This window comes from Poecilia mexicana, unplaced genomic scaffold (assembly GCF_051168715.1).
Source record: "Poecilia mexicana isolate PSO_F unplaced genomic scaffold, ASM5116871v1 scaffold_13, whole genome shotgun sequence".
NCBI lineage: Eukaryota > Metazoa > Chordata > Actinopteri > Cyprinodontiformes > Poeciliidae > Poecilia > Poecilia mexicana.
The window spans coordinates 11600990-11712851 of record NW_028263382.1 but is presented as its reverse complement, the minus strand read 5'-3'; the positions used below and the strand labels follow the sequence as shown (position 1 = coordinate 11712851).

General features: G+C 38.5%; 1 protein-coding gene across 1 annotated transcript; it reads right to left on the bottom strand.

Moving 5' to 3' along the window:
- Nucleotides 1–14798: 14798 nt before the first annotated feature.
- LOC106909278 (protocadherin-16-like) lies at nt 14799–111604 on the bottom strand. Its single transcript, XM_088012109.1, has 21 exons — nt 111006–111604; nt 100841–102661; nt 39516–39704; nt 36861–37092; nt 36541–36777; nt 34929–35957; nt 34027–34217; nt 33830–33926; nt 29933–30129; nt 27829–28678; nt 25413–25652; nt 24688–24810; nt 23365–23574; nt 22388–23254; nt 22191–22304; nt 21885–22096; nt 21070–21221; nt 20686–20816; nt 20097–20383; nt 19836–19977; nt 14799–18870 (listed from the first exon to the last, which is right to left on the bottom strand). The coding sequence occupies exons 2-21, from the start codon at nt 102638–102640 to the stop codon at nt 16286–16288; spliced, it is 9885 nt and encodes a 3294-aa protein (XP_087868235.1). The 5' UTR covers nt 102641–102661; nt 111006–111604; the 3' UTR covers nt 14799–16285.
- Nucleotides 111605–111862: the final 258 nt, after the last annotated feature.

The window sequence follows — 111862 nt, the reverse complement described above, 5'->3', positions numbered from 1 at the left end:
GCTCCTTTTTTTTTAAAGGTTCCCACTCATTACATCATAATGTAATGAATGTCAGAGGATGATGAAAGTGATCCACAAATCTATTTGAAATAGAAATCTTTGGCCCACTAATACATTCAAAAAGATGAAAGTAGATGAGATATTTCTTGGGAATACAATGAGAGCAGATGCTTTGGGGTGGGATGGGATACTGTGTCCATTATACTTTCAATAAATGGATATTCTTTGTGCATACCAGAAAGGGAACGCATACCCAGTCACATTTTTATTTATTAGTATTTCGAAGAGTTGGTTTGGCGCCTTACAGTTTTTACGTTCACGATTGCGTTCTCACTATGTATTTATCAGAAGGCAATATTTAAAATTTTAAATATTTTAGGATTTTAAATATTCCTAAAATATTTAAGGAGCATTGTAGGAATATTTTTCCTAAATATTTTAGAAATATTTAGGAATATTTTGAATTTTTCCTAAATATTCCAAAAATAAGAAATTCAGATTACACAGAGGGCATCATCAAAAACCTGACAGTTGACTTACAAACAAAAGTAAAAAGAACACGGTGCAAGAAATGCAGAAAATAGTAATTCACCAAAACACAGAGTTGAAGAAGGCACCCATCCGTCTAGCTGTGCTCTTCATATCTAGAATCGGGTCAGGGGTTGCAAGGCCCAGGACATCGATTTCCCTGGTACCACTTTTCAGCTCATTTCAAGGACAGAAGGGATAAACAGTGTCTTATGTTCTGGGACCCAGGAAGCATCCAGATTGAAAGTGCCACACTTAACTATAAGGCTTCTCTCATCTGGTGGAGATCCTTAGCTTATCTCTAAGGCGTGCCACACTTACAGACTAAATAAAGGAGGTTTGTTCCGCACTCTTGTTTCCAAGACTTGGTCCTTTTGGTCATAATTTGGGCTGTTAATGAAGAAGTATGCAAATTTTTGAAAAAAAAAAAACAAAAAACTTTTTTTCTTTTTTTCCATATTTTATAAACACTATCACTATGTTGTGACACTGGTATGAGACAGACAATCTGAAAAAAAAAATCAAGCTCCTCTGCCTTCTCCCTGCTTTCATTTAAACAACAAATCAAAGCCCGGAGGAGGGTCTTAGCGCTGTCAGTCACCCTTCTGTACATGCTTCTTACATCCCCTCTTTGTTGTCTGCTACATTACAGCTGGTTCATCACGACAACGCAGGCTGCCATGAATGCTCCAGCTAGTTAGCGTGGCCACAAATGACGGCAGATAAATGGTTTTCCTGGACTGGTTAGTCTCTTCTCTGCCGTTAGTACATTTAGCACCACATTAGGTTGAGTGATGGCACTAAGACACTCCTTCTGGCTCTTCTGGTTATTTTTGACCAGAAGCAGTGCATTTCTTTAGTCAGCTATTGTAGTACTGGGGGATGGTGGAGGAGCCTAATCTTTTTACAGATTATGTCTCGTATTGTACTGTCATGACATGGACACAGATATGTACAAATACGTAAAAAACATATTTTTGTAAAAGTTATATGAGCTTCAACGGTTGATCTAAAAAGTTCAACGTGTTAATATTTCATAATGCAGAATAATCACATTTCCTAATTTTTTTCTCTTTTTTATGTGTAAGCCTCCCTCCCATGGAAGGTTACTTAGTTCATAGTAGTGCATTACATGGTTTTGCACTGCACTCAACAATGCAGAGTGTGTTTAGTCAGAGAGATGTGCGAGGAGGGTCAGACTAGTGTACTGTGTAGAAAATTTCACTTTAAAAAACACTGTGGTAGACACTTGGATTAATCCAAGGTTGTAGATAGCCCACTTATATTGCAATGATGAATTATCCTTCCACTGAAGCACAAATGAAATATTAGCACTTCTACATTACGTTTGAAACAAAATGCCTTCTTCTAAACCTTCCTGAACATGAAAAGAACCAAGACATTTGGTTTGAGCTAATAAAACAATTATTTTATCGTCTCAATTATAGCTTTATTGCATTTTTATAGTGTATATAAAAATTCTTTTTATTTTTTACATTAGCATTTTCATAGAGTTAAGAACAGTAATTAATTGTGATTAATCACAGTGCTAGAGTGTGATTAATCTGGTCACATTTTTTAATAAGTTGACAGCACTAGTCATAATACAAGTTTCATGTATAGAGAGGTAAGTTGGGAGCGTTTTGCTTCCTCTATGGTCTTTTTTCACCACAACAGACCGGAGCAATGCTTGTATTGCGTCAGGCAAGACCACAGTCCAAATATTTATCCCGTTCTCCATCCTGCCATCATCTCGCAACAGGACAACAAGATGCTTTAGCTCCTTTTCTGGACCCAGAGGCTCACACCCTACCCAGAAATAGCAATTCATCTTTTTCTGGTTGGGAACCATTGCTTTAGAAGAGTGAATCCCTGTCAGCTCACATTCCCCTGTAAACTGTTCCACTGCACGCTAAAGGCATTGGCTTGACAATCCTAACAGTACCAAATCACTGGCAAACAGAAAACATGAAAGCCGAACATTCCCTTACCAGCTTTCTATAGCTACACCTTGAGGTTCTGTCAATGAACTCCTAAAACTGGACTGTTGAGAAAGGGAAGCCCCTCGCTTTGTTCAGTCTCCAGCTCCTTGTTTCCTTCCCTGTCAGAATTATTTCAAAAACATGTTCAGAAACCTTCTTCAATCCCACAAAAAATAAAATACAAACTCTGATTCTAAGTTCTTATAATCTGCTCAGCAAGTCCCTGAAGGTGAAGATCTGGTTCGATGTTTCACTGCCGAAAAAGCAGCACAGCACCTTATAAATCTGAGGTGAGTCTATTGGCCTGAGCCTTCTTCCCAACACCCTGAAGGGAAGCTGAAAAGTGTGTTAAAACACACTCACTTAAAAGGCCAGGCACATTATTCCAGTTTGATACAGATTAGGTGTTGTCCCAGTCTGCCATGTGACTTTGAAACCCCCAATGCCGTCAGAGCAGGAGTCTGCAACCTTTAAAAGCCAAATAGCTATCTTTTGCCCTCAGTCCAGCTAAATAAAACTGGTTTAGAGCCATGAATATAACATGACTTTTTGAAAATAACAAGTTATAATTTTTTTTAAATAAATATCTACTACAGGAAATATGTTGTAATTTTTAAAGAATGACTATTTCCCCCTATTTTAAGGTTTTGATATAAAGAAAAACACAAAAAAAATGTCAAAAATATGGTGGCTACGTTTTCTTATGGGATGTTATTTGTATATGTCGAGCCTCATAAGAAAAATAGATCTAAATAAAAAATTATACAATAAAAGGATACCAGAATTATCCCATGGGAAAAAAAACTATTTGCTAAAAACTTCAGTATTTATGTATAATTTTTAGTCAAAGTAATAAAGAGCCACTGTGGAAGGTCCAAAGAGCCGCGTGCGGATCTGAAGCAGACCTCTTGGAACATCTTTAAAATCTTTGGTCACAGCATTTGGTTATGTAGTACCAAGGTGTGTGTCGAACATTTCAGTTTAGTTTAAACAAAGAAAATATTCAGGGTGAAAAATAATGTCAGGGAGCAGCAGTAAGGCGTTTAATTGTATTTTCCAGTTTTAATTAAAAGCTTTTGAAGACTCTGTGAATGGACCAGGAGTCACAAAGACGCTGCTTTTAAAATGGGCAGAATCTTATTAAACTTAGAAGCCATTTACAGATTTTTCATCTTTGTTAACTTCTAGGTGAAAATCATGATTCACTTTCCATTCTTTGAATATGAAACTATCCACTTTGAACTTTTAAATCACATATTCATAGTGAAAAAGCAGCACTTTTTCATCAACTCGGTGCAAAAGTAAGTGTTTCAGACTTTTAACAACTGGGGAAGTTCAACTTTAATCACAGAGTGTGAAGTACACGCGAGCTGCACTCAGATGGTCTGATTTACCTTTTCACATTTCATTTTTCAGCATGTTCCATCTGGAGTTGTCAGTAATTAGCATATGCTGATGTCTTGAATGTAAAGCTCTGCAGATCTGCCACAATCAAAGCTTCATTCCCTTTTGAATTTTTAATAAACAATACATTATTTACATTTCATTATTGTGCTGACATGTTCTTTTGATCTTGATCCTCCAACATATGGATCATGAGTGGCGCATTACAGGAAGTCACTTTTTTTTTAATGAGTCTTGCAAAAATAGACAATCGTAATTAACACTGATCCTTCCCTACAGTTTGGCTGTTCCATTCTACAGTTCTTCGTGAAAATGCCAGAAGCAATCTGTACTCTCCTATGATGTTTAAATTTAGAAATTTTTACTGCATAATGGTGACAAATATGGAGAGAGGCTCCTTTTTTCTTCTGTCTTTGGAAAATGATCTTTGTTTAGGTTAGGAGGAGACTTTTCTGATAATAAATAACTCGTAATGCTTATATTTTGTCACTTTAGCACATATTAGTTGTTAACGAGGTGGATGGTGACAGTTTTAGCAAACTATGTGTGAGATTAAACACATAGTCTTTGTGTGTTACTGTTTTTGTAAACGTGAAGTTATTTTTATGTTAAAGGAACATTTTTTTCTGCATGTACCAGTTGCGTTCCTGTCCTGGTTTAAAGTTTCAAACTCAAATGTTTCCTTAAAGCTGTAAAGTTTTTTCAATCATGGGGCATTACTTTTATGCGATGCTGCGTTTGTCTCAGTGCGTACTGAACAATCCATGGTCATAAGAGAAAATCTGTCTTGCATTAATATTTCTGAAGAACACTGGTGTGTAAAAGGTGAATTATCTTTACACCCACAGGCAGTACCTGTACAGTCAGAGCATCCAAGTTAAAGCACATGGGGCTGTAAGTTAAAAAAATTCTTTTCACGAACTCTGTGCCATGCTTGTTCAGCGTTTTACTCAGTAGCTGGGTATTTCAAAAATGTCTAAATACTTTGGACTCCACTATTCTTACCACATTGTTGTTTGGTAACACGCTGATTTACAAAGGAAGTCTGTCTCCTGAGCTAAGTGAAACCAGGAAAGATATGAGGACTGGCAGCCTGAAAAACACATGCAATACTGAGTCATGAGCTTTGTCATATTCTACATTTTACAGGAAAGATACTCACTGAGAAGGACATGAATCATAGCAAAGCCATAAAAAAAAGCAACAGCTGAGAGTATCCTGACATTTTTAAGATAGAGTGTTCCCTACTTGAATTACAGTGAAGAGGTATTTATGCTTCCACAGGTTTTCTGTCACATTTAACTCGGGTTCATATCAATGAAAGTGTCAAATGATGATTCAGTTTATTAAGAGAAAGAGGAATCAAAACCATACTGATCATTTGTAAAAAAAAAAAAAAAAGCAATTGCTTCCATAAACCTAACTGCTTGTGCCACTCTTAACTGGCAATTGATGTTCTACGACGCAATGGAAGAATGTATGTCCACTCTTCTTTGCTAATTTGTTTCAGTTTCTCCATATCTGAGAGTTTCCAAGAAGGGACAGTCACAGTTTAATTGGTTATAAATTAAGATTTGACATTGCTTCGGATCATTATCCTCCTGCAGAACCTAAACACACTTGGATTTAATGTCATGAACTGTGTGATGAACATTGTCCTTCAGGATATTCTAGAGAGCAGAATTTATTATTCCGCTGATTACAGCAAAGGTTCTAAAGTCTTAAAGGCTGTCATACTCCTGTCAAAATGTTAAAACAAATATTTTCCAGACATAAATAATGCATTTTATGTTTTTTTGGAAATGTGCCTTTCTGGTTTTGTTTGTGAACAGAATAATCAAATTTTCACCTGGGGCTTCTTCTATTTTTGCAGTCTCTTTGTTGAACCAGCAGGGCTTTAGAGGTTGCTCTGGCTTCTTTTGTGACATCTTGTCAATTTGTGGACAATGGCTCTCACTGTGGTTTGTTGGAGTTCCAAAAACATTAAAAATGTCTTTGTAACCTTTCGAAGCTGATAGATTTCAATTACTTTCCCATCTTCCCACCTGTGCCTGAATTTGTTTAGGTCAACATGACATGTTGCTTTTTCAGATCCTTTTCACTCCGCCTTGTCAGTTCCGTTTAACTGATTTATTGATTCTGCATGTTTGGCAGTATCCAGCCTTAGTTGTGGTCGGTGAAATAGGAAAGAAAATGTGGTTTATTGCAGTTATTTATAACTTAACCACAAACTTCTATTGCACAACAGGTCAAGCTTATTTGACCTTATGCAAAATGTCTTTTAAAGTGTGTAAAAAAATGTAAGTGAACAACACCTTTCTCATGGCACTGTATGTATTCAATTGAATGCATAATAATCCTTTACATATATTTTAATTGGGAAACTTTAACTTAATTTATCTGTGGTATGTTTTTACAGACTACATGTCTAATGCACTGCAGTCAAATATTGTATAGGTTTATCTTCAAATCTTGTCAAAGTGAAATAAACTGTTCAGTGAATGAGTTCCAGTGCACAATAGTGGGACTTCAGTGATAGTTTTCATGCATTTGTGTGGAACCAACATGCAGAGAGCTAACAGGAAGGGATCACCACACACAATCAATGTGTGCTTTGAATTGAATGTAACCTTAGCTCACTTTGTGGAAGATGAGAACATCAGTCACGTTATGTTCAGCTTCTATGAAACAAGAACAACAAGAACAAAAGGTTATGTGGTTTCTACTATGTGCTACCATGTGAATAATTTGTGACCACTGAGAGTAATAATCAAACTTTCCAATATTCCACTAATGGTTAAAAAAACCATTTGGCTATGGGCTTAGCACATAGTTTAGAATCATTCACAGTTGAAGGAGACTGTTGGGTAGAAATCATTTAAACTGTTGAAAGACAAATCTTCCATCGACCTAAACAATTTACAATCATATTCTTTTTGCATTTCTTTGGCCCACACCATTGTTATTTTTGAGCAGAAGCTGTCCTTTAACTCACTAGAATGCCTTAATTCATCCCTGAAACTTGGAGGGTGGAGAATTGCAACTTTCCATTATTTTAGGGTCCAAATAACTTTCTTGAAAAGCCTCCAGCTGATCCAAAGGGCTGCAGCAGGGGTTCTGAGTTGAACTACATCATAAATCTGCTTTTTTTAGCAGCTCCTCATGTGCTCCCTAAATACCAGAATAGATCTTAAACACTTCATGGAAGTATATTTTTCCAAAAAAGCACTTTGCTTTCGGAGTGCATACTTGCTTGTGGTCTCTAAAGTTTCTAACTGTAAAACGTCCATGCACGCTTTCATGCTACTATTTTATGTCACTAACTATGTGGCACTCTCTCGTTCTCTCACCCACAGTTTGTGACTTTTTGCTCTGTGATTGTTTTTTTTATCCAAGTCATGATGATGGGTTTTTCCCCGTGGGCTGCTGACAAAGGAGGAACTGTCCTTCAGTATTAGGGAAAGATAATCATCAACAACAACAAAAAAATCATTTAACCAATGATTAGTTTCTAAATAGCTTAATGTAGCCCTGCTCTGTCCTCAATAAACTAACACCCATATGGTTTGTGTCAGAGCTTTTCTTTTACTTTCCTGACTATGTGTCTGACTCACCCTCCAAAACAGAAAGTAATAAAATGGAGTTTAAATGTTGGATCATGAATACATAATCAGTCATTGTAGTTAAAAGTCGAACAAGAAAGTAAAAGACAAAAATGTGCTGGCTTTCTGTATTTTATTCACCTTAAAACTGGTAGGAACCTGGCTTTGTTTCCAACCTTGGCAGTGATGCTAAGACTAAATCTTCTATGCCAACTGATAGAAGAATGAACTGGCCAGAGAACAGTCATTGCATTCATTGACTTTCAGCCATAAACTGTGATGACCGGATTGCCTTAAGGAGATTCTTCTGCAATTGACCCATGAAAGTAATAACAGTCTGGTCCAGATCCAAAGCAACCTCTTTGAAGAATTAACCATAAAGGTGAGTGTGCTCTAAGGAGACATGGTCCCTCCATCCCTGTTGTCATCAAAAGGAAAGCGAAGGTTTGACACAAATATGTTCGTGTTATTATTTTGGTGAAAAAGTATTCACTTTTAAACCAAAAATCGACCAAGTTTGCCCTGGATGTCTATACACAATTCAGGCATTGTTTAGATGAAGGCTAATGATGGCTACATTTAAAAACGGAAAAGAAGTCTGAGCAGCTGTCACACAAAGAAAACAGACAAAACCATTTGAGGTCCAGGCCACTGCAACAGATCATAAAGTGTTTTAAAAAAAAAAGAAAAACATTGTAGAAACATCCACTGGCATCTGTATGGCTGCTATAGCTGTTGGCTAGGGATCAAATAAGAAAACTTAATAGCAGAGATCTTCGACTCTAGTCCTGCATCTTTAAGCTGGTTCAGTACTCCTGAGTAAGATTGTGCAACGACTCTCTCAGCATCCTATCACATTTGACGAACTCCTACTCATCACCTATTTAATTTGATTCAGAATCATATACATGTAAAAACTACAGCACACTGGTTCAAGAAGTTTAAAAGCCATGGCATATTCGTAATAATGATAATATTCTTCTTCTTATTTTGACAAATGATGAATTTTCCCCTGCTTTGCATTACAAGATGAGTACATCAGAATAATAATAATGTTGTTTTTCTTTAGTTTTGCTGATACTTAAAGGGTAATTCTGTCTAGTTTTGAACTTGGATAAAAACAGATTAAATTCATCCTTTGAATGAAAATTGTGTTGTGTCCCTGTCGTGCTGAAGTTGCTCATAAAGTGTTTATTGGTGTCTTTTATAGCTGTGAAGGCTTTTTTAAGAGATACCAATATATTAGTGGGTTCAGTTTTGCATTGGGTTTATTCTCACTCAAATCTTTAATCTGTCTGTAAAATACTCAAATTACATCAGTCAGTAAAATACAGACTGATGTGAATCAGTGATGAGAAATACTTGCCATCAGCACAGCATGCTGCTGTGAGTCATTACTCTGTGGCGAATGGCTTCATTTTAATTCATGTACTGTCTGCAATATTTTTCTCCCCACCAGACTGACAGATTGTAACAGATTTTTCCCAGAAAATGAATAATTACAGATATTATCATATAAACGTGATTGAGAGAAAATAAACATGCTTCAATATTTTTTTTTTCAAATTTCAAGAAAAAAACAACTTTTTAACATGAAATGTTCACCCTAATTGACAAAAAGGACTGAGCATATGTCATATATTTAAAAACAATGTGAACAGAGTTGCTGTTAAACTCATCTGAGGGACTGATTTATTTTTTACGGGTTTTTCCTGTATGTTGTAATTTATTGATCTCTGACATCATTGTCTTGCAGTCACAACAACTAGTTCAAAGGTATTTTCAGACACTATTTCAACTTCTGCCTTCAGTTAAATGTAAATTATTCAAAGGTTTTGCAAGCCTCTCTTGCAAAAATGTATTTTCCAAACCTGCGCAGTATTTTGAATGTAGAATGAGAGATACATTTAAATGCAGCCATTTAAAAAGGGTGAACTTAAGACAAGTTAAAAAGGGTAGAAACAAATCAAAACAAAGTCAACCCTGAAACACAAGCAGATGGCCTGGTAATGGGAAGCAGGCTGGCCTTGTTGCTAAGTGACAGGGGCTAAGAAGAGAGTCCATAGTTTTGGCCGCGGTTTTGCAGGAAAAACACTTCTCCTCCCTAGTCTGAGCCACCCTTTTTCTCCATAGTGCTGTGGTTCTGACGCTAGTGGGGAAGGATGGAAGGCAGGCCTAACCAAATGAGAAACAGACACTCTTCACCCCAGTATTGCCTATTTCTCCCTGTGGCTTTTTTTTTTTTTTTTAAAGAATTCTATCCAAAAATAGATTTGGGGCTCGCGTGCCATTGGGTTTTGAAACCTTTTTTTTTTTTTTTTTTTTCCCCACTCCCTCTAGTCACGCAAGTAGCCTGGCAAGATCTCGAAGAAAGAGCAGGGGAAAAAACACAACTCATGAGAGACATGAAGATCATAGGGGTGGGGGAGTCTCTTTGAAGAATTTGGCGTACGGATCATGTTAAGCTGAGGATGGGATGCTTTGGACCTTGGCCATCTGTTGAAACAACAAGAAGCAGAGACTTCCGTGCAAGCTTCAGGTATGAGGTGTTTATAGGTAATCCAAGCATGAGTGGAAAGACACTGCTCTGCTTCATGTGTTTAATGAATGGAAGCCTGGGTTTCACCACACAAGAGTCTGTTCCCTACTAAAGCACAAATGCAAAGATTCCCATGCCCTCTCTGTGTATGGGATGGATGTCTGCCGCTTATTTTTATCTTTTCACAAGTCTCTTCATATAAAACCTCATCAAAATGAGAACACCACCTTGGTTGTAAAAATGAGACGTACCCTTGACACCTTGTTAAATGCTTTTAAAAGTCCGTTTTGGTTGAGTCGCTATAGAAAATACCTTTAAACATAAGGCAGAGAGAGTGACGCACAGCCAAAGCATCTTCTGTGCAAGTCATGTTAAAACCATTGCATTCTTGTTATTGTCATTTTTCCAGCAAAGCTGGAATGCTGTTTCTGATTAGCAGGGGTATTCCTTGGAAGACCTTCGTAAGAGTTGTGACCATTTTCTTTCAACAAATGTTATATGCAAAAACATAATCTGGCCACTGCTCTTAATCCTAAACTGCAGTCACTCTGTAGATTCTGTTACTTCTCCAGGTATGTAACTGATAGACCGATTCATCCACAGTATTTTATTGTTCCATTGAGAACAGGGACCACACATGAGAGAGTTAGTGCTAGTCTTTACTAAAGTGGACCAGAAAGTGGATCCCAATGATTGAGGAATTGCACTTCTCAGTCTAGTGTTGTAAAGGAAGTTGTAACTTGTCAGTTGTTAGATCTGGGAACAGTGAGACTTTCCTGGCCTTGGGACAGGTAGTAATTTCAATACTCACTGATTTTGCAAACGGCTACATTTGTCCATCCCTTAGGAGACCAAGATGAGCAGCATCTGGAAACCGTACTTGTTATGGCCAATGGATTTTATGTTCATTGTGTCATGGTTTATGGGTTTTGCTCTATGTGTCATGATCCTTGAGATTTTCTTGTTTTGTGTGGAAGTCTGGATTTTTCCACTGTATTTATATGTTCTGTTTTGTGGTTACGTTTATTTTATGTGTTATTATGATATTGCTTTGTGCACCTCTGTTTTTTTCTCCTCCTGTTTCTGTTTACTGTTTTGTTAGCTGACTCCCCACACATGCAGTTTGTTAGATGATTAGCCCTGACAAGAACTTAGTACTTTTTGTTGTTGCCAGCATGTCATCAATGTTTCATGAGTGAGCTGTTCTTTGTTCCAGTCTTGTTCCGTTGTTTGTCGGTGGATTTAGGATGTTATAGTCTGCTTTTTAGTGTTGTAACTATTTTGATTCTCAGAATAAAAAAAATTTTTAAAAATCAGTTTTTTGGGGGGGTGTAGCAGGGGGGGCTATTCATCCTGCTGCCTCTGCTCATGAGTCTGCATTTGGGTTTTTCTTTGTCAAGTACACATGCAACCCACACCGTTTGCCAATACTAAAGGTTTGTTTAAAAGTTCCCATTAAACTGACAAACAATACTCTGGGAAAGTCCAATGAGGTCACAACAAACCAGAGAAAAAGAGAGCTGCTCAGGTTTTAGAAAATGTGATGGAATAATGAGGAATGCCATTCAAGTGGTCTGCTATCAGGTGATCGGGAATGATGTGAGTATCTAAGCGCGTAGCCAAGCTCTTCAACACAACAAACTTGCGTTTCTCAAGAAGTAGAATTTCCACGAAAAGCTTATACAAGACATTCAAACTCAACATGTGGTTTGAGCTAGAATGAATTGCGGCAGCTTTTAAAGTTGTGACGCTCGTTGTGTTGCAATAAAAAGACAATGTTGCATCCATTTGGAAGTGTGCAGCGCAGGTACCGGAGCAAAATTACTCAACATGCATGAAATGACTTGAGCAGCATATTCCTTGATCAAAGTGTGTAACTGATCAGCATGGGTAGCAACACTCACTTCTCCAACAGGTTTAAGGATTTCAAAGAATGAATGTTTGTTCTGTGGAAAACAGCTTTAAGCATGAATATCATGAACATAGAAAGCTACACAAACCATTGCTTCACTTGCTTGCTCACATTACTGAGAAACTGAAAAATAAACATCAATAGCAATGTTTATTTGTAATGTAAAACCAGCAGAAGTACCATATCTGTATTGTTTCAACAATAAAGTTTACCACAGCTCGCTCATAGTTTACGAAAGCTAGCTCACAGTGCCTCAAAAACCATTAAAATACCCATTTAGTCATATTACAATCAAAAATATCAATTTACTTCACAGGCACTTTTGTGATAGACCAACACAAATCAGTCCATTGTCATGAGGTGCAAGAAAAGTGGTGACTATTTTTTACATATCTGAAAAACTTGGCATGGACTTCCATGCCAAGTTTGCTTTACTTTCACTCTTAGTGAAAGTAGAGCAAACTTTCACTAATAGTTGTTTTGAGGTATATCTCTGCCAGTTTTAAATATCTAGAAAAGGGCAGTTTTTGATAAATTTACTTTCCAAACTAGTCCAAGCTCTGTCAGAATGGATAGAAAGCAGTTTTTTGCATCGTTTTTTTCTAACATTTTGTCTTGTGTACCGCTGCTCACACCTCCCCCTTGCTCTTTGCTACACTGCTCCAAGTTTACTACAACAGAGTCTACCATGAATGCTCAGGCTAATTAACATGGCCACCAATAACGACAGATAAAAGTCTTCCTGGAACAATAAGTTGTATCCCTGTCATTAACACATTGAGCAGAGTGTACACAAATGTGACTGACTGCACTAAGACCATCCTCCTGCCTTTGGTTGGTTGTTTGCCGTGTCCTTCACATCGTCTTCTAGGCACGGTCAACAACACATCTAAAGATTTTCTGTTAGTAATAAGCACAATTAATACTTTTCATTTTGACAGATTCCATGAGCCTGCTAGCTACTTCTCCTGTTATTCTGTTTAGATGAGCGAACATGTGTTGGCAAATTTTCAGTATTCCTCAGTTTTGGATGATCAAGTGGGCAGTGGTCCATGAAATATTCAAAGCTAGAAACCTGTCCGGTAACACTTTATTTGACGGGGTGTGCATAAGACTGACATGACACTGTCAAAAACATGACATAACACCTGTCATGAACATAAAGAAGTCTTTATGATTGTTTATGACAGTTGTCATGAAGTGTCATTCGGTAAATAATGACACTTTTAATGCAAAGTTGCTCTAAACGTTGCATTGAAAGTCCATTAAAAGTGCCAGCTTTGCATTAAAAGTATCATTATTTACCAAATGACACTTCATGACAACTGTCATAAACATTTATAAAGACTTCTTCATATTCATTACAGATGCTATGTCATGTTTATGACAGTGTCATATCAGTCTTATGCACACCCCGTCAAATAAATGTCCAAAATGTAATCTCTGACCTGGACAGTGTGTCCCTTGGTCTTCAGAGTGCTGCTCATTCATTCAAGATGGCCTGCACAGAGCAGCTGTATTTAGATTAAACACACAAAGGTGAACATTTTATACTAATAAGGTGACTTCTGAAAGTAATTGGTTGCAGTTGATTGTATTCAGTGGTGTCAAGGTAAAACAAAGATGAATACAAATGCGCACCACGTTTTTTGGGCATTTTCTTTGTTTAATTAAATAAAATTCACCATCAGTTTGTGTTGATCGACCATATAAAATCCCAATAGAACAAATAATTTTGTGATTGCGTGACAACTTAAAAAAGTACTTTGTCAAGGCAAGGTATAGTGGTTGTATTTTATTATTATTTTAAAAATCATTATTTCATGGATCTCTAACCTTGAGGAATACAATTTTTAAAACACAGGCATGACAGCAGTGACAAATCACTGAAAGCCACAACAGTGAGCATGAGCAAAAGGGCAGCCTGGCACTGAAGATTGCATGCTAAATGCAAACCTTTGTGTATTGACTTTGTGTTGATGGGAAAATGATAGACTTCATTCGATTTACACGCAGCCTTTAATTTAAGCTTGGGTAATTACTTGCCTTTTGCCCTCTTACTCATATCAACTGAGCTCTGTTGTAAATACACTGACTTCTGATGCCAGATTTGGACCACAAAACTTATTTCATAACCTGAGCCTGTTATGGAGCTATAGCTTGTCTGTATCCTCAAATTGCTACTAGATTCTGTTTACTTTGCCTTGCTGAAGTAAACCAATATATCCCAACTTGTTGAAAATGTATTTTCTTACTTTTGTTTTAGGACGCAGCCTGCAGTGAGGTGTTCAAGAGCCACTTCTTTCTTGCTGGTCATATTTGATGGCGAGTGAGTTTCGGAATGGAGAACTTATAAAAGCTTAAATAATAAATATCTTTTGAGAAATCATCAGTAGGAATGAAACTGGATGGTTTTACAACTTTTTTTTTTTTTTTTTTTTTTACAACAATCTTTTTTCCACCACAAGTGAACACACCATACTTAAAGGGGACCTATTATGCTGGTGGGTCTTTCATTTTATGGTTTGCATGAATGGGAGTTATCCACAACTACATAATTTCCTTTTTGGGATCAATAAAGTGTGTGCGTGTCTGTCTGTCACATTTAGCTTGTTCTTATGTTCTGCTTCTGAAAACAGTCCAAAACACACTGAATGTTCTAAAAACACCCACACATTTTTGGTAATAAGTTAATGTTTTTGTTTTATTTTTGGTGTATGGATTCGGCATTATGACTGACATAAAAACCCAAGTTCACATTGTGGAATAAAAATGCTTAGATATTTCTAGGCCATCAGTGTGAGCTTGGAAAGATGCAACAGAGGCAACAATGAGATATCAAGAACTTTAATCAGGCACTTTTTCCTTAAAACATCATTCAGGACAAGTTTAGACTTGATATGCAGTATTTTCTGTTACGTTTTCTCTTCAATACTGACCGTAAACGAAGGCAGATGACAATTTTTTTTCAACATCTGTTAAATAAAAATGTTACATAAAGCAAGGTGCCTTCATTCAGTTAAATATGTAGTGCTTCTTTTGTCATGGTCAGGATATTCTAACATTCCTGTAAATAATTTATCAAGCCCCTCTTTTTCTGGGCCTGTTTTAATAAGGTTACAGTTAAATGCTAGATGATAACATAACTATAAAACTGGCAACTAAGTAGGGGAACTACGAAGTTAAAGAAATAGACTTGAACATGTTTTGTTCTGTAAAAGCCAAAAGCACATTATCATCATCATGAAGATGATCAGATCTCTGCGTAAAACAAACTGAAGCATTCCTGCTTGAAGATCAAACATCAAAAATTTTAAAATTTGTTAGTTGACGATGAAAAGTTTAAATAATGTACACAAAGACTTACCAGAAAAAAAAGATATGTCCCAAATTAGAGTAAAAAAATGGCCCTGTTGTGTTTTTACCAGTACAAAAAAAAAAAAAAAAAAAAAAGTTAAAGTAGCAGAATTGCTTACATTTTCTGGAATGGTTCTGCTGCTGACAGAGTAGGTGATTTTCCATTTTTCACATACCTGCTTAACAATTCTCACAATATAACATGAAAAACAGTAAGGCTTAAAGTGATAAATTAAAGCCGTTGCTCTTAATGTACAAGAAAAATGGGTGTCATGTTCTCCTTTCCTTTGTACAGTTTAAAGGAGCGTGTGTTAAGGACATTTCAGCTTTTCACATTCATTATTATCAGTTGAACAGATGATCACAGAACACTGTTTTTTCTGACTGATGTTTCTCATTTAGGAAAGTAAAGAAGTCTCTTCTACTACAAATATTTACAGTTATCTCATACAAAAACCTAAACTCATAAAACCTTGATGAGGAGCTTCATTTGAACCACGAGGTTGAGAATATGTACAATGTCACCAACATACAGTACGGACATACAGTACAAGCTACAAATATACAGATATATTCTGGTGTGTTCTACCCCTTGACACTTTAATGCTTTTGACAGAAACCACATGTAAGTACAAAAATATAGACAATTACTTTGTACAAAATATTGACATCATGTATAAATCTCCATCTCAATGTGCAAATTAACACTGATCAACAAAATAAAAATACATAAAACACACAAGCACACACAGAAAGGCATAATCCTTTTTGGCCTGTAAATGATGTTTTGTCTCAGAAAGCACCACAGCTTCAACTTTTTGGTCTGAATGTAACACTGTGTACTTGTTCTCTTGAGAAACACACCAGAAGAGAGCTTAGCATTTCAAGTTGCAGCCTATGGTCCTACAGTAGCACAAGTTTTGAACAGCAGTGGCTGGGTTTTAATCCAGCAGTTTAACATTTAAATCTGCAGATCTGCCTCCTCGCTGTGTTCAAAACTGTGCTCAGTGGTGCTGATCAAGGAGGCAGAGGGCCCCTGTGAGACACTGAAGGGTGTAACTGCAGGAGAACGAGCTGCCAGCGGCGACAGAGATGGGGAAAAACTAGGAGACATTGCGACCGAGGAGATGGAGCCCTCAGCGCTGATTGGAGATCTTCTTAATGAGGCCAAGTGAGAGAAAGTCCTCGATATAGCAGGCTTTGGAGGTACAGTTTTGGCCCCAGGGTGGGCCACAGAGGTTATGAGAGGCGGAGGGTCAATCCTTGACTCCGCTTTTGCTTTATGATGAAATGACCTGCGGGAATGAGGAGGAGCAGTTTCATCTTTTAAACGTGCTATTTCTGTAAAAACGTTAGCTAGGGGTTGGAACTGGGGGCACCAGTTAAGAAGGTAGTCCCAGTTGTAGCTGCCCCTCAGCTCTTCATCACTGGCCACAATGGCTGTAAGGGAACCGTCCACAGGAGGCTTCCCGTCCTCTGGGAAGGTATAGTCTTTAGGCTGGGAGATGCTGAGTCCTCGCCCGACACCCACATACCCACCCCGTTCATCCCTGTACACTGGCACCTGGCCAGCTATTAAAGTACTATTTGTGCTGCTCAGTTTCTTTCCTTTAAACCAGTCTAAAGGTGGTTCGCAGGAAACATCTGACAGCTGATCAGCATCCTGCTGAATTCCAGAGTCTGGACCTCTGGCAGATATACGCTCCTGCATGGAGGAAGAGATGCTTGACACTCGAGGATATTCATTAATCATTCGGATCTCGTCATCCTCTGCTGCCTCTGCAGAGCCCCGGCCACTAGAATGAGACGGATCCAGGGATCCCCCACGAGTGTATGGACCCCCAACATTACCACTCTGATCAGATGCGTACCCAGGAAGTGCCTGATGGTATATAATTTCATTTGCTGCTAGTTTTGTTTCCTCAAAATTATGCAGCAGGGTTCCTGAAATTGTATTTCTTTTATGGGTTCTTTGCTCCCTTTTGTGACGTCGCAATCTCACAAAAAATAGTGCAACAGCAATTACTATTAGAATCATTATGGTCCCAAGTGAAACAGCAATGACGCTGACAAGCAGCATATTCATGTCTGTGTTAAGGCCAAAAGATGTATGGCTCACGTCAATGGTAACTTTGGCGACTGCTGTGCGAGAAGTCTCTAGAGGGCTGTGAGCGGTCACATCCAGAGTAATCAGGCGTATCTCTCTTTTAGATCGGCTCATATGCCTGGAGTTGCTGTCCATTTTTATAGCAATTTCTCCTGTTGATTCATTGACTTCAAAGTAAGGAGAGTTTTCCGATAACGAGTAAAGGACGATGCCATCCACACCTCCGTCTTCATCTCTAGCTTGTATTTTGCCAATGATCTGACCTTTCCTGGCCCCTTCTGGCACTTCAAATGAGAAGTCTGATGAGATGAAAACGGGATCATATTCATCCTCCCCGGTGACATAAACCTGTACTGTTACAGTGGAAGAATAATTGCCAGCATCCATGGCGACAGCTACAAAATGGAAGGAGTTGACCTTCTCAAAGTCAAATGTAGAGCGTGCCCGTACTTCGCCTGATGTTTGATTTATGAAGAAGTCCTCTTGTCTATCTTTAGAGGTATCTAACATGTAATACTTCAGCTGTCCAAAGACTCCCTTGTCATGGTCAACTGCATGCAACATGGTAACTAAGGCATTGGGGGGCTGGTTCTCCCTGACACTTGCAGTTACTGATTTAAGAGGGAAGAAAGGCCTGTTGTCATTTATGTCTTTAACCTCAATATTTACTGCGGTCAAAGCATAATGACCTTGACCATCGGTAGCCTGGACAACAATCATATGTGACAGCCGAGTTTGGCTGTCTAGAGGTCTCTGCAGCCTCAGTACTCCAGTCCAACGATCCACCTCAAACAGATGTGTCTCATCTCCTGAGCTTATGGAGTACTGCACCTCTCCATTGGGGGCAGAGTCTGGATCTGTGGCTGATAAATGCAAGATCTCCGTCCCCATTGCTGTACCTTCACTGAGCACAACACTGTAATCTGTTCGACTGAATGTCGGAGGGTTATCATTGGCATCTGTAACACTGATTAGGACGGGCACGCTGGAGCTTCGCTGGGGGATCCCCCAGTCAGACACCACAATAGTCAGGTTATAAGTTGGGACCACTTCAAAGTCCAGCTTTTCCACCAGAATCAGGCTGCCAACTGTTTGGAAACCCCGGCCCTCCAAGAAGTGCACACTGCTCTCAATCTGGAAGGTATTACCAGCATTGCCACTGGCGATGGCAAAATCAAAACCACAGTTTTCCCGGAAAAGGTCTCCATCCACAGCTTCTAATGTGAGAACAGTTGATCCAGGAAGACCATCTTCAGAGACAGTGGCTCTGTACTCCGACTGGTGGAAAACGGGAGCGTTGTCGTTAACGTCAGACACTTGGACCTGGACAGTGGCGATGGAGGACAAAGACGGAGAACCATGGTCCCGTGCCTCAATTGCCACAAGGATGGTGGGATATTCAAAATCCAGTTCTGTCTTCTGGCTAATGAAAAGAGTTCCTGCAAAAAAAGGGGATGTTTTTAATTAACTTTCAAAAAAAGTTGTTTATTGTAAACAACAGAGAGATTTCACTAGTCGTCACACCCTAAGATCCTTTTCACATTTGGTCATATTTCAAGCTCATGTTTGAATTAGTAATGGGACTCAATTAAAATTTTAATTGAGTTAATTTCAGGGTCTGTAATTAAAAAATTGCAATTAGTCACAATTTAATTGAAAGCCATATCTCAACAAAATAAGCAACATTTTCAATCCAGAAATACTTTTAGCTGCAATATTATTAAGGAAATGGACCCATAAGCTCAACAAAAAGAATATTTCTTGTTTTTGATCTGTAAAATAGGTTATTCAGCCACAAGTTTTGCATAGACTGCTATTATACCCATCCAGCTTTCCAAAAGTCACTTAATTATAAGAGATCTATGAATCATTTTGCAAAGCACTCCAGCTACTAACTACTCAAAAAACAAAATAGCAATAATAAATATCAGGACTCTACAATTTATTGCACATAGTAGTATCACAGTTACACACTGCAAATTTAAGCATTTGTTTATTTATTGCACTCTATGTCCGCATCATATTTACCAAAATTATTGCATATTGGACATTTTCATGATCTCATGCTGCCCTGATAGCTTCATTATCAGGAATATATATTTATGTATGATGTTATTGCTATATTTGGTAGAGTTTATATCAGGTTTGGGTACAAAATGAAAATGTAAAAATGAGTTGATCCAAATGAATTAATTAAAAAAAGTGACAAAAGTAAGTGAGGTTACAGCAGCTCTTGTCATTTTAGTACAGATTTTAATAAAAACAACATATTTAGGTTTATACTGTGTTTTATTGAAGGAGAACCTTAAAAAATGTTTGCTTTCTTGTTCTAAACATGCAAAGGACTCAGTTACAGGATGTGCAAGATTATTATAAACTTATAATATGCACACATTATGCTTACCATTGCTCGGATCAATGAAGAAAGCACCCTTAGTGGATGACATTACCCTGTAGGTAATTCTTCCATTCTCACCAGAGTCACGGTCAGTGGCTGTTAACGTGATCAATGCACTGCCCGCTCCGAGGTGTTCTGACACGGTCACCTGTTCAGGAGCACAATGCAAATCTATAACTAATGTCTAATTGATTTTCAAACAACAATTTGCTTCACTAACAGATGCGATACGGAGGTGTGTTTAAACATGTTTGAAGGTAATTTTACCTGGTACAAATCTTGAGTAAACGCAGGGGCATTGTCATTCACGTCATCCACCAGCACAGTAAGATTGGCTTCGCTTTGATGTTCAGAGTCAGATGAGCGGACTGTTAGGGTGTACCACGTCCTCTCTTCATAGTCGAGAGACCCTGTCAAAGACACTCCTCCCCCATAATGATGAACTCCAAACATGCCTTGGCTGTCAGCATCTAGGTGGAGTGTGTAGGAGAGCGGGGGTCCCGAGTCCACATCATTTCCTGTGACCTGAGTGATAACTGTCCCAATAAGAGTGTCTGTATGTATAGGGGGTATGGGGAAAAAGAAACAAAGAAAAAAAGTCATTTAGGTTGCATCTAAAATGAAGCAGAGTCTATAATGAAAAGCTGTTTTTTTTTTTTCTTTCATGAAGAAATATCCGGTTCTGAAAAGCCTTGACTGAAGACACAGGAAATGAATACAGAAACACTGGCAATAACTTGTTTCATAAAAAGGGGTCTGGTTTTTAAACACTGAGCTCCAGTGAGCGAGCTGCCAGGGAGCATGATGCGAGGCTTTATGATAAGATCACTGAACTAACTTCCACTGAGATGCTTACCCTCAGGCACCCGGATCTCTCGAGGCAGAGGAATCATGGGGCTGTTGTCGTTGAGGTCGACGATGATCACAGTGAGGGTGGCGGAGCCAGCCAGCCGTGGGGTTCCCCGGTCTGTTGCCACAACGACGAGCCTGGTGCCACAAAATGAATATCAGTATCTGAACTGCAGCTGAACCGGGAGGGATAAACCGTCACAGCAAACAAGACAAAGAGCAACCACAAACCATTTTATTTTGGCCTTCACTCAGTGAAAAGTACTACAAGAATAGAACATACATTAAAATTTAAGTCAGTACTTAAGTAAAAAATAATTATCTTTAAAACTCTTCAAAGTATGACAAGCCTAACATAGAAAGAAGAGGTAATGACTGACAATAAACTCACTTTGTTTGTGTCCATATCTCCCGGTCCATGATGGCGCCAGTGGTGATGCTGCCAGTCAGCGGGTCAATTCTGAACAAACCACTCATGGATGATGACCTGATGGAATATGTCACCTGAGCATTCTGACCCTGGTCCAGGTCATCTGCAGCAACCTGAGATGAAAATGTCCATATTGGAGGGAAATATATTTTTTTAAATAAATATTTTCAAATATTGTGTTAGTGTAGTTTGCACTTTGATGTCAATTGTTAATTACAACTAAGAACCACACTTTATGGTATTAAGAATGAATAGCTATTTCCACTTCTAGAATTTGAATATGATTTTTTTTATTATTGTTCTAATATGACCGTAGGTGCCAGCTCAGTTCGTGTTTCATTTTTTTTTTCCAAATTCAGTTTCCTAGGTTTTTCCAGCAATTATTTAATTATTTTACATTATGAACATTTGACTTCCAAACCTTCACCAGGTTAGGTTTTATTAGCTGCTCTTTTCCCACCTAAAGCATAAATTATCACTTTAGTGAAGTTGTTTCTGGTCCAGCAGTTTGATAAAGCACTGCTTGATTCCTTTGTGCTCTGGACAAGCTTAAATTATTTAAAATATGAACTGATAAAAAAAGGTTGGGATGAGCAAACAAAGATTCATCAACTCAACATAGATAAACAAAAGTCTTGTCTATAATTCAGGTATAATTTAGATGAAACAAAAGTGGGCTCAAACTTTAATTCCTAATACAGTCTTAGGAAACTTGTCCAAATTCACTTTTAAACTCCATGCAGCAATAGAAACATCAGAAAGAATGGCTACTGTACCTGAATAATAGGAGAATTGTGACCTTGCGCCTCTTTGATGTATGCTACATAGTTCTGGAGCTGGAAGCGGGGTAAGTTGTCGTTCACATCCTGTAGAATTAAGTTGACAGCCATGTAAGAGCTGGAAGATGCTGTCTCTGCTTTCACCACTAGGCGGAGTTTTGGAGTCTCCTCAAAGTCCAGTCCTTCGGATTTCTGCACCCAAATTTCACCTGGTTCACGAGAGAACATTCACATCAGAAGTTAATCAATGACTTGGACTGGAAAATATTTCCTTGCACCTTTTGCAGCCATGAGTAAACCTACCAGTAATAGAGTTTATCCCAAAGGACTGCATTTTATTTCCACTGAAAATGCTGTAGATGATCCCAGTTTTAGAGCCATCAGGATACTGGGCTTCAGCTTTTGTCACTACTGTGCCTAAAACATCAAGAACGCACAATATTGAAACATTTCAATTTAGCTTCTTGTTTACATCATGATACATTATGGTTTATTCAAACCTTTAGCAGCGTTTTCTTGCAAACTGACGTCTCTAGCCGTACGAGAGAAGCGGATCCCTCTGTACTTTTGCTCCCTAATATAAATGATAACAACTCCCAAGGAAGACTGAGCAGGGTTTCCTTGGTCCATGGCCTGAACAATCAAAGTCCTTTGGGTTTGGGTGAGAGTTTGAAGCTTTTCTGTCGCCTGGATGTCTCCTGTTAGTGAGTTGATGGTAAATCCTTTGACAGGGTTGGCAAAGCGATAAAACACAGATCCATTAGCGCCAAAGTCCTTATCCTCAGCCCTCATGGTGGCTAAGATTCGCCGATTAGATATGCTGCTGGTAGAGATGTTCAGAATAAGTGGATCCTGAATGAAAAACGGTGCGTTGTCGTTCACGTCTTGGATGTAGACTGTCACTTCAGCAGTTGAATTTAGAGGGTTGGCAGGGGATGAGTCAGTGGCACAAACCTCAAAGGTGTAAGAGGCGGTTTTCTCTCTATCTAGGGGTGCTGCTGTGATGATGCGGCCTGTGTTCTGGTCTATAATGAACATGCTCTGAGAGCCATGACTCAAGAAGTAGAAGATTTGACTGTTGAGTCCATTGTCCAAATCAACGGCCTTGACCTCTAGAACCAGGGAGCCAATGGGAACGTCTTCTGAAATGTCGGCAGTAAAGCTGCTGCTTTCAAACTGTGGCCTGTGGTCATTAACGTCCAGAACTGTCACTTCAACAGTGGTGCTGCTACTGAGTGGAGGACTGCCTTTGTCCTGAGCTACAACTGTTAAAGTATACCCAGGTCTCTTTTCTCGATCCAGCGGCCTTGAAGTATACAGCACGCCTGATTTACGGTCAATGTGGAAGTTTCCAGATGGATCCCCAGCTGCAAAGAGAGCAAAATTTGATAATGACAGTTAAATATTGTCATCTTAAACTATAAAAAATGACAATAAACATGTGGAAAACAAAAAATGGCAATTAAATATATAACACCTGTAATTCTGTAGCTAATCTCTCCACTGTCTCCTGCATCCGGATCTGTGGCTTTTAGGGTGAACAGAGGTAACACATCCAGATTTTCAGGCACCTCTATGCTGTAGTAGAGACGTCCAAAAACAGGGGCGTTGTCATTTACGTCGAGGACCTTGATCTTCACTGTTGCTTTAGCATAGTTGGGTGGGAGGCCTCCGTCTTTTGCGTACACTGTCAGATCATTAAAAACACACAATATAGTTGTAATAAATACCAAACAATCTGGTGTTGATAGACTTTTAAAGCTCACAGTTCCTTGCAAAAATATGTATACCTCTGAAACCTTTCCATATTTTTGTCATATTTTTGTTATCTTTTGGAAATCATGAGATTGTATGTGTTAAACCAATACAAGATATTTGTGAGGGGGTGGGGGGGAGATATGTCTTTTTGTAATTTTTTGTGCAGTTTACATGAGAAAAGTGTAGTTTGCATTTTACCCTGTTGGGTAAAAACTTGGTGGAAAAACTCCACAAAGTATTTGCAGCTATTTAAACAGCAAATCTATTTATAAAGTTGGATTTAGATCTGGATTTTATTGGCCTATTTTGAACCATTGAAAGATTTTGTTCAAAATCACTCCACTGTAGCTCTGGCGGTATGTTTACAGTTACTGCCCTGTCAGAAAGTGAACATCCACCCTAGAATGAAGCCTTTTTAAATCTCTAAGAGAATTTCCTCCGTCTTCCCAATTAACTATGGCTGGTTTTACTATCCCTACTAAAAGGGACAGTAAAACTAAGCTTGGGTAAAAAAAAAACAAAAAAACAAACAAAAGTTAAAATGTCTTCTATTTGGTTGTTTAAAAGGAAAACACTGGGTCTTACAGGGCTAGCAATCTCCATCCATTTCTAAGCGATGCGTTTTGGCATTCTTAAATTGTGGAAAACAGACATCTAACAACGTTGCTTTAAACTGATCTGTGTGCTTTTTTTTCATTAGTCTTTATTGTGCTCTTTGCACACTGGGCCTTCCGAGAACAGATGTAATTAGAGTTAGACTAAATTACACACAAGTGGACTCTATTCACAAATACATGGATTTCAGAAGGTCCTAGGCTGCATTTAGATTATTTTGGGGTGAAATGAGCTTGATATAAATGCCCTCCACACCTCTTTTTTTTTTATTTGTAAAAAAAAAAAAAAAAAAAAAAAAAAAAACTCTTTTCTCCTGCTAGTGGTATAACTTCAGTAATGTGAAAAAGTTAAAGAAGAGTGAATAGCTTTGCAAATGGTTAAAGAACATGATTTTCTGTGATAGCTTGAGACACACAATGGACAGTACCTGTCACAGAATAATAATCCTGAAGCTCCCTATCCAAAGACTTCGTAGTCGTTATGATGCCTGTGACCGGGTTGATGGTGAAGCTTCCCTGTGAGATCCCATACGTCACAAGCCCATTGGTTCCTACAAAGAAACATGCAGTCACAACTCATTCATTTAGACACTGATTGTAAAAAAGAAAAAGCAAAACATTCCATTCTAAAATCTGCAAAGGAAGTTAATAATTGCTGTCTCATTTTAAGCCTTTATTCTTGTTTGCTGTGAAATTTGCTGTTTAAGCGCTTGGCAGTGATGGCAGCCTCCCTTCTGTTACACGGATGCCAGATTGCGTGCTAAAAGAAAGCAGTCTGGCAGCCTCACTTGTTTACTTCGCTAATTGCTTTTAAGTAGAAAGTTTATAATTTGCTTTTCTGTTTTATGTGCTTCTAAGTTCGGGCCAATGCATTTTCTCTGTATCTCCTTGCCTCCTGTGATGCCTTTATAATTGAAAACAATTGTTAACGTCAACGTAGTGATCACAAAAAAGCATGAGTTAGAGTAGAAATAGATTCTGTTTACTTTTTCAGTCCAAATTATGGTTTTCTGTATACTATAACATGATGAAAAGAACGCTAATATGCATTTCTGATTCCTAACACAATACTAAGAACACTTTAAACCCCAAATACTTTCAACCCCGAATATCCAAATCACATACAGTAGGATTTCATGTTCTATGTCTTCACCTTGATCCAGATCAGAGGCCAACACGGTTAGGACACTTGTTCCGGCAGGTTTATTCTCAGAGATTTGGGCTTCATAATGACTCTCTTCAAACCAGGGCGCTTCATCGTTGACATCAATCACATGGACACACAGCATCTGGCTAGACGAGCGTTGAGGTATCCCATGATCCTCAGCAATTACTGTGAGGTTAAAGATGTCCTGTTCCTCACGGTCCAGAGGTTTGAAAACAGAAAGAGAGCCTGAAAACAAATTAACGAAAAGTAAATTTTGACAAAAGAAAAAAAAAACAAAAAAACCTTTGCAATAATACAGCTTGTTTCACAGAGTCTGTTACATACAAAACCTTCAGCGTGTCATCAAAGACAGGAAAAACAACTGCTTTCTAGGACTGTGTGACTGCATCTTATTTAGAGGGTAAGTGTGAAAAGTTGCCGTGTGAAGCCCAAATCAAAACTAATATCCTCCACATACACGGCTTTGCCTACCTGAACGCTACCACCACCACTGTTGTAACAGCCGACCGGTCTGGCCACAGTTTACGAGATTTTCCATTGAGGAATACCACAGCCATCGAGAAAGAAGCTGTAAACACACACTCTAGACACGCAACAGCCAGGCCTGCCGTGCTCCGGAGAAATTAGGGGCACCCTCGCCTTTTCATTATCCTGCCTTTGGAGGTTAGAGCTTGCATTGATTCAATTTCAATTTCATGCTATTAAATGGGATGTAACCATTTAAGGCAGAGGGGCAAAGGCTGTTTTGTGTTGAACTTCTTTATGTTTTTTTTTACTTTGTTTTGGTTGGAATGAGATAACTTGGCCCTAAGCTTTAAGCTGGTAAAAGTTAGTGCTGGGATTTTTTTTCACCTAAATTTGACTCCTCTCTGATCCTGCCCTGCTTCCAGACACTGATAACATGTGAGAGGAAACAAAGACTGTGGGTTATTCAAGAAAGGAATTTGGATGTTCTAATCCCAATGTCTTACACCTGTGTAGGTTTATGGCGCCACATTCTAACTGTGTTGCTTTTAGACATCACTGTTGCCTCCTACATTTCACCACAGTGTCTAAACATCCCATTTGGTGCACTGAGGCATGCAAGTGCTTCTTACTTCTCTGACTGTAGTTGACTCAACGAGGAAACCCTTGCAGAATCTTATTTTTCCATCAGCCTCCTTGTGGAGTTCCCCAAGGTCCCATCCTCGGACTAATTTTATTATCCATCTACTTTGTAGACTCACTGTGAGACTCAAAATTAATCTTTCCCTTGGCAGATTTAGGTGTGGAGTAATCTATTTATTTCATCTTTCTTCTAACTGATCTGTTTTGAAGTGGATCAATCGGAATTCCAGCTTTAATCCAAAAGAGAATAGGAAAAATAAAAGATTAAGGGGTTGGAAAAGCAACCTTCCAGGCTTTTGTTTTTCTTGTTCACTTAATTAATTTACATAATTTTAATGGTCTTCATGGTGTACTGTTTTGGATGATGTGGTCAGTGCTTTATAAATAAACCTGAACTCAAATAGAACTGTACACTCTTCCACATAGTCTTAAAATTGACTGAAAATGAAATTAATCATCATTGCCCTTTGACAAAGACCGATGAAAATGTGCTACACTCTCTGACTCCTAAAGATTCATGATAATTGGCTTATTGGCTCTCTCTAAACGGGTTAACAGTGTCACTGTAACATTGTGATGACTCGGTCCAAGATCCAGTCAGTCAACCCTACAACGGGAGCCACCCAGGTGCTCAGTGGATTAACTTTGTCATTATTTAAACAAATAACCAGCGCGCATGAAAACACTTCAAGATGCAAACACACCGGGCAGAAGAAGTGACATGGACGACAGATTCTGAACGTTTTCGTCCTCTCAGAGGGGGGATCCCGGCTGGGGACTCGAAGGAGAGGTGGAGCAAATGTTGACACGTGTCTCAAACACCACAACAAAGCCCACAGGACCAAATAGCTCAGGGTCAGTGTTGACTAAGTGGCAGGGCAGTGTAATGCGAGTGCACAAACACACAGAATGTGAGTGGACACGTGCGCACGCACACACACACACACACACACACACACACACATACAAATATGCGTAACTGATCCCTTCTCTAATGGTTCCCAGAAGCCTGGGCAGGAGGTTCTTTGGTCTTTCATGGGAATAGACCTACAATAACAGATGATGGGTTGTTGTGTGTGCACGTGTGTTTCTCATGTGTGAGTTTATTATTTGGCAGGCTGCTCTGTTCAGCCTTCAACTGTGGGAGATAACAGGAGTGTGTTGGTAAGTAAGGAATGTGTTACTGCTTCTGTGTGTGTTGCAGAATTAAAGGTAAGATGGATGCATTGTGTGTTATTGCTCACTGAAAAGGAAAACCTTTTATAATATAATTGTTGCTATTAACTGAACATACCTGTATTAGGGTTGAGGTTAAACGTGCCACCCGTGTTGCCTGAATGGATTCTGTAGGTAACTCTACCGTTCTCCCCTTGATCCGCATCTCTGGCCATGAGAAAAAGCACCACGAAGCCCACTGGCTGGTCCTCCATGACGCTGACCGCTGTTGGTGATGTGAACACCGGTGGGTTGTCGTTCTCGTCGGTTACATAGATCCTTGCTGTGACAGAACCCCAACGCCTCTGGCTGACATTGACGGCCGAATCTGTTGCCTTGACAACCAGTATCATTGTGGATGTCACCTCGTGATCTAGCTTGTGACCCAAAGAAAGAACACCAGTGACAGGGTCAAGAATCAAAAGGCCAGGGGTATTTGGCCACTGCTGGAGAATGGAGTATTTCAGTTCACTGTTGGGCCCACTGCCGTCTTTATCCGTCGCCTGGAAAGTGTAGACAGAAGAGCCAACTTCCATGTTCTCAGAGATGACAATTGTTATGGGATCCTCAGCAAACTCGGGGGAGTGGTCGTTGCTATCTTCTATGTTGATGTCCAACCTGACAAGTGTGCTTTTAGGAGGGACCTGCGAGAAATCATCCACTTCGATTCTCAGGCTGTATCGTGTGTCTCGTTCATAGTCAAGAGGGCAAGCCAGATACACGTCACCAGTCAGGCGATCCACAACAAAAGTCCCATCCCGATCTGTTCCCCCGATCACTGTGTAGGTCACCTTGCCCTCTTCTGCTGTTCCTCTGTCATGAAGGCAAACTGACCCAATAACAGTGCCAGGACTGGTCTCCTCCTCCACAGAGTTGAATGAAATGGAGTGCAGGCTCGTTTTAGTGGCTTGACTGTTTTTGCTGATAACCTGCAATTGAAGGAAACCAAAGTATTTGAATTAAAATGCAAAGCAAACAGAATGTCAAAGGACGCTCCATTTATGTAGATTCCTGGGCAAGCAGCAGCAGAGTTTACAAAATCCTCTCACTTGCGCAGAATGTGTTCAGTGGTAGTTAATGAATGCAGTCACAAAAACTGATTTGTGGGTAAAAGAGCTGCTACTATTAATCATTTTGAATATGATTTTTGTATTACTGCCAGGACAAATTATACATGATAAAAGTAACAAAAATAATTCAAGGATCTGACTTCAGCTCTGGGAAATAAATTGTTCGCTTTGTACTTTCTAAAGGGGCTGTTTATTCTTCTACAAATATTACAGCATTTTATGAAAATAGAACATGTGTAACTAAATATCTTGTTTAAAAGTGATTATAAGTTAGTTTTGTCTGATTTAAAGAGTAATAAGATGTTTGCACTAGAAACTAGACAAGAATACTTGGTGAGGTTTTGTGTTTTTGCAGCATAGTTGATTTTAGTTTTTGCTTCTCACAGTTGATTCCAGTTTCTTGACTAAGTATATACTCTTAAAAATTCTAATGTAAAATAATCATAACAATAATACGTTCTTGAGAAAAGTTCAGATTGAAAAATAAATAAGTTTAAAAGAATGTTTAAAGGGAAGTTTTATTGCTGCACCAACAGACACGGAAAACACAGCAATGCTCGATTGAATTAACCAATAATTATGACTTTCATGTTTTTTTTTTTTTAATAATATTTGAAAAGAAGGAAAAACTGGACTTGTATTTGATGGATATGCTAGTTCTATTTTCCAGGAACCCATAAATTGAAGTTCCTTCCAGGACTCTTTCTACGTTTCCATTTCTGTTCCGAATTATATATTACCTTTAAATACCATCAGTGCTGTGTTTTATGTTGAGTGTAAGTAAAGCTCTGCTACTTTTCGTAAAAAGGGCTACTGTACCAAAAAAAAAAAAAAAAAAAAAAAAGTGTTGAAGTCATTGGGTATGACCTTGATCTGAGAATTCTACAGCTGGTTCTCATCATAACCCAGCTGGGAGTGTTTAATTTAGACCCACTTTTCCATTTCAGATCGAAATTTCCCTTTAGAAAATTCACAAGAGGAGAAAAGGGAGGAGGGTGGGAGGCGACCTTGTCAGAAGTGAGGCTGATATGTCGGCAGCTAGTCTGAGGGGCCCGGAGACATGGATCCTCTCAGCCCTGGGTCCATTCTTTGATATTAAATAGGTGTGTAGTGAAAGTGTTTGCGCTGGCTGAGCTCCAGTAGGAGTCTGACCTGAATTGTGAGGGAGCAGGAGGCGCTGCGCGGGGGTAGTCCTCTGTCAGTGGCTGTCGCTGTCAGAGCGTATTCAGCCCGTTCTGAGTGGCTAAGAGGGGATGATGAGTGCAGCTCGCCAGTGATTGCGTTCAAAGAGAAACGCTCAGCTCTGGGACCTTGGAGAGACACAAGATGTAACAGTTAGCGGGAGATGACAGGTGTAGGTAGACGGAATACAAAAACCTGACATGCTAAAATGAAGACACCCGTTTGTAGTCGGGACATTAAATATGACAAATTATTATGGCCACAGTCTAGTTTGTTTCACTACTAGTGGGGATACAATGAGAATTTGTGGTGTTTCTTACATATGTCTTCAATATATTAGAAATATTATCAGAAATGTATTTCAGTAACTGGCTAAGTAAATAGATTGTTTACACGCACACACTTATATTTATAAATCTGTGTTTCTGTAAATTATAATTAAGATTTTTCAGCATTTTTAGCTAATGAAACTACATCTGAGATCAGAATATTGAATCACACCAATAAAAAAAAACATTCCACCACAAAAATGTGGGTTTAATGAAAAGTACATTTATAATCTTCTGGACTTTGGTGTTGTGTTTATCAGTCTGCATTTCATAACCTGTTCATTCCTTAGTTTTAACATTCCTTATAGATTTGTTGTACACTCTATAATTTGATGTTTTGTGTTTTTAATTTTCTATTTTTTATATGACCTGAGTTCATTAATTGCATTTCCTTGATCGTAGCTCCTGAATTCCTGTTTTCGTTGTTTTTCTTCTTCCTTTTTTTTGTTAGATCTTGGTTAACAATATGTAGGATTTGACTTTCTGTTTACGCTTGTATCAGCTATTTACTTGTTTCAGTGTCTAAGCCATCTGTAGACCCAAACTGCTTCACATCTGTACCTTAACTAACCTGCCCACTAATAAAGCTGCCCTTTAAAAATACTACTTGGTTTTCTCATTCAGTGTTGAATTCTCATAAGCTCTTTCCTTGTGTTTCCCTTGTGTATTATTTTGGATTACCCCATGAACCTTAGCTTTGGTAAGGTATTTTAATTTTCTTTTTTAAAAATAAAACTGTTCATTTTCATGAGCATGCCTCCATCTCTCCTTCCTACATTTGGCTCCTGCTCTTCATCTTTATATAACATTGTCATGTGACAAGTGTCAACAAAATCTTGTACCAAGTCAAGAGCATGAGCCAGGTATACGTTACAGCTCAAATTGCGATCTGTGCCACTGATCATGTAAGATCACCAAGTGAGTGTTTTTAACTTGACATCCTCTTGTGTTTATGGATGGAATTAAAATTTTGAAGGTTAGTATTTCACGGCTAACTGCCGTACTGGAAGAGCTGGCTAATAAAGAGCTGGCTGACAACACTTAGAGAACTACTGAAGAAGACCCTATTGAATTTAAATCATTTATCTGGCAGCATGTTGTGGAATGCAGTTGAAAAAAAGAAACTGATATATTGAGTCTTGGGTTTCAATTCCAACTTTCTCCTGCCACATATCGATGTGTTCCTTGGCGAGCACTTAACCCCGACTTTCCTACTGATCTGAAAGTGACTGGATGAGTGAGGCTCAAATTTAAAGCACTGTACGTGGTCAGTTTGTCTAGAGGAGAGCTACATATATTCAGTTAATTGGGATTCTTTAGAACAAAGTGCATGGTGAAACGTTTACTCTGATTGTAAAAACAAAAATGTGGGCTTCTTCATTTTCCCAGAAATATTGGTAAAATATTGTCTCATCTTTTCCTCATGAACCCAGTTTCACGTACTGTATCTTCCTGTGAGTTGGACGAATGATCAAACCCCTCCTGAAAAGCCTTTTTATTCAAGTACAATAAAAAAAAAATATTTCACCACATTGGAGAAATCATAGGACTAAAGAAAATAATTTAATCATAACATCAACCATTCGCCTACTTTTAGAATCCCGTGAATCAAAATTGTATGTTGTGCTCCTGTAAGGAGCCTCTATATAAACCAAAAAACTTTCTGGAGTATAACAGAAAATGCAACAAAAGCAGCATTTTTTTACCTCTCACTGCATACGGTAGGAAATCAAAATATTTTAAGCTGTCTCTTGTTTGATTTAATTTGTTAAAATACATTTGTTTTTGCACTTCAGACTTTCAACACATTCCAAAACCAGCTTCTTCTCTAAACACTCCAATAAATTCAGGCAGCTGCATAGTTGTTTCAGCTGTTATTTTATCACATTCCTATTTTATCACACATTTTTATATGTGTTTGCAGGAGCAATGTGATAAAATAACATTGCATTTTTTTGCATCCATTTTTTTGTTTCAAGAATCTTCACACATTTCTTACTAAGGACAAGTCAGGTCATATGCTGGTGGATATCCAGTGTATGTTTTTGTGCATCTGTGGTTTGTTCTGTTGTTATTTTTAATTAGATTGTTTTGTTTTTTTATTTTCATTACTCGTGTTAAAATACTGCTTTACAGTTGTCTTGCAGTTAAATGTGGTTAGTGTCCATGAAAAGAAGTATGTCTCCTAAAATCTTATGCCTCTTAATGAAAGTGTAAATAACTTTTCCATGTGCCACTGATGCAAAATCCATGCCATCACAGAGTCTGGATTTTGAACCTGCTGCTAATCATGGTCCGGGCGGTCCTTTTTGACTTTGCCTCGGAACACACTGTGTCCATTTATTCTAAAAAGAAATCTGGAATACTGATTCTTCTGACCACAAACCACTACTCCATTATGTGAAGTTCAATCTAAGATTTGCTCACTCACTGAGAAGACAATTCTGCCATTAGACAGGGTTAACACAGGGCTTTTCTGTTGCACAGTAAAGTTAGAGCTGAGAATGTAATTGTGTATTGCACTGTGAGACACTCTCCCAAAATTTCCCCATGCCCAGATGGCTACATCAATAAGTGACACATTACGATTCTTGATGAGGTTCCATTTGAGGGATCAGAGATTGTCCAGTTTAAGCTTCCACCCACCTTCTCCCAATGGCATTTGCCTAAATTCTGCCATCATGCAAATCCTCAGCCATCTTCGTTGGAGGAAATTTCTCCTTCTCACACATTTGTTTGCCAACAAATGTGTGAGAAATTTATTTTCTCTTTTTTTTTTATTCTCCACAACAACCCAAACAGTTGCAACTAATTATGATTACCATCACTTGTTGGACCCATTTGTTGTTTTTACCCTGCAAAATTGCCACATTTCAACTTTTTGGAAGGTTTTAAATGTGCTAAAGCAGAACTGACTACATATCATCATCATCATCATCATGAAGAGTTGACAAGATTATTTGTTAGCTTAGATCAGGGGTCCCCAAACTTTTTCCTGCGAGGGCCACATAGCTGTTCCTTTCTGTGGTCGGGGCCGGTCTTAGTTTTTGCAGTAAAAAAAACAAAGAAATTCTTGTCGACACGGGGGGGGGGGGCACGACGACACATTCGCGCTTTTGGATAGATTTTTACCCAGAATGCAAATGGAAAAAACCGTGAGTGAAACGGTGACTGACGAGTATATATTCCATTGAGGGAAAGTAAGTTTCACATTTGCTCAAAAGCCCCCTGGTGGTTGAAGAAAAATCCACATATAAACCGGAAAATACAATATATGAAAAAAAACACTGAATGCTCTCTGGTATGAGCAGGCGGGCCGGATCCGGCATTGTTCAGGGGGCCGGACCAAATGACGTGGCGGGCCGGATCCGGCCCGCGGGCCGTAGTTTGGGGACCCCTGGCTTAGATGCAAAATAAAATAGAACAGTTAATAGATTTATTGAACACATTAAGCTTATCATTCATGCATAAATCTATAGGAAATTACTTCATAATGTACCTGACAAGGAGTAGATTATTGTGCCATTCTCTCCTTCATCTGGGTCTTGGGCTTGCAGAATTCCCAGCACAGAGCCAGCAGATTGACCTTCTGTCACCTGTTGGTTAAAAGCAAAATGCACCAATGTAATTTTAGACATGACATTCCCCACACCCCCTCCCTATTTGCTCATCTATGTCCCTCAGCTATGACATCACCTGTATGATGATGACATTTTTGCCCGACTGACTGTGGATGAAAGTTGGGTCATTGTCATTGTCATCGAGTACAGTAATGAAGATGGTGCCTGTCGCAGAGCGAGGCGGTGAACCTCCATCTTGTACCACCACCATCAGCTGATAGCTTGACTGCTGCTCTCTATCAAGAGTCATCCTTGTACTGATTTCACCTGGGGAGGAAAAGGGGGATGGATGAGAGGGAGTTTATGCAGAGAGACTAACACACCGGAATAATGATGAGGGACTTAGCAGTCAGCAGGCTTTTATCAATGACACTCAGGAGTAACAGACATAAGCGCGTGAGAATTGAATGCATTCGCTTGCTCAAACACACACAGCCAAATTTACAAGTGGGTGAGGATTGGCAGATGTTTTAGACGTGCAGAACGGAGCTGGAGACTCATCACAAATCAGAGCATGAGTCTCTAACCAAAGACCAACGGGCTCAATGGGCCAATTAGAGTCCAGAAAGATACTCCATGCTGCTGTCGCCATTATCTGACTTATTTATAACCATAATCAGGGGGCAACTTCACACTCTCATCTTTAAAACATTACTCAGTTAGTTGACTAAATGCTGTTTTTCTTTCCCAAAAGAACCCTGAAGATTTCCCTAAAAAACTGTTTGCTGAAGTATGATGTTTTTTAACTCTGCCATGTAGGAGTGTCCTTGAAGGCAAATGTTCTAGATAATCAAGAATTCACCAAAAATTCTATATTAGAACTAACTACACATTTCTTCTGGTTTAGGTCTCTTCCCCACTGATTAGTATTTGCATGCATTTACAAACTCCTCTTTTATACATCCTGGAGTAAACCCAAGCAGTCGTAAGTGTTGTTTAAGCAGCCATCTAATTGACTGCAGACATTTTTCTGCAAACCTGTGTGGGTGTTTATCTGGAAGTGGCGGTCAGTATGCAGGAAGCGGTAGCTGAGCCGTCCGTTGGACCCGCTGTCTCTGTCTGTGGCCAACACGTGACCGAATCCTGTTCCCGTGGGCAGATTTTCCCTCACAGCCATGAAAACTCTCTGCTGGGCGAGCCGAGGAGCATTGTCGTTCTCATCGGTCACAGATATGCGAACCGTGGCGCTTCCCGTCTTCTTTAGCCCTCCGTGGGTCACACTGGCCAGCACTGTTAAAAGAAACATGTCCTTCTGTTCTCTGTCCAGAGAGCTCTTTACAAACAGCCAGCCGCTGTCTGCAGCAATGCCAAAACCCGCAGCATCTCCATCTGGACGAAGGTGATACATCAGCGGGCTCAGATGACCCAAGCCTGGGACCTCTCTGCTCATGGCCCTGACTTGCAGGAAGCGAGTGTTTATTGGGGTTCCTTCTTTTAGCTCCACTCTGTAGGTGAGGGTGTCAAACACAGGACCCTGCTCGTTTTCTGCTTGCACATGAACCACAAGCATAAGGGTGGCACTAAGAGGGGGCACGCCTTTATCTTTGGCAATCACCAAGAGGTCATAACGGGGGTTAGCTTCATAGCTGAGGCTGCCGACCAGTCGGATCTCTCCAGTATTGCGCTCTATGCTGAAAATCCTCTGGATTCCATTTGGAGAGGAAAGTTCAAAGCTGAGTTGTCCATTGAGTCCTGAGTCTCTGTCCTCTGCTTGGATCCGATACACCACTGTGCCCATCTCTGTGTTCTCCGGCAGCAGCAGGGACTCCGAGGACGAGGGCAAAAACACAGGGGGGTTGTCGTTGATGTCTGCGATGGTGATGTGAACACGAGTTTGGCCAAAAGCCGGAGGGTTGCCACTACGGGCCTGCACTTCTAAATCAAGAACAGGCTGGGTTTCATGATCCAGTGGCAGACTGGTCCTTAAGGCTCCAGTGTCAGAATCCACAGTGAAGTAGCCTGCTGGGTCACCAGAGCTTATTGTGTAGGTGATGCCCTTGGAATTGCCTGGAGTGACAGAAAGACACCAAAATAAGAACTTAGTTTTGAATCTAAAACTTTACCATTGTGGATATCATTTAAAGGGAACATATTTTGCAAAATTATGATTTTACATATTTATACTTTTCAAATACATCTAAAAACAGCCTAAGTGCTTAAAAGATCACAAAGCCTTTTTTTTTTTTTTTGGCAACAAGTTCATATTTTTGGAAGTGAGCCATTTCAAAGAACTCCCGATTCTGACTGGGGTTACCTAGCAACCCCAGCCAAGCCCAGCCCAGTTATGAGGCGACCCAACCAGAGCTCCTGTATGTTTGTTCAGCTGGTTTTATCACAGCATGCGCTCTTCAGCGGCTGCTGGAAAGGACAAGTGTTTTGTTGATGACTTACCATCCAGAAGCCACTTGCCACATTCTTGTTGGTTGCATTTCAAACATGTACGGTTACATAATTGCGCATTTTCATGTGCGAGTGTAAACATTGAGTTGGGCGGGTGAGTGGCCAACTCATTGCCTAGGAATGATTTTGTGCCAAAAAATATTATAATGAACAAGTTATGAATGGTCCAGATACCTTTCCTAGTTCTCACCTGTCTTACTGCTGGCTTGGACGATGCCGACCACTGTCCCACGCAAGGCATCCTCTGATACAGTAAGGTGGTACTGAGTCTGTTCGAACACAGGTGGTGCCACAAGTCCTGCCATCACACTGATGTTGACTCTTGCATTGTCCAAGGCTAAGAGTCCCCCACCATCTTGAGCAGAAATAACCATGGGAATAATGGAGTTGGCTTTCCCATAGACCGACCGAGACAGGGAGATAACGCCTACGAAATGGTTCAAAACAAAACATTAATTTGTATGCTTAAAGGAAATGTGTTGGCGTGAACAAGAAATTTAATTTTCCAACCTGTGTCTTTGTTGAGAGTAAAGTACGGAGAGGCTCCTCCAGGTACCGTTTTGTATGTAATTTTGCCGTTCTCGCCAGAGTCTGGGTCGTAGGCCATCACTCTGACAACAGATGTCCCAGGGGCACTCTGTGTGCTCAAACTAACAGCATAACTGAGCGGATAGAAAGCGGGTCTGTTATCATTAATGTCAACCAGATCCACCTTCACATAGGCTACTGAACTCAGTCCACCCTGCGGAGGAAACAGAAAGATCCACTGTTACACGTACACACCAAACCATGAGCAGAAAATAACACACATGAAAGAGAAAAGGTTCTGGTCGGACAATTGCTGAACAAAAACCACATTAAAAGGTTCTGTTGGAGTTCTAAACCCTGTGCTGCACAAGATATCCTAATAAATGTTTGACATTATTCATCACTGATTCACTTTAGGCTATTTTACTGCCAGAACTATTTTTATATCACAGAAGCCCCCCCACTCAGATGTTTTGTAGTTGCTTAGAGGGAAAGTTGTGCAACAACAGTAGGAAACGGAGAAAACTATTTTCTCATACTGTAGCTCATATGGAAACTGTTAGAGAATGACAAAAACATCATAAAATCCTCCAATTAATGTCAATAAATTATGAAACAACAAAATGAATAACAAACATATTTAGATATATGACTGGAGGCGGGCTCGGTTTTGTGTTGTCCGTGTGGAAATCAGCCTCTGCTGCAATTGGGAGCATTTACATTTGTGTTGATAAAAATATGCATAAATGCGCCATATCGCTCCTCATATTGATTCTCATGTTGTGGAGAATTGCTTCGTGTGAAATTTCACCAAACAGTTGTTTTGTGCTGTGAAGCAGAACATTACTTTGTATCTTGCCAGCTGTAGACAAAACTATTGGCCTTTTATTTTAGTATAAATCCAGATTAGTTGGTCCCAAAGGCTGAATCGAGTGGGAAGCTGAAAGGGACCATGACCAAAACAGACTTTTGATGTTTGAAGGAACTTCAATCTTAAAAATGTCACAGTATTTATGATCCTTTAAACTGGAGTCAGGCTTGCACAGAATATCATTATTTATATAGTAAATTATGGTTGGAGGCGGTGTGCCATCATTGAACTTCCTGTGTGAAACACACATGTAAAGCATTTCCAGTGGAGAAACAGAGCAGAAAAAATAAATAAATTTTGGAATATGAACTTAAACATTTTCACCTTACAAGCGTGTCTCCAATGTGAATGAAAATAAAACCTAAGTGACATTCACAGGATAATGTTTTTGGTTTTAATTAGAAGCTGGAACAGTAAAATAGAGAGAGTTTAAAAAGAGAGAAAACCATATTGAGAAATAATGGTCAATCATTAAAAAAGTATTCATAAAAATGCATATTGGTGAGAATCTGATTTAGCCCACATGCTATACAATTATTTGTTTCTTTAACTTACTGTCGTGATAGTGTGTCCAGCTGAGATTAATTATCTCAGCTGGACTAATGAGGTCTTAAAAACACTTTTAAGGATTAGTTTTGGCTTGTTGTTGCAGTTTTTCAAACACTTGAATTATATTTCTGCTCCACAGCAGGAAGGACCACAGAAAAAGAGCCGTACAGGAGCTCATACACAAAATTAATTTTCATCTTTATTCTGAATGGATCAAGTTTTACTGGTACAAACAACAAATCTAGCCAGTGCATCTAGATTTCACCCTGTGCAAAACTTCCATTTTTTCTTCTTTACATTACGTGTTCTGTCTTTAGTATCATACAGTAACATTATTGGAAGCGCACCAACGTCTATTCTTTCCATAAAGCCCAGAGACTTTAACTGTGAAATAAAAGCTTACAGGTATAGCTAACAGCATAAACTACTGCATAAACTGTGACATTGTTGAGACTGGAGTTGTATTAAAATGCTAAAAGTCTATTAAGCTAACTAACTAAATTGGGTTTTTAAATAAATGAAGACACAAAGAGAGATATCTTCTGCAGGTACAGCATCGACTGCTTATTTCAACATAGCAAACTTTCAAAAATCCTGGACTGTCCCATTAAAGGTGAGAATTAACAAAAGCTGTAAAGCCAGATTTGTGAATGAACAGAGATTAATAGCTTCTCTTGGGAGAGAGAAATGTCTCATGATCCACACTGGGTGTGTGTTCCCAAGGCACCTGAGGCTGTTTCATTGTTTTTTTATTTGAAAAGAATACAGTCCAGGCTTTTCATTTGGACCAGGTGGCAAAACCGAGGGAGGTGGCAGTCCAGCTTGTTAAAGTATTACTCCCTGACAGTTGAGGTATTTCTCCATCTGATTACTTTAACATACCCAAAAGTCATTTTCCTTCATTTTAAATCTTTCCATCCTTGAGTATTTTTTGGCAGCCGGTGAACAGGATGGCTGAGCAAGTCTACCTACCATGGAGAACTTTTTGGACTTTTATTTTTTTACTTGGCACTTGATTTCAGAGTTTTTTTTTTTTTGTTGTTTATTTTTTATTCACATTTTTTTATTTATTTTGATTTTTACACTGCTGTTTCTGCCTTTGCTTTCTGGTCAGTAAAACAAACAAAAATAAAAGAAGCATGGCTGCCGTGTTAATAGGGTTACAATGTGGCTTGCAGGATTCATATTAAGCATAAATTCAAAGGATGGTGTCTTACCCCGTCTACTGCCGTTACAGTGAAGTCAAAACTGTCCGGCCCTTGATCCCTGTCTAGTGGGGCATTAGTGCAGATCTGGCCCGTCTGCTTGCCAATGGTAAAATGAGAGGGAACAGCACTGTTACTGCCAGAGCCGAGGGAGTACGACACCGAGCCAAAGGAGCCGCCATCCGCATCTGTCGCAGTCACCTACAGAAACAAAAGCATGTCAGTGGTTAAAGATTACTGCTCAGCACGTAAAAAATGAGCACATTAATGCGCAACGGTACACTAAAGTGGCGATATATTAAAACCATTTTTATGTAGAGAGATGCTAGCGGACGGTCAATCAAAAAAAAACAGGAGAAAGCATCTTTAGTGTACTCTCTGCTGTTTATTTGAGCCAAACAGGACGTTTGGCCAGAACCTGACTCTGAGGAAAAGAAAAATTTTGGCAGGATGTTGGTTGACTTCCACAGGCTCTCAGAGAAAGCTGCCAACAGGATATACAGCCTGCTTCATGAGCGGTGTCTGACTGGTGACAGGGTCGGCTGGCCGATGAGAAGTTGCTCTACATTATGAGTAGTTTTATTCATGCTGCACATCGAGAGGTGGAATCACCGGTCTTGTAAGAGCAGCTCACAAACCGTCAGCCAGGAAGTGGATTTAATTGCTGCAGGATCTCCCAGGACAGCGAAAGGTAAACAGACCAATCAGATCAGCCCCCTGGGTATCGGTGGCGTAATTGTTAGCAAGTGTGGGCTCTAGATTACTTTTGGGGGCAAACCTCACAAGTTGATTAGATTTCACCTTCCTTCCATGTTTAATAAATGGAGCTTTTGAGGAAAACATTAATGGGAAGAAGTGCTCGGGTGCTCCGGCTCCCAGTGGCACATTCATCAGGAGAGCTGCCAAGAAAAATAAGGCAACCCGTGCTTATCATCAAACCTTTATTCTATTTTTTTTATTATTATTTAAGACGGCGTTGGAATGACTGTGAGTAGTTGGAAATCATTCATTCGAGGTGATGAGTTTGGCTACAGTCATTGAGCCTCCATCTCTTTCCTGAGCAGATGGCAGACGGGGGCTCAGCAGAGAGCATGGCCCACACTCTTCAATGTAACTCCTAACAGAGGGTGAGTGGTGTGTAGGAGTGAGAGAGTTGTAGAGCTGGCAGCGATGCAAACCGAAGAGAAGAATAATAAACCACACGAGGAGAGAGGAAACTGAGCGCAATGCAAGAAGGCTACTCCATTTTTTAACACGCAGGGAGGCTGCAGCCGACTTCAATGTTTTATTACGTTTTGGGGGTTGTGTGTGTTTGTGTGTGTGTGTTTAAAGTGGGGAGGAGTATTTACAATCACTCCACATCTTAATGTTGATGCCTGAAACTTAATTAAATAAAAAATACGGAAGTTTGACAATATTTTTTTTTTTTTTACAAAAATGTGTTGGAATAAGTTTGTCCTTCGTCAGAGCAAACACTGAGCTATAGAAGAGAAGCGCCCCATTATCCATTATTACAGGGTAAATACACCCTCTATAAGTTGGACATCTATCAACATATTTTTATGATTCATTCAGATTGACCAGTTCTTGCATTTTGTAGTCCAGAAATTTTTTTTGAAAATGTAAAATTTTATTCCATATGTCCTATCCAATTTAGGCACAAATAGGACAGGTTAACACACCTCATCAACCTGAATATGAATTCTTGAATAATATAAATGGAGTATATTAACACCTGAAATAACTCCTAATTTAATTTTAAAAATTTAACAAACTACGGGGGATACAGAGCCGCACTTCTATTCAGATTTAAACAAAACATATTATTGTCATCTTACTGAAACACTGAGAAGTTGTCTCTCTAGGAGGCAATGCCAGCTGCCATTTCCAAAGCACACAAGAGACCACAAGCAAATAATAAAAAAAAAAGAATTATAATTTCTCAAACCACAAAGCATAAATCCTGAGAGATGAGTGCAGCTTTTATAAAAAGCCTCTGGCATTAAGAATTTTTCAGAAGACATGATTCGGATGAGTCAGAATATGTAAGCAGATGAAGCAGAATTTCAGGAAGTCTTGAAGCGAAGCTTGCTAGAAATATGCAAGTAAGCATGATATGTGAAAAAAGACATCCAAACAATACTTAAGTTGCCAAGAAGATTGAACACAGGATCCCTAAATTATAAGTCCAATGTCTACGTGACAAGACACCTGTCAAGTTGCAAGACGTAAGTAGGTTTTGTTGCCACTGCTGTGGAAAGGCACACTTTTTTGTTAACAAATAACTGAACTCCATTTTCACCTGCCTTAGCGATATCATCTCTATGTTGTGAGAGCATCTCAGTGAGTTAACTTCAAAGGTTCAGAAGTGCTGCAGCTCTATAAGGTGTGTGTTTAGTCTGGGTGGAAACGATGATTCATACTGAAAAAAAATCACAGTGTGCTTTTGTGTAAACTGAACACGATCCTAAATAATACCCAGAAAGCATTTTGTTCACAGCTTAAAAATGCTTTTTTAGATAAAACCGCATCGTTTCCATCCATCAGTTCCATACAAATATGTACATATGCTTGTTTTTATTGTATTATTCTCTGGATTTTTGCTTGACAAACCTGAAAAGTTATGTCTTTTTCCACACTTTGAACTTTATTCTTGGAATATAAAGATCAAATTAGGTGGAAATGTGCTATTTTGTACTTCCTGGTATTTCTGGTGTTGCATTTATCTAAATGTGGTCTAAACAAACATCTAAATTTGGTTTGTGCTTAGAACAAGGTCTACGTACAGCCTCAATGTTGAAATCAGCTCCATTGTTCAGTATGCTTCCCTCGAGCAAGTCAGACATTCATTTCATAGAAAAATATCAAATTCACTCCTGATAGTTTGTCTTTCTGAAGTTATTTAGTTAATATCAAAGACTACAACCATTATCAAAATAAACTTTGGTGTGTAACTGGACATAGATATGAAGACACTGTTTGAATGTCCAAAAGAAGTTCCTTGGCAGTGCACTGCATTGGTTTTACACAAGGTCTGTTTTCACTGGATTCAATGTTTGAAAGCAGAAGTAACCTTACCTCATCTGTAGCAGCCAGATGAGTATTCTCCCTACACTTCATGCCTGTGAGTGAGACATGATGGGGGCTGTGTTATCAGCGGGGGAAAGGCAGCGTATGACTTTTCCCTTCATAAGTCAAGTTTGTGGAAATCTGAAGATAACTGGGGTGCTACAATCAAATTCAAGAAACTTCCCAGATGGGAATTTTTTATTGACTGTCCAATGAAAAGAAGCTGACTTTCAGCACAGAGTGTATGTGTCCAAGCAGATCTAAAGGCTGTTGGTTTTTTCTGTCCTTACCACAAGGTGAGGCAGGTTCTAAAAATAGTATCATGTTTTCTGCCTTTTCATATACATTTCAAACGGTTACTCCTCCTTACTCTATCTTTTTTTGCAGCTACTGTGTGCAAAAAAAAAAAAAAAGTTGATAAAAATCTGCAAATAAACGATGCAAAGCTGAATCCACTGAGAGGTAAAATAAAGCCAATGTAATTTTTAATCATGCTCCCTGTGTTTTAGAGCGCCCAGTCAAACAAATCCATGTCATGAAGTCCTCATTGAAACCAGCCAATCAGGACAATGCCACTGCCAATCCAAACAGGCTGCAAATGACGGAGTCGACGTGTAAATGTTTGCCAACTGAGAAATTGCCATTCACGTCTATGCAGCTTAACATGCACATATCCAGTGAGTGCAGTGGAGATGCAGAGGGAAGGTGCAGAAACATGTGCTCCTCTCCTTGTTTCACAAACTTATTTTAGTGCAATTTGATAAAAAATAAAGATAAATATATCAGATAGGTGTATCTGATATATGTATGTATTGCAATTGATCGATTTTAAAATACACGCAACTAGTGAAGAAGTAACTTCTGTGAGGTAGCCATCTCAAACCCAAGTAACAGCAGGACCAATGCAGTCCAAGACTCATCAACATGGAAATACTGGTGACACGACACGTAGCTCATTAAAAGACACCAAGAACAAAGAGGAAGGCGTGGGTTCAATAAAATCAAATGAATGGGTGACTTGTAGAAATCTGGAGTGAGAGATGCTTTGAGCTGTCACAGCTGGTGTGAAGCCATGCACTCTCCTCCCTGTCTATTGTCCTGGCATCACTTCAGAGAAAAGCAGATGTGAAGAAAATCAGCCCAGTACCTCCCACCCCCTGCCCCCAAGACCTCTTTCACTACTTGCTAAAACAGAGGAGATACGTAGGTCAGAATGTTTGGGACATGTTTAACACCACACGAAAGAGCCGGGCAGAGACCGCAACGTGCCGGTGGAAGGAAGAAGCCCACGCAGCTGTTGACAAATATGTCAAAATAACACGTTTGAAGCTCAAGAAATATTGTTTGGATTCAGACCAACCATATGTGAAATATTTAGTTGGTTACATCAGAAGAGTCTATAGGAGTGTGCCATCAAATTTGCCCTGAGATGTTTGGGTCTACTTTGTGACAAAAAAAAAAAAAAAACTTCCAATGTGACATACAGAAGGCATGGAATAAAACGTGAACTATGCTACAGCACCAATTAAACTTATGAAGGCTGACAGAGGGGAGCCTCCACAAGAATAGCAGAGTGACTCCATTTATGTCCTTTTTTGCAAATATGGCTGCCAAATGCTCTTTCTATAGAAGGTACAACTGGCCTGGCGCTTCAACATGTTTGACTGTACAGTTTCTGCAACTGACAAAATGCATTGCGCACTCTTTGTTTTTCCGTCCATGGAAAGTACTGTAAGCCTAGCTCGTGTTTTTTTTCCCATGTCTTCTTCCTGTTGTTTCCACACCCAGTGATAGCAGCAGATAGTCACTCATACTGAACCTGACTCTCTCTGTTAAAAAAGGAAGTTGTCCCTTTCCACTGTTATTCATGCTTGCTTTAGGATAAGAGATTGCTGAAATGTTAGTGACTCAGTGGAATTGGCTGGACTCCCTTGCATAGATAAATTGCCATTAAATTTGAATATATTGCGCTCAGGATTACTACATGTCTTAATAAGTCATAATAATCTTAAGGGTTAGTCCATAAAAGTCCTAAATGAGTCCAGACTTTTCTTATCAAGTCTTAAAATGGAGTAAGCCATAAGTAGCTTTCGCTTTAGAGATGACGAGCGGCATTCACTTGCTCTGTAATAAAGAGCTATAACTGAGAAATCTGGGTGTAATTTTGTTGTGATAAAAACTACAAACCCAGTGATACAGGGAAGCAACAAGAAATGTACAGAAATGTACTCTTCCCCACAAAACTGTGAATAAGTTTCAGTCTTGAAACTATCTTGTGACTCAAATTTGAATGCTTAGGTAATTAAAATTGAAGTATTTTTGTCATTTTATCCACTACCAGCTCTGTAAAGTGTACATTCAAACAGGTTTGACTTGGAAAACAGATTTCAATAGTTGGCTAAAACCTCTAGTCAATAACTGAAGCTGTGCTGTGTACTGTGGGAGGGATTTGAAGTTGTACGTAAACTTGAGGTGAAAGCAGCACAGTCATATGACCGAGCTGGAAAGAAAAAACAATCTGCCAAAGTTATATTTAACTCGCACAATTCATTAAGTAAGTTCTTAAGTTAAATTAAACTGGACTGTGTGTCATCGGATCAGGATGTTCTCAAGAAGTGGAAAAGTTTCAGTTGGTTCCAAGACCATATGAGTCAAAATGCACTCTGAAATGTCTGTCTACTTTGAACCATGTCTGATTATATAACAGGAGTGTATTGGAATGGACCGGATTGATCTGAATTGTGCAATGAGTTGACATTCTTGTGAAATATTTCCACCTAAATTAGCTGAACTGAAATTCAGAACAGAAAACCTCGAGGTATTACAACAAAGTCCTGAGGCATGTTTTTTAATGCAACATCAGATAAAAGTGTTCAGATAAAAGCTCCTAAAACATATTGTTATTGTTATTACTACTTTTCAAACCCTACTAAATTTGTTTTGTTTTGGTAGTAGTCCGGCTTTAAATAGGTTAGGAACCTGTTGAAACAACAGTTCATAGGAAGGGCAGGAATAATGGAAAACAGCAGGATTTACCCCTGGGGACCATAAATATCCAGAGTGAATTTCATGGAACCAGGACACAGTCAACTGTCTAAGACACCTTATCATTTGCATGTGTTGGAAGAGGCTAAATGTTGACCTAAACTGAGGTTCAGAGGGCCAAACATGGGGTCAGTGTACTGAAACACAGCAGCACGCTCACACTTCACTGATATTCATAAAAAATAGCAGACCTCTCTTGCAAGGCATCCCAGACAAATGCTATTAAAGGCAAACACTGAAAAATAAGTCTCTAAAACTATCTATTTAAGAGTAACATACTTCGAAATAAGTTATGTTGTAAAAGGCTCAAGATCGATGTAAGCACAGGAGTACTGGTACAAATTCAATATTGCAAAATGCAAAAACATCAGCAGCTCTGCATGACTGGAACATAAACAATCTATTCCAGATTTAACAAGTTAATTCTCTGTCCATATGTGCATTTGGGTGAATTAGGGTATCCCCATGAAGCACAGTATAACTGTCAAAGTCAATAACTATCTTAATCACACAGATTTTTAAAACATGTACCAGTTGCCAAATCGCATCCTCCAAATCTGTCTTTCACTGTGCAAATGGGTTCAAGTAATGATTTAACCAGAAATGAACTGCAGATGAACACTAATAAAATATGATGCACATGCTGCAGGGTAAACATGACAACATTTAATATTTGTTGCTAAATGTTCACATCTTGACACAAAGTAGGTGATTTGTTAGACGGAGTAATATTTGGCTTCCTACAGAAAAGCTGTGCAAGGCAATATCTCCTTTTTTTATTGCAGCAGTTCCTACAGTCCTTGGAACTGGATTGTATCAGCTGTCCTCCAGAATAAATGAGGCTACCACCTGACAAAAGAAGGAAAAATGTTTTAATCTGAAGTAAACAATGGACCCCTGAACCGGGACATTTCATCTTTGTGAGCAATAAGTGATGCATTTATGAAGAAGTGGGTTAAGGATAGCAGGTTAGAATGGTGCTCAGTCCAAAAGTCTGGCAGAGGAACAAAAGGGAGGCAATATATAGTAACGTGCAGCTGGATTGCTCACTTGGGAAAGTATTACATTTCCAGCTCTTCCCTGTCATACATCGCTCTCTGTAACCAGCACAGTGCTGGAAAAAATAAACAGAAACATCATAACAGTGTTTCTGTATTTCTTACCTCAGACAGAGTTCAGGTCAATGTGTTGAAGAACTACTTTTAAGTTGTCAAAGAAATTCCTCTTCACTCCTGCACATAAATCCACTAATGGCTTGCCAACTTTAAGATCTCGGCTATACTGTCAAGGTAAAACTATATGCTTCAAATGCTTGGGTTTTCTAATTTCGTAAGTATCTATTTAGTAATTTAGTTTTTTTACATGTTTTGTGTTAAAGCTTAAATTTGTGGTGTGTGGTTTTCATAAACTTGAGGTCAGATCTAACTAATTTTAGGATATGGTAAAAAGACAAAAATGTTCTTTTTTGTAGTCTTATATAACCCTAGAATAGCAAAATTCCTTGTGAAGATGAGGGTTTTTAAAAATGTCCTAGAAATACATTCATAAATGGACTGGAAGTCTGCCATCACAGAACTGTACAATTTTCTGCCAGAGGCTGGCTGGTCGGAAACTCAAACATTGGATTTTTTTTTTTTTTTTTCTGATTGATGCACATCATGAAAGCGGCATTAAGTTGTTCTGACAACAACAATCTTCAGTGAGGAAGTTGTTGTTAAAGAAAGAAGACTCAAAGTTAGCTACTGTCTGAAAATATTTCATACAACGTGTCAGAACACGAGACTTTTACAGATGTGAAAGTCTGTAAAAGTCTTTCACATCTGTGAATCACATCTTTTCCATATCGGTGCGCACACCACGTCTTGTTTCACAGATCACACAAACAATGACACTCTTTGCTGCGGATGCTATTATCCAGTTTATGTATCAATAAGGTATTTCAAAGTTAAGTTGGCACATGGATGTAACAGGTTATTTAAAAAGAAAATATACTTTCCTGAAATATGTTGAGGCGTGTGTGTGATATAGTACAACTTTCAGCAAATAGCAGGAAGGAGGATGGTTTTATCTGCTTGAGATGTCACACTCTGGAACATGGTGGACTTGGAAAACTATTTGGAGTTACAGTAAAGGTCTACAATCTCTAAGGCCTACGTCTCAAACTCACTATGAAAATATAGAAGATTTGGAAATAGTTGCAAAACTTTGAATTTCAATAAGGAGAAAGAAGTCAGGCAAAGCAAAAACAGTATCCAAATCTTAAATCATAATAGCTTTATAATACATCTTGCCATTCTTTGTAATTTAGGACTTATCACAAAGTTCAGGTTGCTGAAAGTTAGGTGGTCTGCGTTTTTTAAGCTTTCATTAGGCTTTCTTCTAAAACTCTAGGGTCTGTTTCTCATCAGGACCTTGCATCTGGAAGTTATTAGGCATCTTACCTTTTAAGGAAAAGGGGAATCGTAAAAAAGCTAAGTGAGCAGAGAGAAAAGATATAAAAGGTAAAGCTAGTAGATCTCTGCAGAGAGGGGTGCACAAACTCAAGCAGACATGCAATATTAGCTTTTTTAGGTTTAAAATTTTGAATGCAGTTTGACAAAATTCCCACTCCTACAACAGTGACAACAAAATATTCTGCAGCATGAAAACAGTGGAAGGACGCGTGCAAATGCACTAAAAACCTCTCGGTGTTATGGGATATCTACAAACATGGACCAGATTATTCAAGATGGAAGAATGAAAGAATCCAGATGACTGCAACATGAAATCTTTCTAAACTATTCTGGTGAACATCAAGTCAGTTTACATTTGACATAAGTCGTGATCCAACAACATAAACCGATAACACCAGACTTATAAAAAGAAAATGTGTTGAGTTACACAGCAAAGACAGTTTTATTTGTTGATTTTATGTTGAAAAGTACACCAAAAAAAAAAAAAAAAGTTTGAAAAAAAAAAAATAGACTGCAGGACTGCTGCCCGGCAAAATGAAGGATTATTGTAATGTCGACTTTAAAAAAATGCTTTTAAAGATAAATATGACAAAAACTCAACTGGATATGTTAAGTGTATTGCTGATGTGGCGTTAACCCCTGACCACCTGGAATGACAGATGTTCCCTCTGAGACGCTTCTGCTCTAGACGTTAACCTTTTTGTTTTTCAAAGGTCAAACAGAATAACAAACAGCCACATATTTTTTCAAGGTAGACAGCAAATATTTATCTAGTGGAATAAAGATTTTGACTATGCTAAAGATAAATGACTCTACTAAATCCCTTGAATATATTAAAAAGCTAATACCTTATAAACCTACATCTAACCTTTTATTGGATTTAAATCTGGTTCCCTAGAGCTGCTATAAGGATGTTAAAGTTTTTTTTTTTTTTTTTTTTTAGGACTTATATTTTAAAATAGTAAATCTTTTAATCAAATAAACAAACCTGACTTGTTTCAGTCACAAACACAAAGCAGACGTGTCAGACTGACTGCCCTTCAAAGAAGGATCAGCGGACACCTTTGAGGGAACCTCTTATGAACTTAGAGCTTAGTCTCGCCGTGTGTAGTGACGTTAGAAGCATGCTGAGTAGATTCACTGAATAGACTGAGGTAACCTCATATCAGACACCCGAGAAAGCAGCCTTGTCAGGCTATTACTTGGCTCCGTTTCAGCTACTCATCCCTTTCACAGTATCCAATAGCAGTGCCGAGGCCTGGTCTGGTGAGTCAAAGCAGGCGGTGAATATCAGGGACCGGGTAGGTGGGAGGGGAGCTAATAAGAACCATCCGCAGCGTGGGGAACCAAGAGCACTGATGTGGGTTAGGCGAGTGCTACAGCTGCTTGCGGTGGGTGGGAGAATGCCTACTGAGCCTGGCATGCACAAACAAAGTGCAGATGTAGATGAAGAGTCGGAGTATACCTGGGCACCATAAATCAATGAGTCTCTTTGATTAAATGACAAGAGAATATTCAGTGCATCAGTGGTCTCCCTTCTCAGCAGCACTAGCCAAGACTGCTACATTCCTGCTATCAAACTGAGTGGGCTCTCCTCTGTCTGATGCCAGGCTTCGCTTAAGTGTCAGTACGCACTAACTTATCAAGCAGGTATTTTGCTCCACTTTACTGATCATCAAGGAAGGACTTGATATTGCATTATACCACCTGAAGCAAATATATCTATTCACTGGCCACTTTAGTAAAGTACACCTTGCTTGTACTGGGCTGGAAATCCTTCTGCCTTTAGGACTGCTTTGATTCTTTGAGACAGATTTAATAAGGGATTAGAAACATTTTTCATTGATTCAGATCCGTATTGGTATTATACCATCACACAGAAGCAACAGATTTGTCGACTATACGTCTTTAGTTCTAATCTCCTCTTACCCTACTTTCTGAAGATGCTCTACTATATAAAAACCTATTCGTCGTGGAGGTTTTCTGACTACATTGAACTCATTATGAAGTTCAAAGACAGAAAAAAGATCCCACACAACACTATGACACCTTCACCAGCCTGAACTCTTGGTACAGGATCTTATAGATCCATGCTTTCAGGTTCTTTACGCCAAATTCCAACCCTACAATCTAAACGTCACACCTGCAGAGATTCACCCAAACAGGCAAAGTTTTTCAGTCTACCACTGCACAATTTCTGTGAACATATCTGAATTTCTACCCTCAGTTTGCTGTACCAATATGACGAGAGTGGCGTCTGGTGTGGTCTTCTGCTAATGTAGCCCATCTGCTTCAAGGTTCAACATGTTGTGCATTCGTAGAAGGTTTTATCCATGCTTTGGTTATAAAGAGTGGTTATTTGAGCTACCGTTGCCCTTCTTTCATCTCAAACTAGTTTGCTGCCAGTCTTCTGACAGCAAAAACCTATTTTTCACCGCACAACACTGAAGATGCTCTGTTTTTCAGCCATTTTCTGTAAACTTGAGCAATAGTTGTGTGTAAAAAAAAATTCACTGAGATCAGCAGCAACTCATCTGGCACCAACAACCATGTCACAATCTATGTGACGTAAGTCCCCTGTCTTCCCCATCCATCCAGACACTTTTGCTGAGTTTCAGTAATTTGTCTTCATCATGTCTAGAAGCTTCAAGGCATTGATCTGCTGCTGCAATGGTTGATTCACTAAAAATGCTAACAAGTAATTGAGCCAATGTACCTAAAAAAAGTGGCCAGTGAGTGCATTCTTTAAAATGCCAAATTACAACAAATAAAACAATCATTTTAAAGGTACACCAGGGAATACTGAATCCTTTCCTCTATTTATCTCTGTTTTTACTCAAAGTAGCATTAAAAGGCCTTCTTAGAGTCATTGCTTCCAAGCCATGGATCACATACTCAAATTATACATAAAAAAGTGGTGCTTTCCTCTCTTAATGTTGATTTTCTCTATTATTTTACACTAGCATACTTCAAATACTATTTTATATGTAATAGAAAGCTAATAAAGTAATAATAAAAAGCCTTGTTCCTTCAGAGGGCCTGAGGTGGACAGAACGTAACAGAGAGAGTTGATCCTCAAGTGAAGATGTTGACAAACAGTGTAAAATCTGTTTATTGACGGACACTGAGCCATTGTAATTTTTTTCTGCAAAACATCAATTAAACCAGACAGCTTGGTACGAAGAGATACACTCACACACAAAGTACACACTTAATTAACTTTTGGTGTTTTAAATGTATTAGTATTGATCCACCAATCTAACATTGAACAAACTGTAAGTAGTAGGTCGAGTTCCTGTCACTGTTTCCTGTCTTTCTGCATTTATCTAAGAAGAACTTTCACATGGGTCTAAATATAAACAAATTAAGTACTTTTTTTTCCATAAAAAACCTTTAATATTAGGTGCCTGCAAGATACATTTTCTCTATCAGTAAAAACAAACAGAAAATCTGGTCAAAATCTGAATCAACAGGAGAGACCTGAAAGCTAAATTTGAAATCTGTATTAGTGGCAGAAATCTAAATCTATTAATCTCTTTCTAGCCTAAGATCATTTCACCCCGTTTCTTCCACAAATCATCTTTTTTTTTTTTTCCTGGCTCTGTAATAAATTTTAACATCCATGAAAACACAGAAGTGTTTTGATGCAACCCCGCTAATTAAAAAAAAAAGCTAATTACATACCAGCACAAGCCGTTCAGAGCTACACTTGTACTGAAATAATCAGCGCTGAAAAAACAAAAATAACTGGATTATTCTAAATTGGAGGCTGCAAAGCAAGGCATGGATGAGGGAGGTGGGGATGGAGGGGTGAGCCTGGACTCACAGGGTCATGGAGGTCCACTGGAATGATAAATATAAACATACTCTGTCACTGGCTGATAAACACTACAAACAAACCAAAACTGCTCAGGCTGTGTTCTGGCATGAGCTGCATCTCTCCTGTAAACTATGTTTAAACTGCGAGCCCAGAGCTGAAGGTTAGACGTGGTTTAGACTCACGGAGACAGCGTTGCTGTAGCATTGGACACTGTCCAGATAGCTGACTGTCTGTTTAGATCTTTTTATTTCATTTCGCCAACTCGTATAATTGCAATTCAACATAAGCACATCCTGAGATGACAGAAAATTATGTACTGATATCCAGATGGATTTAGAAACAGTAATATGCAACAGCTGTTACACTGGTGGCTTGTCGTCGTCATGCATTGAATCCCAACTTTAATCCTGCTGGGGGAAGAAAAAGATCAGATCATTGGATTTTCCATATTTACACAAGCAGATTTTCCACTTTTTATGAAAGATACATTTTTCCTCCTTTAAACCTGGATAATTCCTGTTATGTCAGCACATTGTTCCCGTTTGGCATGCTCGGCCTAATTTCTAGGCATCACTGGTGGGTATCAGCATTTGATTCATGATATATTTTTCTTTCTTTTGAGCCTCCAAAGTCATAGGCGGGATTCATTTCCTCTCCACGATATTTATTTAGCTCTCAGCAAAATATTTAGGTGATAGAGTAATTATATTTTATCTTGTATACATGTCCAATCCTCTCCTTCATGTGATTCATTTCAAACAATCTCCTCTGAGTATACATAAGGTAGTCAGTGAGCACTTTAGTTGTTTTTCAGTGCAGAGGGGACTTCCACACTAAACATGTCCTTCCAAACAAGCTCTTAAATGCAACATGCACAAGTCTGAATAAAATATTTTTCATCTATGTAAAAGATAAGAATCTGTTTGGGTTACACAAAACAAACCTTTGGCAAGGACTTCCTGAAAGTATACTTACACACACCTCAAATTCACCTCACTCACAATCCAAGAGCACTTATTTATGAGCCAGAATCTGTTCAGTGATTACATTTCCTGCTTTCTGCAAAGCAGGGAGGCTTGCATAGAACGAAGTTGTTATCATCAAGTGTCTGGAGATATGCTTCAGTATTAATTACTTTCCCAGCTGTGCAGGAAAACGTCTTGTGTGTAAATGTTATGTGGAGGGCTGTTGAGAAAGGAATCCGCGAGGTGTCCACTTAGTGAGGCGCAACAACCGATTTTGTGCCAAAAATGTTTTATCAATAACTTTGGAATTTCAAAAGTACACAACTGGAGGTTTAATTAGTCTACAAAGCTGCCATCACACTGATTTCTATCCTGCCATGTATACTGTGCGCATTGATGCATGTGTGGTACGTGAGTCTAAACATCAGAAATATGTGGGTCACTTTTCGCGGCTCCAGGTTTGAGCAACAAATGGTTTGAATAAACCTGATTTGAATAAATTACACTGTTTTGCTGAATTAGAAAATGTGATGTGATTTTTTTTTTGTAATGTTTAAGGATCAGCTGACCATCTTGAATGAAATGTAGTTAGAGATCAAGTAATTATTATTTGAATTAATCAAGAAATATCTGAATTGTCAGTTCTACTTTCAGTTTCAGCTATTAATCTTCATCAACTTGCACAAAGCATTTGCATGGTGTTGTTTGGGGTTTAACATCCCATTAAAAGTGTAATTGGATTACAGTGGGGAGAGTACTAAAAAAATCTTAAGTGAGAGTAGCACAACTGAAACACATTTTTACTCAATGTGTTGAAATAGTTGTTAAAGAAATTAGTTAAGAGGAAAGAATCACAACAGCAAAACACTGTGAATTTTTTTTCAAACATGGTGCGCAATAGGTTACAAGGTTCAATTAGCACACCAAAGGATGTCATTCCACTGTTTCGCAAATGGTAGTCATATCTGTGTCCTATCCAAAAAAAAAATAAATAAATAAATATTCTGTTACATCATTACAAAAGCACCTTAAAGACTTTAACCATTTCAACAAGATTAAGAGAGAAATGCTGTTTTTTATTTTTTTAGTAGCACAGCTGAGATTGCCCCTTCTGTGGCTCATTAGACTAAGTCAACCGCAACAAAATTCAGAGTTAAAATGAAAGCAGATCTTAAATTTGACATTCAGATCAGGGCAGATTAAGCTTTTATCAGAGGAGGCAACTGGCCAGAATAAAGCCAATTTGCTTTAGGAAGTACTTTGAGATGCCAATCTATGCCTTTGTCACCACTCGGCTAGATTGCTCTAATGTGCTTCATGGAGATGTGAGTAGTTCATCCACTGCTTAGCTACAGTGCATAGAAAATTAGGCTGTAAGTCTGTCATCCACCACACATGAATATGAAAACATTTTAGTTTCACTCAACTTCCTGTGTATACATTTTAAAACTAATTTTAAAGTTTTATTTGTTTCTACAAGCCCCCCTCTTTTTTTTCTTCTCCATCCTACCTCCCTGAAACCTGATTTCTAATGTCAGCTTATTAGCTGCTCCTCATCTTACATATGATTACAGTAGCCTGGAAGGAGCCCTTACTTTTACTGATGCAGTTACTAAATAAAAAAAAAAAGTTGACTTTCCTACCTTTCCACAATAAAGAAGTATTTTCCCGGTTTTAAAATAACATCTAAAAATCTTTTTCTTTTGCACTGGCATTTGCCCCCTGGTAATAAGATGTTTATCTTATTGTGTTTTGCTTTATTTTGTTGCAAGACTTATCCGTTTTGATGGGTTGCAATGCCTTTTCTTTCTCTTATTCATTGTTCTGTGCAACACTTTCATCTTAAAAGATATATTGTAACATAGTTTTTATGCTCTGCTCACCAGAGATATTAATTGTTATTGATATTAAATAATAATAATTATTATTATTATTATTATTTACCTGGACCTACAGCTTAGCACTGCTTCAAATCTTCTTTGTACACTATAAAACAACAGACAGAGAGTCTGTGATAGAGGTGTGGTAAACATTACTGCAAAGGATCTGCAGTCTGCAAAACCACTGTTACTGTGTCCCACAAAAAAATGTCAATACTTTAAAGACATTCCTCCAGAAATGCAACTGTAATTAATCAGCTCTCATGCAAACCATTCTCATTTGCAGAAAAGAAAAATCTGTCTTTCCTCTTGAAATGAACACAGTGGTGTGTCATTAAATATTTTAGCTGTTATGTTATGTTCACCTATCATTGTAAAAAAAAAAAAAAGAAAGAAAGAAAAAATCATTGCTTTCTGCAGAGAAAAATGACATCACAACCTTTGCAAGGCTTTGGCTGCTTCAAGTGCCTGTTGCCTCAGGCGGTCTCAGTGTACGACATGTTTATTAATGTAAACAGAAGATGCCTTGTTTATGCATATTTTTGAAGCTTATGGATTTAACAGCCTCATTTTATCTTGGAGAAAAAACCTCAAGACACCTTCAACATATTTATATCAGTAAACCCGAAAATGAAGGGGTGAAAAAAAATTCATCTGCAAGTTTTTAAAATCCTTGGTTTTACATATAAGTTGTTGTAAGAAATATGGATGTAGCTTAAATAGTGATGATACAAGGCTCTTTGTGGATGAAAAGAATTGAGCCATAAAACTTTTCTGAGCCTGAATTTGTTCTGCATGTAGTCTGCAAATCCCATTCTGTTAATAGTTTTGTACTGCAGATTCAACAAAAGCTCAATTTTCATTAGATTTTTAACAAGCCATGTAATAAGAGCACGATGGGCCTTTTGATGCCTGCATGTTCACAACTGAGACCAATGTGTCCCACACAGAGAAAGGGGTTCAAAAGCATGTCAAATCCAAACCAATGCAGCAGAAAGGTCTGACAAACGTGAGTTCCTATGTCGCAGGTCAGCCAACCTATTTTGACCTTAGTGTGCTCATCGTCTCACCCTCCTTTCATGTGTTGGTCAGCGGAAAAGTGAATTACGGTGCCATTAAGTAAGGAGAAGTGATGTGGATTACAGATTAATTGGCACCTGACGTCTCCTCAGAAACCTTTGTGCTCTTCCATGACCCAGTGAGCAATAATAAAAGACTTCACTGATATTCCGAGGAACGATATTAAAGGCATCTCAGACCGGCAATCAACCTTCAAAAACACCACAGACAGTAACCCACTTATTAAACAAGGAAGCCAAGCAAAAAGCAACCCACCATTTAATGCCTTAATATGTTTCACTATGGTTCTGCAGCACTGAGAGTCTATCATTTGGATTTTGGATTTCACGCTTCATTGGCTATGCTGGAATCTCATTTCCAGACATCACTAGCATTTCTTTTCATCTCTATTTGCAGCTTGCTGCTCTATAAGTAATGTAAATGATACATCAAATTGAACAAGCTAATCAGAGATTAAGTGAACATAAGAACCAAAGAAGGAAACTGGATCACAACTGAATGCAGACCTCATGTAAACAACAGTGATCAATGAATAATCATCTGAAAACACTCTGAGGAAGTCAGTGTTACCTTTTTTGCTGGTTTGATTGCTGGTTTGAAAAGAGTGCATCATACCTCTGAGTCTAATCTAATTAAGAGGTTGCACCAATAAGTGAAACCAATATTCAGTTTTCTATGTGTATTTGGGATGTCCCAATCTGAACTCAGCATTTTTAAACAATCAGTACTGGCAATCTGCGTATAAGCTCTACTGCTGATACCTGTTTTTAGCTTACAGTCTGTGAATATGGCAGCCCTACACCTGGTGAGACACACAGCCTTAAACATATTTCACCCTTTACAATGACATTTACAGGAAAATAGAAGATCCAGTGGCTCCTGGTGTGTCTCTTTGTGTTGTGACTTTCACTCTCTGGAATGAGTTATATCAAAGCAGAGATTAATTTTATGTGATATCATAATTCTATCTGAACTAATCCTAGCAAAATATTACGTCCTCAAAAAAAAGGGAGTGAACAAATTCCCTCTTGCAATAATTTGAGACTTAAAAACACATGTTCTTTTTTTCTTTCTTTTAGCTGTTGTAACAGATCCTTTACTTTAATGTGTATTGTACATTTGTTAAGAAAAAAAATTGTATACTGTTAAAGGATATTGTTTGATTTTACTTATTGTGTTGTGTTCAAGATCAATTTTAATGTTCTTTGTTCAAAATAAATGACATTTTGAAAAATGAAAAGGTATTTCAACACAGAAAGTGAAAGTGAATCAAACTAACATTAGCTTAGCATACTAGCAAACAGCTGACGAGGCAAAGGTCATATAACCTTTGAGTAAACGTATGTTGGAGCAACATAGCTATCCAGAAGAAACAGTTTTTTTGTTTTGTTTTGTTTTGTTTATCTTTTACTTTTGAGCAAAAACAATACTAAGAGTGGCTGCACCATATAGAACATAATTGATGAGTGAGTCGTAAAACTAAGTAAATGTCATGATGAAAAAAAGCCACTGACTTCTTTTTTCCCATTTAACAAACATCTCTTCACACCAAAGCAGCAGGGGGACTCCCTAGCAAGTCAGTGCAAACTCTCTGATTAGCACCAATCTGTCCACCAATCCTCTCCTGTCTCCAAGGTAGTTTGCCCCAGTTTCATTAGTGTTTGACAAAGAAATTCACCACAGCGTGCTGGGCATTCTCCTGGTGTGTTTCTTATAGTTGTTTGAAAAGATGAACGCGGCACCTTCAGGCATCTGGAAATTATAGGAAAGAATGAGCCATACTTGTGGAGCTAAATAATTCTCTTGCTGATATCCTGATAGATTTCGTTTGATTCTCCTTTGATATCACAAAGGACAGCAGCATGTTTTTTACTGGTGTGTCTCGATTCAAGTCCAATGTTTATCGGATGTTTAAAAATATATCTATCTAGGCTTTTCCAAGAGCATTCAAAAGAAAGAGAGAAAATTGGTCTTTTTCATACAGTGAATGTAAATATCTGGTTTCATCCACATTAAATTTGTGATGTATACTTCATGCTTCATTGCTGTGCAGCCAGCCATTTGCTGAATAATCCAATTAAATGAGGCACTAACCCTGGGAATCAATGCTGTTTTTCAGTTGACATTATTATTTATAGCTATGCATCTGTCTTCCAAACATACCCATAACAGCTAAACTAATGAGCCCATTAAGGCTGTATTACATCGGCACTGAATGGGGTAATGTGTTGCATCCTGCTGCGAGAACCCAAATCCTAACATCTGTGACTCCGTTGAGCACTTTGACTCAAGACCCCTTTGACAGCAGCAGAAATAAATCAGAGTTTTAATCCTGGAGAAAGATTTATTTAAGAACTGGAATGTGTCACAGGGAGTAAAAAAAAAAAAATAAAAATGCTATGCCAAACAGACACAAAAAGAGAGAAAGGTCACAGTCGGCCTCTTTTCTCTGTTCATCAGCAAATAAAAGGAACTGAAAATGTCACCATGAGCTACTTTTTTCTGAATAAAGAAAAAAAAAAAAATATATATATATATATATATATATATATATATATATATATATATATATATATATATATATATATATATATATATATATATAAAAACCTGTTAAATGATCATGAAATAAACCAAACAGTACAAAATGGCTACTATAAGAATTAAATGTTTGCTTGTGGCTTTTTGGAAAGGAAAAGCTGAGAAAAGGCAACATTTATCTAGCTTGTGATGGAGCAATAAATTGCTCCTTTTAATGACTTCTTGAAGGCAGCAGACTTTCCCTTACTTTGATTTAGGCACATATGAGATCCAGTCAAGGAAATATCTTTCCTCCAAAAATGTTTTTTATTTCTTTGCTTGATAAGCACTAACCCACTTTATAACTTCAGAATACTTTTCACATCTAATATCCCCCCTGTATTTATTTTTTTTTGTTGCTCTTAGGCTATCAGACAGCAGAGCCAACTGTGATAAAATGTCCTTCTCAGAGCAGGCATGTCCTTTTACGTCTAAACTGACGGCAGATTTACTCTCATATGGTTTTTATATTACAGGCACATTTTTGAACAGATTCTCTCGGCACCTGTTCTGTGACAAATTGGTCAAAGCATCTGGCTGCTTTGTACTTCAGCAAAGTATATTCCTAATATAAAACTGTCAGTATATTTCAAGTTCAGTGTTAGTGCAAAAGCCAAGGTGTATCTTCAATTGGTGATAACAACACTTGTGGTCATATTTCAGTGTAATAATACAAGAGAGGTCACGGAAGCAGAACAGCAGAGAGGGAGGCAGGACTCAGACCTTGACCAGATCAAAGAGAGGTTTACCGAGGGTTTACTGTGCATTTCAACAACAGTAGTGAGGATGTTGAGCTGCCTGAAAAACACCTTCCATTCTGTTTAGCAAAATAGCAGATTTTCACTTTTTATTTTTATTTTAGTCTCAAACTTCAGCATATTTTACTAATCTTATATGACAAACCAAGACAAACTTTGACATATTTGCGAATTGGGTTTTCAAAATCTTTTAACAAAACTCTAAAATGTTTGTATGATTTACCATGAATTATCCATGAATAAAATGCTGTGAAGCCTACTGTCTTCAGAAGTGTCCTAGTTATTAAAACCTAAAACTCCATAAGGGAGTTTTACTTAACTTTACTTTACTTTCTGCAGAAATACTACAGCTAGAGAACATCAGCGAACATAAAGGAGCATCGCCAGACAGGCCAGCCATAACTTTCTGATCCACATACAAAATGAAATGTGTCAGAAACGATCCAAGACACATTAACCTCACAGTTGAAAGTGATATTAGCATCATGCTGAGGGACTGAATTTTTTTATATAAGTAATAAAGAAGCTCTTTCGTGTTCAGAAGAAAAGGGGTGGAGTTAAATCCAACCAACCCTAAAAAATATATCTTTGAGTAGCTGTATGACAAAAGATGGCTGCAAAACATGTAAAAATGTTCAACTTGCATCTGTGCTGAGACAAACTGCAAGCAAAGATGCACTATAAGTGTTTAATACAAGTGCATGACACACTTTTTCAGTTTTTATTTGTATTAAAAAAACGTTTTTGTTTGGGGTTTTTTTCAGTCATTTTCTGTCACTCAGTAAAGTACACCAAATTTTGAAGGTGAAGCTTGACAAAACGTAAAACAAGTTGAAGGTGCACAAGTCACAAAAGTGTGAGTGAATAAAGAAGTCAAGTAAGACGAGTTACAAAATAGTTTCCACTGATGTTGAACAAAACTTACATGGATCTTTCTTATTTCCACCCACCAGCTCTGAGCAGTCCAGGATAATGGTACATTAAGTTTTTCTGTGCTAATGATGTGGATTTGGTTTCCCCCTGGATTTAATAAAAATCCAAATAAATTAATGTCGATACAATCTGTTCTGCAGCACAGATTTAGGCATCTAGCCTTTTATTTTCCAGCACTTTGTCAATAATAACAATATTGAACAGCTGCTTAAATCTGTCAGTCATTCTTGTCTGAATCGGTGAATGGGGAGCATTATGCAAGGTAAAGAGTAAAGCTAGTAACCTCTTGCAAAGAAAGGAAATTGAGAAAAGCTTTAAGGCATAAAATCACAGAAAGCTAAGTCTGAGAATGTAAAAAAAAAAAAAAACACTTCAACCCCCTCATCCCCCATTCCAAGTATCCTCTCAGGCTGGGGCTGTCTACGGCTCATTCAGCAACAACTATACTGTGTTTTTCTTCTCTTTAACAGATTACATCAGCACACAGAGTCCATCCCCTTTAATTACAAACATTTGCTGTATTTCACAAATCTGGAGCTGATGTGAGGGGCTCCGACTTTCATACGTGATGCGAGAGACACGTTTGAGTACACATAAATAGTACAGGTCATTGCAAAGGGCCTCTGAAGAAAGCCATTTTATGCATTTACTGCACTTTATTGCAAATTCCCAGCTGCGGGCTGCTTAATCCATCAGTCCAACAAGACCACATACAAACACTGGAAATATTTTGTTGAATACCTAAAAACTGGGGTAATGAAGGATTAACCGTGGTTTTCATAAGGAAACTCGAAGCCATGTGGGGTGTTTTAGAGTTAATTGCAGAAGAGAAAGAAAAACAGCACAATGAAAACAAGTTTTAATCCAAAAAGCCAGTGGGTTATGGGGACTGTGGATTATTGGTAAGTCATGGGATCTCTCCAACTTTGGTCCATTAGCATAGCCTAAGAAACCTAAGCTTTTTTAACTGGTTTAGGATTCAGATGTCACATGCTAGATTCTTTGGAAGGGAAACAGGTTCTGTGTGTAGTGATACGATAAGCTGATCAAGCAGACCTCAAGGAGATTACAACTAATTTCAGAGGCCAAAAGTTCAGAAAAAGGAACTACACAACTCAGGACAACAGTTGCATGACCAAAGTTGGAATGTTCATGTAGTATTTAGTGGCTTCCAGCAACATCCAAGTCACAATGCCAGATTTTTCCAGACTTGAATTTCTAGAGTTTGCAGAGCCATTGTCAAAGAATAATTTAAAAAGCTCATCATGAAGTGTAAATATTTTTACAGATTGAGTTGCAGCTATGGGATGTGGAAAAACCTCATATTTTCAGGAAAGTTGGATTAACTTAAGGCTAGGTGCAGGACTGGATGGATGGCCAAATGGATGGATAGATACATATTATAATGTATTCTAAATAATAACAATAATAAGCAAAGAAAAATTCCTAATGTGCTGCCTAAACCAAGTCTGGTTTGTAATAAATGGTTTATAAATGTATTAATCTATAAAGTTTGCTGCAACAGGAGTATTATTCTATTTTCACTCTTTTGCAGCGAATCCGTCACTAACGCTCCAATCGCATCATGCTGTGTTCCTAAGATGCCTAGAAAGGACACTTAAAAATCTTCTTTCATCTTTATCTCCCACTGTATTTCCTGACGATTTCGCTATATTCCTGCAAGATACATAATACAGAAACAATATTTTCTGAAAAATGTTCCCTTGCACTCAAACATCTCAGCAACCTTTCAGCGCTTTTTATGCTGTTCTGAAACACGAAAGCGCAAACGATGACCCGAAAATTCTGTGATTAATGTTTAATGCAGAATGATATCAGCATTTATTCGAACCATGTGCTTATGTTACTTCGCAGCACCAACAAGATGTTTAAGTACTTGTGGGTCATGGTTACAGCATTTTCTCAAAGTCCCATTAAGCAGTTTTGCAGGGAAACAGCAATTTCTTTGCCAAAAACCTGCTCTGGAGATCAAAGCGTTGGTTTTACAGATATTTCCCTTCTTGTGCTCCACACTGTGTGGCCTTTGCTGAAAGGTTCAAAGGAGTATAGCGCTGGAAACACACTTTAACTATTCAAAACTCTCACTGTTACAATTATGAACTGGCATAATGAGGGCTTTTAGCATGCTGAAGTCTGACTTTTAGTGAGCTCTTCTTTAATTGATATTTCAATGCCAGTTGAAAGCATCTTCCTTTCAAATAACTATTACCTGCTCACATCCCATAAACTCATTATTAGCATGGATCTAATTTCAATATGTAGTTTATATTATATTATATCTTGACTCCTTCTACAGTTCATTGTCTGCTGGATCACTGTTAATGCATAGACAATGGCATGAGGAGGTGACCGTCCGCACTCTCAGACCTGACCTCAGCAGAGTTTATGAGGTGGTTTTTGAATGTGATGATGTCACCGTCGGCTGTAAAAACATGTTCAGCAGCATCTGCATGGGTCCTAACTCAAGTGTTCATATCATACCCAGGGTAGTGGGGAAATCTTCTAAAGAGGTGCTGGGGACTGAGAAATAGAGAAATGCTACTCAAGTGCTCATAAAATCTAAATGTTAGCTTAAATTTTTCATCACACATTAAAAAAAAATAATAGTTGCTCTCTGTAAAAGTCGGAGCACTTTGCATCTAAGCACAGCAGTTTCAGCTTAACTTTTTCAATTGTTTTTTTTTTTTTTTACATGATTGGGACTGTAATTCTTTTGGTTGTAGCTTAGAAAACAAAGTGGAAACATTGATCTAGGTATATCACGCTTAGCTCTTTTTCTAACATCAAAGCAACATGCCTTAGGAACTCAAAATTTAAATAACCCAGAGTATCCGCTGGATCTATTCTGCTGTAATATCTATGATCTATCTATAATATCTGAGCTGTATTATCTATCTACTGCAATATCTATACTGTAATATCCACTGACTTTCTCACAATAGTTTTTGAGTATCAGGTCTATCAAATTTACTCCCAGTTTACTGTAAGAATACCTGTCTTTTATTATTATATACTTTGGAATTCAGTTACATCAAGTTATTGTGGCAAATCAATTCAAAAAGAATAACTTATATATTATACAAAGAATTCTTTTTTTCTGTCCGTTTTGATTTTGCAGAAAATGAAACCCATAGTAGTTTCTCATAGAATTATAATATAACGTAAGACTACATATAAAGAGCTTTTTTTAAAAAAAAAAAAAAAAAAAAAACCAGAAAAGTCAGCCTGATGAAAACATGTCCATGTATTGTCCATTATATGCAATCAGTACTTGGTCAGGGCTCCTTTTCCATGAATTCCTGCATTAATGCAGCGCGGCAGAGAGATGCTCAGCCCAGGACTCTGCTGTGGTGTTCAGGAATGCCAGATTGTTTTCAGCTCATCTGCATTGTTGGTTCTGGTGTCTCTCATCTTCTTACCATAAAGCACTCACACAGTCATTAAAAAGAGGATGGATTTTGTGCCTCTCCACCCTTCCATTAAACTCTCTTTTTTGCTTCACATTCTTCTCAAGGCTGCTGTTATATATGGTATTCATACCACTTTTTTCCGCCATCCACTCAAATTTCTTTTAATATGCTTGAAAATGGCACTTTTAGAAGAGACATGTCTTTTTTGTTTGTTTGTTTGTTTGTTTCCTACCCTCCTTTTGGAGGATATAATGTCTGCTTTGTGGGAAAACCGTTGAGTCAGAAATCTTCCTCACAATTGTATAAGCCATAACATATTTCTTTAACCCACTGCATCACTTTGTTGTGAATCTAGAGGATATGCAAATTTCTCCTATTGAACTGAATTACAGACATAAAGAATTTCAATCCCTTGTTACCATCATCCAGACTGCTAAACTAAGGAATCCAGTAATGATGGCAATAGTTTACAATTTCAGAGCTGATGCTAGCAAAGTCAAGTGACTTTGTCCTGAACTTATGATCAGCAAGACAACATGAGGAAAAATAGGTAGGGGATGCTTTAGATTGGCTGGAGGATGCACCCAGAGTTTAAAGTTTGGCAGAGCAAGTTGCACTGGATCTTTAAATCTCACTCAGTGTTGTCAGATCAAAGCGGAGGACATGGCTGCAGACTGGGATGAATAAATAAGATAGTCCAATAATCCCATGGGGTGTACAGGGGCAGGCAGGGGGAAAAACTAACTAAAGGCAACAACTGAGTTTGAGGAAAATATACCAAAAGAAAGAAAACATCAGAAGAGATATTAAAGTGAAACAAAACAAAACGAAAATAAAATGTAATCCGGTGACCTACGGAGCCGCACAGAGAGTGATGCAAGATAAAACCTTTTGATGTTTGATGTCTTGGTTCTTTTAATGAATCTGGAAAATGGAGTAGGACGATGGGAACTGAACAGGTAACATTACCTCTCAGCATCTTACATGTTTAACACATTACATCCATTATCCTGGTATGTACACAATAACATAGAAATGTATGGAGTATATTGTAAAAACAAAAACAAACAAAAAAAATGATAGAACGTTCTGAAGAGAGAGATTATTAAGGACGTTTTCTTGTGTTGTTTAAAGCTAACTCTGACTGCCTTATCGTCAATGTTTTTTTTTTGTTTGTTTTTTTTTGTCTTTTTTCCCCTCAGTTGCACGGGGGATTTTAGATGCAAGGTGTGAGCTGAAAGGGAAATTACAGGAAGTGAGGATCTATAAACAGAATCATGAATGGAATGAGAGCATATATGATTACATACATGAAAGGGCGGACACAGAGAATCCGTCAGCTCAAGAATGATCAAGACAAACAAACCAAAGAGCTATGTTTATCTGCAGAAATTACCCAATATCCTAAATCATTACTGCCGGTCTCTGAATGGTGACCTACAAAATAATAATCTATCCCCTCATTTTGGAAATATAATGAAATACTGATGTGGCATTAAATTTCAAAAAGGCTGTGAGATGTATACTATTCCCATTTTTGTTTATGTCTTCTTTCCTGTGTGTCTGATTTTCAAACAGCAGGTGGGAAGTCACTCTCAAAACCAATTATTAACCTCAGCATGAACCATTTTTAGCATCCTAAAAGACGTTTCAACTGTCAAAGTTAGACAAAGCAGACAAACAGCAGGGGCATTCTTCTTATGTTTTGGTCTATTAAATTTAATATCAAAAAGAACAAAGAAAAAAAGGAGTGTACGTTTAGGAGCAATAAATTGATTTCCTCCACTGACACGTCTGTGAACAGGGTACGTTATCCGTGGGAAGGTTTGGCTTATAGGAAGTTTGACTCATGAATAATTAAGAGCTTTACATTTACCTTGATGTACTGACTTCACAGTGAGTACAACCAAATGCATAAGTCTGATACTTTTATAAATAAAAACAGAAAAAAATATCATTATGTCTTAGTTTATGTACCCATGATTCAGAAAGGAAGAAGTCAAAATCCAATCTAGCTTCTGTGTGTGACAGACCAACAGAAGGCAGTGGATAGAAAAAAATGCTAATTTGTGTAACCTCACATAATACATAGCTAAAATCTGGAAATATTTCAGACCCTCTTAAAAAAATAAGATAGGTTATAAAAATGTGGTTAAGGCAATTCACAGACTATAACTTATGATTCATGTTCATTCATGATTGTTTGATATTTATTTAAAAAAATCTTCCTTATTTTAAATCCACAATGCTTACATTCTGTGTAAGCATTCTGACTTACTTTTGTTTTTATATTACAACTTCACAATTCTTTTAAAACAAAATGACAGTGTGATCTTAGTCGCACTTTCCTGACATATGTTTCCCCGAAGACAGGGGGTCTATATGAGGTTTGGCTATAAAATGTATTTTTCTTGACAAGTAAGGCCCTAAGGGAGTTAACACATGTTCCACTAGAAGCAAACAATTGTTTTTTTGTTTTTTTTTTGTTGTTTTTTCCTAATAGTTCCTTTCAAAAAAAAATTAATTCCCACTTGTCACACTCTTTAGGTATGCACATAAGTTTCCTAAATGACTGTGAAGAGAGGTGTCATTGTCCCACTGGTGCAGAAAAGGAGAGAAAATAAAAGGAACTGGCTTTGGAAGAAAAATGTTAAATGTGTTTTAAGTGATAAAGATTTGATCCTAATTATTTTTTGAATAGAAATCATTGACGCGATTCATGCAGCTAGAGTTAATGGGATTTTTTAAAATATACATCTTAAACAATAACCCAATGTGTGTTGTGAGCTTAAAATGACTAGGGGAATAAAACTTATTCATCACTGTCTTCTTAACAGGGCTTTATGCAGATTGTAGAGAGAGAAAAAAATGTGTACAGTATGGAAAACAGAAAAGGTTTCCAAGATGGGTGATTGCTCTGCATCAACAAACTGTTAAATGCCTCCTAAAAGCAATCTCAGTTTCTCATGAAGCGATGGATGAAAAGTGTGTCCAGTCTTTGCATTGCAAAATTCAATGTAAGATGTCAAATAATATTCACCTTCATAAAAGCCAAAAAAGCCTTTTTATAATAAGGCCAAACCAATAAAGCCAACTTAAAATGGGGTACAATGAAACAATACGTAACTAAACTTAACCTTAAGTTGTGTGTCTCTGACCAACAATATGTAAAACCAACTGGCTTTCATGACAAATACACTCCCTCACATCTATAATCCAGTTAAAACCCACAGGCTGGAATTATGCACCACACACTTTGGGATCATATGATCTTATAAGACTTTTCACCACAACATGTCTTTATATTGGAGATTAGGACTTCAGTAACACACAACGCAAGTGGAGGGAAACCACCAAGCAGAGGAACACTCCTCCAATCTAAGTAAAGGTGATATTAAGCACTAATCCTCCATAAGTTTTTTAAGCCAGACATAGAGTAGAAGGCAAAGTAATAGAAGTGAGATGTTCTTATCCACTGTGCTGCCTGAACGTTCTACTTTATTGCTGTCATGATCTGTATTTCTGTGTATTTATTTTTAAGGGTTTTCTGTGTTCAGTCTCTGTCCCTGCCTGCCTGCCTGCCTGCCTGCCTGCCTGCCCGCCCGCCCGCCCGCCCGCCTGCCTGCCGGCATAATGACTGCCGCAACCTTTATGTCTGGAGTAACATGGGTTTTGCCTACAAACATGATTTCTTAGTATTTTGTGGCGTAATGGTTTGCCACTAATATAGTTCTCTGCCTACAGCATAAACATGAATACCTGAATCTAAATATATATGTTATTTTTGCATATAGTTGTGAGACAAATTTAAGAAGTAGAAATCTTATTATGTCTTAGTTCACTTAATTAGGTTTTAATTAATTAGGCTAACTAATTCAAATTTAACTTACCATCCTGCTTCATGAGACCTGATCAATCAGAAACAAATTTACCAATCACTTATTGTGCCATACCTCAATGTCAAAAAGTCGTCCTGGACTACGTTCAATAAAACTATTTAAATTGTATTTTCTACAAAGGCATGTCAGCTGTTCATTCAGGCTGTTACTTTTTCATTTATCTTTGTTTTGAAAAGAAACTGTGAAATGCTGTTTTGACTGCAGAGCTGTGTAACTCTGACTGCTCTCCCTCACACTGAGAACATGGTGCTGCTTCTAGTTCTCTTATAAATATATATATATTTTCATGATTAATCACAAGGCTTCCCTACGTAACATTAAATCTGAGTTGGACAAGGCTACCATTTGTTTTGTATCTTGTAGAGATATTTGAAAATCCTGAATGCAATCCTGTATTTTACAAGATGAAGGTACAAAAAAAATGTTTTTGAGCTACAATCTGACTTGTGCAGGAATAATACAAGATATACTGCAATTATTTTTGATAGAGTTCCTTTTGCACAGATAACGCATTCCAAGAACAAGTGACAGGGAGAGACAGCTCTGTAAGTACAGGCTGTTGTTTTACTTTTCTAGTAACATTGTCTTGCTTAGACAGTAAAATTTTCAATTTAGGCCATTGAAGAAAAAATATGATGTTTTTCGGAACCAACTAAAATCCTGATCGGCAGGTCAGAGATTTGGAAAATGACCGTGGCTGGAACAAGCACCTGAGTAAATACTACACATTTCAGTGCATCTTTGATCTTTCAGGACATGACCTGAAACTTAAGTCACAAAAACTTCCTCTTCCATTAAAGTGTCTATTGCTTTTTATTGTTCTTTAACCCCCCAATGTTCATGGTTTCAAATATCTTCTTGGATATCTCGGTGCTTTAAACTCGATCTGGAACACTAAACCTCTCCGGCTCAGAATTGCTTCGGATGTATTAGTGGATGTTGTTTTCTGTTGGATTATGGATGATAACCTTTGAACATAATTGAATGAAGCTTTAAGCTGTACTAAAATAAAAGCAACGGGGACAAGAGCTGCGCCGCTGCCCCAAACTTTGCTTATTCTCTCGATTTTTCTAAAACCTCAGTGTGAGCTAAAGTGGAGTCTCCAAGCTACTCGTAAGTGGGCCTCTTTGGGGAGGTGAATAACAGCTCAAAGGCAAATTGTCTATTCTTCTGCTATCAGTGCAACCAATATTTTTGGGTAGTTTGCAAAAAACAAGAGTATTACTATGGCTTTTTACTGCAACATAAATGTAACTGAGAATTGGCTTGTGTGTGATTTTAGTTGGGACAACTGATTAAATTAATAAACAATAAACAATTAATAAACAAATCAATCAACACCTTTCCATACAAAGAGGCGTCTTTAAGGAACTGTTATGATTAATGGCATAGCTTACAACTTCGAATGTTTTTTTGCCTGATCCAATGAAATGTTTGCTTGTTGGGGAAGAATGTATTTAGTGTTGTTATACTAACACATTAGCCCGCAGTCACAAAATAGTCTATTTTGACTGATCCTGCAGAGATAATGGGAAGAAGCCTTTGATTTGAGGTAATTTCAAGTAATAGTTTCCAGAGCCATTCAGCTCAGGGGAATGCAAAGTAATCTGCAGAACTTTTTAGAAGATCCAGCGAGGTCAGCCACCTCATAACACCCACCCACATTTACATCCCTCTACCACAGAAATTCAAAAGCAGTGAAAGGAAAAGAAAAGAAGGAGGTAGTCACACATTAACAAGTGAACAATAGGGGCTGTTCAACTGGACAATAAATTCATGTCACAGTGCTCTAATCAACACTAATAAATGGTTGTCGGCCATAATGGGAAAAAAAAATGTAATTCTTTGACAACATTGTGCCGTAGAACTCAAAATCGAATTTCTTTCTGTTTTTTAAACGCTGTTTTTTCTGGAGAGTGTTTTAAATATCACCATGGCAAATGGAAAACAAATCCTCAGCAGCCAGCGCTGTTCTGTAGCGATCTAAGCCAACAAATTAAGAACGCCTGGTGTACTTTGTGAAATCTTGTTAAGGATACCGTTGACGGACAGGGACTTTGTCACTGTGCGGACAATGGCTTCACTCTGTTGCTGGGTCATTTTCATTAATTAATCAATGTGGCGCTCAAAAGTTAATCCAATCTCTCAGCCGTCCTTTCTCACGGTTTGACGCCTAGCTTCTGGTCAATTCTACCAGACCTGGCGCTTGACATCACAAGCAACACAACAATCCCCGCAAGAGTTTTAGGGAGGATCGAGGACGGAGAAAAGGAACTCAAGTAAACTTCTCATGAATAATCTGTAAAAGGCCAGAACAAGTAGCTCTTCTTGCATGTTTTAGTGTGGTCTTAATACGACTAAACCTTCCCGGAGAATAGTGGCTGAGTTCACAGCTACTGTGGGTTATGTGGAAAGAGCTCAAAGGTCAAATCTGTATTTTGTTGCTTCATGATTTATAACTCCTGGTTTTTCTCTTTCATCATGCAGGCATCCCTTTGGGTAACACATCTGTAGAGAACAAATGTTACAGTGCTGTGAAAAGTATCTAACACTTTACAGATTTGAGTTTGTGTTTGGGAACATCAAACTGATTTTAATACCAGACAAAAGTTACATAAGTAGATGGCAAATGCAGTTTCATATGATGTATTTTCATTCAAACCAATTTGATTGTCTCAAACCATCAAATCACCACCAATATATTTGATTTTCTGAGTGCCATTTCATTTTCTGAAATCTGTTAGTTTTATGCCAGATATAACAGGATGTTGTTCTCTTACCAAAAACTTCCACTTCTGTCTCAACAGTCCACAGAATATCTTCCCAAAAGTCTTGGGGATCATCAAGATGCTTTTTGGAAAATGTGAGAAGAGCTTCTGTGTTCTTTTCGGTTAAAAGTACTTTGAAACGCTCTCATAAATGACATTTTTGCTCAGTCTCTCTCTTAGCTGAATCATAGACTCTGACCTTAACTGATGGAATCGAGGACTGCCGCACAATGGCATATGGTTCTTTTTGCTTTTTAGATATTCCAGTGGGGCAGCTATTCTTAGAAGGTTCACCACTGCCGTACACCAACATTTCAATGTTTTATATTATTGAATTTATGGATAAGGGCTCTCGATGCTGTCTGCTGAAGTCCAAATGTTTTGGAAACTGATTTGTAAAAAGGAATCCAGACAATAAAATGTAAACAAATCTGTTCTTGAATTTCTTTAGATAGATAGGAGGATGACGCATTGTGTTATGAAAAATTTTAGTCTGCTTCATTCTGTCAGACTGAAGCAGACTGACAGAATGGCCATCAGACCAAAGCAGGTCTGATGGCCCTTGCTTTGGGCCATCAGACCTGAAAGCAGCTAATAGAACTAATCACAGCTTCTCAGAAAGTAGGATTCAGTTAAAAATATATAATTTTATTCAAAATTGCAATGTATTTAATAATAATAATAATAATAATAGTAAAATCACTTCTAAAAGTTGCAAATAACTACATTTGGAATATATTTATATATATTTATTTTTATCTGTTAGGCTAACCTCATAAAGTCAGGGGGTGAGGCTAACACAGGTCTAAATGAAAGCAGCTGATCCAAAACTCATTAGTGAAATTTAAATAATTTTGATAATATGTATCTACAGTTAGATTTTAATTGTGACACAAAATGCTACGTAACTGTTTATTAAATTTTGAACGTTTGGCTTGCAACGTCTTCAGAGGTTTAACCCTGAAATAATCTGATCTCTCGGTAAGAATATGACTGACTTGGTTCACTCTTTGAATCGTTTTTTTCTCACCAGTTTCTCTTTTGAAGTGTTTGCTTTAATTCTCAGTGTGTTACAATGTGCCAATATAACAAATGCTGCAAACAGTTTGCCTTATTCATGCAGACAAAGAGCCTCAGGCCTCCTCAGGCTAATGGATCTAGCAGATCACACAAACTGCACAGACTGAAAGATAAAAGTTAAAGTGGAGAAAGCAGCAGAGGTAGTAAACTTGCAGAGAGACCCACTCAGGGTTGCATTTCTTTTTGTTTCCATTTGGGAAAAAAACTAATTCGACAGAGAATCCTGGAGCACAGTTTGGAAGCGTATGTCTCTAATTTATGAGTGGCGGCTCTGGAGAGCTGCTTACCCTACTGTTGGCCATCTTTTCACCCCTGACCTTTGCCCTTAACCACTCTGATCTTCTGCTGCAAGACAAAAACAGAAAAACAGGTCTGACCTAAATTCTTCCTACTTAAAAGGCTATTTAATCTCATCACCTTTTGAAATGTTTCAAGTACTACAATATTTTTCTAATTTACTAAAACCATCAAGAATCCAGTTTTGCAAAGCAAAAAAATCCATCAGATTACAGCTGTCAGTGCCATCTGTTATAAGGATTTGGGTTTACAATTATGAAGGAAGGGTTATTTCCAAATTGGAGAACAACTGCAGGATCATCACACCACAAAACTCAGTAAAATCCACCATCAAATAGCCCAATTTTTACAATTGTGCACTTCAGATTAGTGGAGCTGAAGGGTAACATATGGGTTTGAGAGTTTTGGGGTTGGAACACAGACAAGCATGCAAGAGGGATCCATTAGTGTGCAAATGTCCTTGTTGCACAGTGCAAAATAAAATGTCAAATGTTGGTATTTAACACCACATCACTATTTCTTAATCCTGTTATGTCCAACTGACAACCAAACTCTTCAGTGTGGAAGCAGTTTCTGAGTGAAGACGCAACATCAGCTATGTTCACCTTCAGGAAGAGGAAAATAAGCACAATAACCCCAGGCAAATGTTCCTCTTTTCTCGCTTTGACCTTGGGTCTCAAAGAAAATGTCACACATTTTTGTGACAAATATGTGTAACAGATTCAGATGACTTTTAAAGAGACTGAAAAAAGTGGATGGGTAACACCAAAAAGGATATTATTATACTGTAAGGACTGAGTGACTCACTGCACTGGAGAAATTAGATGTTGGAGATACACTACCCAAAGTAAGTGAAACGACACTTTCGGTGACACTATTCCCACATTCACCCTGGGGAGCCCTGGAGATAAAGATAAACTTCACACAGTGGTACATCACATTAAAGGAGTTGTGTAAATGATATGCAATTACAAACTGAAAACATGTCTATTTAAAATGATTTTACCAGGATGCAGACAGAACATGAAGGAAACCAGAAACACGGAGAGAAGTGAGGAATGGGCAAAACTTAGTCTGCAAGATGTCTTAACTCTGCCTACGTTGGCACTTCAGAGCAATCTTGAAAAAATATTTTCCTTCGGTCTAGCCGTATCTCAGCAAAGTGCTGGACTAACTCAGTGTGACATCTACTTCTATTGGGTTAAAAAAAAAAAAAAAAAACGTAAAGAGGCCCACCCCTTCAAGATGCAGTCCTGAAAACAAGTCATTCCCCTTAGACAAAACTTATACACAAAGCCAAAAGAGCAGGAGAGCAAGCCTACTGTTCACTGTGTCACTGGGGAATCTGCAGGAACACAGAGGTGAGGGGGGCTGCAGACCCTGCATGCTCAGGTTTGTCCCAGAGGGGTCCCGTGCTACTTCCATTTCACAAACAACCTAAGAACTGCTTTGCAGGATGCGGGAAGTGGTGGAGCCAGCTTACAAAACACAGAGAAAGATATAAGTCTGAGTCTGGCATGAGACCAGGTTTATATCTCAGTGACTGAGCTCTGACAAGAGGAAAGGGGAGGAAAGCTCTTAGCAAACTCTGATAATTTAAAACGGAGATTTCCTGCTTAATGGTGGTTTAAGCAGCTGATGTCAAATAATGATGAAGTTAAACAACTGAGATCCAAAGCTCATTTATTTTGGGCTTTAACTTGAAGGAAACTTCAGTTTTTATCATGACTGTTCCTGGAGTGTAAAGTTCTCATGTACACAATTTGCACTCATTATCTTTGCAGAAAGGCAATTCTTTAAATGTCTTATTATGATGACTAGTTTAATCAAAAACACAAAGAGCTTATATTTACGTGACCTTCTCACCCTCTTTAGCGCTCTTAGCAAGCAAAAATGTTTTGAATAATGACTTACTTCTTCAAGTGCAGAAACCTTTGTTGGAGCCTTTATGGAATTTGCAATAATAGTAACTTTGTCTCAAATGGCTGTGGAGATGCAACGAGATAATAAGATTTTCAATCAGAGCAAAGACGGAACACTTATGCTGATTGTCAGAGATGAGAGGAAGCTATGAGGGGCCGTTTAGGACAAAATTTACGTTTTGTCTCTCACACACTACCAAAAAGTCTCGCATACTCCAAAAAAGTTGCCTCGCATACTCAAAAAAATTACGTTTTGTCTCTCACACACTACCAAAAAGTCTCGCATACTCCAAAAAAGTAGCCTCGCATACTCAAAAAAATTACGTTTTGTCTCTCACACACTACCAAAAAGTCTCGCATACTCCAAAAAAGTAGCCTCGCATACTCAAAAAAATTACGTTTCGTCTCTCACACACTACCAGAAACTCTCGCATACTCCAAAAAAGTTGCCTCGCATACTCAAAAAAATTACGTTTTGTCTCTCACACACTACCAAAAAGTCTCGCATACTCCAAAAAAGTTGCCTCGCATACTCAAAAAAATTACGTTTCGTCTCTCACACACTACCAGAAACTCTCGCACACTCCAAAAATTACGTTTTGTCTCTCACACACTACCAGAAACTCTCGCACACTCCAAAAATTACGTTTTGTCTCTCACACACTACCAGAAACTCTCGCACACTCCAAAAAAATAGCCACGCACACTAAAAAAATACTAAAATGTCACACACACACAAACGTTAACTGTCTCGCACACATACACTAACAGCTCGCACATTCACAAACGTTAACTGTCTCGCACACATACACTAACAGCTCGCACATTCACAAACGTTAACAGTCTCGCTCACATACACTGCTACCAGCTCGCACACACACACACACACACACACACACACACAGACGTTTATCTCTCACATACACAAGACTAAAGTTGAACACACACACACAGTACTAAGACTCGTTTTTTGAATGTGTGAGAGCGAGACTTTTTTTGAATGTGTGAGAGCGAAACTCTTTTTGAATGTGTGAGAGCGAGACTTTTTTGAATGTGTGAGAGTTGTCACGGAAGAGGCGGGGCATAATTTTTGGATCAAACTGCGCATGCGTAGATCCTAAACCTTAAGTTTCGATTGTTGACTCACTGTATGTTCTATTACTTAGTATATTTGTGCTATATATATTTTAAATATATATAGAACGTTTAATTTTCTTGTAGATTAAATGTGCTATAGAAATAAATTAATTTGATTGATTGATTAAAAATAGCAAAATTGCTGTAGTACAATCTGTCCACTGGGTGCCAGCATTACAGGAATTATTAAGAGGTCTTGTGAGAAATTCTGTTCCCCCGTGAAAATCTGTTCCCCCTGTGACGGGAGCGCGCATTGCAGCCAGAGACGTGGATCCGGTGAATCTGACCATTTTCACGGCGCTTCTGATCGATTTCTCGGTAAAAACTACTCATATGATCATATCAATGTGTAACTTTCAGTTTAATCGGCAGCTATCAAAATAAAAATACATACATAAATAAACGAGGTCCGGTGTGGAGGTCTTTTTTCGCTGTTTTGTGTTATTTTGAAAGCGAAGAAAATCGATCTTTTTTCAGCTTTTGTCTCGTAAGCCTGACAAATAAAAGTCAGTCAACAAACACAGGTTCCCAACACATAGTGTGCATTTATAATTTTTCATTTCTGATGAAGGAGGAAGGAGATTAATATACCTGCAAGATCTTTTACTTTGTTTTCAAAATATTTGCACTATGTTTGACATTTGTCCTTAACATAGTTTAATATAAGGTAGCTATTGAAAGATAGTTTCAATATATTTATATATATTTAAAAACACAAATATACTAAGTAATACAACATACAGTGAGTCAAAAATGGAAAATTATAGTTTAGGATCTACGCATGCGCAGTTTGATCCAAAAATTATGCCCCGCCTCTTCCGTGACAACTCTCACACATTCAAAAAAAGTCTCGCTCTCACACATTCAAAAAGAGTTTCGCTCTCACACATTCAAAAAACGAGTCTTAGTACTGTGTGTTCAACTTTAGTCTTGTGTATGTGAGAGATAAACGTCTGTGTGTGTGTGTGTGTGCGAGCTGGTAGCAGTGTATGTGTGCGAGACAGTTAACGTTTGTGAATGTGCGAGCTGTTAGTAGTGTATGTGTGCGAGACAGTTAACGTTTGTGAATGTGCGAGCTGTTAGTGTATGTGTGCGAGACAGTTAACGTTTGTGAATGTGCGAGCTGTTAGTGTATGTGAGCGAGACAGTTAACGTTTGTGAATGTGCGAGCTGTTAGTAGTGTATGTGTGCGAGACAGTTAACGTTTGTGAATGTGCGAGCTGTTAGTGTATGTGAGCGAGACAGTTAACGTTTGTGAATGTGCGAGCTGTTAGTAGTGTATGTGTGCGAGACAGTTAACGTTTGTGAATGTGCGAGCTGTTAGTGTATGTGTGCGAGAAAGTTAACGTTTGTGTGTGTGTGACATTTTAGTATTTTTTTTAGTGTGCGTGGCTATTTTTTTGGAGTGTGCGAGAGTTTCTGGTAGTGTGTGAGAGACGAAACGTAATTTTTTGGAGTATGCGAGGCAACTTTTTTGGAGTGTGCGAGAGTTTCTGGTAGTGTGTGAGAGACAAAACGTAATTTTTGGAGTGTGCGAGAGTTTCTGGTAGTGTGTGAGAGACGAAACGTAATTTTTTTGAGTATGCGAGGCTACTTTTTTTGAGTGTGCGAGAGTTTCTGGTAGTGTGTGAGAGACAAAACGTAATTTTTGGAGTGTGCGAGAGTTTCTGGTAGTGTGTGAGAGACGAAACGTAATTTTTTTGAGTATGCGAGGCTACTTTTTTTGAGTGTGCGAGAGTTTCTGGTAGTGTGTGAGAGACAAAACGTAATTTTTGGAGTGTGCGAGAGTTTCTGGTAGTGTGTGAGAGACGAAACGTAATTTTTTTGAGTATGCGAGGCAACTTTTTTGGAGTATGCGAGAGTTTCTGGTAGTGTGTGAGAGACGAAACGTAATTTTTTTGAGTATGCGAGGCAACTTTTTTTGAGTATGCGAGACTTTTTGGTAGTGTGTGAGAGACAAAACGTAATTTTTTTGAGTATGCGAGGCAACTTTTTTGGAGTATGCGAGAGTTTCTGGTAGTGTGTGAGAGACGAAACGTAATTTTTTTGAGTATGCGAGGCAACTTTTTTGGAGTATGCGAGACTTTTTGGTAGTGTGTGAGAGACAAAACGTAAATTTTGTCCTAAACGGCCCCTCATAGGAAGCTGCTTTGTGTTGATTCACTTGGTTTTCCTTTCATGCAGGTGAAATCCTTCATGTAAGTGATATATATAAAAGGCAACTAATAAGCTCAGTCTGCTTTATGATCATACATTTCTTGTCACTATATATATATAAAATAGTCAATCAAGGATTTAAAAGTCTTATCTGCTTTCCATCTTGTGATAAATTCCCAACCGATTCATTTTGTAATCCTGTCTTTCAAACATTCAAGACTTTTTTAATATGGCTTGAAGGCCACGTGATGCTTCAAGGAAAAGAAGATGTAGACAACAAATGGATTCATGGGTAGATGGATGGACTTCTGTGACAAAGTGGTTCTGTTTGCTTTTACCGCTTGTACTCTATCCTTATTTCTGATTTATCTAATCTTTCTAAAGTTGGTCTGAATGCTTTATTTAATTTTTCTTTGCACCTTTTAAAGCTGTGTTTGTATTTGCGTTCTTCATGGAATTAATGAGCATTTTCCTCTCGGGTTAAGATACTGTTGTAGTTCTTGAACTATTCACAGCTCATGGTTGTGGATTAGCAACATCTCACAGGAAATGGCTAATAACTACACCAGAAATGGGAATAAAAGCAGCATAATCCAGAGAAGACTTTTGAAATAACTTTGCACAAGCTCTCAATACCTCTTTGATTTATAAAGGTTCCTGCAAACATGTTACTATAATCCTCTGATTATCTTCTCTGATTTGTAATATTAATTGTCTCCTGCTTAGTTTCTTATTCTTCCAAGTCTTTTTGCAATCTTTGCTCTTTCTGTATTTCTAGATCTCTTTTTGTAGGAGTAACTCAGTCTCATCTAAAGCCACAAGCCAAAATAGCAGATGCCAGGCCATTTTCCTGTCTGGCTCATTTTAACTGGCTTTATTTGGACACCTCTCATTTCCTTCTCTTAAGTCCAGTAAGAGCAGGCATCCCACGACGAAGCCCTTCGTTGACCTCGGTGATGTGACACACCGCAGCTTTAGCCATATGCCTACTGCTCCCGGCAGGAGGAAGCACATCACATATTTGGCTCCTTTCCATCTATTCAGACAGACACTTAATATTACCCTTTATCCCAGGTCTTACTTTCTAAAGTTGAGCAGATAGAAGCTGGTTTAAGTTCGATAGATAGCTGGCGGCTGTCCCGTCCTGCTATGACCTGCTGTGTTGTTATCATCTGTCTACTGGGTCAAAAAATCAGAATTAAAACGCATGGAACCAGTTAGCCAGCACAGAAAAATACGACTCCACTATGTGATGACTTTGGGTGGAATTCATAAAAAGGATATTCAGTCTAGTCTCTTGAAGGATTACATATGGTGCATATAATCTGGCAACAATCACTTACATTGCATGCACACAGGTCCCATTTTCTCTGTTTGCACTTGAGTTTATGCAATCTGGTGCTCATTTTCCACATCAAGCCCAAACACAGTGTGGTGACTGTCTCATGAAACATGAAAGAGGAACCAATTAAAACCAGTTGGCTGTATACGTATGAAATAACCACATTTAACTGTAATCCCACTGTTATTTTAGAAGTAATGAACAGGCAACACGTCTGAAAGGAGAAAATGTGTTTCAGTTAATGCTCCTCCCAAAAATAAATAGGGGGGCTTTTGAACTGATCTCCTTATTTTCCTGTCCGCCTAAAAGCTATTATGCACAAATGAAGTTTAAACTGGTATTTTCCATTTTAAAAGTAGATTATACCTCAGTGAGTTTATACTCCCTTTCTTGTTTCATTGCAGCACAGGACGGTGGCTGATGGATCAGGGTTTTTGGTGACTGAAAGCTCAGAAGCAGATTGCTACCAGATGAAAAGGTCTCAGAGTGCAAAACGGCGGTTTTGAGTGAATCTATAACTCTACAGTTTCTATTTTATCAACTAAATAACACCAGTATGACGTGGAAAGAGAAGAATCACTGGCTCCAAGCAGTCTGATCATGAGACTAAATAACATTTGCTTAAAACAGGTTATTCTGTAAAACTAAAGGTAATTGGGCTTTAACATTTTAAAAAGGACAAATGATAAATTAACCGTATGACTTCCTTGCAGAACTCTTTTCACTTTTGTTGTTAGATAAAGTCCAAGAGGCATGATTGACCTCTGTAGAAAGTTATCTTTGGGTGTCAAAAGAAAAAAAAAAAACTTCTCTGCCTTGAATAGACTCACATTTGTTAGCAACAAAGTACACAAGAAACTAGAAAGTTTTAAACTGAAATTTTCAAAAGGTTTAATTATTTGCCGATTAAATCTCACATGTGTTTGCAAAGTAAATATCTTTTTAAGAGAACAGAGGAACAAACTATTTTATGGCATCTTTATATCTGTAATGTTTGCTATTTCTCTTGTGTAATTTCAAAGTGACAAATCTGAAGACACGCATGCTCCAGGAAGACAAAACTAATTCAGACCAGACATTCAGACATTTTTTAACTATGTGTATACGGTCCCTTTAATCCGCCTAATATGTAAAATTCAAAACAGTTATGAAAATATTTTCCCCCTGAATATTCTCCAGATGAGTGAACATGTTGAACTGTCAAGTTTTCTTTTCTTCTTTGTCAGTCAATATCTCCCAGATGGTAGTGCCGTCTTCCTGATTAGGATCAGTTGTTTTTATATAAAGCATACTTTACTTGCTGTGCAATGACAATCTAAAGCAGAAAACTGGTGTCAAAGCTTATGGCCCCATGCTGTTTCAGAAACCCTAGAACTGACAAGCATTCTCAGTCTACTGCACTGTATATTGATCAAATATTTAAATTTTAATTTCCTTTCTACAATGAAAATTAACCCCGAATAAACCCTCACTATTCAGAACAGGACAACAAATGATTCTAGAAATGGATCGATCCAAGATCTTGGACAAATTTCAGATCTCTGATTCCAATTCCAAAGAGCCTACCTGCCACCTCAAATCATTTGTAGTGACATACATTCTCGAATATTTTCCCCCAGAAAATAGAGCATCAGTTTTATTTAGCATGGTTTATGCTACTAACTTTGCTGAACAGCAAAAGTTTCCCTGTGGAATAAATAGGCCCTTACCTTAACTGTTAGATTTACAAATGGCACCCAATAGTATGTCCAAATCCATTACATTAAAGGATCCGACATCTAAGACAAATCAAATGCAGTGTAACTCCCTGCTGTGTTACTCTTGATGAACAACCAATATCCCTTTTTACACTTAAAAAAAATCTGAAAACTAAGCAAAAAGAGGGAGAAAAACTAGCTCTGTAGATTAACCTATTGGTTAAGAACATACCAGCACCAAAAAAAAAAAAAAAAAAAAAAAAACATAGTTACAAAAACTATTTTAAAATTGCAGATATGGTCCTAAAACGGTTAGGTGCTGACATTTTTCTCTTCTCACACAGGGAAACTAACTATTGTAAGCACAACATACTGTAACTGCTATAGGTGCTTCCATTGGTATTACTGTGGCAAAACTAATCAAACTCATACTATGTATTGGGAAAGCTATAGTTTCAGATTAGACTTGTTTTCCTAGTTGAACAGAACTAATGTTTGAAGCTTACGATTATTTCCAAAACAGGTGAAAAGTTCTGTACCAAATCGAGATTATCTTGAGAAAAAATAACATGCCGATTTACTTTTGAATAATTTGGATAAAAGCGTTTGCAAAAATCCATGTAATCTCCCCACGAGGACAAAAGGCAACATTCTGTGTTTGGGTCACCGCAGCTTCAGACATGCGATGATGATAAAAAGCTGATCCCGCCCATGCCTAGAGAATAGTGTCTGCAGTGGAAAATGAAACACTGTACAGATGCGATGAACCGTACCAAACAGAATGGAAAAACACCATGAATTAATAGTTCACTAGGGGTTTGGGTCTGTCTGTTTATGTGTGTATGGTTGCTTTTTTTTCTGATAGGTCTCTGTGTTGGTCCTTTAATGAACAGACAATCTGTCTATGGCGTACCCCATGTCTCACCCAATGAGATCTGGGATAGGCTCCAGCCCCCAGGCAATCCTGAGCAGGATGAAGCAAGTCTGGAAAATAAATGGATGACTGACGAAGACATTATCAGAACTTGCTGATGGCCAAGGCACGTTGCACATAATTACCTGGAGAAAATGTAAGACCTCTGGAAACACAAAATTAACATCTGCATTGGACCAATGTAAAAGAAATGATATGAACACTATCACAGACTTTAATGCTTTGTTTTAGTTACCAAGTCAGTACTTGGCTCAGATGTGTTTATTCCAACTTCCATAGCAAAGTTGGGAAGTTTTATACTTTCTTGTCTTATTTGATTCTGTTTTTGATACAGTTAGTAACAGTGTGCTTTTAAACCACTCCCATAATTGGGATCAGTTTTGTTTATGTCATACCGTTGTTCTTCGGGTGAAATCTTGCACAAAGTATTTCAATTCATTGCTATGACATCAGAGATGACATGAAGATTTAAATGTCCTTGAGTCTTGATGACTCCCAGCCAGAAAAATCTAATGGATATGAATAGCTTCTAACATTTTATGGTTATATGATAATATTTCAGCACTTAAAACATTACATTTTCAGATTCAAGGCAAGAATTGTTGTGTTTTGCGAACTGTAGAGACCCAAAATGCAGGCAGGAGACAGGCAGAATCATGAGGAGACAGTTATTTAATCAGGTGAACAAAATCATACATTCTTAAAAACAGTTTGTGATTTGTATATTACACATTATTATTTTATTTGTGAAAACAAAAGATAATTTTTTAAGTTTTCTTGGTTATATTCCAACTGAGAATGTATAGCCTGGTGGAATAAACCGTCCTTTATCAAGAATAGCAATGCTTTATGACAGGGTTTGTGATAGGTGAAACATGTAATGTATAAGTTAGAAAATATGAATGGACACTGGGAGAGATGCAGTGCTGTTTGGCAGCTTACACGCATCTCTTGGTGCATTTAAAACACATTGGATGTATTTTTCTGAACTGCTCAGAGTCAGAACAGGTTACTGACTCTTTATCAGAAGCACTCACGCTTCAGAAAAGAACAGGTGTGAAATGTATCACTGGGTGGTGGATGATGGGTGGAGCATCATCCAGCACCAGGTGCCACAATTACGGGTTGATTCATAGAGAATGTTTGTGATAAGTTCCAGAATAACTTTCTTATTAAGTTATAGTTTTGTCAAGAAGCACAGATAAAAAGAGAAAAAGAAAGATGCAGTCCAACCCATCGCCTGTTGACATTTGGTACCAGCTCCCATTTGACTTACAACAGGTTCTTCTAGAAATGGGAGCAGCTATGCTGTCTTTCAGACCGATACTACAGAGGCCCCCACCCCCAAACCCAGAAAACGGGAGAGGTGGCTTGACACTGGAATCTTTGGGAGTCTTAGTGGTGAGAAAGTTCTGTGGTGAGGCCCCTCCTTTTTACTGGGGTGGGATAAGGCAGGGATTGTGGCGCCTCTGAGGTTAGTGGGCTGTCTCATTGAGACACCATCTCCATCATGAGGCTATTTTTATTCCATGTTCTTTTTTTTTCGTCTACCCCACCAGACCACTCTTGCATTTTTTTTTCAACTTTCAAGTTCAGCCTGTCTTCCTGCGCTGTAAATTGTGTGTCAGTATGTATGCATAATGGAGGCATACAAAAAAAAAAACTAAGTTGTTTGATTTTTGGACCTCAGTATGTAGTTGCTGTTGCCATGTTTTTTCTGTCTCACAGGAGCTTGCCAATACAGTTTGAGCTCTCAATCGCTGGTTTGGCAGTATCACTGCAGTGCAAAAAGCTCACATTCAAACTAAACAAAACTGTCCCGTTCTCTGTTTTAATTAAAAGTAACTTTAACCTTTGACCTTCTGCAATGATTTTTGTCGTTAGATCCATAATTATCATGCAGGATATATAAGGCCTGAAAAGAGTGACCAGTGTTTGTTGGCATTATATTGCTCTAAATGTCATGATTGTATTTGTGAGGGGGAAAGTTCCCCACATTTACCCAGCTAATCCTACATGTTGAGTTCATTTGCATGCAGTGCTGTTCGGCCCGTGAGTCAACAGGGGGCTGCCAACTTTCAGGAAGGGAGTTTACCATCATAAAGCAGCTGTCCCACATCAACAGCTCCTGCAGACACAGACAGTGCAATGTTTGTACCATGGCCCATTCTACACAAGAGCAATCCTGCAGCATTTTAGCAGCCTGGCAACAGCAAGCTCTGGGACTGAAAAGGCGTCTAGACCAGCCTTCTCAAGAGACTTTTAGTTCACATTAGCACTTTAGGTTAAAAGAAACATCACAACAAGGATACTAATGAATTTGAACATAATCCCTTCATTAAGACTCCAAACTGGAAGTAACAGTAAATTTTTTTGTAGATAGAATGAGAGAGAATTGAATTCAAGAGAAAGACCAAAAGCATACAAAGTCATCTCAGGTTATTAATTTGCCTTTGATTGAAGTACTGTGTCAATAAAATTAATCATCTGATGCATTTAGATTGAATTTGCTTTATTCTCACCAACCTTCCATTACTTACTAAACAACCATGGCTAAATGAGATCTGTAACTCCCCACCAAAAAAAGAGTTTTATATAAACTATGCTGTCAGCTGTCCTGGCAGAGCTGAATTCATTTGAATAATTTACTTTGCACAAAGGCGTGGAACTGTGGAAATGGTTTATCCATCAATCTAGTGTGGCATAGCTTGAGAAAAACACACTTTCTTCTCCATTGGTTGTTTTTGTTGATCTAATGACATTAACAAACAGCAAATAGAGCCAGTGATATAATAAAGTCTTCTTTGGTGAGCCTGGAAAGTAATCAAATGCTGTGAATCGGTTAGGTGCTGAATGAGCACACCGTTTCCTCTCTGTCATCCAGAGAGCACCCCACCACCACGGTGCTCATTTTCTCTGGTTTCCTTCGGTAACCACATCTAATGATTCCCAGGCTCAAGCAGAGACTGGAAACTAACATCCAGTCCAGCGCGAACACAGTTCTGTGAGCAGATCAAGTCTCTCTTTCCAGTCAAAGAACTCTGACATCACACCAATAATCCATATTACTCTACCACCCAGGCCCTAGACAGACCCCACACCAAATCGAGAAACTCCAGAAGGGGATTACTGAAGCTTACTACAAACCATAAAATGTGGACACTGACCAGTTCAAAAGCTAAGAACTATGGCTATTGTCTTGGTGTGGTGGATTAATCTATTTAAAGACGCTAATATTTATATTCTCACCATTTACAGAGTAGCACCGCACAAAGACAACCTGGAATAATAAAAAACAGCACCATTATATCAATCAATCAATCAAATTTTATTTGTATAGCACATTTCAGCAGCAAGGCATTTCAAAGTGCTTTACATAATTTTAAACAGTGAGAAAGAAAAAGAAAGTAATAAAAAGATAAAAAGAAAAGATAAAATCACAGCCTAACAGGACAAGGCCTCCAGCCTTGCAGCACCAGGCTCCGTCCGCCTGTTTCGCGAAAATTTTGCGCTAGGACTTTCGCTGTCCTACGCGGATTTTGTGCATTAATTGGTTACCTGTTAGTCTAGAATTTACAGGGTTAAACAGTGAGAAAGAAAAAGAAAGTAATAAAAAGATAATAAAATCACAGCCTAACAGGACAAGGCCTCCAGCCTTGCAGCACCAGGCTCCGTCCGCCTGTTTCGCAAAAATTTTGCGCTAGGACTTTCGCTGTCCTACGCGGATTTTGTGCATTAATTGGTTACCTGTTAGTCTAGAATTTACAGGGTTTTATATACGCGCAATGACTCCCAGTCACTCGCAAATACATAGAAGGCATCAATTGCCATAAGCAACTGTAAACAGGTGGGTTTTAAGTTGAGATTTAAAGGCACCCAGTGTTTCAGCTGTTTTACAGTTTTCTGGAAGTTTGTTCCAAATCCGTGGTGCATAGAAACTGAATGCTGCTTCTCCTCGTTTGGTTCTGGTTCTGGGGATGCAGAGCAGACCAGAACCAGAAGATCTGAGGGGTCTAGATGGTTGGTACAGCAATAACAGATCTTTAATGTATTGTGGTGCTAAACCGTTCAGTGATTTATAAACTAACAACAGTATTTTAAAGTCTATTCTTTGAGCTACAGGGAGCCAGTGTAGGGACTTTAGAACTGGTGTTATGTGCTCTATCTTCCTGGTTCTAGTGAGAACGCGAGCAGCAGCGTTCTGGATCAGCTGCAGCTGTTTGATTGATTTATTAGTCAGACCTGTGAAGACGCTGTTGCAGTAATCAATACGGCTAAAGATAAACGCATGGATGAGTTTCTCTAGATCCTGCTGAGACATTAGTCCTCTAATCCTGGAGATGTTCTTCAGGTGATAGAAGGCCGACTTTGTGACTGTCTTTATGTGGCTCTGAAGGTTCAAGTCAGAGTCCATCACTACTCCCAGGTTTCGGGCCTGATCCCTGGTTTTCAGTTGTAATAACTGAAGCTGAGCATTGATTCTAGTTCGTTCCTCTTTAGGTCCAAAGATATATATTGAACATGCATGTAAAACATATGTATTACATGCATGCAGATTTACTTCCAGCTTGTACAATTACGTACTATACTTTGCGTTACTTGAAGTAACTTGGTGTTGCTTCAGATAACATTACAGTGATATGATGACAGTACAAACTAGCCATTCTTTAGATAACACAACACCCTACAGAGAATTAATAAAGTGCCAGAAACATCAGTTCAATGGACATAAAATCTTCTTTGAGCTCAAACCCTCCCCCACCTATTGCTTCACACAGTTGGTGAGCCACATTTTGGTGCTGTGTTATTAAATTACATCATTCTAACTTAAAGTATTACTGTAAAAATAAAACAATTTCTCCTCCAGTGTTTAAGCTTCAGATAATTTTGTTTTTCTCCTGTTGGTCTGTATGTATCTGCTGTGACCGAAGCTTTGTCTGTTGTGTGTCCAGGCCAAAAATCTTTTCAGCTTGTGTGTTTTGGCCTCATCTTGATGCACCCTTTTCCTGCTGCACAAACTCTTGCCAAATCCTGCAGCTTTGTTTCACCTTCCCAGACTGAGAACAGAACACTCTGACACAGACCATTGCTGTTCGTCTCTCTCACTCCCTTCAAACATAAAACTTATTTATGTTTTTTCAATTTCTCATCTATCATATAAATTATTTGCATGTCAGATCAACTGAAAACCTGAAAAACCTCTGAAAGGTAAACTAAGAAAGGACTGGAAAAATATGATTTTTTTTTTTCTAACATGCAGACAGTTTCCATCAGTGTAGAACCTGTAGAACCTAACATGTTAGACATCTAAAACCAGTGTCTTGTACACCCTTAAGCCCTGTCACCTTCTGTCATGTTATAACCACAAACTTTTATTTAACTTAGATTATATGTGAAAGACACAAAGTAGTGGATAATCGTAAAAGTTGTGGATTTGATTTGCATTCACCCGATCCTGTTCTGAGGCACTGACAGAACATAAATACCCTCAACACATCTCCATCATGAAATATGGAAGTGGCAGCATCATAATATGGGGACTCTTTTGTTTAACGGTGGGGAGAAGGGAGGAAGGGAGTTAATCAGAGCTGATGAGAAGAGAAATGTACCTAAAGGCATGGGAATCCTGAAACAAAAATTGTCGAAGGACTCAAAGCGGACATTCACCAGACATCCACACAAAAGTCAGTTTATATGGCCATGAAGACAGTCGTTCAGTAAACTGCTTGGTGGGAAACGGTGTTCACATTGAGCTGTTTTATATGAGACACTGAGCTGATAGGGTTAAGAGTTAGCACAACCAGTCACACCACTTGCTAGTGCTGCACACTAGATTATCAAACTTGCTAGGAACCATTTGGATTGTGGGAAATGAAGGAATATGTCATGAGAAATGTAGGCAGTCAGTAGGCTAGACTATGAAAACTCAGCCATCTGCAGACATTGTGCACAGAATACGCAAAGTAGGCCCGACAATCAGGAACCTGTACCGTCAACGTCTACACGTAAATTCGATTGAGAATCTGTTGCATCATTTGAAAACTGACGCTATTCCTGCAATCTGACAGAGTTTGAACTATTTTGGCAAAAGTCATTCCGCAGACATGCAAAAGTAGTAGAGACACTCCCAAAAAGATTTGCAAATGCACACCACACTTAATTGTTTCATTTTCCTTCCACTGCACAAATATGCGCTATGCTGTGTTGGACGATTAAAATACATCTAAGTTTATGGTTATGACATGACAAATGACTTCACATTGTTGTTTGGCCTGACATAAACCATTTGTGTCTGCTTCCCCACATGGCCAAACTGTGGCAGATAAAGTCAGAATGATAAGCGACAGTCTGGCTGCTTTTTGCGCCAGGAGACCGTATGATAGGTGTGGGATAAGGATGTTTCTTCTAGGAAGTGTTTTTCAGACTGATAGTTCCTCCCTTGCAAAAAGAAAAACAGGACAAATTGAATCTAATCATGCTGGCACTTCATTAAGGCAACCCCTATCTATTATCAGAAACCAGGGCGCTGGAAGCAAGAGGGTGAACAGAAAAAAGTAGGGACAGACATGTCTAAGCAAAGCTTGGGGCTTAGATCGAGGCGGTCCACATGAACTTTCGCTCATTTGTGTCCATTGTGACGGATGCAAGGGCCCAACCACAATCCACATGTGAAGATTGGAGGCTTATGAGGGTGAACATGCTGACATATTCAATCCTCTGCAACTCTCATATCCTCTTGAAATAAAACTCTCAGCAGATATACAATATACATTCATCCGATAGCTAAGTTTATACTCCGTGTTTACAGACCAGGATAAATGTAACCCTTCCAGTCAGCGGATCCTGATGTTTCCTTCCCCAAACAAACATCCCAGGTTTGGCTACACACTCTCCGGGCTTCTAAACGTATGTTGATAATGTCATGTGAAAGCCGAGACAACAACACGGCTCAAAAATTAAAAAGGGATGAACCCTGAAAAATGGGACAGCTTAACTCTAAACAGACCGCAACGTTTGGAAAAACTAGAAGTCAAAGAACTATGTTTGCACAAAGCTCAGCCTCCCAGGTTTAATAAATTGCCTTTCCTCAGGAAATATAGAAGCTGTCCTGTATAGAAGCTCCAGTGCAACCACAATGGTGAACCAATTAATTTGGGATAATGATTAGCTCATGAAATCGATGGGGTCTCTTTTTAGGCTACTTTCTACTCTCCCCCAGTTTTTTCAATATTGCCATGGTAACAAACCACCACTACAGCTTCATAAACACACCATTTTTTGTACTCACACTGCATGAGGTAAATCGCCTACAATTTCCTCACAGCATCTGCTTGGTTTCTCACTCTTCCTTCTTCTACATCTCACATTTGCTTCTGTCATTTTGGACCCTCATTTAGCCTTATTTTCTGCCCCTTATTTAATGTGCATCTTTTTTTTTCTTCTTCAGTTTTGCCCAATTAAACATCACCCAACTCAAGCTGTGCGTTTTCTAAAATGGAGCCGATGGGAAGAAAAATCAAAAAGAGTTTTTTTTTAATTAGACTATTTAAAAGTATGATCAAAATCTTGTATAATTCACGTAGTTTCATGTGTGAAACAGTAAGACTAAAATTTTAACTGGTGGGGAAAAAAAATCAAAGCGAAAAAAAGTTTTCCTGCAGAGTGTCTGATATTGGCCCAGTCCTTTACCAGTAACGGAGCCCTTCCCCCACTCCTCAGCAAAAACATTCAGCATACGTCTCTGTATGTGTGTCAGCATGATGAATAAAGAGCGGAACCAGGGCATAGGGTGACTTCACACTTAAACAGCCTATTTACGAGTAATTCACAGAACTGCGGGAGATGGGAGGCCCGGTGGAGTTTCCCAAATAAAATTCCTTTTTTACAAATACGTAATCGGAGTAAAGGAAGGCTACAGAAAACTTTGAGTGAGTCAACACAGGACTTGTATGATCTTAAATATGGCTTCCGAAAAGCAAAATGTATTCTTTTAATTCTTTCATTATTGCGAAGACGATCATCAGTTTAAAAGAAACATGACACTGGAATCAAATTAAATAGATACCAGAAAACCTGCAAATCAGACAGTACGCTTGAGGTTAAAACATCCCAGGAAGGGAATTGGCCATAAATAAAAAATGGTGCTGCAGCAGTGTTGACAGGAACGTTGACAGAGGAAGAGTGCGGCTTTGAACTGGCTGAAAACCAAATCTAGAACACTCCAATTTTCTTTTTCTCTGTTCGACTATGACTTTCTTTTAAATAACTACTTTGTACAGCTTCATTGTTGCAACACAATGCATTTCCATAACCTCACCTAACACTATGCAAAGCTCTACGTCTGAAAGGATTTGCCCATATAAAAGTAGATTCAAATTTTTTGTTACTTTTGGCATATGGATGTGTGGAAACATGGAGTTAATACAATTCAATTTTAAGCAGAGACCCAATAAGGGGTTTCATCAAAAATATCCAACACAAGTAGTTAAAGGAGTTAAAGTTGATTTGTTTCACCAATTCAGTTCAAGTAGTGAAGCTCAAAAATAATATAGATCCATTACACATATTCTTGTGTCGTATTCACAAGAATATGACACAAGATGAATAAAAAGAAATATTTTAAATTCATAAACATAATGTTATGGCCATGACCTACAGAATCATAGGGAAGACTGCTGACTTGATAGATTTTTTTAGAAGACAGTACTTGATACCTTCTATAATGAGGCTAAGTTGCAAAAAAGCACACATTGTCAGTAAAGATGGCCATTCCAAAGGGGCTATATCTGACCTTATTAAAATAAAGTTGTGTGGTAGGAAAACTCTCATTTCGAAATTGTGCAATAATGCACAATTTTACATTATTGAGTACTCATACTGTCTCAGCAAGGAAGCAAATGGATGACGCATATACGGTAAAGGAGATCTACAAGGGCGCCCTCACTTTGAAAGCGTGCCTCAGAAGCCAATCAGCAGGCAGGATACAGTCTTGTGATTTACCACATTCGAAAAACTTTCTGAGTTGAATTAGTGGCATAAATTAACTTTTCAATGAAATCATAATTCTTTAGACGTTGAGGTCATTTAGCAATCAAGAGTCTCCAATTGGCTATACAGAAGATTCTTTTTGCTCCACAGAAAACTTAGCAAATTGCTGAGAGAAACTGTCTTAAAGTGGACTTCAAATATATCTTAAATCAAAACTTTGGTCATTATATTGATTAAACAGGCATTATAAATCTTGCAAAATCTTTGATGAAACAGTTGGACTGCACAGTGTGGCAGTGATTAGCACTCATGCCTCACAGCACGAATGTACTCACTTCCTTTGTGTGTGGTTAGAGTGTTTTGCCCATAAATCATGTGGTTCTCTGGTTTCTTCCTTCTGTACCAAGCCATGCATATTATATAAAATAAAAGATTCCAATTTGTCCCAAGGTATGAGCATCTGCTTGAACGCCTCTGCTGGCCCTTTGATTGAACTAACCATGTCATGGATTCAGCCTCTCTCCCATTGACCACAGACCATTTCCCTCAATGAGCTTTACCTAAGATAAAGTATGGATGTGCATAGAAGATGAATAATTCAATGGATGAATGAAAGAAACAGTGTGCTTCTAGTTTTAAAAGGTGTTTTCCATTTGAGCTTTGAAGTCAAACTTTTTGAATTCCAAGAGAGAAAAGTCTACTGGCGCGCCCCTTAATGTAGTCTGATTAATTCTGTGGTACATGTAGTGTGGTCCAAAATGTATTGCTGAACATGCTACTAAATTCAGATGATGTTACTTTGCTAACAGTAGTTGCCTTAGAGTTTTAAATGTTTTTAAAGAAGCAGTAAGATATATATGCTTATGTAGTAGTTTTTGTCAAATAAACAAAACCTTGTTGTTGGCATGCACGTTCTGGTAGTTATTCATAATAATTTTGGCACCAATGCGAAAATTTTAATTATTCCTACTCATAATTAAAAGCTAAGAATAAATCCCAAGCTGTTCCTTAAGTTAAATCTTTCTACTTAACTTTAGGAAGCCAACCACAGATCTGTGCTGGTTTAAAAATCCAATATAATTTGCACATGTTCACCCTACAGCCCTAATTAGTGATATAAAAGAAAATCAATATTGGAAAAAAAGAATTTGCTTACAGAATAATTCTCAAGTGGTGTTTCTCATTTGAGCTCAGAAGAGACATTATTAGGGAGGTTACCTGTTTGTAAGGACAAGACAATCCGATCAGATCAGCTCACGTTTAAATGGGAGACAATACAATAATCTGTGGAAACTTCATGTGGAGATTTGAGGCTCGAGAGTTCGCAACAGGATCTGATGAAAGTTATCATGTATAATTTAGGTTTGAATGGAGACAGCGTCTCAAACCAGATGTCTGGATGCTTTCATTCCTGGGAATGATGCATTGGCTTTCTGAAGACATCAGCAACTTCTTGTGCACTAGTTTTTCTCCTGTTCATTGAGTTGCATATTGAGGATACTTTTAAAATGTCACAGCTGACTGTACACAGTGTATCTGGATGCCAAACTATTAAGAACCTTGTTTATGCATCCTTTGAGGGTGATAGGCTTTGCGCGAAAGCCTAGAAGCAAGCTTACGTACGCCGTGCTTAGGGGACTTACAGCTAACAGTAACATTTCAGGTCACATTTATTGTGCTGCATTGCAGCACTGGTAGTCATTGCCCCTGCTAGGGATGACTGGGTGGGCACATTTTAGTCCTCAGCCTGAGTTTTGATGAAAGGTTGATGCAGAACAGTAATCGGCATGACTTCAATTTGGTAATCACAGCTAAGATCTATTCCTGAATCTCTGAGATGCTTAGCATTCCACAAAAAAAAAAAAAAACTGTAAGACAGGTTTGAGGTAGGATAGATAGGGCACTGCTGAAGGAATTTGTGCCACTTTGTTGAACAACTAGATGTGAATAAAAACACAACCTTACCTGGTTGTCTGTCCCAAATCACAGATCTTAAATTCAGCATGCCAGCTCAAGTTAATTACGCCAGGAAGTCCCATATCGCACTTTGCTCTGCACACTAAGCTTTACACAGCAATATAAACATGTGCTTCGCTTTTCAACACACGAGTCAAAAGAAGCAGTGACATAAATCCAGCAACACCAGACCAAATTAACCTTATTGATGAGGTAGACAACCCTGTGGTAATTAGTTCCCCTGCTAAATCTTTAAATCACCTCTGAGCACTCAGAGGAAATTACTACTAAGCCAAACGGTTGTCTTTTTATTACAACTAATCATCAATGTGGAAGGTTTATTATAGGAGAAAAATGTCTGATGATTACTTCAAACTGATTTCCCCTCCACCTTTTAAATGTATGGCTGGATTATTTTAGCTTTTGGCATGTGAGATTAAAAAGGAAGTACATGGTACATGAGCACACACAAAATGGGAATCTGGTTAAAACAGTCTTCAGTCCATTTTTGCTTGAGGCCAATAGAGACAGCAGAGGCGAACCACAATGTAAAAGTAGAGGTTCTCTTCAGACAGTTCTCCCCATCTGTGTGGAGTATCATTCTCTCCCACATGCTTTGCTTTACAAGGCTTGGATAAACGAACACGGTAGAACCGGGCCAGGTAAAAGAACCAGGAAATGTTTTACTTAGGATTGTTTTCCATTTCTCTTGTGTTCACTGGGATTTTCATTTGGTTTGGGGAATTTCAAACCAAAATGGGCAATTTTACAAGGAATGTTTAAATTAATAGCTGCTCTAGTAATATAACTCAAACTGTGGCTTGTAGGGTCAAAACATCAAAAGTCGTTGGCTATAAAAGGTGTAACAAAGTTGAGATGATATGTAATCCGTAGTCCTATTTTGGTTCAATACAAACAAAAACTGCATATATTTTATAGCTCTGGTCCCTAAGCTCACACAGAAACTGAGGCATGTTGTTAATATTAATCATCCGCAAAATGCCCTTTGTTGCCAGAATAATGTTGATTCCCACATAATTTGACCCAACATGCCAATTCAATATCCATTCCTACTTGCTTGGCAACTAAGTTTTTGAAAGATTTCAATGTTCAGTTTTCCTCCCGGGATAATTAGATCTGGTTGTAAACCAAAGCTGGCCTTTTTTGAGAGCACAAAAATGCTCAGTAACTCTATGCTCCAACACATGAATGAGTTTGTTAGGCTGAGAAACATTTTTCTAAATCATTATGGAGCAACCGGGGGTGTTGAGGTTGCTGGCATTTGAAACCGATGCATTCTTTGAAAAAGTCGTTCAGGATATGGAGACATTTGCTCAGTGGTTAAGATATTTTAAGGTTGTGTAATGTAAGACTGTTTTTTTCCCCTCTAGGAAGATGCAAATTTGCCATGAATGGAAGATTCAACACGCTGGCAACTCCAGATACAGTATTATAAAACGCCTCACCCTGTTTTGTGTGATCTAGTTTAGGTGGTTACTGATTTTTGTTACCTGGCAAGCTGTCACTCCGCATCTGCTTTCCAGTCTGGCGGCTTCTGACGGACAGCAGGGGCTTGGATGGATGATTTAGCGCAGATTTGCTTTTGAACAGAGAATATCATGAGCAGATGATGCTTCCTGATGCCCGGCTTGTTTGGTGGTGCCAAGTGCCTTGCACATGTGCTGTAGTACCGAGGGGGTGGTGAGAACAGAAGGCCTGGCAGCCGTCATCACAGCCAGTCTCAAGGTCTAACCCCCTCTCCATTAATTTGTCTCAAAGAAGGAGGCAAAGTGAATAATTGCCCCTTTTAAAAAGGTCAAACAAAGAAGCTCCTCTCATTTCTGAATGCAACACAGTGAAAACACATGCACCTGTTTTACTCTAATGGCTACCTTTATTCTTGTGGAGGCAAAACCCAAATTGCAGTGAGACCCACAAGTCAGCCTACTTGGTTCACTCAGAGGAGGACCGAGCATCCACAGGCAGACAGATGTGCTACTATCACCTGCCCTCATCCTGATGTCACCAGACCACAGGGACAACAGGAAGAAGCAAAGAGGCGTAACAGGATCACAGCGGAGACACAACAATGTGGGAAAAGGAAATTGGAAGAGATAAGAAACCTGGTGAAGCAGACAAGGCAAGGAGTGACAACCAGACAATGAGACAGGACACCTCAGCGTCAGAAGATATATGTTACAACTGGGATCAACAACTGGATCCCGCAGCTGGGCCAGAGCTTTGTCACTGCTGCCAGAATCAGACTCCCCAGTGGACTGTCAAGTGTTTCCACTCATTTTCTCAGACTCTTTTCTTTCAAAACACCAACACTCTTTCAGATAAAACTAGTAGTCATACTAGGAGGTCTGCTTCACCTGCAGGAGGCAACTTGGGAAACAGACTGTACTGTTTCCCAAGTACAGTATAGTACAGTACATATATATATATATATATATATATATATATATATATATATATATATATATATATATATATATATATATATATATAACTTCTACTTTTTTTTCCTACCAGCTTTAAGCAGGAAATCTTTCCAGCTGATTTTTATCTTCCAGAACATTCACTTTAATGGCAATACCACATGTGGCTGATCATAGCCTCTGCACTTGAATGCTGAGTTTTCACAGTGACATGCAACAACTGACAAATTCACACAGTATGTTTTGTATTTATATGCAAAGTGAACAGAATGCACTAGATTTGACCTTTCAGATACGCCGAACTGTGTTCACCAAGGTCCTTCAAGAGGCACTTGCTGGAATCTTATCTAAAACAATTTTTTATCCCCATGTTGATGACATCCTGAATCTTCAAAATAAGATGCTAGATCTCTAAATATACAAAGACGCCATATTGGATTATGAAACTCTGAGATTTATTTGTAAACTCATACTTTTGCACTTGGAAGTCAGACTTCAAGGGGTGTCCTTCCTGGTAGAGGTGGGGGAATTGATTGAAAATATTGTTACTAAATTGGTATCAGTATTGGATCAATAGTAGCATGATAAGATCAATGCACCAGCTTTAGATTCCCTCTTAAATGTTATTTTATTTTTATGTTGTTTTTCAACTTTACCTCAATTTGACTCAAATGGAAATTTGATTTACACTTTATTTAGAAAATAAAATGCACACTGATTAGCTTAGATATTCTATTGTCTATGTGTATTATGTTAATATGTTACTAAAGTATTTTGTAGACACCTAGAAACTTGGTCCAAATTCTATCATAGGGTTTTATAAAATAATCCAAATGAAAAACCATAAAAACAGCTAAAGGGTTGATGATATATCAAATTTAATTAAAAAGCATCAGCATCGGTATCAGTATTGGCATCACTAGCCTTGATTTATTTATATTGGATTGATACTGCCATGTGCAGTATGGCGCACCTCTACTTCCTGGAACCTTAAAAATACCAACTTCAGTATAAAATTAGAATCTGCCATAAAATTACCATCATATCATAAAACTGCAGTTATAGAGATGCATACCATTCTGGCCTTAAAAAACATCTTTCAGCTCATTCAGACTGTTTGATCTTATTAAATCCCATTTTCTACTATCTTCTGAATTTAGTAATTGGTGTTAATGTTTTCCTCAAAACCTTCCCCACAACTCTTTCCAAGCTATTGCTGTGAGACTGATAGTGAATTCACAGATGTCTAAACAGAAAAAAACTGGCCTAAACACCCCACCTTATGTTCAGACGTATATGACTGTTTATGTTCACATGACTGCCCCAGCTCAACTCAGGACTAAGTGTTCACGGAAGTATTACATTCACCAACACATAAAGTAGCACATCCAGTTTCCTGCAATTTTGGCATTCCTGGAAAATACTGCTATCCCACAGAGCCACAGCGAAGCTTGGTTGTTATGAGGAGGAAAAAGAAACAGAGGTAAAACCAAATGCAGAGTCAGCTATGCTTCGAGCTAAACCAGTCTCTCAGTCAGACAGGCATGTCTAGCATTAAAACTGACAAGTGAACATTTCATTTGACACACACAATGGCCAGAAAATTTTCTGGTGAGAAATGATTGCATGTTTTGTGTACCAAAATACAACTCTGAAATTGGCATTTTCCTCACATCTCCATAATTAGCTTTTCTTATTTTCAGAAAGCTATGGTCTTGGAACATCTTTATTGTAAAATGGAGTTTTACAATAACTTTTGTTCATGCGGCATGTCCTTTTTTTATAGTCAGACAGGTTTCCTTTCTGCTAAAAAAAACAAAATGTGTCCTCCATTTTTGCAGTCCTTTTGCAGAAATCTAATTTGGATAAAGGTCATAATAAACAGTGTTTATGCACAATCCTTATAAGGCTCGGCAAAACTGAAATTAAACAGTGAGAGAGGAGAAACTGCTCAGAGCCCAAATTAAAAAAATGAGGTAATTGTCTAAATAAGCAAAAGGACAAAGAAACTAATTTATGTTTCTAAAGGGCAACTCCATTGCTAAACCTAATTTCTTATCAGGTAACTGTTTAAATTCCACTTTAGTTTTCAATCTAAATTAATGAGTCTATTAACAACAGCACACAAAAAGCAAAGAACATTTATAAATTAAATTTCAATGCATCTGTGCAGACTTTTTGAAAGACTATTGAGGAAGGATAAACAAAAGCTGCTTCTGTGATTAAATTGTGCATGCCTCACCTTTGTACTGATTGTAGCACAACAAGGATAATGATTTTTATTTCAATTAACGTAATCCACCTTTTTTTTTTTTTTACTAGCCAACACTGGTGTGAGGAAATGGTTTTTAAGGATTGAAATTAGCCTCATACGCTTTTGACTGGTGGTTGCCAGCAGGTGGCCAGTGTAGTAAAAAGAGTGGAGAAACCATGAGGGGCTGGTGTGAAAGAAAAGACATTCATTCAATCAGTCATACTTTTTTTCTACACAGCAATTATGAGTAGTCTTTTTCCTCCGTAGACCGGCTGCTTTTATGTTGGTAGGAATGGAGAAGTGATTTAGAGTGCCACTTCACTGAGGTACCTCTTTCAACTAGGCTCCCTTTAAAGAATTCAGCGCAGAATAATGAATATGTCTGAGGGTTGCTGTTTGAATGCTGGGAAAGACTTAGCTGTAACACTTTTCTAAAATAAAAACTAGAAGGATCACAGTTTTTCATCCCAAAAAACATTAAAAAGTCATAGCCAAAGCAAACAATCCGAAAAAGGGGGAAAAAAAACCCTGACAGTCTCAAAACACAATTGATACCTTTAAGAGAACAGGGATTTTTAATAAAAGCACAGAGAAAGAATAGACTTTTAAGCATCATTCTGAGTCACAGCTTCAACAAAGGAAAGTTGTTTTCTCCAGTAACTACTGCAATCAGAGTTTGTCTCAAATTGCTGAGGGGGCAGCAGTAGCAGTGGTGAAAACAGATCCATTCTCTAATGAAAGTAGGAAAGGTGACATACAAAAAACTTATTATGGCCTATCATCACACCCCACTAATGGAAAATGAAAGGGGATCAGATAAGAATTTAAGAGGCAGACAGACCAGCAGACAGAAAAGGAAGCCCCCCTGCTCATGTCACCTCTGCCACTTCTGCAGGCGCTTGTCAGGGTTCATTTCCCCCACAGCTGCCAAGAGACCCCTCTCGCTTTTCTGCTGGAGCCAATGGACCCCCACAAAAAAAAAACAAAAAAAAAACATACAGAGGTACAATTCTTAGCAGGGACCCTCTATGTTAACTCAAAACTGCAATGATATTTGTAAATTATTCTCTGGTGAAACATTCTGATATAACCAACTGAAAAGATTTATTACTTAAACATATGATAGAACAGCACATAAAACAATAAATGACTAACTCCTTAAGCCAAGAAAACCTCACTTTACTCCACACTGTTTCCTATTGCAATGCACATACTGATTACATGGCATTTCAGAAGCAACGTTCAGATTATCTTTCTGTTTAAGAATGTTCTTCATAGTCAACTGAAAAGTACTGACAGGAAACAGATGAATGAAGTGGGCGCACCAATATAGTGCCCCTGATCCACCACAGGAGGTACTAATAAACCCCTAATCACTATGAAGTTGAAGGGGTAAAACAGGATTAGGAAATGAGCAAGACACAGAAACAAAGCAAAGAGTTCATCTACCGCAACAGGAGTGCAGAGAACGGGAGGAATACATGGTTAACCGTTGACTATCTGATTTCAGAAATATGTATAACACGTTTAGGATGCTTCATAACAACTTTGCTTCTCTTGAAAGCACTGAGTATAACTGAAAGGCCAGCTTGATGACTGTAACACAGCTCTGCTATCGGAAAAAATTCCCATCAGGGTAAATCTCGAACTCATTTTCTTAGGCACTGCTCAGGTGAATGGTGAAAGTTGTAAGCGACACCTCTTTGGTTCCATAGTCCCTGCTGCACGGTCTGTAAGCACACACGGCCTGGTATATCAGAAGATCGAACTGTGCGATGAAAAAACTAAAAGTGATTGATAGATTGGTTGATTATTTTAAAACTGAAATGAACCAAGTTATGTGATAGTGGTAATTCATTGTTCAACATGCCCCCCCAAAAATCTATAGACATAGATGAATTGCTTACCTGGTGATTAAGTTGTATATAACACAGTGTCAGATGCTTATTAAGGTGATGCTGAAATTTTAATTTAAATTTAAATTTTTAGATTTATGTGATGGGGTATTAAAAATGTCTCTCCCTCATTGTCACTGATAAAATTTTGTAATATTGGCTTTCATCCTACATTTATGGATTCAGAGGTGATGTTGCCAACATCTTGTCAAATGACCATGCAGTAATTACTGGTTCGTTTAATTAGTTTCCTAATGTCACGGAAATGATACACATATTTGTAATGCAGTGCACAACAAAGAATGTCTCCTCTTGATACACACATGCAATCTGCAGAGAACATAATCTAAATTGAGTAGCATAAAAATGAAATTTAGATTGAAATGGACAGAAGTAATTAATGCAGGATATAAGACTAAGAATACCACATTATGAGAATTGCATAAGCAGTTAGGTCCCTGTATATCATTGAATTTGTTGTGTAATAAGATCATTTGACCTCCACACTATTTGTAAAACTTGCAAAAGTAGGCAGAATCCAGATAGCAAAAAAGTAGACTTAAATTAGTAATGGCTCATAATGCATTTCAGTTTGTAGCTCAGTGTTTGTAAAATACGGTTTTCCATGTCATATTTGACTTACCCAAATATTTTCTACGCAGCCGATCTTCTCTATTGAATTACAAAATTGGCTGCTGCTAACTTATTTTCAGTTATCTCTGGACCTCCCTGATCTGATTATAAAATTATTTAAAAACCAAGTGATGTATAGTGGAACGTGACAGAAGAGCACAGGCGCAGAACTGTGGAGCCAGATTTCATTGGAATAATCATAAACTGCTGTGCTGGTGACCCACAGAGTAAAATAAATAGAGAAACTTCAAACCTCTGAATTAATGATCACAATGCCCTTATTGTAAAGGGTTTTTTTTTTTTTAACCAGAGCTGTGGATGGAAAGGGGACAGACACAGTGAATTTCCTCTACTGAGAAAAAAGGCAGTCATCTGATGTCTTGCTGTGATGTTTGGATGTAAAGCTGGCACCCTGAGTAAGAGCAGTCTGTTCTCACATGGTCCGCCAAATACACATGACTGCAACAACTAGGCATGCCAAAAAAAAGCCTAAAAGCAGTGCCTTTCAGTGTCTACCTCACATTTAGCCAACCAATTTTGCATGGTCTGGGAGCAGCAGTGAACATAGTGACCATGGCTCATGAACAAATTTTTAGTAGTTGGTTTGGTGAATTTTTTTTACAACCAGCTTCAGAACACCTCGGAAGTCTCATTGAGGTTTATAAATGAAGTCAAAAGAATCGGAACGATGCTACCTAAAAGGAAACAGACATTTCTGTGGCTTGTTTGGCTGTGAGAGAGTGAGAAAAAAGAACACTTTTTTTTTTAAAGCAGCAGGGCTAACCAAAGTACTTTATAGAAGAGCATGTGCTGTAAAAAAGCATACTCATGGTCAAAAGAAGATGTGAAAGTCAGTTCAAAAAAGCACACTCCCTAACAATTTGGACTTTGTTTTAAAATAACAGTAAAACCTTTTCTACACCCCCACAACACCATGAATATCTGCTTCACAGATAAAAAAAAAAACAAACTTTTTGCAAAATGTTTTTTATATGTTCTTACACTTCTTAAAGAAAAAAATAAAATATACAAGATCTGTAAACTACATATCAAAGTGTTGTAAAAGCTGGAAATTATATGATCCCCAAATGTCTGATTGGTGCAAAATTAACTTGTGTACCATTGCTCTTATAAAAAAATAAAAATAAAAAAAAATAAAAAATATATATATATATATATATATATATATATATATATATATATATATATATATATATATATATAAATACATATACACACACATAAATTACACATAAATTACTTCAGTGACATTAACGTCCAATGAACTTCTGTCCCATTGTAATATCTGCCTTTTTCCATTAAAATTGCCAGACATAGCTGAGAAAACAACATTTCCGAGGAAACAAAACTACAGCTGAATAGAGAGGTGTAATTTGTCTGAACTTTAATTAATCTTGTCGTCTGTGGCCATTTTTTTTTCACAAAGAGCAAGACTAATTAAGTTGCCTTTTAAAAGTGACATAACATATAATTCTTTAGATAAAGCCCCGAATTTGTCTCTGCCTGTGTATGTGAAAAACCCTTTTGTGTCCAAGCTGACAGGGTACTTTAAACTGCCCCTGTTACCCTGGAAACCTTTCGAGAGGTGAAAAAAAGGACAGCCAAAATGGAGATCATCTTGGCCTAAAATTGCAGGTAAATCCTCAATAAGACCATCCAATTTCAACAGCATTACCAATAAAAATAATTTGCCTCAGAGGAATGAAAGGTCACAATAAACTAACTGAAATATTGTCTGTTATTGATTCTATGAATTTACATTAGTTTTGTCTTTCCAGAAATCTTTCCTGCGACTTGAAGGCAGCACCTTTAGAACTTGGCCTATAACTGCAGGAGTTCTGATTAACATTAATCTCTCTACATACTTTAACAAAAATAAAAATCCAGAGAAAAAAGTCCTACCTGAAGAATGCAGGTCCCTGGAGCTGTGTTCTCCTTGATGGACACATTGTAGAAGTTTTTCTCAAAAACAGGCTCATTGTCATTTATATCCTGAAGTAAGATGTTAACCACTGATGTAGAAGAAAGGGGAGGTTTTCCTCCATCTGTGGCAACAACAGTTATACTGGGACTAGGGTTCTTTTCATAATCCAGCTGGGATAGAGTGGTAATAATGCCTGTGATGGAGTCTATACTAAACCAGCTGTAGTAGCCACTTGGATCTTGCAGGATGCTGTAGTTAATATCTCCATTTGGCCCCTGGTCTTTATCTCTTGCAGTAACCTGCAACACAAAGCTGCCTGGGAAGACCACTTCGGGGATCACTTGTCTGTACACCGGCTGATCAAAAAGAGGAGGGTTGTCATTGATGTCAGTCACCTGGATGACAAAGGAGGACTCCGCCCGTAGTGGGGGTGTGCCCGAGTCTGTTGCCATCACCCTCAGTTCATAGGTGTCCCTCTCCTCCCGGTCCAGAATCTGGTCCACACACACAAGGTATATGATGCTGTCTTTTGTTGTCAGGCCAAATTTTCCATCTCCTCCTTCTAACGACACATTCACATTGGCATACTCTCCGTAATCTGGGTCGGTGACTGAGATCCGGGCTACATACTGGCCTGGCTGTGCACCTTCGGAGATTCTAGGAGACCCATCCTCACTTAAAAAGATGATAGTCATGGTGGGCTGGTTGTCATTGTAGTCTCTGACATGAATGGTTACAAAGGCATTGGTCACTTCCGGATGGGTTGCATTGTCTTGAGCCTGGACCACGAGCTCATGGACTCTTCTCATCTCAAAGTCCAGCGGCTTGTTCAAAGTGATTATCCCGGAGCGAGTGTCCACGACAAAGTACCGGTCGGGGTCACTTTGCCTCCTGTTGATTTCATACAGCACCAACCCATTATCGCCCTCGTCAGCATCTGTTGCAAACACCTGGAGGATGTTGCTTCCAGGCTGTAGATTCTCAGATATGATCGCATGATAGCGGCTCTGGTTAAAAACAGGAGCGTTGTCATTTATATCTTGTACAATAATATCTAAAGTCATTTGGTCAGTTCTTTTGGGTGAACCGCCATCAAAGGCCTCTAAAGATAACGTGTAGGTTGATCTTTTCTCTCGGTCTAGAATGCCATTGACTACCAAGTCCAGGAAGAGAACCTCACTGCTTCCCCTCCTTGTCTCCAAGGTGAAGGCCTGGCCAACATTTCCATCCTTGATAAGATAACCCTGTGTTGTGAACTGTCCTTTATCACTGTCCACAGCTGGCTCGAGAGGAAATCTAGTGCCAATGGCTGTCTGCTCAGGAATTTTAAATGTCACTCTTTCTCGGGGAAACTTTGGAGCGTGGTCATTTATATCATTTACGTTGATAGTCACTTCAACAGTCACACCTGTCATGGTGACTGCAATGAAGCTGTATCTGTCTCTCAACTCCCGGTCCAGGACTTTGGCGGTTTTAATTATACCCGTGCTTTCATCTATGTCCAAATCGTTGCCCACTCCAGTGCCCTCATGGTCAGAGATGAAATACAAGGAAGCCGTGACACCAGGAGGAAGTCCAGCGCTGATATCACCCACAACTGTGCCAGCTGGTTGTTCCTCATCTAGCTGTAGCTCAAGGGTCCCACGGACAAAAGATGAATGGAGTGTTAAAAGCTCGAAGGCCACATACACAGTTAGCACTATCCTTCTGCTAAACCAACCCTCAGAGTGCAAAGGATCCATTTTAGACTTTCCAAAACCCTTGGCAGCTGTCTTCATCTTTGCTTCTTCGTTTTAAGCCTGAAAAAACACAAAAAGAGGGAAACCTGAGTCATATCGAAGTGTCACAACACCAGGAACCAAGAAAATATTTACTTAATATTTCTAAGGTATTTTAAGAAAAAACAGGAATGTCCTTAACACCTTCTCATATGTTTTTTGGCCGATTTCTCTACCATAATACAGAAAAGGTCTAGTATATAAAATTTTCCAACACGTCTTAGCTCAGCTAATAAGTCAGCACCTTGTTCCTTCTTTAAAACTCGTCTTTTCTGTGGAAGCAGCCAAAACCCAGACCACAGCATACCCCCTCAGAAAGGGAGTCTGGGGGTGTTTCATGCAAAGAAGGTGAGAAAATCACATTTGCCTGGACAACCTACACGTTTTCTGGAGGAGCATATTCACATGTGAAGCAGGGAGTGTGTGTTTCTGTTGCATTTACAGTGGATATGAGAAGTTTACACGCCACCTTTAATGTGACATGTGTCCTGCATTAAGTGAAAGAGCAATAAATCTGTTAGAAGGAAAATGTAATAAAAAGAGAAGCTGCAATAACCTGATTACATAAGTGCATACCCCTTAAACTAATAATTTGTTGAACCACATTTTGACTGAAGTCCAGCCTTCCATACTCCACCAGGCCTTCAATTATACAGAATCTAAACAACCATAAATAATATTTAGCTGCAAAAGTCAGCTAACCTTGACTTTCATTTCCATCCTTTAGCTAAAGCCACAGTTTGCAAAGAGGTTACAAAGAACCACCATAGGTACAAGGGCACAAAAAAAATATTTACCGTGGTACATTAAAGACAATCTTTCAATAGGTTGTCTTTACAGTACAGGTGTAAAATAACCCTGTATTATTTGGTAAATGTGTGTGCTGAACTGACAGGGCTGTACCCAATATTTTTTTGGTACAAATAATGCTGTGCCTCTGGATTTGACCCAAAACCTTCAGAAAGCCGAAGATGAAGAATGAGTTTATTGTTCAGCCTCACTGTGAGTGCAAGCATTTGACAAAACCCAACAAAATGACTTCGACAAAGGAAAACAGAGTACAGAACAAAATCCAATCGAAAATCAGTGTGGTCACCTGGAGACGGCTGTGGCAAAGAGATGTCCTCAATCTACTTTGGAAAACTTTTGCAGGACAGAGTGGGTAAATATTGCCAATTTAAGTTGCGAGATGCCGACTGACTCTTCTAAAAGAGAGGCAGGATGCTAAAATTGTCCTGGTTTTGTGTTCAGCTTTATTTTGGTATTTCATAAGCCATTTCTAACATTTCCTGAAAGCAACTTCAATTTCTTGCCTCCTCGCACAGCTCCACACAGTTTCACCTTATTTACTCTTGAGCGTAAATATTTCTCAGTTGGTCAGATCGTAGTGATTAAGGAAGATGTGAGTTGTGTGGGGGAAAGTGAGACAATAGAACATATAATGTCTATTTGTAGCAAAAAACCAGAAAGCAAAGCAGGAATAATCAGTATTGAAATGGATAAAGAACAGTGTAATCTATTAAGACCCTTTGATGTATGTTAAAAATATATATTTTTTGTCATTTAAAGTTAACCAGATTACTTAAAAATATAGGGTGTTTTCTTTTTGTTTGTTTTTGGGGTTTTTTTAACCTGTTTTTCTTGATTCACATTCCATATTATAACTAACCACCATTAAAATCAAGAAGATCATCATCTTACATCACCCTGTGTTCATACAAGCTTGTCTCTCTGTCATCTGCGTTTTAAAGTAAAGCTATTTATTTTTACTTGGCTGTCTCATGCCTGTGTTTGGGTCTTACTCTAGACCGTTACATAACAGATATTGAATCAGAGGTGGTTAAAAAAAGTATAACCTTAAGTATCCACAATTATGCAACCAAGTTGTTACAACGTATTCAGTACACATTTTCCCTCTAACAGATTTTTTTTATCGTTTGAATTGCACAGGATACATGTTCAGTTTAAAAGAAAAAAAAAACACTTTTTGCTACCTTAAACCGATTTTAAAAACAGATTTTCCATAGCAAAAAGCATCCACGAAGAATTTGGCATTGCACCCACTCCACCACAGACAATCTGTAACTGAGAATGGGAGACACTGTGAAGCTGTGTGGAAACAGTTCAACAAGATAGTCACCATCTGCTGAATAATCCTGAACCACTAAGTGTTTGGCACACAGAAAATTATCATGTCTTTTGAATCAAATGGAGAAACTGGCTTCCCAGTAGTGTGCGGTTTTGTCTAGATTGAAGTAATTCAAAACTACTTTCCTTGTTTTCAAAGAAAGTTCTACTTTAGCTTGGAGGAAACGTATAAAGATGAACGTAACACAGGATTGAATTTCTAAACAGCAAAATTTCTCAAGAGAGCTTTCCAAGACTCCCCCCAGTGGTTTAACAGACGCATACATGGAAACATTCACAACACATCTGCGTGTGCGTGCATGCGTGCGTGTGTGTGTGTGTGTTTATGAGTGTGAGTGTACCCACTAAATCCCTCCCATGTGTCTGTGAGCGCAGTGTGGTGATCTGTCTCAGCCACGGTAGTAGCGGTGTGTTTGAGTGACAGAGTAGTAGGCTACAGCAGAATTGAAGGGCTCCACGCAGTCTACCTCTTTCCCTTTTTCTGGCTCGACAGCATTATAATTGAGGTCCTCTGGATGTTGGCCATATGTACACAAGATTCCAGGCCTAATTTCAGTCTGCCATAATTCAAAGCCCACAACACAGAAAATGCTAACTTTTAATGTAGTAAATTCCATTTCATGTGAGCAGAGAGAAACCTATAGGGTCTTGTTTTAAAGTATGTAATTTGATAAAGTGTTGCGAGTGGCTGTCTGTAGTTAGCAACGAAACTAACTTTGATCCTAATGTCCTACATTAAGTTCAAATTCATATTTCTTTCAAGAAGACAATATAAACTCCACATAGCACAACCTTAAAAGTCAAGCACTAGAAATTCACCGTTACATTCCATCACTTGGATTGCCTTGCAAGTTCTCCTCTTGGCAAAAATATATAAGCACACATCCATGACAGCCTGAAAATCTTGACTCCGCGTGAACTTTGTAGTCTCAGTATTGATTTACTTTACAGCAACACTGGGGATGAACTTCAACATCCAAAGCACAAAAGGGAGCATTTTAAGGCCCACATCTTTGACCAAATGCCACGACTGAAATAATGCATTTTCTAGTTGAGCTCCAGCCGTGGACCTCTGCAGAGCAGTTCAGCCTAATGGATATAGCAGACACAGCTGGGTAAGACAATTGCACAATACCAAGTTTAGTAAAGTGTGTGGTTTAAAAAAAATATATAGAAAGAAAGGAAAACACATTTTTGTACTAATGCCAGTAAGTACACCAAGGGAGAAACAAACACTGGCGCACAAACATAACGGCGATATAAGTTTAGTTTCTGAAAAACAGAACTCCAAAGTTAGACTATTTTATTAATGTAATGGTGACAAGAGGCAGTTCTGTAAAATCAACTCTTTGTAAAAGTTCTCTCATTCAGAAAAACACAATATTCACAGATTATGTTTAGTAATTCCCACTTGAACTTATCTCCATGTATCAGAAACAGTAAACATGGATGAAGGTGCTCTGGTAGGCTAAGATTGATTAACCCAAATGCAAAGTGCTCTCCATCCATTTTCTTTACACCCTGGTCTGTGGGGTTGGGAGGATTGCTGGTGCCTATCTCCAGCTATTGTTCCAGGTGAGAGGTGGGGTACACCCTGGACAGGTTGCCAGTCTGTCACAGGGCAACACAGAGATAGAAAGGACACACAACCATGCACACACACATTCACACCTAGGGACAATTTGACTGTGGGAGGAAACTGGAGTACCTAGAGAAAACCCACACATGTGCAGGGAGAACATACAAACTCCATGCAGAAAGACCAGGGCTGGGAATTGAACCCAGAACCTCCTTGCTGCAAGGCAACAGTTCTACCAACTGCGCCACTGTGTAGCCCCGCAAAGTGCTGTGTGACACTAAAACTAAACCTTAACACCAGTCACAGTGAAACATGGTAGCATCAAGCTGTTAGGATGCTTTTCTGCAGGATGAACACAAGCTAAACACAAGGCAACCCTTCACGAAAACGGTTCTTGAGCCTACAAAAGACTTGAGACAGCACCATCCTGGAGGCAAGTGACCCTAATCAGACAGAAATATCTGCAATGGAATACTTTAGCTTGAAGCGTAATCATGTGTTAGATTGGCCCCATGAAAATGCAGACCTAAATCTATTTGAGAATTCGTGGCAATGTGGTAAAATCTGCCTGACCTCCAGCACATCACCACTTATTCGTGCTCTCTTTGTTCTTCCTCTTCTACCCACCTCACTGTTCCCTCCTTCCGCCTCAGCACCATGGGGAGCAGAACCTTTTCTCACTCTGCTCCCCAACTCAGGAATTATCTGCTTCCTGATATCCGCAATATTGACCCTTTTCTTACTTTTAAATCACAAGTAAAGTTGCATCTGTTCTAGTTGGCCTTTTCATTGTAATTTCTTGTTTGATTTTTTTTTTTTTTTTTCTTCAGCATCTGTTTTTATTTTTGGTTTATTCTTGCATTGTTTTGTCCTTGTAAAGTGTCATTGAAAGGAGCCAGCAAATATAATGCAATTGCCAATAAAAGGAGAGAAGAGTCAATGACATTTAAAATGAATTTTAATGTAATAATAAATTAAAATTAATTTTCATTGACTCCATTCTCCTCTGACAAAGATGAATGGGCAGAAATTGCAGCCTCTAGCTGTCCAAAGCTAGTAGAGAAAAGACTTGCAGCTGTAATTGCAGTGAAAGGCAGTGCTACAGATATTAACTCATGGTGATCTGAGTACAAATACATGCTATACTTGTTCTGATCACTGATTTTTAAAAACATGCACTATTTTCCTTCCACTGAATAGTTAAATTCCACTTTGTGTCGATCCATTACAAAATATTCTAATAAAATTCATTGAAGATGGTGGTTGTACTGTGACAAAATGTGGAAAAAGTCCAAAGCAATAATTACTTTTGCAAGGCACTGTACGTGTGTGAGATTGTTAGTAATAACTTTAGCAGTGGTCCCATTTTTCTTCCTAAATCCTTTAAACTAAGCCTGTCAACCAAACAATACCAAAGCTGTAGGTTTGAAACAAATATCTTTCTGAGCACTTCTTTAGATGAACTGAACTGAATGCTGAAAACATCAGGGCTGTGATTCATCTTCCTCTCTGTTATTCACACCTCATAATGGAAAATGTGTTCCATTTTGCTCAGAAAGCATATTCACCAAAATGTACCTGACTTCTCAGGTTTCTCTGAAGTATTATTTATGTCTTGCGCTGCTGTAAAACCAAACACGTCTCTGGTTAGGCATGTTTCACTAAAAACAAAAGCAAACTTCTGTCTCTCACCTGGAGCAAATACAGACACTGAGTGTGATATAACGACACACACACAAAAAAAACCTTATAGAATTTGGAAGTAGTGGAAACTGCTGCTGCACATGAAGCTAAAACAACTGTTTTGCAAAAGACCCAACTTCCAAGATATAACATTTGATCTAGTAATATGCATTTCAGGATTGTCTATACATAGTTGCAAACATACATATTTTTAATCTTGTGTTATGTCTGTAATTTACCAAGATCATTTCACTTACTCGGAGAAGAACAGCTTGAGGTCCAGCAGCATAAATCAAAATACAGCAGAATATTCCTCAAAAGCAAAGGGGCAGCTGACCTACTTTAATAAACACAACTAAATTTTTATTATCATCAGACTAAGAGGGACAACTATAGTGACAGACTTTGTAAAATGAGCATGTCAGAATTCCAGTTAACTCAAAGAAAACGTCTGTGGTTTCGAGACCATGCCAGCCAAGCGAGGCTCAGAGGAGCCATAATGGAAACCACAGACAGAACAGCAGATTGCCTGGACATGAGGATGACAGGCTTAGCACAAAGCAAACTAAAATGCTATGAATGTTGGCCAAACTAAGTGCTGCGTTTCTGTGCCTCGCATTAGTCTTTGAAACCCCGCTCCGTGTGCATGTAAAAGGAGCAGGAAAAGCCATCATGGGCCTCCACATGCATGTGTGCTCCCCTGGTCATAACAAACACTGTTTTGAAAAGGCACACTTTCTCTCCCCCGCCCCCCCCGGCCCTCTCTGAGCCCTTTAGCCCGAGTATATGAGGGTGCGTGACAAGAAGAATCATCTTCTTACCACATCAAGAGCAGCATGGGTCTGTTTTACTATTTGTTTAAAATGTTCTAGCTAAAATAATAATGATATATTTTAAAGTGAAACTGTTTGTCACTGCACTGGCAGCAGCACACAGTACCGCATCAGTAAAAACACATGTGCATTTAGTTAAAGTACCAGTGATGCAAGAAGACAACAGCTAAAACAAAAGGTCGCCGTATGTGAGAATACTTAAAGGGATAGTCCAGGGTTTTCTGAAGTGACATTCTGTTATAAACATCAGGATGTCTACCTGTAATAGATAACTCCCTTGGCATTTTCGTTTTGTCTGAATCCAGATTAGATGGCTCCAGGAGCTGAAGTTAAACACTTGTTAGAGAAGGGAAAGGACCAAAGTGGACGTCCACCATATTAAAACCAACCTGATCTCCAAACATCGCAGTGGTTTATGTGAACACTACTTTATGAAAAGTCATCAGATTTGAAATGAGTGGTTATTTACACAGGAAACTGAGGTCGGCCAAAGTGTTCCACAAATGACCCTCCTGTGTGAAACGAGTTCTTTCCACTCAAAGAAAATTAAGGCAATGTAAAAACAACAAAAAAAAAACTTAAACCACTATAATAATTTTCCTTCGTACATCACCTTACTTTTATATCATAGAGTTAGTCTGGCTGGAAAAAACATGTTTTCCACTATCAGCATGTGTTTCACACTGAAAAATCATTAGTGCTGCACAGCCTCTGACCTTTATATCCCATGAAACAATCACATCAGTGTAGGTAATTGCCCAAGCCTGTTGATGCTTAGCATTTGCATAAACTGTTTTGACTATTTCTTTTAGATTTTGTTCACAGGTGGCCTTTATTAACACCAAGCCAAACGGGGAAGGAAGTAGCAAGAGGAGAGGACGGATATGAAGCAAATAGTCTAGAGTCGGAAGTCGAACCCTGGACTGTTGTCTCAAGGAATAATAGTCTTTGTATAAGGTACTTCTGCTCTACTGCTGAGTTTATTGTTACCTATGCCATGACGGTTTTAAGAAGAAAGTTGTTTTAAGACAGAAAAAGTCTGGTAGGGTCTTGTCTCCTCCTGAGCTGTTAAACCCAACTCCAAGACCAACTATTTGGTTTAAATGAAGATGCCAAGAGAGTTTTGTTTTTTTCTTAATGACTTGCTTGTTATGTTTAAAAAAAAAAAACCAAGTTCACAATCCTGGACAATTTTTAAGTACTTTTTAGAATTCAAGTACTTTTAGGATTTAAAAAGTTTCTGGAGTGGAAAAGCTGGACATCTCCAGAGACTGAATATGGAACAGTCAGTTTTATGAAAAGCTGTGTTAAAACACTGACTTTATTCAAGCAGGCTCTTTTCTTTTCCAGTGTGATTTAAACCTAGTCTGCATGCAAACATCAGCATAAAGTTCTGGACTGAAGTTGGTGCTAAGGTTTTGTTATCTGTATGAACACGACTAAGCATATTTGTCGTGGCCAACTGCACCATAGCAACCCACGCAACCACAACTCGGGTGCGAGGTGATGGAACCCTGTGGAGGTTTAATAAATTTGTTAATTGAGGGAAAGGAAGAGCCCATTCACGGTTAATGAACATAAGTCTGCCGTCACAGTCATTGTGCCGTCATGTGGAACCGTTTGGTTTGGGCTCAACTGGCGCAGGAATGAGGCGTAAAAAGCGCTGCAGCGGCTGCAGCAGCTCCGAGGACAATAACTTCATGCTGCACAGTTCGAGAGGAATGTTTTCGTCTCTGGGGGGCTTTAATCACAAGCGACAAAAACGGGCTGTAAATCTCTCGCTCTCTCTCTCTCTCTCTCTCTCTCTTTTTTTTTTTTTCCTTTGGCCGCTCTTCAAAGTATGGGCTGTGTGCGGGACTTTTGTAATTTTTACAAAGAGTTAGAAGTGGGCAGTGCTTCTAAACAAAAATTTATTTTTTCAGAAAAATCTAGGAACTGTTATATCGAACTTTTTCAAGTTAAAAGGAATGTTTCAGCCACCTAAATGCTAAACAAAAGTTGACATAATTCTGTTTTGCTAAGTTTTCACAAAAGCATCGACAGCAATCTAATGACCATTCTCACATATTTAGACTGTACTGACAGTCACAATAAGAAGATCCTTACTGTGAATGATACTCACATTCATCTGTTCCTCTGTGCTGTTTTTCATGCAGAACTACAATATATCCACACTCTTATAAGTTCCCCGTTATGAAGCACAAAGTGAAAGTTGCATCCATCCCAGAAAAAAAAAAAAAAATAGTTGGGTCTCCTTCTTCAGTGAGTAGCCTGAGGAGATCTTCTCTGCAGAATTGGTTTCTTTCAAGAAATCCTTCTCAACCTCTTTCGGATTTCTTCACGGAAAGTGAAAATGCAAACTTGCGGCAAACTTTCCTCATCCAGGGGACGTTCTCAGCTCTGCGGCAGCCTCTGCCTGTCTGTCTGTACGGCTGCAGACACACTGCTGCGGCTGCTGCGCGCTAACTGAGACCAAGCGGTGTGGGGGCCGAGCAGTGGACGTCCGTCTCCAAAATCTGATTTATTCAACACGTGACGGGCTGCAACCTCCTGCTCTTCTCCTCTTCAGCGCTGCTGCTGCTGCTGCGGCCGTGATTGCTTTAAGGAGACACCGCAAGGAGGCAGTCCAGGTTTGTGCTGAACTCTGGTGCCACCAACCTATCCAAAAGAGAACTGTAAGTCACTTTATATGCAATTATTTCAAATACTAACCAGTAGAGTATCCCCACCCCCCATGCACTGTTGCGTCCAAATATATTAGAATATCATAGGATATTTGATATTCAAATCTTATGCAGTTCAAATCTTATGTATTTTCCCCTCATATTTGAAGTGTTTATTTTTGTTTATGTTGATACTTGTGGCTTACTTGAAATAATAAAACAATTATATGTGAGCAGGAGAGAGACATATGACTGAAATATTATTTGAAGGACATGTTATGACACTATCTGGCAGTTTTCCTGTAGTCTTTGACAC

Coding starts and splice junctions, on each gene's coding strand:
- LOC106909278 (XM_088012109.1), bottom strand. CDS start 102,640: ATGAAGACAGCTGCCAAGGGTTTTGGAAAGTCTAAAATGGATCCTTTG. Junction 35,958..36,540: donor CCAAGCCAGCAGTAAGACAG/GTGAGAACTAGG, acceptor CTGTCACTCCAG/GCAATTCCAAGGGCATCACC. Junction 23,255..23,364: donor GATTAGCTACAGAATTACAG/GTGTTATATATT, acceptor CTCTCTTTGCAG/CTGGGGATCCATCTGGAAAC.